General features: G+C 28.4%; 5 protein-coding genes and 1 non-coding gene across 7 annotated transcripts; 3 read left to right on the top strand and 3 right to left on the bottom strand.

Moving 5' to 3' along the window:
• Positions 1-1,809: 1,809 nt before the first annotated feature.
• LOC136091719 (uncharacterized) lies at positions 1,810-3,318 on the bottom strand. The gene is made up of 2 exons (XM_065819426.1): positions 2,487-3,318; positions 1,810-2,399 (listed from the first exon to the last, which is right to left on the bottom strand). Exons 1-2 carry the CDS (start codon positions 3,316-3,318, stop codon positions 1,810-1,812), a joined length of 1,422 nt encoding a protein of 473 aa, XP_065675498.1.
• Positions 3,319-16,315: 12,997 nt separating this feature from the next.
• Positions 16,316-80,601, top strand: LOC136072122 (lysophosphatidylcholine acyltransferase 2-like). Of its 2 annotated transcripts, XM_065820532.1 has the most exons (16): positions 16,316-16,443; positions 16,653-16,862; positions 27,747-27,886; positions 47,816-48,033; positions 48,150-48,278; positions 52,195-52,236; positions 52,378-52,436; positions 52,528-52,562; positions 52,930-52,984; positions 58,089-58,118; positions 58,724-58,776; positions 58,906-59,031; positions 59,455-59,605; positions 70,511-70,609; positions 73,807-73,948; positions 80,085-80,601. In XM_065820532.1, the coding sequence occupies exons 2-16, from the start codon at positions 16,701-16,703 to the stop codon at positions 80,243-80,245; spliced, it is 1,602 nt and encodes a 533-aa protein (XP_065676604.1). In that variant the 5' UTR covers positions 16,316-16,443; positions 16,653-16,700; the 3' UTR covers positions 80,246-80,601. The 2 variants fall into 2 exon arrangements, with proteins under 2 accessions (XP_065676604.1, XP_065676603.1); XM_065820531.1 differs by lacking the exon at positions 16,316-16,443 and having other exon boundaries at positions 16,576-16,862.
• On the bottom strand, positions 38,685-41,424 carry LOC136091630 (uncharacterized). The gene is made up of 2 exons (XM_065819339.1): positions 41,074-41,424; positions 38,685-40,972 (listed from the first exon to the last, which is right to left on the bottom strand). The coding sequence occupies exons 1-2, from the start codon at positions 41,315-41,317 to the stop codon at positions 38,718-38,720; spliced, it is 2,499 nt and encodes an 832-aa protein (XP_065675411.1). The 5' UTR covers positions 41,318-41,424; the 3' UTR covers positions 38,685-38,717.
• Positions 80,602-91,782: 11,181 nt separating the features above from the next.
• Positions 91,783-93,156, top strand: LOC136091720 (uncharacterized). Its single transcript, XM_065819427.1, has 3 exons — positions 91,783-91,787; positions 91,938-92,521; positions 92,759-93,156. Exons 1-3 carry the CDS (start codon positions 91,783-91,785, stop codon positions 93,154-93,156), a joined length of 987 nt encoding a protein of 328 aa, XP_065675499.1.
• Positions 93,157-111,959: 18,803 nt separating this feature from the next.
• Positions 111,960-112,047, top strand: trnay-gua (transfer RNA tyrosine (anticodon GUA)). The gene is given in 2 exon segments: positions 111,960-111,996; positions 112,012-112,047. It is a non-coding gene; the product is annotated as a tRNA-Tyr (tRNA).
• A 7,129-nt stretch (positions 112,048-119,176) lies between these two features.
• LOC136092267 (uncharacterized) lies at positions 119,177-121,768 on the bottom strand. The gene is made up of 3 exons (XM_065820096.1): positions 120,393-121,768; positions 119,983-120,235; positions 119,177-119,773 (listed from the first exon to the last, which is right to left on the bottom strand). Exons 1-3 carry the CDS (start codon positions 121,766-121,768, stop codon positions 119,549-119,551), a joined length of 1,854 nt encoding a protein of 617 aa, XP_065676168.1. The 3' UTR covers positions 119,177-119,548.
• Between the last annotated feature and the right edge of the window lie 22,411 nt (positions 121,769-144,179).

Raw genomic sequence — 144,179 nt, forward strand, 5'->3', positions numbered from 1 at the left:
TTAAATATTTGTTGTTTCAAAGAGTTTCTTAATAGACTGAGATGAATAAAAAAATTAGTATCATCTGCAAACATTATGATATCAAGTTTGTTTAAGCCTTTCGGAAGATCATTAACAATAAGGAAATCAGAATGGAACCTTGGGTAACGCCACATTTAATCTTAAGCATTTTTGAACAGATATTTTCATCATTATTAACACATTGCTGTCTGTTTAGTAAAAAGTTTTTAAACCAGAGAATTTTAGGCGCCACGTTAGGGCCAATATTTGCGAAGAAAATATTGGCCCTAAAATGGCGCCTAAAATTCAAACTCCAAATAACTCCTTTGAAAATTATTTTACTGATCTAAATAACGAACTAACTTTCTTAACAATTATAAATCTCAATTCTTCTTCAAATCTTCAATTCTCAAAACTCATCGTTGTTCGGCAATAGAGTTCTTATCGTTGTGTTCTGTTTCATTTATAATAATTCTATCTGGTAAGCTGTTTGTTTTTATATTTTTTTTTCCGACTATTTCTTTCATGATGTTCCATGTTTTTTGGTATCTTTATTTGTTTTTTGAAGTATTTTAGAATAACAAATTTTTTTGGAATGTTTTCTGATTTTTTCGAAAAGATATTTATATTGTTAATAAGTAGATGAAAGGGAATCAAACAACAAGCGAGATATTTCCAATGAATTTAATAAATACTTTGCCAACATTGGTGCTGATCTTGTTGCATACTTGTATTCGTTTATATATATATATATATATCAAAAACAACAATCTAAGCGTTTTTCAACCTTCTCTTTTATGACAAAAAAATCGTATATAAATAAAAAGTTATAATTCCCATGACAATTATAAAACAACAATAGTCATTAAAAACCATAAATGAATGCGCGACTTTCATCACGTTTATCTACGTGACTTTTACCACGTATACGTAATAATTTTAATTCACCAACTTTAATAGAACATGCCCTCTTGGTGAATTAACTCATAAGTCTAATCGTTGTGGGGCTCTTATTATTCGTCCGGAGCGCGTTATCGTTTGTTCGTTGCAATCATTTCGAACTTGAACGGCATTCTTGTTATATCTTCCTTTACCGTTACCAACTTCATCTTTTGATATATCAAGACCATCGTTAAATGAGTCTTTTTTATAATGAGAGTCCGGAATACGGCGACGCAAGTGTGAGATATGTTTTGGGAATACCCTATTTGCGGTTTCGACGTCAAACGACCAGGCATTTTGCTTCCGTACGATACCAGGTATACAATCACATAACCGATCACATTTTGTCTCTTGAGCTGGTTTTACCCAAACATTGTTACCTTCCTTGAATATGTTGTCTGCTTCATATTTTTCGACTTTTTTACGAGTATCGACACCTGGAATAAACGACGTTGGTTTTTGCTTAAATTGCTGCGATGGACTTTTACTACAATTTGATGAGATCGTCTCATTGTACAGTAATACTGCCAGAGCGATTGAGCAACGTGAGCGGGCGACTGTTCTTTTGATTGTTCTGTGTATGCGTTCAACGATACCATTGCCTTGAGCTTGATGAGCTGCTCGATATTCTAAATCAACGTCCCATTCGTCAGCAAACCTTGTTAGCGTGTGCGAACGAAATTCATTGTCCATTAGAAAACAAACTGGCGGTCCAAATAAGGAAAATATTTCTTCCAGCTTTCCATTAATTTCAGCCGCTGTTTTGGTTACCAGTTTGCGCCACACTGTATACCGTGATGGGCCGCAGTCAATCATTGATAAGTATAGTTCTGCACCTACATGCGTCACATCGAGAGCAACCCGATTTCAATTCTGCTTTACACTCTGACCATGCTTCCATTTTAAGAAATAAGGATCGATGGAGTTGCACTGGTTACAACTTGCAATTACTGCTGAAACCTCCTTACGTGATACATTCTGGTTGTTTCGTAAACAAAGTTGCAATGTTCGATCGACACCAAAATGACCAATTGAGTGAACTTTCCATATGTCTTTCTGTTGGATTATTCCGGTTGCACACACTGTTCTGCACCATTTTTGAGGGATTCGTGAAAGTCGATCGGCCAGATTTAGTTCAGATGGAATCCATTGTACAATAATCCTAATATCTTTTGCTATTTCCTTTATCGTATTCAGCCGTCGTTGTACTAGCAGTTGAGAAATTCCCCGAGTCTTTACGCGATATTCTTCTTTTAAAACTGCGTTTAACCATCCCACGGTGCTCTTGCTATCGCTGAATACTGTGAGTTTTTTTATATCCCATTTACTGGCTAAATTTAACCCTCGAAGTATCGAATCTAGTTCACTTATATTAATATGGTGCGTATCACTCGTTAGTCGTAGCCATGCTGGATCTTCAATAACGATTCCTCCAATTAGAAGAACTACACCCAGTCCTATGGACGATGCATCACAGTAAAGCTCAGCTTTTCCATTCACTGGTACCAGCTATTTCCCACCAACCGAGTCCTCTTTTCCCAAACGGTGAAGCAACTCATTCATTTTTTCTTTGCAATCTTCAGAAGCATATTCATTCCATGGAATATTTCCAGCTAATCGTTTGATGTATGAAGCTTGTAAACGCAAACTTCCTGCCACCGGGTAATGTCCAATAAGTTTACCTAAATTGCTAAAAAGCTGTGATCGTGTGACTGCATTTGAAGATTCGAATTTTACTACATTGTCCCGCTTCCATATCAATTCCCCATTTTTATTTCGTTCGACTCTCAATCCTAAAACACGTCCTTTTTCTAGCTCTTCTGGAGGTTTACACTGCAACCCAAATTTCTCAAGATGCTTCGCTACATTTTCAACTGTTTCTACACTTTCATCGACAAATATATCATCAATGTAATTATCACATGCTTTCTTCACAGTAGAATTCATATTGAGCACGTGACGAAAAATTGTAGTCATTATTGTTGGAGCCACGTTGATGCCAAAACACATTCTGGTGAAACAATACCGTTCCCCATTTATGATCACAGTTTGATATGGCCACAGTTTTTTGTCAATGTGAATTTGAAGGTAGGCTTTCTTAAGATCAAGGATTTTTGCACATTCAATTTTCCTCCAACTACGCAGCTTCTCTTGACAAACGTCGGCATTTGCTGTGTGACAATTTACAAATTTGTTGAGAGCTCGGAAGTCTCCCATCGGGCGTATCTTTCTACCTTTATTTTTTTGCACAACACACATGAGCGGTATCAATACTCTAGGTGGTCCCAATGCTTGCTTGTTATACGGCACAAGAATGCCAGAGTTGATCCATTCATTTATTTCTTTTCGGTAACTACTTTCATGCTTTTCGCTCATCTTGTATTCGCGGATCGTATTATTAATTGCGGGCTCTTTATTCCAGTTCCATGATGCCGTCCACTTTTTTCCGTCGAACTTTGCCGTGAAATCTTCTTTACTTCTTATATAATTTGCCCCACATTTTGCCGTGTTTATTTCTTTCTCATCGTTTATTTCGTTCTCTTCGTTTACTTCGTTCTCTTCGTTTACTTCGTTCTCTTTGTTTCGTCAATGTCCATTGCTGCAATATATGTTCGCAGTTGACGGATAAACCGTTGATGGTTGCCATCAAATACTGGTGGCATAATAGCCGAAATAGCTTGTTGCATTCTTGTATTCGTTTATATTTATATATATATATATATATATATATATATATATATATATATATATATATATATATATATATATATATATATATATATATATATATATATATATATATATATATATATATATATATATATATATATATATATATATATATATATATATATATATATATTAAAAACAACTATCTAAGCGTTATTCAACCTTCTCTTTTATTACAAAAAATCGTATATAAATACAAAGTTATAATTCCCATGACAATTATAAAACAACAATAGTATTAAAAACCATAAATAAATGCGTGACTTTCATCGCGTTTATCTATGTGACTTTTACCACGTATACGTAATAATTTTAATTCACCAACTTTAATAGAACAGATCTTGCATCGAAAATTCAATGCCCAAATAATACATTTAAAAGTTACTTAACAGTCTCACACTGCTCTTTAAATTTCAATGAAATAAATCATAACAAACTTGAAATAACTATTAAATCACTTAAATCTAAGTCCCCAGGAATCGATGATACCTCTTGCAAAGTAGTCTCAGATGTTTTTGAGGAGATACGTAATCCAATTTACCAAATATTTAATTCATCAATTTCAACAGGTATTGTACCTGATAAACTAAAAATCTCTAAAATTATACCAATCTATAAATCAGGAGAAACCAATTCTTTAAACAATTATAGACCAATCTCTATCCTTTCGGTATTCTCAAAACTCCTAGAACGAATAATCTATAATAAATTAAATGAATATTTAAAAACTAACAAAATTATCAATAATGGTCAATATGGTTTTCAAAAGCTACACTCAACTGAGCATGCAATCCTTGACCTCTCAAATAAGATAAGTAGATCATTTAAAAAAAAAATTCACATTAGGGATCTTTATTGATTTGTCAAAGCATTTGACACCGTCAACCATGAGATTTTACTAACAAAAATGAAAAACTATGGTATAAAAAATCAAGCTTTAAATTGGTTTAAAAACTACCTTTATAACAGACAACAGTGTGTTATTTTAGATAGAAAAAGCAACTCAAATTTACTAAAAACAAAATATAGTGTACCCCAAGGTTCCATTCTTGCTCCTCTTTTGTTTCTTATTTATATAAACGATCTTCCAAACGCCTCTAATATCTTTAAAACTATAATGTTTGCCGACGATACAAACTTATTTTACTCGTCAAAGACAATCGAAGACCTCTATGAAAAAACAAATGCTGAACTAAAAAAAGTTAACATATGGTTTAAATCAAATAAACTGTCACTTAATATAGAAAAAACTAAGTATATACTATTTCACTCTAATCAACAAATTAAAAAAATACCCCTGAACCTACCAACAATTAATATAGAAAATATATCCATCAAAAGAGCTCTGAATACAAGGTTTTTAGGAGTTCTAATTGATGAACACATCTCCTGGAAACCCCACATAAACTACATAAACACAAAAATATCAAAGAACATAGGTTTACTTTACAAGGCAAGACCATTTTTGTCACAAAAAGTCTCAAACTTATCTACTTCTCATTCATACATAGCTATCTCATGTATGCCAAAATAGCATGGGGCAGTACCCACAAATCTAAATTACAACCACTTTACTTACGTCAAAAACACGCTTCAAGACTAGTATACAACAAAAGCAAATTTACTCATGCTCAACCCTTACTGGAACAAATAAACGCACTAAATATATTCCAAATAAATATTTTTCAAAACATACTTTTCATGTTTAAATATAAACTAAGTCTGGTTCCAGAGCATTTTACAGCACACTTTTTTAAAAACAATATAAATAAATACAATACAAGAGCAACAGGCAACTTTAAGACTCTCAAAATTCTCAGTTACATATCGTGGTCCCTATTTATTTAACAAATTAGTTTTCAGAAACGAATCACTATTAAACTTAAACAACGAACACTCTCTGAAAAAAAAGCTAAAAACTACAATAATCAAATTAAACAACTGTAAGGAATTTTTTTAAATTTGAATAAATAAATAAATAAATGTAACTTAACTTTTAATACAAATCGATAATAAAAATAATATTAATAACAAGGTATATATGTAACACGTATATATATATATATATATATATATATATATATATATATATATATATATATATATATATATATATATATATATATATATATATATATATATATATATATATATATATATATATATATATATATATATATATATATATACCACGTATGCAACTGATTTTTATGTGTATTACACGTCTAAGAAATAGGTACTCGATGACAAGTCTGACTTAAGTCTTCTGCGAGCTTCCTATGACTACAAATAATTATTTCTTTTTATCAATCTTACACAAATTTTGTTTTTATCATATTTATACACTAACATTATCTTGAAATGTGGTAAATTAACTTATAGTGAAACATCTAAACTCTCCTCCAAAAAATCAGCAGCCTATTTTTATTTATTGTATTTTTTATTTTAATTGGAGTAATATAGAGATATATTTCTCGGATTATTTTTACTAACACGTTATTATATTGTTGTAATTGGTATTTATTTTATTCATGTCTCGAAGTTGTAAGCAACTATATTTACCTCGTATTTATTTACCTCGTATATTTTGAACTTTATATTTACGATTTAAATTTGTATGTCTTTACTGCCAATCAGTGATTGGTAACTTGTAATTACTTTGTAGTTGTAAAATAAAACATGTATATAAAAAAAAAAAAATGTCTGTGAAAGTATGATATGCAGAGTTCGTATTCCCAAGGTTACATTCTTGATACACTTTAACCCAATCTACTGCCGATAGTGTGTCTTTAAAACATTAAATAGAATTTTTATTTATTTTTCTTTTATAAATTTTTTTTTCGAGTTGTTATTTATTTTTGTATCATGTTTTATGGAAAAGTAAATTGGAAAATGATCTGTTCTATCAATTTTTATTATTCATGCTTTTAAGGAGATATCTAAAAATAAGTTTGTTAGTATGTTATCTATAGCAGAAATAGAATTCGAGGTAACCGGCGTGGATTTATTATTAATTGGTAAAATACAATGTTGAAACATGTTATCAAAAAATAATTTAGTAATCGGATACTCTTTGTATTTTAAACAATCTATGTTTAAGTCCCTGATACAGAACAACTTTTTTTGCTCTTTATTGATTTTGAGGAAAATTTCTTCTAGATAGTTAGAACATTTTTTATTATCACCTTCAGGTGGTCTATAACAGGTAGAGGCTATAATATTTTTAAACGTAGAGTTGATGATCTCTATTGTAAAGACCTCACTATCGGGATTAAAAATGGAGTGATCTTTTCTCACTTTTATCACTTGATCATTCCGAACATAAGTTGCGATCCCTCCTCCTTTTTTGTATGCTTTCCTTTAAGTTCAGTTTTAAAGTTTCTGTTTCAAAATTTTCGAGAATTAAAATTATTCATTTGAAAAATTTGCGTATCAGCGTCATTGAGTATATTATTCCCAGTTTCAAAGACATTAAAGCGCATCGTTTCAAAATCTATTGTTTTATTTTTTATTGGCATTGTTTTAGAATGTAAAATTGTAGAACGCGTTTACTTCGTAAAACGAAAGTGTGTAGCGCTATTTTTTAAATCTCGTGAAAATATTTTATGGTACTTTAAAATGGTGTATTTACCTTCGCTTCTTAGTTTCTTCCCATATCATTCTTCGATGATATATTGTTTCTTGAGCGAAGTCTTCATTTATGTATAGGCCAGTTCCTTTAAGATACTTTACAGTATTGAGAATTTTGTTTTTGTCTTGGAAGTTCAAAAGTTTTAAGACTAATCTTCTTGGTTTGCAAACCAAGACAACAAATTTGTTGTTTTTGAATTGTCCGATACAATGAGCTCGTTCAACCACCACTTCGCTTTGTATTTTCTGTTTTGTTTTGAAATTTCTTTAACAGCTTTTTCACAGTCTTCCCAACTTTCGCCTGGTGTTTCTCGTAGTCCATCTTTATTTGTTATATTTTTTTCAAGATATTGTTTTCTTGAAAATTTAGTCTTTTGTCACCTAAGTCTTTTTCTATATTTGATATTTTACATTTGTTTTTATTAATGTCTTTCTCTAGCTTGTCTAATCTATCTGTAAGAATTTTGAGATTTGCACTGATTATTGAGGTAAATAATTTTTCCTGGTCTTTTAATAAACGTTCTGTTTCTTTGAGAATACTTTTTTATGTTCCTCAAGCTAACTTGAAATCATTTTTTCGATGTTTTTTTATTGTAATATCCATTTGTTTTGAAAAAATTTCTTGCTATTAAATAACATAACATAAATAGTCTTTCCTCCGCAAGAGCTGGAGCGCAAAAAAAAAAAAAACTTTCATTAACTTAATTTCAAATTCATCTACTTAATTTCAACAACTCGATTCTAAAATTTAGAACTAAAAGTTCGTAATTTTAAGAACTTTTAGTTCTTAATTCAAATTGCATCAAGTTTTTTTAGTAAGCGTAACTATAACTGCTGTTAATTCTATAATTTTACATGGCATACCATTGGCAAGTTACGCCATGAAAAACGATTAATAAGCTATCATCATGACATTTTTACAAAATTAAAACCCCTTTTCCCCCATCCGAGCGTACGTACTTTATGGACGATCCCTTATATAATAAACCTAAATTTTTAATTAAACTAGGGAATTTAATAATTTAGTTCTTTTATATTTCTTATTATTCTCTAAATGAAAAGAAGAAAGGTAGGAGTCAATTCTAAAAAGCCGTAAACGTAAACCTTCAAAATTTGCTGAATGAAGAGAAATTAAAAACATGGCCAACAAAGTAAAATAGCAAGAATAGTAAAATAGATGTACCCTATTTTAAAGCATGTAGTTAATCTCTAACGAGCTGTAAGGGTGATTTAGAGACACATTCTAATACAGCAATTCATAAAAGTAACATGATTAAATTACCGGAAAATGAACAGTTACGAAAATCAATGACTAACTATCAGGGATACAGCAGTGATATAGCTGTGGTGAAGTTAGAATCGAGATTTGCTATTTTCATTGCTGAGAACAATTTGGCTTTATCCTAAGCCAATAAAATGGTGTCCCAGGTGAAAGTGTTATCTGCAGACCATGCAAATGTTTTCAGCAGACGTCTTTGTTGAAAAGAAATTGACTGTCATAATCCACTATTATGATGTCAATCACAACTCAGTCTACTTCCATTTGAAGGCAGCCATGCCTCACTTCTTACTTGTAAAATTCTCATGCCATTGTATTTGCCTAAGTTCTTTCAAAGACTACTTAAAGCTCCCAAATAACCTGGAAGATTTAGTTTGTGGGGTGTACAATTACTTTGCTTGCAGCACTAGTAGGAGGGCTGAATTCAAAGATTTATATGAATACGCAGAATGTCCTGAACATTTCATTCTAAAGCCAAGCCGAACAATGTGGCTTACTATACGCAATGCAGTCCGCAAAATTTGAATGCAACAAAACGGTAGAGTTAAAAAATAGCAGTTATTCGTCAATTGTAAAGCTTTAAAAATATGAAAAATAAAGGTTATTTATTGTCTAAATATGTTCAGACATTAAACTCTCAAAAAAGTAATATATCCATAGAAACTATACGCCCAAACACCTATACACCACAAAAATGAAATAATAGCTAAAATAAATTTTTTTGTGTGTGTGTTTTAATATAAAATACCTTCGTTCTACTCTAACCTATTTATTATTTTATTGGTAACTACTACTAAATTTTAAATTACAAAAAAATTTAAGGATCACATAAATCACAGAAAAAATATCCTGAAACTATTTGGCAACATTTTTCATGAGTTGGCTTATTAGCAATATGCCGATGTAGAGCAAACTTAAACATGCCGTGTGTGTCACCAGCTTTTCTAGTTCTAAGTTCCTTTTTACTCACAGCTAAAACTGCATTTCATCCCATTTTGGATGATTGATCTTTCTTATATAATTTCTTATCTTCTTTGTCTACATTAAACACTATTAATAATCGAAGTTAAGTTATAAAAATAAGAACTTTGAGTTTATTACTAGAATTGCTTTTCTAAATAAAATAAAAAAATATTTTATACTAAAAATAAAATCATCAAACTGTAAACAGCATCACGAAATGGTAGTAATATACTCAATTATATAAATAACTTGTTGTCCCGATATGCCCCACAAAAGTCATTTTACTGATATTAACACAATTCCAAAAAAATTTTTAAATACAGATTCTAAAAGAGGATAAAAAATACTGTCTGAAAAATATAAACTTTTTATTAATAAAGCAAATTCCCATTAGTTTAAGATAAATTTTATGTCGTTCTATCACCTAAGAAAATACGCAAATTTTGTTTTTTGCAAACTTACTGATGCATTTTGGTACTTTTAACGCATTTTGGTATTTTTAAAATTAAATTTTTTTACAATATTAAAGCGCAATAATTTAAAATGTTTTTTTTTTTGCCTGAGATATAAGGCTTCAGGCATAACTATCCCATTATTCCCCGCTCTATCCTATATTATATTTTTAAACGGAATGTAAAGCAAATCTAAAAGCGAAGAATGATTTGATGTTTCTTTTTTTGTACAATCTATTTGTTAAGCCGTACTTAGAATTTATAGAGTACATTCTAAGTATGCTGATAGACTTCAGATTTCGTCGACGCATTTGTTTTTGTCTGACAAAGAAAACAATCACTCTACTCAACCGATTGCAGCTAGTTCGTCTGCGCCTGTTTCTATATTATCTCAGCATGAACGTTTAGATAAATATTTTGAAAATAAAGATTAAAAGGATCTGAAATAAAGATTCACTTTTGAGGATTACTTTTTAGACATTTGCGAAATACTTGACACCATCTATGTTCGGACTAGTCAAAAAGCAGCTTTTTTAAAACTGGCGTGGAATTCGAGACTGCTCTAAAGGCAACGATGCTGAAATTTTTTGAAACATTTCTATTTAGACAGTTTTTTATGTTTGGGGATTTCCTAAGTTACAGATCTGCGTTGATCTTCTATTTTCTTTGCCTGTAAGTAATGCTACAGCTGAAAGAGAGTTTAGTCAATTAAAATTCATAAAAGATTCCACAGCAAAAATTAACTATTTAAGACCATTATGCGTCGAACTTCGGTACTACACATAGTGGTCTGAAATATTTGATTTTTGGGATGAGACAGGTACTATCTAGGTATAAAAGATATACATTACGGAGAAAAATCAAATTTGCATTTGATAATTTAATTATTGTAGTATATTTTAAAATATTTATTATAAAAAAGTTATAAATATTTTCTTAAATACCAAACCAAATCATGCAAAACCTACAACCCCCTTATTTTGAGGAGGATTGAAACTTTACATGGTCAGTTCTTTTGAACACTAAAAGGTTACAAGATAAAAACCAGTCAATGAATTTAAATTGAATTTAAGGTAGTAAAAATAAACATTTTATTAACTCAGATCCTTTACATTTGTAGAGGTGCAGCAAACATTTTAGGGAATTTTACCGTTTTTTGTATAAGATTTGAAATGAGCATATATAAATTTAAGTTTGGAGTGTGCACATTACCTAAAAATGCCATAGCTATAAGAACCAAAGTTTTTTTTGCCAGGCCTGACAAGACATTAAATTTAAAAAACATATCAACGGTATGCTTTTGGACCTAAAAATAAAAAAAAATAAAAAACAAAAACAAAAACAAAAATTTTTACTTTTAGAAATTTTCGATAAGTTTAAGACTACAAACAACAAAAGTTTTGATTTTTTTAACTTTTTTTTACAATAGTATTTTTGATACTCACTACACACTAAAAAATAAAGGTAGAAATTTTTAGTTAAGGTAGGATATGTGATATACCCTTAGTGAGGTATAATTTTCTACCTTATAAAATTATACCTTACTAAGGGTATATCACATATCCTACCCTAAGGTAGAAATTTCTACCTTTTTTTTTAATGTGTATCATACTTTTTAAATAAATGAACCTAACTTTTCTAAAATGTTCCACCTTTTTTCCAGCGACGGGTCCAGTGAGGGTTTCTACCAGAATCTGAAAGTCCTAAAATATCTTAGAAATGAAGGACATTTTTTTTATTATTTAGGAGAAGCAAATGTGATATAATATAAAAAAATATTTCAACATCTCCCCCCCCCCTTCTCCTAAATAAAATTCCATGATACTTCACTGCTTTTTTCCCTCTTCCTTGTTGTTGACTAATTAGTTCATATATATGACCCACTTGAGCAACTGTATAATTATGTCAAAAATAAAGTAATATAAGTTTTGTACTCGCGATGTGAGTGTGTATATATATATATATATATATATTTTTTTTTTTTTTTTTTTTTTTTTTTCAAACATCTTCGCTTCCAACAAGGCTGCAAGCAGCCACTAATTAAAGTTGGAAGTTACTGAAAGAGAAAAGATGAAGATTGTAGAGAAAGGTAACGATTGATGGACGACTTAAAAGATTGCAAATTATATGAATCAGGAAAGCAAGATGAAGGAAGCGAATTCCAAAGAACTGATGTTCGAGGAAAAAAACTAGACGAATAAGCGTTTTTGGAGCACTTAGGAACAGTCACAGAAAAAGACTGACACTTAATTGAATGACGAGTAACACGAGAATGAACTTTAGTAGATGGCACAAGAGACGCTAGCTCTTTAGAGCAGTGCCCATTATAGTATTTGTAGAAAAGAGAAAGAGAAGCAACATTACGACAATGTGATAATGGTTGAAGGTTGGCTGCAAGAGCAGGTCCAACTATGTTTACAACGCGTTTTTGCACCTTGTCTAAAAGAGAAAGGGCATCATTAGAGGATCCGCCCCAGATATGGCAACAATATTCCATACAAGGCCGGATTTGAGATTTATAGAGATAGAGAATAGAATCCAGAGTAAGAAAGTGGCGAGCTCGATAAAGAGATGCAACCTTAGCAGATGCTAATTTTGTAACCGATTTGATATATAGTTTCCAAGAAAGATTGGAAGTAAGAGTTAATCCTAGAAGATGAAGAGTAGGTGACTCATCGAGTACATCACCGTTCATAAATATAGGAAGATCTAAACTATTGCGATAACGATTGGCTGAAAAAAATTGAGTTTTATCTGAATTAAAGTTCACCAGCCACTGTGAGCCCCATGCTGTAGCAGAAGTGAGATCCTTTTCAAGCTCAAATGTCCCCTCCTAGCAATAAGAGGGTGATGGTTTCTTATCACGACAAGAATAAATGGTAGTATCATCAGCAAACAATGCCTCCTTAGATGTGAGAATATCTGGAAGATCGTTAATGTAAATTAAAAAGAGTATAGGGCCAAGGATAGAACCTTGAGGAACCCCTGAAGTTACAGAATAAGAAGAAGAGTGTTGTCCATCGAGGACAACTTTTATGCTACGATTGAAAAGGAAGGATTCAATGATCTTAAAGATGTTGCCGGATACACCATAAGAAGAAAGCTTATGGAGAAGACAAGCATGCCAAACTTTATCAAACGCTTTTGAAATGTCAAGAGCGATGGCCTTAACCTCTCCACCTTCAATTAATGCACGATAAAACCTGTCAGTTATTACTGTTAGCAAATCAGCTGTAGAACGAGAAGATCGAAATCCATATTGATGGTCAGAAAGTAAGTTATTAGATTCAAGATGAGAAATTAAGTGTTTGTTAATTAAAGATTCAAAAACCTTGCTTATGATAGGAAGAAGACTTATGGGACGGTAGTTAGACGAATCAGATCGCTCCCCAGAATTTTTGAAGATAGGGATAACAGATGCGGCTTTCCAGCAGGCTGGAAAACAAGACTCTGATAAGCACTTGTTGAATAGTTTTGAGAGTATAGACAACAGCTCCGGAGAACACTTCTTCAAGACAATAACAGGTATGTTGTCCGGGTCACAAGCTGTAGAAGAGTCTAGGCAGGAAATCACTTTAGATACAGATGCTGGAGTGATATAAATGTCAAGCAATGGATCAACCTGTTTGTTAGCAATATCAGGTAGAACGCAACTAGTGGAATCAAGAGATGATATTGATGAAAAGTTTTTAGCAAACAGTTCGGCTTTGTCTTTAGGTGAGGTGACAAAGTCTAAACCATACAAGAGAGGTAGAATTATAGATTTTCCCTTATTATTGATATTATTAAAGACTCTCCAGAAGTCCCGAGAGCCCAATTTTTGAGATGAGATACGAGATTTCATGAACTGAGAATAGCGGGTTTTGGCGTTAGACAGAACCTTTTTACAATTGTTTCTAGCAGTAATAAACAGACGTCTGCTTTCTGGAGAATTGTTTTGCTGATAAATATGGAAGTAACGGTTTTGATTGGCAATCGCAGCAGCACAGTGTGAAGAAAACCATGGAGGAGAGTGAGGCTTGACCTGGAATTGTCGAAAGGGAATAAAAGATTCCATGCCAGCCTGAATCCACGAAGTTATCTAAGAAGCACATTTGTCGACAGGAAGACGAAAGATTTCTACCCAAAGGCCATCACGAAGAAAATCACGGAAAGAGTCCCAGTCAGCGTTACTGTAGTTGTAAGAGGTACGATAATAGGGGGATTCAGGTGATAAAGAAGAACGAGATATTAGTTTTAGAGAGATCAAACTGTGATCAGAAGAACCTAAGGGTGAATGTGGAGAAACTGAGCACTGACTAGGATCAGAAACAAGACATAAGTCGAGTAGAGAAGGTAAATGATTCGGGTTGTCTGGAAAGTGAGTTGGAAAGTTGACTATTTGAGTTAGGGATTGAGAAAGGCAAAAGTTGTGGGCTTTAATGCCTGCCGAATCACTGACACTAGAGCCAAGCCATTCAGAGTGGTGAGCATTAAAGTCACCAACAACAGCTATATTAGCTGATGGATAAAGAGAGAGGGCTTGGTCAATATGATCAGAAATAACGTCAAAAAGTGTGCAGTCTTGAGATGAAGGAGAGCGATATAGAACAAAGAGAAAGGCAATAGAGTGAAGTGGTGCTAAACGAAAGCACATAAAAGAATTGTCTGTGGATTCAAACCTAGTTTCACGACAAATGGGTGAATTCTTACGAATGTAAATGCCGAGGCCAAGCATGTGACTATTGGAGTCTTTACGAATTAGAGGAAGATAACCATCAACACTAAGATCACAAGATGAGACAGCCGAACTCAAATTAGTCTCATAAAGAGCAAGTAGGTCTGGTGAACTTTGCAAGAGATAAGACTTAACAGAAGAAAAGTTACTTCGAAGACCACGAATATTAGTGAATGATAGGTTTAGAGAACTTGGTGATGATGATGGTTTTTTGTGTTTTATAGTTTTTGGTACTTTATTCATTTTAAATTAGATTGAAGAACTTGACTCAAAGCATAGATAGTACTCAGAACACTGTTTAATAGCCCAAGCAATTGCCTCATTACTACTAATAAACCCAAAGCAGTAACAAAGGGCTCCAAATGTGGCCTCCGCAATGCACACCAAAAGTACAAACAGGGACACCATCCATGCGCAACATGGCACTGTTAAATACTTTGATATTTTTCAGCTGTTGATGGAATCAGCTTCTCTGAGAGCTACCACAGAGTTCGGGAAACCTGACTACCAGCCGGCCTCAGAACCATAAAACTGAGTTTTAGAGCTGTACCCTCATTAGGAGATAATAGAATGAGTTGCCTAGTCATAAAAACAGAGACACAAGCAAAACCCGTGCATTGAGTCAAGAAGATCCAGCATTCAACATCCTAAACTGGAAACAATGTATTAAAATACATCTGCGCCAGCCTAATAGATGAAGAAGGGGTGCGAGGCTGGTCAACAGATAGAATCTGTTTACCCCTTAAGTCTTTGCCTAGGAGGCCTTCTACAAGACAGTAGCTGTGTGCATTTAACATCTGCCCAAGATAAGTATTTTTATCGAGACACCATCTCTAGCCTTTACTCAACCAAGAGCCCCAAGGCAGGGGGTGTTTTAAATCGGAGTTGGCATCTCCTAGCCTTTGCCTAAAAAGGCGTATCCTACAAGGCAGCAGGACATGAAGCAGATTGTACTGGGTTACATATTACCAGTATATATACAGTATATATATATATATATATATATATATATATATATATATATATATATATATATATATATATATATATATATATATATATATATGGTATGTTGCAACTTTATGCAATCTTAGTTAAGTGCGTCGCAGTTCTAAGAGAATTTTTATATCGTGCCAAGTCCTTAATACCGATATGACAACTAACGTGTCATTTATAATATTTACAAGTTTTTTAAGCTTTTCAAAATCTTGCCACATTCTTTTAATGTTTATATGTAAAACTAAATCAAAAAGATCAATTCGCGCGTACTATTTTATTTCAAAAATAGCTGTACGCCCGTTAGGCTTGCCTAATAAAATAGCCTTTTTCAAAAAAATGAAACAAATATAAAAAGTTCCTTTAAAGTAATGCTACTTATAATAATACTTTAAAGTAATGTTACTTATAATAATCCTGACTTGTCCAATAACAAAGTTCGGGTGGAGGGGTTGAAAAAGAGGATAATTGAAAAAGGTAGGGAGGGGGGGGGGTTGAGATTTAGCTTTTTAGCGCACTACATTTATGTCACCTATACATTATTGATAAGGTGAAAGTGAAGTAAATAAGTCTGTCAAACACTTGACAATAACCCTGGGTTTCAAATAGCTTTGAAGTGTTGTCAAGCCAACAGCCGTTGGAGGCCTTTACACAGTTTTTGTTTTTATGTTGACTTTAGATTCAGTTTGTAATGACAAGTATTCAAAAATAATATAGATTGCTATGTTTATTTAGTATGTAAAATACTTGTATTTTTATAATTTTTTTTTAAAATAAAAATATTTATTATCCATTATAATACGCTTTTTATTAAAAAAACAAAAAAAAATTTTCCGACTTTTTTTGTCATTATATAAAGTTATAAAATTAATTTTATTTAATTTTAAAAAATAGTTTACTTCATAGTATAAGAAATTTAAAAACTGCTTTACATTGTAATAAGATCAATCCGAAAACACATTCAACAAGTAGAAGGATAAAGTTTACATGAATGAAGGACAAAAGTTTAAAACTTGATCATGCTTTTACGCTTTATGAGCTTGATGAAAAGTTATTGCAATTAGTACCTGGTTTAAAGAAAGCAAGAGAGAAGCCTCCTGTTCATAATCCTTTTATTTCAGAGCTTAAGCTATCAACATTTGATAAAATTAAGGTATTTATTTGATATTTAGTTTATTATAATCAGAGTCTAATAATAAATAGGCAGTTTTTCATGTCGAATCTAATAATATGGCAAACAGTGACTTGCCATATTATTGTATTGATTCAAAAAAATTTATGTTGCTTTGTTATATGTTCTAATTTTACATTTAGAACTAGAATAAACAAAACTCTGTATTATATTCAATCATTTATTTAGTCTACAGAAAACAAATTAAAATGTAATATTATAGTTTATATTTAGTGTTTAGTATGGTGCCCTTTAGCTGGAATTAAGACTTGAATACATTGTGGCATGCTTAAAATACAGTTTTTTGGAGTTTCTCTCTGTGACTCCATGGATTTATAAGCTTTTCTATAAGTTTTTGCATTGTATTAATCATATTTTTAGCCATTTCTTGTTTCAAGAGCTCTCAGTCGTTCTTTAATAAATTGATATCTTGAGAATTTCTAGGACAATCCAAAATGTCAAATTTTTTTCTGTTTAAATAATTAGTTACAGACTTGGCCTTGTGGCTTAGAGGTCCATTGCATATAATGATGTACATTATTAGGGAACCTCTGAAAACTTTGTCGTAGTAGTTTATCTTAAGAGTTAGTCAGTATTTATCTTCACATAGTGCTTCTGACAGTTTAAAGTTGCCTAGTTTCCTGGAAATTTATTACTGACCACACTATGATGGATGGGTTTGACTATTGATACAATGCAGTTTAGGTGAAATTTTTTCCCCACTCTTCTTCTAATAAAGCTTAATTTATCCATTGTAATTTGGAAAACTGATTTATCCCATTTGTAAACCTGAAAATACCTGTTAGAATAACAAATAATAGAATTGAACCTCAAAATATGTGAGTATACAATAATAATTAAAATACTTTAAACATAGAATTTTATGGTATAGCTTATAGTTACCTTTTTCCAGTTATTGTTGGTAAAGGTTTTTTTTTTCCTTCCTATTACAAGCGTTTTTTGACCATAGTTGGTGCTAAATTAAATTATCAAGCTGGTCATCGAGAAGTTAGCTCAAGTTCCTTTTAGCGTGTCAGCACTATGCATTGAGATATATCAATGCAGAGACTTCTGCAATGGCAGACGCTTTTTTATAACGAATTTTATAAATAAATAAAAAAGATAAAGAATAAAATAAAAAATAAGAAAAACAAATAAAATAAAAATAAAGGGAGTGAAGAAAAGAAAAATAAAGAAATTAAAAAGCAAAAATCAGAAACAAAAAATATAAAAACCAAATCAAACAATTAACAAAAGAAAAAAACGCAGAAAGAAATGAGAAAAAAAAAAAAGAAAGACAAAAAACCAAAGTTAAAAGAAAAAAATATTCGAAAATAATATGATAATTGCTCCGTTTTTGAAGAAAAGAATAAGAAAAAATTTTAAATTTTATTAATTATGAGGGACGATATGTGTTTGATGGGTATTATGATATGATTTCCTTTTTTATTTAAATATTTTCATTTATCATGAAAACTCTATTTTTTTTCCTGACTAAATGTTTTTCTGTGTGTGTGTGTGTGTGTGTGTGTGTGTGTGTGTGACACGTTTTTATTTGTGTGTGTTATTAAAAATTCATTGTTTCTTTATTTATTATTATTTTTTAATGAAATATTTATATTACTTTTATTATTTTTGTTATGATTATTGATATTAAGATTTATTATATTTATTAAATCATTGTTACGTTTTGTCAGTACATAACTGTTTGTAACTTTTCTGTCTATGCATAATATTCAACTGTTTTAAAATTAATATTGTTTTATTATTATATAATTTTCTTATTATTCTTATAATTGTTAATTTATTGTCATTATTATCATTATTATTTGTACTATTAATACTGTTTCATGGTATTTACTTAAGATTAGTTTTTAACTATTTGTAAATGACCTCGATTGTAAGATCTTTTATCGAAATATATTGATTGATTGAATGAATGCCTTTTTTTTATTTATTTGCTAGTTAGCAGATTTATTGGGTATTTCTTGTTCTTTTAGCACACATCTTGAATTTTTCTCCTGGATCTAGGGATTGTGTTTCTTTTTCTCTATTATACTTTTTATTTTATCCTTAGGAAAGTGTTTCTAATAAAATTGAAATTTTTAGGGTTTTAAATAAAAAATGAATTGAATGTTTCATAATAGCACCATTAACATTGAAATGAAAATAATAATGGTGCTAAATCCTTCCTAAATCTTCCTGACAACCCTAATCATTTACCTTCTCTACTCGACTTATGTCTTGTTTCTGATCCTAGTCAGTGCTCAGTTTCTCCACATTCACCCTTAGGTGCTTCTGATCATAGTTTGATCTCTTTAAAACTAATATCTCATTCTTCTTCATCACCTGAATACCCCTATTATCGAACCTCTTACAACTACAGTAAAGCTGACTGGGATTCTTTCCGTGATTTTCTTCGTGATGGCCCTTGGGTAGAAATCTTTCAACTTCCTGTCGACAAATGTGCTTCTTAGATAACTTCGTGGATTCAGGCTGGCATGGAATCTTTTATTCCCTCTCGACGATTCCAGGTTAGGCCTCACTCTCCTCCATGGTTTTCCTCACACTGTGCTGCTGCGATTGCCAATCGAAACCATTACTTCCATATTTATCAGCAAAACAATTCTCCAGAAAACAGACGTCTGTTTATTACTGCTAGAAACAACTGTAAAAAGGTTTTGTCTAACGCCAAAACCCGCTATTCTCAGTTCATGAAATCTCGTATCTCATCTCAAAAATTGGGCTCTCGGGACTTCTGGAGAGTCTTTAATAATATCAATAATAAGGGAAAATCTATAATTCTACCTCTCTTGTATGGTTTAGACTTTGTCACCTCACCTAAAGACAAAGCCGAACTGTTTGCTAAAAACTTTTCATCAATATCATCTCTTGATTCCACTAGTTGCGTTCTACCTGATATTGCTAACAAACAGGTTGATCCATTGCTTGACATTTATATCACTCCAGCATCTGTATCTAAAGTGATTTCCTGCCTAGACTCTTCTACAGCTTGTGACCCGGACAACATACCTGTTATTGTCTTGAAGAAGTGTTCTCCGGAGCTGTTGTCTATACTCTCAAAACTATTCAACAAGTGCTTATCAGAGTCTTGTTTTCCAGCCTGCTGGAAAGCCGCATCTGTTATCCCTATCTTCAAAAATTCTGGGGAGCGATCTGATTCGTCTAACTACCGTCCCATAAGTCTTCTTCCTATCATAAGCAAGGTTTTTGAATCTTTAATTAACAAACACTTAATTTCTCATCTTGAATCTAATAACTTACTTTCTGACCATCAATATGGATTTCGATCTTCTCGTTCTACAGCTGATTTGCTAACAGTAATAACTGACAGGTTTTATCGTGCATTAATTGAAGGTGGAGAGGTTAAGGCCATCGCTCTTGACATTTCAAAAGCGTTTGATAAAGTTTGGCATGCTTGTCTTCTCCATAAGCTTTCTTCTTATGGTGTATCCGGCAACATCTTTAAGATCATTGAATCCTTCCTTTTCAATCGTAGCATAAAAGTTGTCCTCGATGGACAACACTCTTCTTCTTATTCTGTAACTTCAGGGGTTCCTCAAGGTTCTATCCTTGGCCCTATACTCTTTTTAATTTACATTAACGATCTTCCAGATATTCTCACATCTAAGGAGGCATTGTTTGCTGATGATACTACCATTTATTCTTGTCGTGATAAGAAACCATCACCCTCTTATTGCTAGGAGGGGACATTTGAGCTTGAAAAGGATCTCACTTCTGCTACAGCATGGGGCTCACAGTGGCTGGTGAACTTTAATTCAGATAAAACTCAATTTTTTTCAGCCAATCGTTATCGCAATAGTTTAGATCTTCCTATATTTATGAACGGTGATGTACTCGATGAGTCACCTACTCTTCATCTTCTAGGATTAACTCTTACTTCCAATCTTTCTTGGAAACTATATATCAAATCGGTTACAAAATTAGCATCTGCTAAGGTTGCATCTCTTTATCGAGCTCGCCACTTTCTTACTCTGGATTCTATTCTCTATCTCTATAAATCTCAAATCCGGCCTTGTATGGAATACTGTTGCCATATCTGGGGCGGATCTTCTAATGATGCCCTTTCTCTTTTAGACAAGGTGCAAAAACGCGTTGTAAACATAGTTGGACCTGCTCTTGCAGCCAACCTTCAACCATTATCACATTGTCGTAATGTTGCTTCTCTTTCTCTTTTCTACAAATACTATAATGGGCACTGCTCTAAAGAGCTAGCGTCTCTTGTGCCATCTACTAAAGTTCATTCTCGTGTTACTCGTCATTCAATTAAGTGTCATCCTTTTTCTGTGACTGTTCCTAAGTGCTCCAAAAACGCTTATTCGTCTAGTTTTTTTCCTCGAACATCAGTTCTTTGGAATTCGCTTCCTTCATCTTGCTTTCCTGACTCATATAATTTGCAATCTTTTAAGTCGTCCATCAATCGTTACCTTTCTCTACAATCTTCATCTTTTCTCTTTCAGTAACTTCCAACTTTAATTAGTGGCTGCTTGCAGCCTTGTTGGAAGCGAAGATGTTTAAAAAAAAAAAAAATACTTTTGGCTATAATTTTCATTGAAAAGTGTGTCACCTATCTCTGTTTGTGGTAATACATTTATTTGTAAATGATATGACTTGAAAAAATTTTTTTTTTACTTGTAATGCTCATAAAATATTCAAAACAGAAAATTTTTTTTTCTAGAATTCACCCTTTTCAACACGCATTTTTGAGTTGTGAAGATAGTCCATTTTATTTTATTTTCTTATGTATACCATTAACAGTGACCTTAATTTGTGGTATTGTATAAAACAATCATTGGAATAAAAAATTATTTATTGCTGTCATTGTATACGCATTTTTGAGTTGTCAAGATCTTTTTAACTAAATATTTTGATATCAACTTAATAATAGCCTAATCATGAACAAAGTGCATATTTATTAAGAAGCAAGTGATTAAAAACAATAGAATAAGATTATGTGTAGCTTTTACTACAAGTTACAGCAGTAGATATTACTGTAACTTTTGCTGCTGTTAAGCTAGTTTCTGATGAGCTCAAGAACCATATTAAATTCTAATTTCCACTGAAAATCCATCTAATTTTAACAGTTGTCCTCTATTATAGTTTAATTTTCACTGAAAATCCACCTGATTTTAACAGCTGATGATATATTGCAGAGTTGTAAGTTTAAAGAAAACTAGCAACCAAATAAATAAAATTATCAAATTAGAAGCTAGAGCTGTTGCAGTTATTTAGAACAATAATATAAATAAAGTGGTCACTGTTCCATCAATAGACAAAATTCTTAGAAAAAGCGCTTGCATATTAGTATATAAATGTTTGTGTAGAACCATGTGTAGCAATTTCAAAAACTATTTTACATTACAAAAATACTCAAAACAAATGTGCAACAATCTATCTGTTGTAATTCCAAAAGATAAAACTTGAAAGTACAAATAAGTCATTTTATTAAGCAGGCGCTGTTTTTTACAATCTTTTAACAGGAGGCAAAAGTGCAAAAAACCTTAATTCAAATCACATTTATAAAGTTTGTAAATATTATTATATTTATATTTTATACTTTTAATCACATATAATTCCTAATTTTATACTCTTTTTAATTTTATTTTGGATTCATATTGATAGCAGTTGTTTATAACTGAAATGTGTATCCTGTTAAAATATTCATTTACTTAAAAAAAATAAAAATAAAAAATGGTTTTTTACAATTTTTTAGCATGATTTGTAGTACATTTTTAGCATAGCATAAAAAGCATCATTCTTGTGTATTCCTAATTGTTGTACATGTTTCCATGTATTTTTTCTGTTGTATTTTTGTGTGTAATGCAGTTATACTTAGCTATAGTATGGTTGTTTTATAGTTATATATAGTATATATAGCTGGGCTGGGTTGAAAAGTTTTGTTTTTATCATGGAGGGGAATAAATAGACTAAATATTAAATTAAAAATATATGTAAAAAGGCATAAGGTGGTTCTGTTAATATTTTACAATCTACCTCTAAAACAATAGTAATTGGGGTTAAAGACATTGATTGTAGAGTTCTAAAGTTTCTGTTATCAAAACTCACTTTACAGAAGGAATGATAGGAAGGCTGTAAAATCAAGTTTTTACTTAAGGCTTAAATTCTATCAAACGTAATAGAGATACAACAACAAAAAAATTCCTTTAAACAGGTATAAGACCACTAAGTCAAATTTGTAAAAGTGTTCTTAGCTAATATTTAATTTTTTTTTTTATTCCAAATTAATTAAAGTGATTTAATGTCATGGAAGAACATGTCACAGAAGGACAGAAAGTACACATTCATGAAGTTATCATATAATTCTATTTTAAACAAACAAAAACAAATTTGTGTTTTAAACAAACAAAAATTTTTTTTATAGATTTCATATACTTTTTCATCATTGACATTGTCAATAACTTTCTTTTCTTCTTTTTCTCTATTCTTTTTTTCTCATGTCAATGATTTTTCTCATGTCAATGATTTAAAAACATCTGATGAATTTTTAAAGGTGCTGTTTATGTATAAGTCAATAAAATTTGGATTCAATCTTCAATCAATTCAAAATTTGGATTCAATCACATGGTGAACCTTTAAAATTTCATAAATGTAGATGCTATCATTTAAATCTGGAAACTCAATATCTTTTGTGTCTAAGTAGATCACTGTGATGTCACACAGACAATCAGCTACATCAAAAAACTGTTTAGCATTTTCAATAACAACTTAGCTGACAAAACTTCTCTGTAAACTTGGTTTTTAATAGTTCTACCAAATCCATCATGTCGTCCTATAAACTGATGTGCCTCACCATAACTCCAAGTCAATGTCATATTTTCAGGGTATAAGAGAAGGACCGAAAGACAAATTGAAATCGAAACTGACCAGCACATCCATCACTCCAGAAATGGAAAGTGGAAATTGATGGAGCTATACCCTTGACCATTCTAATAAGCTGATTGTTGTTTGTAAATTCAACATTGCGATTATGCTTCTATTTGATATAATTGCTCTTGGAAACTTAATTAAAATTTTTATCAAGTTTACCATTTTGAACTGTAATACTTTTATAAAAGTAACAAGCTGCTGTGAATATGGTAAAATGTTCATGCCCAAAATAAACACTCTGGATCTTGTGGAGTTGTTTATTTTCATAGTTCTTTGAAAAATTGACACTGATTGTTACTTCATCTTCTTTGAGATTTGTCTTTAGCCATTTTAAATTGAAAACTGACAGTAAATATTATGTTTATGCATTTTCATTTTTCTACCATCGACCATTTTTGATAAAAGCATGGCAGCTTCTCCTTACCAGTAGCTTCTTCTCGAACTTTGAGAACAACCTTTTTTAAGGTTATCCAATGGTAATATGGTAAAGCATCAATTTTTTTAAATTCTTGACAAAAATCATATATTATGATTCTTGCTGGACATTTTAAACAATCACCTTCCATGCACATGAGTGACTTGACAAAGCATACACCAAGTATCACAAGATCCTGAGTTCAGCTGACAGATTTTCAATAATTCTTTTTTTTTTTCTTTGGTAAAATATTATTTTATTGCCTGTAGCAAAAGTTGGCTATTTTCGCATAGACTTTGACACCATCAGATTTCCCTCAGTATCTTTCCTGCCTATGGAACAATAGCTTATATCTGGTTGTTTTAAAAAAACAACAATTTTTTTTATTGTTTACCTGTATTATTGATGACCTTCCAGTTTTGAAAGACAGCTTTCTTCTAGAATTATAAAAAATATTGCTTTTTTTTCTTGGTGACAAACTTTTTACAAGAGCAGATGAGACTTTAACTTGAAGTATCCTTTTTTTTGGCAAATCTTGTTCTAATTTGGCTAATGAACGACAAACCACTTGATTAGTTGTTCCATCTTTGTGTATTGTTTTCATCTGAAAATAAGACAATGCTTATCAAAAGAGATAAAATGAGTAAAAATAATTATGTTATTAAAATACATAAGTAATGATAATAAATCATATAAAGAATAACATACAAAAATAAAAATAAATGGCATAGTTTTTTTAAACTTTTTTTGTTCTGTCTTTTTTTATATTAGATTCATATTCTTTTGTGTTTTTCTTCAAAAGTTCTAACTTTATCTTCTTTAGCTCTCTTTTTTGTTTAAGGTATTTCTCATTATTATTTTCGTTCAGTCTAAATAAATATTCCTTCTGTCTTTGTGAACCTGACTTTCCTATATTTTTTTAAATTAGTTATGGCCTGAAAGTAAAAAAGAACCAAAAATCCTATCATAAAATATACTTATACAACTGTAAAATAAACTTAATCAAGAAGTAATCCACTTGTCACAGAAGAATATACATTCATTGTCATGGAAAAACGCCAAACTGAACCCCTATAAAAATGTTTACCATATATTGGGCTTGCTCTGCAATTGAATCTTAGTAGAGTCCGTTACAATCTAATACTCTGTGGAATATAAGAAAGTCCTAACTTATACAGCTGATAAGAAAAAACTTTTTACCCAAAATTTGTCATAGAAGGATTTTTATTTTTGTATAAAATGTAATGCATTTTTTAACATTGTCATTAATGCTAAGAAAATGTAAATTTTTTTTAGAAATACACCATACTTGTGTATTTCTGAAAAAATAGTGAAGTCCTTCAAAAAAGATAGATGCATATTAGATCTTCCAAGTTTAATACTGTTTGTCTTTTTGTGACAATGAATATGATTAAAGGTTGACATTAAAGGCTTGGTATGGACAACTATATTTATCTTTAAGATTAAAGTTGTAAATTTAAGTATTCTGCTGATGAAATTTTTTTTCATGTTTTATGTTTTTTTTTTTTGTTTTGTTTTTTAAACATCTTCGCTTCCAACAAGGCTGCAAGCAGCCACTAATTAAAGTTGGAAGTTACTGAAAGAGAAAAGATGAAGATTGTAGAGCAAGATAACGATTGACAGACGACTTAAAAGATTGCAAATTATATGAGTCAGGAAAGCAAGATGAAGGAAGCGAATTCCAAAGAACTGATGTTCGAGGAAAAAAACTAGACGAATAAGCGTTTTTGGAGCACTGAGGAACAGTCACAGAAAAAGACTGACACTTAATTGAATGACGAGTAACACGAGAATGAACTTTAGTAGATGGCACAAGAGACGCTAGCTCTTTAGAGCAGTGCCCATTATAGTATTTGTAGAAAAGAGAAAGAGAAGCAACATTACGACAATGTGATAATGGTTGAAGGTTGGCTGCAAGAGCAGGTCCAACTATGTTTACAACGCGTTTTTGCACCTTGTCTAAAAGAGAAAGGGCATCATTAGAGGATCCGCCCCAGATATGGCAACAATATTCCATACAAGGCCAGATTTGAGATTTATAGAGATAGAGAATAGAATCCAGAGTAAGAAAGTGACGAGCTCGATAAAGAGATGCAACCTTAGCAGATGCTAATTTTGCAACTGATTTGATATATGGTTTCCAAGAAAGATTGGAAGTAAGAGTTAATCCTAGAAGATGAAGAGTAGGTGACTCATCGAGTACAACACCGTTCATAAATATAGGAAGATCTAAATTATTGCGATAACGATTGGCTGAAAAAAATTGAGTTTTATCTGAATTAAAGTTCACCAGCCACTGTGAGCCCCATGCTGTAGCAGAAGTGAGATCCTTTTCAAGCTCAAATGCCCCCTCCAAGCAATCAGTTTAAGTTTTTAGTTTATAAGTTATAAGTTTTTAGCAAACAATTCAGCTTTGTCTTTAAGTGAGGTGACAAAGTCTGAACCATACAAGAGAGGTAGAATTAAAGATTTGCCCTTATTATTGATATTATTAAAGATTCTCCAGAAGTCACGAGAGCCTAATTTTTGAGAAGAGATACAAGATTTCATGACCTGAGAATAGCGGGTTTTGGCATCAGACAAAACCTTTTTACAATTGTTTCTAGCAGTAATAAAAAGACGTCTGTTTTCTGGAGAATTGTTTTGCTGATAAATATGGAAGTAACGGTTTTGATTGGCAATCGCAGCAGCACAGTGTGAAGAAAACCATGGAGGAGAGTGAGGCTTGACCTGGAATCGTCGAGAGGGAATAAAAGATTCCATGCCAGCCTAAATCCATGAAGTTATGTAAGAAGCACATTTGTCGACAGGAAGACGAAAGATTTCTACCCAAAGGCCATCACGAAGAAAATCACGGAAAGAATCTCAGTCAACTTTACTGTAGTTGTAAGAGGTTCGATTATAGGGGGATTCAGGTGATGAAGAAGAATGAGATATTAGTTTTAGAGAGATCAAACTGTGATCAGAAGCACCTAAGGGTGAATGTGGAGAAACTGAGCACTGACTAGGATCAGAAACAAGACATAAGTCGAGTAGAGAAGGTAAATGGTTCGGGTCGTGTGTCACTACTTGTCAATGTCACTACTTTTCAATCCTGCCCAGCTAAATAATGGTTTTAAAATAATTTAAAATTTTAAAACAAAATAATTTTTAACATTAAATTTTGTTTAAAATTTTAAAACAAAATAATTTTTATACTTTATTAGTTTTTTATATTACATTAATTTTTTATAATAATTTTTTTTTTTATATTGCATTTCCTTTTTATACTACATTAATCTTTTTTTATTACATTTTTTTTTTATATTGCATTTATTTTTTATATTACATTTATTTTTGCAGCTTTTATTTATGGTTTTAAAAGGTCTAAACTGATATGCTTTAGAAAAAAAGGCAGAATTTTTTTTTTCCCTATGGGAAATTTATTGTTATATAACTTTATGTTTTATTATAACTTGTTTATTTGATATATTTTTAATTTTCTTATATATTTTTTTTAGATGGCTTTTTTAATAATCTTGGTGCCAATACGTCTTCTTTTGTTAGGTTTTACTCTTCTTGCTGCAGGAGTAGTTGCAAAAGTATCGTTGATTGGATTTAAAGAATCAAATCCGCCTGTGCCTATGCACAAATTCCGAAGGTATGGTTTAAAAAAAGATAATAAATAGTAGATTTATTTATTATACAATGTCAAGATTGAAAAAAAATTTTTGCCAAAAAAGAAGTTTTTCGGTAGTTTTTATACTAAAACATATATCAAGTTTTACAATTTTTTTTAAATACAGAATAAAACATTTTTTAAGTTTTATAGATATTATGTAAATATCATATGTAAAAGTATTATGCATTATAGCAAACAAAAGGATTTTTAAAAAATCTAAAAGTTCTAAAAACATCAAAACACCAGGAAAATTTTTTTGCGTAAGTGTCATGATTAAGATACTTATGTTATTAATGTGCTCAGATAATTAGTCCTAACAAACTGCAGATGGTCTTAAAAAAGTTGTGTTCTGAAACTTAAAAAAGAAAAAATTTAATAAGACAGTCCTGCTACTCCTGTGACATTGTGCTACTCCGGTGCTGCTGTGGAGGCAAAAAATAAAAATAAAAAAAAGCTCTAAATTTTATTTTAAGAAACAAAAGTCTTTTTTGCTATATAGATTTTTTTGCTAAAAACACATACTTTATATGCAAATGTAAATAATCCACTTATATATTGTTTTATACAGGATTGTGTGAAATATATGAAAAGTTTTCTAATAATTAAGTCTTTTTTGCTTTTTTTATTTTTATTTATGTTGGTATATTTAAAAAAATTGACAAGATTGAAAAAACACAAAGCGTGTTGTCTTATCCAAGTGGAAAATTTGAAACTTTGATTCAGAGTTGTTAGTCCTTGGCTTTGGCCTTTGCCTTAAGACCAAAAATTAAGGCCTTGGTCTTGAAACTTTTGGCCTTGGCCTTGGTCTTGGCCTTAAAATTTTTGGCCTTGAACTTGATTGTTTTGGCCTTGGCCTTTATAAAAAAATACACAAATATAAAAAATTAAAAGTTTTCATTCTTTATTTTACACAATTGATTACTTAATCATTCTTTGTTTTACCTAATTCCTTTATTAACTTAAGGCAAAAATTTAGTCAAGGCCAACAGCTACGCAAACATTTTAAAGTCTTTTGTCTTTAAAATGTTTGCGTAGCTGTTGGCTTTTAAACTCATATTCTTGGCCTTGGTCTTGGAAATTTTGGCCTTGTTAACAACTCTGCTTTGATTTTAGATTTGCCCTCTCTGTTGAGTGAATACAAAAATATTGAGTTTGTAGATGGTATATGGAACAATCGTGTATAATATATTTATAAAATGAGAAAACTTTAAAATTTTATTTAACAATTTAAAATCTTTTTTGCTATAATATTTTATTTAAGCAAGGTTGAATATATATATATATATATATATATATATATATATATATATATATATATATATATATATATATATATATATATATATACATATACATATATATTGCTATATATATAATATTATTGCTCCTTTTTGTTGAGCACTCTCCAATATATCTGGTTATTATAAATAATTCCAACGATGAAACAGCATTATTTCAACTACTCAATGAAGAACATACCAATTCCATCAAAAAAACTATACTTAAAATGCTTAACAGAGAAAATAAAGCTTGTTGTAAAATGAATGAGGTGGAAAGCTTTGATGTGCGATAAAAACCCCGACCAGGGGTTTGTTTATCATTTTGATCTTAAAACAAGAAAATGCCCACCGCGACACCCCGATCTTGTAAGTTTTGAGCATGATTTATTAAATATATTAAAAAATATCTCTTATACCACTATCCATAACGATTTTTAAAAGCAATTAAGTAATGATATTGCTAAAATTAAATCTTCGGAAGACTTGTTTATTTTTGCGGATAAAACTCAAAATCTTTATAAAATTGATAAACCTTCATATGAAAAACTTTATATCGATAATATTACTAAAACATATGAAAAGTCTAATACAACACAATACAACAATATTAACATTGAAGCTAAAGTAATAGCAACAAATTTGGGTATTGATGATCGATTAGAACGTCTTGCTATGAAAACAGCATTTATTACCGTAAAAGACCACAAAGAGAATTTCGCCAATAACCCTCAGTGCCGATTAATCAACCCTGCTAAGCCTGAGCTAGGAAAAGTTAGCAAATCTTTACTAGACGACATTAACAAGAAAGTTAGAAATGCTATGCTTGTCCATCAATGGCATAGTACAAATGACGTTTTAAAATGGTTCCATGGCATCAATGACAAAAAAAACTGTGTTTTTGTGCAATATGATATTGTTGATTTTTACCCCCCCCCCCTCCCCCCCCCATTTCTAAACAGTTTCTCCACGATTCTTTGACTCACCAAAAATTTTATTCAAATTTCAGATAATACAACTGATATTATTTACCATTCTAGAAAATCCTTACTTTTTACAAGAAATAATATGTGGGTTAAAAAATCAGGAGATTCCGATTTTGACGTGACAATGGGAAGCTTTGACGGAGCCAAGTTGTGTGAACTGGTAGGCCTTTTTATTTTATATACCATCAGCAAGGAATACGGATTAAGCGCCAACGGTTTATAAAGAGATGACGGGCTTTGCTGTTTCAATGGTATTAGTGGACCGCAATCGGAAATAATAAAGAAAAATCTTATCATTCTTTTTAAAGAAAAATTCAAACTTAATATAACAATAAATTCTAATTTAAAAATTGTTAACTTTCTTGACATTTCGCTCAACTTGTCTGACAATTCTTATCAGCCATATAGGAAAGCAGGTGACATCCCATTATATATCAATGTTAATTCGAACCATCCTCCAAACATTCTTAAAGCTATTCCCTCAATGATATCTAATCGTATAAGAAGTATATCTTCAAGTAATGAAGTTTTAATCGAGCCACTAGTTTTTACAACAGTGCCCTCAAGTCTAGTGGATTTAAAGAAAACATTACTGCCGTTGCCAATGATTCTATAAAAGTTGCAAAATCACGTGCACGAAATATTATTTGGTTTAACCCTCCGTTTTCAATTAATGTCAAGACAAACGTAGCCAAACTTTTCCTAAATTTAATCAATAAAAACTTCCCAAAATCTCATAAATTCCATAAGCTGTTTAATTGAAACAACCTGAAGGTTAGCTATAGCTGTCTTCCAAATATTCGCAACATCATCACTTCACATAACAATAAAATTTTATCAAATTCTTCAAACCTTAATGCTTCAATGTACAGTTGCCGACATAATAATTTATGTCCACTTAATGGAAAATGTTTAACTAAAAATGTCATCTATTTATGTAATGTTAAGACAAATCAGCAAGATGAAGGCAGATATTACATTGGGCTTACAGAAAAAACTTTTAAAGATCGCCTTTACAAGCACAATAATTCCTTTCGTTATGAAAGTGGGTCAAACTCTACTGAACTTTCTAAATTTGTGTGGAGTGTTAAAAAGAAAGGTTTAAATCCTGTCCTTTCATGGAAAATTTTAGACCAGGCTGAACCGTTTAAACCTGGTGCTAAGTCATGTAATTTATGCTTGATGGAAAAATATCATATAATTTCATCCCCATTGCCTTTACTAAATAAGCGAAACGAACTTGTGTCTAAGTGTCGCCATGAAAACAAATATATGATGAACAACTTTAATGTCATCAAAGACACACTCCACTGTATTTTTAATAAATTTTTTTTTTTTGTAACATCTGATGATCGCTATTTGCGTGAATCTCTGAGTAATGTTTTAAATATATCGAGTGTTATAATTATTTAGTTTTTTTACTATATATTGCTCTACTTTGGTATTGAGCACTCTTTAACAAGAAATATTTACACAATTATTACAATATATATATATATATATATATATATATATATATATATATATATATATATATATATATATATATATATATATACATATATATATATAATATATATATATATATATATATATATATATATATATACATATATATATATAATATATATATATATATATATATATATATATATATATATATATATATATATATATATATATATATATATATATATATGTATATATATATATATACATACATACATACATACATGCAGTGCTTACAGAAAGTATTAACACACTCGTAATTTTTTTATTATAGACAACTTCAAATCAATATAAATGTAAAGAAATTTTAATTATGAACTAGTTTTTTTTTAAATGAATAGTAAAACCAATTAAATTTAATTATAATTCAAATATTGTCAACCTGCTTGTTTTTTTTATGAGTTAATTAGAAGTTTAATGACTTCTAGAAAAAATGTCTGAAATTAGGCGTGCAAAAGTATTAGCGCACTCATTTAAAATATATTAGCACACTCGTTTAATTCCTTTGAGAAAAACTTTTTTGGTTAATTTTTGTTAAAAACTCTCTGTTGAATAATAATAGTCAATAAAAAATATAAGAAGAATAAATTAAAGTGGCAGAAATATCATTTGAGATACAGTTAGTTAAAACTTTAAAATTGCAACAACAAAAATATGGGTTTAAGGAGCATATCAATTGAAACAAAGTGGCAAGATGTTGGCCTGAACCAAAGTGGTCTCAGCAATCAAGAAATCGGACATCAACTTAAAATCAGTGAGTGCAGCGTTAGAACAATGCTCAAAAACTATAAGAGTTTGGAACAGTCAAAGCCAAAAGTTGCTCTGGTCGTCCCAAAAAAAATTCAGAATGGGACAAAAATAAAGCAATTATGCTCGCTAGATGCAACCCAATCATGAGAATAGCCGAAATTGCCTCAGACCTGAATACAGCGTTGGGTGCACATTAAGTTAATCGATCAACAATTAGCAAGCTTATGAAGAAAAAACATTTCAACCTTGCAACAAAGAAGTCACTATTAAGTATCAAAGACCGTCTCAAGCGAAAAAAATGGTGCAAAGAGAGATGGACTGTAGAGCAATGGAGAAAAGTAATTTTCTCGGCCTAGTCAAATTTTGAACTTAATCGCAAGAAAAGGGTTGTCGTGAGAAGATACAAAAACAAAAAATATAACCTCATTTTATCATGTCAAGAGTTCAAGGAGGAGGAGTTTCAATCGGCATTTGGGGCTGCATTGCTGAATCTAGCAATGGAGTGGTGCATCTTTACACTGATTGCCTTAATCAAAATCGATATAGAGAGATATTAGAAGATTATTTAAAGCCATCAATGGATGTTTTCAAGGCTGACTCCACCTGGCAATTTCAACAAGATAACGCTCCTTTTCACACAGCACACTCAATTAAGCAATACATGGAAGAAAAACGGTTGAATCTAATGCCTTGGCCCGCTCGTTTACCCGATTTAAATCCTATTGAGAATCTTTGGAGTTAAATGGACTGCAAATTACAAAAAAAGAAAGCCCACTAACTTGGTGCAGCCCAAAACGCAAATGCAAGAGTTGTAGAATACCGTGTTGCAAATTTTAATTAATCTGAATTAATCAGAAAACTTATAGATTCTATGCCGCGTAGAGTCTTGGCATGCCTTAAAAACAAAGGTGGTCACACCTTTGTTTTTAAGGCATGCCAAGACTCTACACCAAGTTTAATTTTACTACTTGCCTTTGAATGATTGTGGTAACACATGAAACTCAGAGTTGCAATATTAAATTATATTATAAATATTAGCAATTAGCTAATTCCTTCTACTGCGGGTAACAGTAACATATTTACTATATAGGTCTAGTTTATCTATTGAGCACTCTTTAAAGTATACAATATTATACATGATAATATAAAGATATTTTCTTTAATCATATATATACACTTACGTATATATATATATATATATATATATATATATATATATATATATATATATATATATATATATATATATATATATATATATATATATATATATATATATATATATATATATATATAGTTGCATTTGAGAGCATGAAATAGATGCATTTGAGAGCAGCAAGTTGTTGCATTTGAGAGCACGAAAAGTAAAAAATGATTCTTTTGACAACAAATATGTCACTTTTAATTACTTTTGAATTTCATCCAACATTTCCGCGTCGTCAAAAAGTTGAAACCATTAATTTAATTGGAATTTAATCACTTTTTAAAAAAACCGCAAAAACGCAAATTTAATTGACCAGAATGTTTTTAAAAACATTTTGAATGTTTTTAAAACATTCTGAATGTTTTTAATAATATAAACAATGATTTTATTTTTATTTTTTTTGATAAAATGTTTTTATTTCAATTTTTTTACTATAAATCATGCACGGAGTGTTGCTACATCAACTATCGTATAGCCTGTTGCTACAAGGAAGTGCTGCTACATCGACTATCTTATAGCCTGTTGCTACAAGGGAGTGTTGCTACATTGACTATCTTATAGCCTGACTCGCAAGGGAGTGCTGCTACATCGACTGAGGCTTTGGTTGGGGTAGGCAGTCTATCAAGTAATTAAAAAAAATTCCGGTGTTGCATTTTAATTTTTTTTTTGTGTCAAAAAAATACTGAAAAACTTTCTGACAACCAGTTAGGACCACTGAGCTATCAATGATATGCTTTTAAGAGAAAAACAAACCTATTTATAAATCTCTTATAAGGTCTGCGTATGCAGAAAAGATGTGCATGTTAATTTTTTTGCTCTAAAAGCAATTTTTCAGAATGAATTATTTTACTAAAAAATATAGAAGTAAATAATGAATAGGTATAGATATGATCGATGTGAGATAGATAAGTATGGAAATGGTAGGTTTGGTAAAGACCCGTTTTTTATGGTTCCAGAAAGAAATTTATACAAAGAAAAAGTATAGAAAAGGTCGGTGTGGAAAAGAAAATGGCATTAGGAAAAGCAGTTTACCTAGAATTTTAAACTCTTTATAAAAAACAAATAAAAAAAACCCTTTATAAATATATACATTTTCTCAAAATAAAAGAAAATAAGAAACTTCAAAATCAAATACTAAAAAAATTATAACTTTAAAATTCTAAAGAAAGCATCAATTGCAGTTGTAACAATGTTTACTATTTAAAATTGTGTATACCAATATTGCAATGTAAAAACATAAGCATTTCTCCTGTTTCTGGAGCCAACCTATTTCATCGTGAAGAATAAATTTGTCCTTTGCAACTGAATAATCGTTCACTTTCAACAGAAGATGGCGGGCATGATAAATACTTCTGAACTATTGGAGCTAATTGCTTGAAGTTATTCTTATTTGCTCCCCACCGTGCTATAGGACTATCTTGTTTCATGATAATGTTGTTGCTCAAATACATTAAAAATTTTCAATTTTAGATGTTTACTTTCTGTTTCTTGCAGAACTTGATGTGTTTTCGAACAAAGTGTTTTTATTTTTAATAAAATTTTCAAAGCAGTTTGAAAAATCGAAATCTAGATTTATTGTATTTGATGACAAACTAACCTCATAATGAAATTCCATATGATCTTTTTGTTTAAGACTTTTTGAGCAATCTACAAGCCATTTAATAATATTTCTAAATTAACTATCAGCTTCTTCATTTAGAAAAAAAATTATGTTTACACCTTGGATCTAAAAATGTGGCTATAATAAAATTTTTGTTGTTGAGTTATTTTTCAAATCTTTCATTCGCTGATTTTTTACATTCTTTTAATGTTGTTCCTAATCCTAAAAACAGAGGAGACTGTTCAGCTTGAACCAACATAGTTTATATAACTGGTACAGCTGGAATTATAGCAGATGCAGTTGCTTCATGCTCACTTAATAAATTTGTTATATCATTAAACATTTTTAAAAATTGTAGTAATTTTTCTAAAATAATCCTTTCATTGTTTTTGACTTTAGTTCAGAGTTGTCATTATCTCAACAAAATGGGATCAAAGCACTCTTTTTATTTTTATTTAAACTATTAAAAGAATTTTTGAACAGAAAATAAAATATTGACTATTCCAACTTGTTGTAATGTCTTGTTGGAACCAATATAGCAAAAGTAAATGAATAAAAAAAGTTGCCAATTAATCCGTACATCACTAATATATCAGGGGCTGTTCTAGGAAAATAATTTGGGCAGCTGTACCCTGATACCCCCCCTCCCTTATCTCAGCGAAATTTAGTGGTAATATTGCTGAATGTAGGCGTTTTTTTGCGAAAATAGCAATATTTGCCATAGAAAAAAAAAATAAAGATCCTCAATTTTGAATTTGGTCAGTGCTGTCAAAAATCGTGTAGAATAGCCCTATATATATATATATATATATATATATATATATATATATATATATATATATATATATATATATATATATATATATATATATATATATATATATATATATATATATATATATATATATATATATATATATATATATATATATGTAAATTATGTTAGTGTATTTTACAAATAGAGTGCTCAATGTTCTTAAAGCACAGAGCAATAATAAATTAAATTAGTAAAAAACACTTATCTAACTTTTATCTTTGACTTAAAGTTTCACCATTGCTGGATCATCAGGAAGAACTCTTCCTGATGATCCAGCAATGGTGAAACTTCAAGTCGAAGATAAAAGTTAGATAAGTGTTTTTTACTAATTTATATATATATATATATATATATATATATATATATATATATATATATATATATATATATATATATATATATATATATATATATATATATATATATGTATATAATATAAATATATGTTATATATGTATTGTATATATGTATACTATATATATTATATATATATATATATATATATATATATATATATATATATATATATATATATATATTTATATAATATATATATACACTATTTTTTTACTTTTTAAAAACATTAACTTTTTTAAATTACTGCAATAATATTAATTACCGCTAAACAAGTTAAATGTTATTAATATTATAATATTAATATTATTTTATTAATATTATTTCATTTTATAACAAAACTTACGTTTTGTGCAAATTTTTGATACAGTCGTTTATTTAACATTTAATTTTGAGTAATAAAAAAAAAACTTTTCAGGAAAGAAGACCGAAAAAACAATTGCGACAAAAATAAGATAATTTTTTTTAAGAACAAATAAAATTTCAATATTTAGTAATATTCAACTTGTTTCTCCGCGCAGCGGCCTTGATTGTCAAGGTTTGTGTTTCGGAGTTATAGAATTGAGAGAGGGTTATACCACAAATAAGTAGCCTCCTCATCTGTAGTGGCTTTCTTGGCCTTGAGGAGGTGAATTAACAAAAAAAAAATTAGTTTTAAATTAAATCATATACTTTTTATCAGAATTTAATTATGTTTTCATTATCTTTGCTTCAAGCTTAAAAAATCAATCATTACAATAAAATAAAAGAAAAGAAAAATAAACTCTTAATTTTTAGTTTTTTTCATTTGTAAATAGCGCTTATATCAAACATTTTTCAGTCATTCAAACTTTTGCAACAATATTTTTACATAAACGTCATTTAGTTTTAATCAATTCGTCATTCAAAGTTAATGTGACCTTTTTTTAAATTAATTACTTCTTTTCTCTTAACGCTTATTGAATAATTTCAGTAAGAGTTAAAAAATGATATAAAGTTGCTTAACCAAAATCTGCTCTACTCGTAATGCTTTAAAACGAGGCCTGTGTATATATACATATATATATATATATATATATATATATATATATATATATATATATATATATATATATACATATATATATATATATATATATATATATATATCAGTATGTGTATATATATATATCAGTATGTGTGTATATATATATATATATATATATATCAGTAGCTAATCTAGGAAAATAATTTGGGCGTATATATATATATATATATATATATATATATATATATATATATATATATGTATATCTATATATATATATGTATATATATATATATATCTATCTATATATATATATATATATGTATATATATATATATGGGTCATTCCATGCCAAGTGGTGCAAATTTTAATGAGGTCCCTCATGGACCATCTCAGATTTTATTGAAATTTTTTGATTTTGTACATATATATGTTAAAAGCATGTTTTAAAAATTTTAGATCAATATCTAATATGGTTCTTGAGAAAACGCTATTTAAGTAGTGGGCTATTTTGCATAAAATTTCACTCTACAAGAAAAAAGGGTTTTTTCATCATTTTTAACAGCCAATAACTTTTGAACAAGTTAGTTTTATACTTCAATTATTATAAGATAGCAAGTGTGCTGTGGATACTTTGAAAAAAGAAAAAAATATTATTTCTGGCATCTTAACTTTTTCCATAATGGCGGGCTAAAGTTGATTTTTTTGTTTTAAGAATAAGTTTTTTTGTGATTTTAAAGACCTTAATCTTAAAAACTAGTTACAAAGTTAATACAAATCAAATTGCCTGCTGATCTACATGTGGTGGATAAACATTTTTAAAAAAATCAGTTGATTAAAGAGCTGCATTCAAAAGTTATAGGTCTCCAAAATGAGTCAGATCGAGATTTTCGTAAAATTGATCTGTGATGCAAAGCATCTGTTACCTAAGATGGCACTTTTTTTTTTTTATAAAATTTTTTATACGCATCAATTAAAGACTGTTAATTAATAAAAACCAAAAAAATTAATGGGCGCTTATTTATAACCCCCAAAAGGTAGTCTCTAAAAGTCAGGTAAATTTTCCATAAAATTCTGAAATTGACATAATAAATAAATGCATTGAATTATATAATGTTATTTATTATGAAATATCAATTAAAAAATATCAATGCTTAAAGCCTTTTAATCCCTTTAGATAAAGAACTTTTAAATCCCAATAGATAAAGTCCCCTCCCCTCTGTCCCCTCCCCTCTTTATAATACAATAATTTTTTTAATGAAAAACAAACAAAATGTTTTTAAGAAAATAAACAAAAATAATAAAATTTACAAAAAGTTAAATTTCTCAAATAATAAAATAATCTCATTGATTTCTTTTAAGTCAATACTATAAAATCTTCCACTGTTTGACTGGACTTTAAGAGATTGCACTTTGCATAAAATATGCATTAGAGGTACCCAACAAAGATCATCTCTGCATGGCCACGTAAACTTGTTACATAAAGACTTTTTCATGAATTTCATATTAAGATCTTGATGCTCTTCTGAAATACTAAGAATATTTCCTAAATACCATTGAGCATCGTAAACGCAGGCCACATATTCTCCTGGTGAGTAACTGGAAATTTTATTAATATAAATTCTGCAAGTAGAAAAATCCACATTAGTGCAAATAATATCAAATGAGACTCTTCTTATTTTTATTGAGGTAAGTGACATTGGGATAAAACTGTGGTGGTTTCGTGTCCCAGGTATTGTCGAACAAGAACGATATCTCTCTTCCAAATTGAAGTTTGTAGTATGTGTTTCTATTGAAACTTTGTCAACAAAAAAAAAAGATATTCCTTTGACGTGTTGAACACACCAGCTGTACATTTTGCTTGGTGTGTCAATAGGATCGTTTAGTGATTGTAGACTGGCTCGTGCAACAAGACGTTTCACTGTTCCACCAACACCATCACAAGGGCTTTTACCATGCGATGTTGCAAAAAAGTGCCACTCTGCAGTCATGTCAAAATCGTGTTTATGGTAGCATAAGTTGATAAGATTTTTGTAATTTTTATATTGTGATGCAGCTCCATCACTAAAATAGATAATGTGTTCAAATGTTTGTAATTGTTTAAGTTTATCAATAACATTACCGATAAAGCAATGAACAGCATCTGTTCCATGTTTCAGATGATCTGATATAACACAATAACTTTGACTATCAAGTTTTCCATCTTTTATAAAATACGCAACAAAGGGGTGCACAGTTGCTTGGCTGTTATTCCAGTGAAAACCTTGCACTGCATCCTGTATTAGAAAACTATAGTTTTCTGCAAAGTCAAGAAGAACCAAAGCTTGATTTTCTTTTAAATTAGTTTTCAAATGTTGGTAGTAGGTGGCTTGACTTTTTGATATAAAATGATGCACTCGTAAACTATCTAACTGTTCATAAACCATTTCAATAAATTCATCTAAAGGTAGAGTTGCTGGTACTAAAGTACATTGGTAATTTGATTTTTGCCATTGATAAAAGTTAACTTCACTAATTTCTTTTTCTGTAAACAAAGTGTCAATGTAGTCTAACAAAACCTTTTTAGCAGGACATTTATCGCAGCTATGCAGCATACAATCTCTATTTTCAATGCTACAAACCATTAATTTTAATAAGATTTTGTAATCAGAAATTCCAGGAATTTTCTGTACAAGGAGCTTTACATTTTGATGGTACTGGCAAACACAAACTGCATGCAGACCAGAAGCACCACCCACAGGAATGCACCACTTGGGCCTTAGCTCACAAAATTTTGAAAATCCAACTTTAAGATAATTATATTTCTTTTTAAACTCAATATGTAGCTCTTTCATATTGACTAGTAGAAGGCGCTTTTGGATATGTTGCTTTTTACTATCTACTTTAACTGAAACAAACTCTTTTTTTCCTGGACAAACCCTTGAATATTCATCGCATTCGTAGAAATGAACAACCTCTGTAATTACATCTTCGCTTAGTTTTCTACCCGATTTTGGAGAAGGTTTTGATAGTATTCCACTTTTTTTACTTAATTTTCTGGCTTGTACTACAGATCTTTTTGAAGTAAAAAAAAACTTCTGAGTTTTCTCTATTGACCAACTGTCTGGAGTGAGTGTAAGAAGTGTGATTTTTTCAGAATTTGACAATGTTTTTTCAAATTTTGACTTAATTTGAGTCATAATATTGTCTAAATCTGTGTTTGTTTTTTTCAAACATTTTTTTGAGGGTGATTCAATTCCACAAAGTGCAGCTATTTCTAAACCTAGCACATTGGCAACAGCCTTTTGTGTATGAGCTCTTACGCTATCAATTTTACGCTTTCCATATGCAACTCTATCTTTTTTTGAAACAAGTTTTAGAGGTGAGCATCCAAAACTTGCAATACTTGAATTAAGATCTTCTTTTAATGTATGGTTGTCAACATAAATTTCTTTTTCTTGGAGTTCATTTTCTTTTGTATTATGTTTGCAATTCAGAACTTTTCTGCAACTAGTGCAAATTTTTTGACCAGGTATTAAACCAAAATCTTTGGCATATGAAAGACTGATAACTCTAAGAGAATCTAAAAAATAACGGAAATAATTATTAAATATTTTTTTTTTAATTTATTTAGTGTTATTAAGGTATTTTTATTAAATTAAGATATTAAATATTGAAACTTACTTTTCACATTTTTTGCGTGCTTGTTCAACGGATTACAACAATACCTGCGATGTTCATTCTCATACCTCGACAAGTAAACTTTCTCGTGATAGCTACAAATAAAATCTATGGGATTTATTTTGCTTCTCAAAGAAATAAGCTCTTGGTTTAGTTTAGACAGTTCTTGGTAGCGTTTACTTTTATTAGATAGATAGCACTGTTCATTTAATGCTTTACCAATACAGCAAGTAGAAAGCTCAGGCATATTACTTATTATTAATTAGTTCTAAAATACAACAATTTATTTGGTTTTATTAGTACTTTTTAGATTGACATACTAGTAATATAGAATTAAATGAAACAATAACTAAACTTTTAAAAAGTAATAATTTTTTATGGAAAATTTACCTGACTTTTAGAGACTACCTTTTGGGGGTTATAAATAAGCGCCCATTAATTTTTTTGGTTTTTATTAATTAACAGTCTTTAATTGATGCGTATAAAAAATTTTATAAAAAAAAAAAAGTGCCATCTTAGGTAACAGATGCTTTGCATCACAGATCAATTTTACGAAAATCTCGATCTGACTCATTTTGGAGACCTATAACTTTTGAATGCAGCTCTTTAATCAACTGATTTTTTTAAAAATGTTTATCCACCACATGTAGATCAGCAGGCAATTTGATTTGTATTAACTTTGTAACTAGTTTTTAAGATTAAGGTCTTTAAAATCACAAAAAAACTTATTCTTAAAACAAAAAAATCAACTTTAGCCCGCCATTATGGAAAAAGTTAAGATGCCAGAAATAATATTTTTTTCTTTTTTCAAAGTATCCACAGCACACTTGCTATCTTATAATAATTGAAGTATAAAACTAACTTGTTCAAAAGTTATTGGCTGTTAAAAATGATGAAAAAACCCTTTTTTCTTGTAGAGTGACATTTTATGCAAAATAGCCCACGACTTAAAGAGCGTTTTCTCAAGAACCATATTAGATATTGATCTAAAATTTTTAAAACATGCTTTTAACATATATATGTACAAAATCAAAAAAGTTCAATAAAATCTGAGATGGTCCATAAGGGACCTTTGCACCACTTGGCATGGAATGACCCATATGTATATATATATATATATATATATATATATATATATATATATGTATATATATATATATATATATATATATATATATATATATATATATATGTATATATATGTATGTATATATATATATATATATATATATATATATATATATATATATATATATATATATATATATATATATATATATATATATATATATATATATATATATATATATAGTTTGTTGCGTTTGGGAAGCACGGAAGGAAAAAAGTGATTCTTACGCCAACATATACGTCACTTTTAATTACTTTTGACTTTCGTCCAACATTTACATGTTGGACGAAAGTCAAAACCATTAATTTAATTACAAATTAATCGTTTTTTAAAAAAACCACAAAAACGCAAATTTAATTGACCAGAATGTTTTTAAAACTATTCTGAATATTTTTAAAACATTCTGAATGTTTTTAACAATATAAACAATGATTTTATTTTTATTTTCTTTAATAAAATGTTTTTATTTTTTTTAATAAAATGTTTTTATTTTTATTTTTTTTACTGTAAATCATGCGCGCAGTGTTGTTACATCGACTATCGTATAGCCTGACTCGCAAGGGAGTGCTGCTACATCGACTGACAAATAGCCTGACTTGCAAGGGAGTGCTGCTATATCGACTGAGGGTTTGGTTGGGGCAGGCGGTCTATCAATTAATAAAAAAAAAATTCCGGTCTTGCATTTTAATTTTTACTTTTTCTCAACAAAAATGGAAAAAACTTTCTGACAACATATAAGAGTTCTATATATATATATATATATATATATATATATATATATATATATATATATATATATATATATATATATATATATATATATATATATATATATATATATATATATATATATATATATATATATATATATATATATATATATATATATATATATATATATATATATATATCAGGCCTTGTTAAGAAGCGCTACGCAGCTCGCATTTTGCTTGCGAAAAGGCGATTTGCCTACACGTTCAGCAGTTTTGCGCTACGCAAAAACTTATATCTTTTAGAATATTTAAATTATCTTTTGAATAAACGTCACGTTAACGATTATCGTTAACGTGACGTTTATTCAGAAGAAATAAAGTCGTAAGTAAAAGCATTTAACTGCAATTGTAAACTAATAGATTTTTTTGTTAAAGAAACAGTTTGTTTCATTATTTTTTTTTTGTTATTAAAAATTAGTTAAAAAAAAAAGTGTTTTAAGTTTTATCTTAAGGAATTAAATATATAAATTCCTTTTAAATATAAAAATTATTTTTAGTCATAATAAGTTTAAAAAATGCACGATTTATTTTGATGTAAATATTTTATTAATAAGATATTTTGTTTATTGTTAATTCCATAACGTAAAGTTTTAATGACATTCATTTAATTTATGAAAATAAATTATGATCACGAATATGTTATCGGTAACTGATAAATAACAAAAAAAAAACTTTATTGTTTAAAAACATTATTAAAAAGAGTTCACAAATTAAATAAGAAAAAATGTATTAACAGTTAATGAAATAACCAAAAACCAAATATAAAATCATAAGAAAATAAACAAATATTTTACGTTTCATGAAAAAAATATTTTTTTCAAAATAAAATTTATTTCATATTTGAAAAAAAAAAATAAAAATGATTTTTTTAATGAGAACTTAGATTTTATTTGTAACTTTTGTTATAGTGAGAAAAAAACAAACTGTTTGTATGATTTTTAACGCGTTAATAAAATAACTTTAATTACAATGCGGTACTTGAAAAGACGCTAGTGACGCAATATAACTTCTAACGATGCAAAATATATTTGCTGAGTTGAGTTACTTAGAAATGCGTTACGCGTTTTCGCAACGCAGCGAAATCTCGTAACAATGCCTGATATATATATATATATATATATATATATATATATATATATATATATATATATATATATATATATATATATATATATATATATATATATATCAGTGGCTATTCTAGGAAAATAATTTGGGCGGCGGTACCTTGTGTACTGGCACCTGTCGTAAGGAAATTTGGTGGAAACATTGCCATGTGTTGGCATTTTTTTGCAAATAAATACAATATTTGCTGTATTAAAAAAAAAAAGGCCTCAATTTCTGAATTTAGGCATTGCCCAAATGCATTCAGTGTTGTCGAAAAGGGTCTAGAATGGCCCCTGTATATGTATATATGTATACATACATATACATATATATATATATATATATATATATATATATATATATATATATATATATATATATATATATATATATATAAATATTTATGTATATATATATATGTATATATATATATATGTATATATATACAGTCTTCTCCATTTGAAATTTAATGCCAGCACACAAAAAAGCGCTGGCAGGAAGGTCATTTTTAAGTTAGCCTGCGCGATTTTAAAAAGTAATTTTTTTCTGCTATTTAAATTAAAATAAAAATAGCGAAAAGAATGCTTTGAAAAACACTAGATAAAATAATTTTAAAAAAACCCGGTGAAAAAAGGCCCCATTTCATAAAAGTTTAATGAATAAACAAACAAGTTTTGTTTCAATTTAAAACTAAACGCTAGCTTTTTTGGCAAGCACTTTTTTATGCGCTCGCCAAAGTTTTTGCGGGCATGTAGGCGTGCACGAAAAAACTTTAGCTCGAAAGCGCTTGCTAAATGGAGAAGACTGTATATATATATATATATATATATATATATATATATATATATATATATATATATATATATATATATATATATATATATTATATATATATATATATATTTATATATATATATATATATATATATATATATATATATATATATATAAATTATGTGAGTGTATTCTACAAATAGAGTGCTCAATGTTCTTAAAGAACAGAGCAATAATAGATTAATAAAAACACTTATCAAATTTTTTCTTCAACAACTTATTTCACCATCAGTAAGTTCATCAGGAAGAATGTCTAAACATCAAAAAATTGAAATTATAAAAAAAGTACTTCACAGGAATTTGGGAATTGTTATAATTAATTATGTAATAACTACAGTTATTTTGCAACCAGGAAGTTGCATTAACTACATGAAAATTAAAAAATTAATCATGAAAAGAATTCTTTAGAATTAGAATAATTTTAGTCTGATCATTTGTTTTTATAATTTTTTAAAGGGTACTTAATTTCATGTCTGCATTTAGAAATTAATTCAGAATTTTTGTTTAGTAAATTTTCTTGATCCAAATAAGTAATAATTTCAAATTTTTCTTGTAAACATAGTAAACATTTTTTGGAAAACATTATTATAGGCAGGCGCAGTTTTTAGAATAGACCAGTTTAATTTAAAATTAATATTTTTTTCTTCTAGTTGCCAAATATATTTTGACAGCATAGTCTATTTAGAGTACTTTTTATGTTTAAAAGATTGTTTGGTTGGCATAACGTTTTTTCCATTCACCCTCGGTTAAGCCAATATATTGTTTACCAGGGTTTTTTTATTTTAATGGTAATTCATCTCTTTAAAGCCGAAAAGACCACTGCAGATGATGAAACTATTTAATTGTGGTTATAACCCTCTCTCAACTCTAACTCCAAAACACGAACCTTGACAAACAAGGAACCTTGAACTAGGAACCTCTTGCTTATGAAGCAAGCACTCTACCACTACACCACTACCGCATTTATATATAGTATTGTAAATATTATTTATAAACGCATTGTGTTGTGAGGAAACAATGCATTTGTTTTTTATATTTTTTAATAAGCATTTGCCATTCGTAGGGCAGTCAGTTTTTTGCTTGCAATTACAATTTTCATTATTTTTGTCTTTAAAAATTCATTTTTATTGACCAATGCAAAATTGTGGCCTTTTATGATTCTTTCAATATTTTTTGTACAGCTATAGCTTATTTTAATAGTGTTTCTGTTAAAAATTTTGTGCAATTTATTTGGAGGGAAATAATTCTCTATTAATTTTAAAATTTCCCAATATTTGTTCAAACATTTTTGCTGTACGGAGGTTTGAACCAAATAATATTTCTATGTCTATTTTGCTTTTTTGCAATTTTTGTTTCAAATTTTAGCTCAAAGTTTTTAAATCCACTTTTTTTTAGAGCAGATGCTCATACATGCATTTAGAAGAGTTAAAAATATTTTCATTAGGAGAGTCTTGATTTAGTCCATTGTTAATTGAAATATTGTTAAATGAAAATTAAAAAAATTGTTAGTAAATTCTGCAAAAATGTTATAATAAAATTAATATTTACTACTAATAAAATGCAAAATAATTTTTGTTTAAAAGATCCTCTTCCAAAGCTACATAAACCTCATGTTGTTTACAAATTTTCTTGCGCTGACTAATAATGCCAGTTATATTGGAGAAATCTCCAGACATTTAACAACTAAGATTAATGACCACCTTAGGGCTGGTATATTAACATTAAATACATCAGTTAATTGTAAAAATCTGTCTAACTGTAATTCATTTGTGATTTTGGCTACTGCTTAACCAAACATAAATTAAAAGTAAAAAAAAAAAAAAAAATAGTATCATGTTTAAGGTTCTTTTAATAATAAAGAACTAAGCGTGGAAATAGATTTGCATGGGAAATAAGTAAATCTAGCAATAATATAATTTAATAATGATATCTGAAAGTTAGTCATAATGAAGCTGAAAACTAGATAGCTAGTTATTACCTACCTATATTGCTGGGAGTTATTTTAAAGTCTAAAATTATGGCTATGAAACTAATATAGAATAGTTTTGGTTGCATGCACACCTAAAAAAATAAATCCAGTTAAGTATAAATCATTGATAAGTGTCATGACTTCATAGAATTAAATTTGCATTTCAATTTTACAACAAAGACTAGATTCTTTTAAAAAATTGAGCTATATAAGGTAAAATTTAATTTTGAACTTTGTAGTCTTTATCCAATAGACTTAACACTCCTGTTGATAAGGATGTTAGTAGCTCACTAATAGGTTAGATGACATAAGGAAATTGACTAATAATTCATTTATCATCGTATAAACAATAAGTAATAAGTTTAATTTTTTTTTTTTACTTGTTACATAAAGTTCTTATATTATTTCTTGGAAAACATGCAGGTAATAAAATTAAAAAAAAACAGAAAAAAAAAAAAAAAAACTTCATCACTCACCAAACCATGCTCATTAGTTTTTAGACTAGCCAAACCTCATTAAAGGCTTACTAATTCATTGATTTTTACATATTATTTTATACATATATAGCTCTGCCAGACTTCTGTTTGTAGATAGAGTGTTCTTTTCAATTAAAAACATGTTTAAAGTAAATTTAAGGTAAAGATAAATGTACTGAAAGCACATATTAAGGAAATATGTGTGACTCAGTCTACTTAATACCCATTTTTAAATTTGCATTTAAAAAATGAAGTATAGGAATATAGAGGCTTTTAGTTTGTAAAAGTCCTAACATTTGGTGTCACTTGAATACATAAATAGTAGTTTCCTTTCTACACCTTTGACTCCTTGACATTTGTTTATCTTTGACATTGATGATATAACACGATGACCATCTTTGATATTATTGATGTATGTTTGTATAATTTCTTTATAACTTTAAAGTTTTTTTTTTAGATTTGGTCAATTTATTGTATGGATTTTTGCTCGTATGGCATCAATATGTTGTGGTTTTCATTATGTCCCTGTGAAAGGCAAACTTGCTGCTGCAAAAGATGCTCCAATAGTTGTTGTTGCACCTCACACATCATTTGTAGATTCTTTAAGCTTTTTACCATTTGGTTATTTATCAGCAGTATCAGCAAGTGAAAATTTAAAAGTTCCAGTAATGGGAAGTATGTTTGATTTTTTATAACACTTTTTATTTATATACTTTATAACCATTTTTAAATCAACAGTAATTAATATGTTTTCATTTTCTTAGAAAGTTTTATCAGATTTTTGTCTTTAGACTATATTAGGCTGCTTCAACCTATTGTTGTATCTCGAGCTGACAGAGATTCAAAGGTTTTTGTTGCCAATGAAATCAAAAGACGTTCAGCTGCTGGTGTTTGGCCTCCAATAGTCATATTTCCCGAAGGTATAATTGATTTTAAAATTTTCTACATAACTGCAACGCCCTAATTTTTATTTACTGTTAGGTTAATAAAGTTACTGAATATATTGTTATCAAGTAATGTTTTGCAATTAATAAGATAAGTAGTCTTATTTATTTAACAATAATAATAAGCCAATCTTGCAGTTTCTTTTAATATTGTTTATGTGACGTTTATCCAAAAAATATTTCAAAAGTTTTTTAAAGAATATTTGTTTATTTAAAAATATTATTTTATAAAAATATTTTTTAATCAAAAGACTGTATAGTTGTTTTAAAAACAAAATTATATAAAAGTCTAAGGGTATAATAATCAAAACTACTATATAAAAATTTAGTTTTAGAAAGATGTAAAAATTGTCTTAAAGCTTTTTGAAGTCATATACAAAAAAAAGTATCTTATAAGATTGCTATAAAATATGATCTTTTTTTTATTTTATATGTAAGAAACTCCTTAATACAAAAAGGCATTTCTTTTTTAATTTTTATTAATTTGCATTGAAAATTTTATGAAGCCTCAAGAACATAATTAAAATTGCTTTTTACTATTTAAAAAAAAAAAGCATTTTTTTTTACACTTTTTCTTTTAAAGATTTGTGGAATTTTATATCTCAGGTATGTATCTCAGGTACAGATTTAGTATATAAACTTGTATGCATTTTACTTCAAAGATTATGTACCTTTATTTTATAGAAAGTTTGAATTGTTTGATAGTTTGAGACTATTTATATGTCTTCAAACAATTAATTTTGCTTTTTGTTTCAGAGCTAAATTATTATTACTTTTTTTATTCAGAGCTAAAAAATAAAATCGCAATATAGAAAATATAAATAGCAATATAGAAAATATAAATATAGAAAATATAAATATAGAAAATATAAATATAGAAAATATAAATAGCAAATGAAAAATAAAATAGTAATATGGAGAAGATGTTAAATTGGTCTAAAAAGTAATGAACTTTGTTACAAACAAGAATATATGTAAACAATAGTTATCAAAAAAATTTCAAATCCTAGTATTATAGAAAAATACTTGCTAATTAGTTATTCTGGAATTAAAAATAAATGAAAATACAACAAATTGCGTACACCACATTGTATACACCACATACATTCACATATTTGCTATGATTTAATTCAAACAATAGAAAAAGAAGTAAAGGTGTTAACAATTACCCATAAATTTCTTTTAAATTTTCTTTTAACAATATATATATATGTACCCAAACCATGATCAACCCTAAACTCATATCCCCAGAAAACCCTTTTGGGGATGATAGCCCATTTATAGTAGAAAATTTAGATATAAATTTGGAAATCAAACTATTACGTCAAACTATTATTATTATTTGATTTTAAATTTTGAAGCTAATAGGTTTAAAAAATTGCAAAATGACAGGGGATTTTGCATTATTACAGAACTTATTACTTAACTTGGTTATGGGGAAAACATCAAGAAGAGATTTTAAGTGTAAACATTGCTGTTTCCAAAAATTATTTTGGCTGTTTTTATCATTCCCAAAACAAATACCTTAAAATAATGTCTTATTTTTGTGGCGTTTTCAAAAAATTTTCTGGGAAAAATTGAGAAAGCCCAAAAAGTTCTTAAAGTTGAGCGGGATTTTTCTGATAACAGGATTCAGATTCTTTCAGGTATTTGTGAATTATGTTGTGTTGCCATCAGAAGAAAAGATGAGGGTGAAAATCCTCCTCTTCCTAGCCTTTACGATTTATAGAGCATCTCAGTTCAACCAGCTACCAGAGAATCTCCTTGTGATTGTTTGATCTGACAAATTGCCAGAAATAAGCTGAACATTCCTCATCCACTGTCAGCAAGTAAACCCAAGAACAAAGGAAGCATTAAAAAAAGATGTTCAGACTATTTTTCTGTGATTGGGCAAGGGCTGCCCCACAATTGTACAAAAGGAACAATGCGACAAAATTTGGTTGCAGATGCCTCAAAAGATGCAGTGGCTGCAGAGATGGTTGCAACTATGGTCATCTCAAACAAACCTCATTCTCCTCATGGCACTGTCCGTCTTAGTCAAGCAAAGGGAGGCAACAGTTTTCCAGTTGTTCCATGTATGATACAGTTTTAAACTGTCATAAGCATTAATCCCCTGTGTTTAATAGTATAGTCTTTTCTTAGGCCCATCCAGGGCAAGAGAACCCTTTCCTGAGGAGAAAAAGCTAACAGCTATAGACATGCTCAAGGTTCAAAATGAAACCGGACTTTCTAATCGTGGCATAAAAAAACTTGCATCATCACTAAATCAAGCCACTTCTCATCAGATTGTTGGAAAAAATTTTGTGACAAGTTTGAATCACTCGGAAGGACTTTTGCAGATCAGTTCACTTCAAACCATATTTAAGACTCAGCAAAGAAAGATTCAACCAGAGTTGTTGTTCACTGCAAAGATGTGTCTGATATAGTCAACCATGTTTCAAAAGTCAGAAATATTCCTTGAGAACCATTGATCAAAGTGGGAATTGATGGTGGAGATGGCTTTTTGAAAGTATCCTTGGGAGTTATTGAAGCAAACAGAGAGAATTCTTCTCCTCCTTCAAAGCATGTTGCAAAAGGCACAGGTGTGAAGTGCCAGTTATTAATTGCTGTTTCTGAAAACCTACCAGAGAGTTATGAAAATTTGAAAAGCATTTTGAATTTGCTCCAGTTGCAGAAAATTTCTTTTGTTGTTTCATGTGACATGAAAGTAGCGAATCTCATAATTGGACTTCAGTCTCATGCCAGTGCTCACCCTTGTACATGGTGTGATGCAGATTCAAAAAATCTTCACATCTGCGGGAAAGCCAGAACATTTGGTTCCTTTCAAGCTGACTTTGATGCATTTTAAAGGAGTGGGTCAATTTTGAGAAGAGCAAGAGAGTTCAACAATGTTGTTCATATACCAATTATTTGCTTGGACAATCAAACACTCTTATTGGACATTATCTCTCTAATGGAGCTACATCTTATTCTTGAAGTAGTAAATAATCTCTGCAAAAGCTTGTGTCAAACATGACTTGATGCCAATCAATGCCCTGCTGCTATTTATATTTGGTAACAGCCTTTTCATGAGGGCCGATTTGCTGGAAATTATTGTCAAAAGCTATTGAAGCGTACAGATATTCTACAAAATCTGGCTAAACAAGCTCTTCATTCAATGTCATGCTTTTTGTTGAAACTTTCAGATGTTTTGAAAGGGTTGTGAATTATATATATATATATATTTTTATGGATCTTAAGATGTATTTCTTGTTGTTCAAGCATAAAGCATAAAAAAATTATTTTGAAATGAAACTTTCACGCAGAAGTTTTTGATTTAGTTATCATTAAACAGCAAGATGACGTGTACCTGAGGAAATTAATCCATTTTAAATTTCTACTTGGAAATATTTCTTTCAACAAGATCATTTTTATTAATGTTGTCTTTATTTAAATAAGTTTTGTAAATAATCTGTTGTTGGTGAAGGGCATTTGTAATAACAAATGATATATATATATATATATATATATATATATATATATATATATATATATATATATATATATATATATATATATATATATATATATATATATATATATATATATATATATATATATATATATAAAGAGAGAGAGAGAAAGGAAGAAAATAAGCTACACCATTTTTAAAAGTACTCAAACTTCTCATTATACTATTAACTTACCTATTTAATTAAACTGCCGGTTTATTTGATTTTGATTTTGGTTATATTGTTTGGTTATTTACTGATTCATTTTTGTAATCATTTTATTGTTTTATTATGTTTATTTTTGTTCAATATTTCTTAATAAAGTCTTCTATTTTTAATATTTTTTCTAGATTTTTTATTGTAAAATCCTTTTTTGTGTCTATTTTTTTTTAAATATTTAGGTACTACAACAAACCATCAATGCTTTATAACATTTAAACCAGGTATTTTTTGACAGCTTAGTTTTTTTTTTTTTTTTTTTAAAAATTTTTTTATTCTACAAAAAGTGAAAGTTGTCAATAAAGTAAAAAAAATTGAAAGTTATTAAGTACAAAGTTAAAATAAAATGTTCTTTAACATTTAAGGTGCATTTTATCCTGGTTTACCTGTGCAACCTGTTTTACTCCGCTATCCTGATCGAATGGTAATTATTTATATACCTTTGGTTATGATTGTATATGTCAATATGCATTACTTAATTATAAATGATAAATATACTTTTTTTTTTTTTGAAGGATTATGCATCATGGACTTGGATTGGTCCTGGAGCGTAAGATCATTTTTTTTTCTTTGTTTATTTTTTCTAAGATTGTTATTTGAACATTTTAATAGTTTTTACAACTTTTTTTTTGTGTGTTTTTATCATTATTTTTAAATGATGTATTTTTTGTGCAAGTGTTTGAACAAGATTATTTTATATATGCTATAATGGTAATAACTAATCAATTTTTTTTCTTATTTTTTTTAATAAAAATTTGCAATAAAAGTTTAAGATTATTTGAAGTTTTTACAAGATTTTTTATGATGTATTTTTTGTGCAAGTGTTTGAACAAGATTATTTTAACATAAATAAAAGTTTTTTTTAGTGCAAATTTATGAATTTAAAGTTTTTTTGTGCGTTTTTTCTTTTACTTTAGATTATATCTGCTTGTTGTCATGATGTCACGTTTGCATAACCGCCAGTCAGTAGAAGTAAGAAAATTATTTGTAATTTTTATTTTCTATTGCAAGCTGTCAATGAATTTTATCATTTCAAATTCCAACCAAAAGCAAAAATAAATTTTCAAGTAATTTAATTATTTATTTTTAATCTGCTATTAAGAGAAAGACAGACAACTTTTAACACTTGAGATTAAATTAGGTAAATATGCTAAATATGCAAAATGAAAATTAGTCTATCAGGGTTATAGAAATATTTTTTGATTCTGGGATTATAAAATTCACAGAAATGCAAAACCTTGTCAAGTTTAATATTAATTTTTGAACAAAATTATTTTACCATGATTATTTGATCAACATGATTTTAACATAAATAATCGGGTTTTTTTTGGAAGTTTCAAGCCTATTTAAAAAAAATTATTTTCCATTTTAAATTTATAATAAATTTTTATGAAATTAACTTGTCAAAGTAGCAGGATTTTATGTAATTAATGTGTTAAAAAAATCCTATAAATAAATCCTAGGATGCTGGGACTAGAAATAGTCCTAGGATCCTGGGGACTAGGTGTAATCTTGAAATCCTAAAAATAAAAATGTAGCATAGAAATTTTTTTAGCATACACTTCTTCAGGTTACACAGTTTTTCAGGTTACACATTTATCTGTTTTTCACGTTATGTTTGGTAAAAATTGTTTGTTGTTGAGACTGATTAAAAAAAATTTTTCTTTATTAAAGCTGGTTGCTCAACTAAAATTGGTAGATTAATGTAATTTCAGTAAAAGTTTAAGTTTATATTAGTAGTTTTTAAATATTTTAATTATCTTAAATATGAAAAAATAAATAATATAAGATAAAATAGAAAAAATTATCAATCTATAAAATTGATTAAAATAAATTAAATATTTTAGCCCATATTTTTTTTTGTAAATGTCAAAGTATAATCTTGAAGCATTTGAATTTGGTAACATATTCAAGTTGCATTCATTACTAAAAGAAAATTTGATATGCACCAGCTGGGGCTTTAAAAAAATTTAAGTCAACTTATCCCAAGGCAGAGTTATGTTGCTTATACTCAAGAGGTAAATTAACTATATTTAAAGACGTTTAGTCTTATATAAGTTTAATCCAACTTTTTTTTTGCGTTATTTTTTTCTTTTTTTTTTTAAGGAATCTTAAAAAAATCCTAGCTTATGTATTTTTTGTCAATATCTTGACTATTAATTACATTTTGGTTATCCTAATGGACTTAAATCATATTTGTTAACTCAAAACATAAATTTTGGAAGCCTTTTTTGAAAAAGAAAAAGAAAGTAGTTTTCAGGGTATTTTTGGGTCTTGTTATCACACCATTGTAATTTTTGAAGCAAAAGACTAAATATTAAAAGTGAAAACAAAAATATTGTTTCAAACTATCTTTAATATTGTTATACATTGTAGGGTTCATGAGCCCAAAAGTATCACTTGATGTATTGAATCCAGACTTCTTCTGGTTTACTTTTTGAAAACATTTCAACACAAATCAAACAAAAAAACTCCTTTTAGCAGAACTATTTCCACAGTTCAAACTTTTATTAAGTATATATTTCATTTACTTATTTAACTTTTTTTCTCTCTTTCATTTCTAACTTTTTATTTTTAGCAGATTCTTCTTCTTTTTCTATCACATTTAAATTTGGCGAATCTGTCATTATTAATGTGGTTTTATTTATTTTATTTAGAACATTTTTCTATGGTTCAGCTTTTTTGAGCAGTCTTAAATCTTCAGCCGATAGAACTACAGTTAGCTCTGTAGATGCATTATATACATCAATATTGTCTGAGTTTAAAACCTGTGGCTCTAAATTTTTTGAACAACCAGCTTTGAGCATATCTTTTTCTAAAATTGTAAAGTCAACATCTTTTACATCATTTGCATTAAGCATTACACTATCCATTTGATATGGTTGTGGATTTAGTCTATCTGAACTATAGACCTGCATAAAATCATGTTCACTAAGATAGTTAACATTTTGTGGGAAAATGCCTGTTTTTTTAAAATCAGCCTTGATATTAATTGGGGTACATGCTAATGGAAATTAATTATGAATGCTCGGTATATTATAATTGTTGTTTTGGAACCAGGGTGCATTGTGCTGGTAGGAGAGAATTGCGTTGGTCTAATTGCAACAAAACAGGTCTTTGTTTTGTACTTTTAAAATGTTTGACAAAATGATAAAAAAACTGCAAAATTTGAATTCGATCATTCAACCATACAGGTTTACAGCGCCTGCACTTCCATTAGAAGCACTATTTAAAAATATGTTTTAAACTTCACTCAAGGAAAATAAAAAAAGGGAGAAAAGTTTGATTTTCTGTCAACATAAAAAAGGATTAAAAAACAAGATCAAAAAGATTTAAAAAAAATTAAAATAAAAAAATTGCCTGACCAAGCCAAAACCCTGAGTCGATGCAGCGGCACTTGCATGTTCTACCTATTTAAGTCAGTTGATGTATGTGCATATCTTGCATGTTTTGCCTATTTATTCCATGTTTTACCTATTTAATACAGTAGTGGTGTAGTGGTAGAGCGCTCGCCTTATAATTGAAAAGTTCAGAGTTTGATCCCCACCATATCCTTGGTAGTACCACACTCAACTTGTTTCTCTGCACAGTGGCCTTATTCATCAAGGTTTGTGTTTCGGAGTTGAGAGAGGGTTGTAATCACAATTAAAGTAGCCTCCTCAACTGTAGTGACTTTCATGGTCTTGGGGTGGTGAAATAATATTAAAAAATTTAAGTCAGTTGATGTATGTACATTCCTCACATGTTCTATCTATTTAAGTTAGTCAACATATGTACACTCCATTGTGCCAATCCCTAAATAAATCAGTCAATAAAATAAAAATAAAAAAAATAATAATGAAATAAGACAAATAAAATTGAATCTTAAAAAATAAAATATTAAAAAAATAAACTCATGAATTAAAAAAAAAATTCCACTCAATTTTGTTTGTTTTTGAGCTAGTTTGTAAAATGTTTATTTTTATATGCAATCACAATTAGTTAATGGTTTTAATTAATCTAGTTCAAAGTAATTAAAAAGTGACGCAATTTATTGTCAAGATTTTCTAAATTTTATGCAACCTGATGTTTGCTATCTTTGTTGTTGTTGCTTTTTGGAATATCAAAACTTTTTTCAGAAATATTGAAATCTTTGGCTAGCTTTTGTATAAAGTTTCTTTTTAATAAAACAGCATCATCAGCATTTTTTATAAGATTTTAAAGAGTTATAGCCCTGTCTGCTTTTCTTTTATAGTGCATGTTTGCAATCCTACTCTGTTGTATTAATATAAATCAAAAAGTTTAAAATTGAAAATTTTGTGAATTTTCCTACAAACAGAATTAGGTTTAGTTGGCCAACTTGCTCCGCAAATATTTTTCCAACTAACCCCAACAGCTATTTGGTCACAAAATGTCCTACAGAACCTTAAAAAATAAAAATAATGAAAAAAATTATAATTGGACAAGTTTGAGTGAATCATGAATGAAATAAATTAATTCAAGTTTGCGTGACTTGATGTTATTGCTTTTAAAATTGAAAAGATAACGAAGTTGTAAAAAATACAAAATATGAAAAATAAACATAAATCACATTAATATGCGCATGGGCTAACCCCCACAATACTGCAATGACAGATGAAATGGTCAACTAGAAAGGTTCCATGTGATTTTAAGCTCTTTCTGATAGAAGGCTTTGAAGGTAATTGCAATTTGTTGACTTGACCCTGCTGCCGAATAACTCTGGTATCTCTTTTACCATAAATGTTGGTGAAGCTATTAATGAAAAACTACGATGTTATTATGCTAAATATTGTTTGTAAAGCTATCAAATAAAAACTATAATGTAGTTGTACCAAAGTTGTTTGTGAAGCTATCAATGACAAACTACAATGTAATTATATAACATTGACAAACGTTTGTCAATAGTTTAAACTATAATGTTAGTACTCTTAAAATAATATTTCAAATCAAGATAATAGCAAGTTGTCCATTTAGTAAAAACTCTATTGGAATTCTTTATTGAAATTATAAAGTTTAATAAATCCTTTAATTAAAAGTTTAGTTGTCTTTGTTGCAACTATATTCATGCAAAACTTAGTTCAAATGCTCACAGCACTGTTTGTTGAAAGTGTTGATTGAAGATTTATTCAAAAGTCTTCTCTTTTTGATTGCTTAGAACAGGCAGCAAATCTTGAATTTGATAATTTGCAACGGCTTTTTAATGATATTTTCTTATTGCTAGTTTCATGCTCTACCTCTATAAATCTCTTAATTGTCCCTGTATAGAATATTGTTGTCATATTTGGGATGGTTCTTTTAATGATGCTCTTTCTTTTCTCAACAAAGATTAAAATACATTGTAAATGTTTTTTGGCCTGCTCTGGATCTGCCAAGCTTGAACCACTTTCCCATTGTCCTAAAGTTGCGTCTCTTTCACTATTTTATATTTTTTTAAAGTTCTTATGACAGATGTTTTATTTATGAACATAAAATAACTTTGTTAAATGTATCATTGGTAATTGATAAAATCTATTGATAATTTTTTTAAAATATTTATTAAGAATAGATTATTATGTTATATATAATTGTTTTAAGGAATAAATAATAAAGAAATATAATCTTATACAGAATTTAAAATTAAATTCAAATATAGAACTTAGCTGCTAGTAGAGGCTCAAGCTTTGCAGCTTGAGCCTCATTCATATTATTGTAAAGTTGCATCTCCATCTCTTTCATATCATTGTAAGGTTGCATCTCTATCTCTTTTCTATAAATTTTGTTATAGTTGCTGCCTAAATGAGATATAACCTTTTGTTTGATCAACCAAAACTCAATGAAATTTTTATCCAATAAAGTTAAATTCTTTTACTGCATCAAGCTCTTCATGTTCTTAAAATTTTACTCATCATTTTTTTCGATGAACATTGGTGCTTTGGAATTTTCTCTCATCTTCAATTATTATCAACTCATACAGTTTAGTCTTCTGTCAATCATTTTCTTTCTCTTTAACAATATTCTTTTTTTTTCCTGGTAACTCCTAACTTAAATGGTGGATGTATATACATGTATAGTTTTAAAAAACACATATTATTTCTAGGTTCTTCCAGTTTACACACCAAATGAAAAGGTATTATTTATGTACTAAGATATTCATATTATAAAATTATAATAAAAAATTATAAAATAATAGTTTTAAAGTTTTTTTTTTGCATTCATCTAAAAATTTAAGTTTCATAAATGAAGTTGTGTAGAAAGTATTTTTGTGTTTAACAGTATGCAAATTAGCATCTTGTTATTAATGTCAGGTTTTTAAAAGAGTTAAAAAACACATAGATGACAAAATGATTGATCTATTTTTTAAACTTAATTTACTGGAAATAACTGACCAAAAACCACAAATTAAAATTAAAGTAACTTGTTTTTTCTACTTAAAGTTTGAGCAAAGTTTATGGCTTTTTTTTGTTTTCAGTTAACTTTTTTTTTTTAATTAAATTTTATTATTTTTTACATAATGGAAAAAAAGTTCACTCCCAACAAGGCTACAAGTACTAATTAAGTTGAGAGTTAACTGAAAACAAAAGAGACAGTTGAAGAGAGACAGTTGAATAGCTAGAGAGTGGTTGACAGAAGTAGCCGTTTTGCCAGACTAGTAGAATTTCTAGTAAATTTATTTCTTTTTTAATTATATTTTAATTTTAAAAAAAGTTTGTTTTTTATCCACTATAATTTTAGGAAAAAAAAGATCCTTTTTTGTATGCAAGGAATGTCAGAGAATACATGGCAAAGTAGCGTTTTTTATAGCTTTTGTATTTTTAGTTTTAAACATTTGGATATAATTGCTAAATTATTTTATGTGATTTTGTATGAAGAAATATTTTAAATATTGGTTACATCATTGTAAATATACATGTTAGATTAGCCGAAATTCCTGTTTCTGATCATTCTTATGAAGATTGTCGATTGATGATGGAAGCACAAAAACTTGGCTTACCGATGGAAGCTGGGATTGTTGAATATTATAAGCTAAGTAATTTACTTAAGTAAGTCAACAATTGTTATAAAGTTTATTTGGTAATTTAAAATTTTGCTGTCAACAATTGGAAAGAATTGAATATAGTTATAACTTTTATAAGTATAAAACTTAGAAGTGTTAAAACAAATTCATACCACATGATAATGCATATATATATATATATATATATATATATATATATATATATATATATATATATATATATATATATATATATATATATATATGTATAAATATATATTTTGTTGTTTATGTTTTCAAAAGCTTTTACAAGTGTTGCAGCATTGAAAGAGACAAAGAGACTTCTAATATCCTTACTCTTTATTTGCAACAGATAAACTTGAGCGATTAATAATCTATTAATCTTTTGTTTTGTTTCAGCATTAACTGTACATTATTGAACATTTATATTTAAAAACCTTGTTTTTAGCATAAACTGTGAGCACATGATTGAATATTTACACAAATTTGCAATTATTGACAAGAATCATGATGGTTACATCGACTTTACTGAGTTTTCTAATTACCTTCATTTACCACATAATGATGAAGTCAAAGCAATGTTCCATATTTTGTGTATTGTGAGTGGTTATTATTTATTAACATATATTATATATTATGTATGCTGTTTATTTAAGTATGTATGTTTACAGTTCAAAATTAAATCATTTTTGAATCCAGAGTTCAAGATTTAAATAAGACATTATGACTTCACCGTTTTGTTGAGAAAACTCCAGGGCACTAGAGTAAATGACATTTTTTTTTATGTTGTGTTTATATCTTTAAAAAGCCTTAGAAAAAAAGTTTAAAGTTAAGTTTAAGTTTAAAATTAAACTTACCAAAAAAAGTTAGTTATTAAGATATTAACTTGTTTCCAATTCTAAACATAATTTTGGTTTATGATTCTGCTTAGTTTTTTTTTCTATAAAAATATCTGGTTTAATGCATGATATGTTCACTGAAGAGGTTTTTTTTAAATAATTTAACTTACGCACGAACTTGGATTTTCCCTTTGTAAATTTGTGGTTATATTAAAACTTTTTCTCTGCATTTCAGTTTTAAAAGTTTCAGTTCTCAAATGTCACTTTAGACAAAATGAAAAATATAACTTTACTTTGATCTAGTTTTTTTTTAAATAACTACTTTTGTTTATTTTCTTAAAGTATGTAAATGTTTCCATCAACATTTGTTTTTATATTTGTCACTTAATCCCAAAAATATTATTTTTGGGATTAAGTAAAAAAAATTTGCTTTTAGATTTTATTATAGCAATTTGTTTTTAACAACCCATGGCCTTATTCACTTCTCTCAATTAAATTAATGGCAAAATTATTAAAACTTTTCATAGTCAAAAAAAAAATTATATTAATAAGTGCAAGTTAGCAAGTTATCATTCAAGTTTTTTTTTTTTTTTTAATTTTGTTATATTTTAACATAAAAAAGGGAAAACCCAAACATTAAATATACTTTAACTTTAACAATAATACTTATTTTAATTGATGTCAAAATGTTTAAATGCTTTACTCAGACCAGATTTCTTTTAAAAGAAAAAATCAACAAGCCCGAACTTTTTCATTTTAATGCCAAACAATTTGGCATTAAAATGAAAAAGTAATTTATTAATATCTCAATCACTAATTTGTTTTGGAAGTTTAATTGACTATAAACTTATTTTCTAAAGTTTATTTAAAATATGAACACACCTTGTCTTTGCTCTTTGGGAACCCATTAAGGTTAGACTTACAATTATTTTTGTATCAACTATAGAACAAATGTAACATGACCATCAAAAACATCTGCATTACTCTAATGCAGTAATAGATTTGCATAAATTTTATTCCAAAAATGTTAATGGTAGACAAAGCTCATTTTGAGCAAAATGGTCAGTAAGTTAACGAAATTGTAGGTAAAATAAAGACTCCAAAATCCAAGATAAACCTTCTTATCATTGTATAACTTTATATCTGCGTAAGGTCACTGTATGGTGTGGAATAATAGCCTTATCTATCATTGGACTGTATTTTTTGAAGATGATGGGGCTAATGCAGTCACAATCAACAAGGCATGCTACTGATAAATGCTTGTACAATTTTTTATGCTTGAAATAAATCAATTAGAACTTCAGAATATACGGTTTTAACACAATGTTTCTATGCCCAATTTACTGCTCAAAAAATAATGGATGAATTGTGACAGATTTTTCGCAAATGCATTATCTCCGAATACATTGATCTTAATTAGCCTGCCTAGTCACTAGGTTTAATAGCTTCAGACTTGCAGTGTGCAGCCATGTCGCAGCATTTAGAGTTCTCACAACCAAAAGGTTCAAAAATTGATGCTGGCTTGATTTTTGTTTATATATGCATGTATATATATATATATATATATATATATATATATATATATATATATATATATATATATATATATATATATATATATATATACATATACATATACATATTTATATCTACTATAGCATATTTATGTAAGTAAATGCTCACTTTTTTTTCCTTATCTTAATCAATACGGCTTTTTTTAGAAAAAAGAAGAAAAAAATGAAGAATAATGAATAAAAAGATTGCTGCCCCATGCCAAACTCTCAGTCATTGTAGCAGCATTCCACTGCGAGTCAGGCTATTTGTCAGTCGATGTATGTACTGAAGCCCCCAGTGGCTATTTCAGTATAATATCACACTGCTCACCTTAATGCTCACCACACTGCGTGTGGTGAGCATTAAGGTGAATTAAACTTGTTTCTCCGTGCAGTGGCCTTGTTCGTCAAGGTTCGTGTTTTGGAGTTATAGAGTTGAGAGAGGGTTATAACCACAAAGAGCCTCCTCATCTGTAGTGGCCTTATCGGCCTTGGGGAGGTGAATTAACAAAAAAAAAAATCACCAGTATAATATATATATATATATATATATATATATATATATATATATATATATATATATATATATATATATATATCAGCCTACGGAATTAGGGTCGGCAATGTTAAATACTGACACTAATTCCAAGGCTACTGCCAACCTAGAAGTGTTTGAGGTCTGCAAAAATTTCCCAACCTTGTATCTATGTTTTATGGTAAAACCTTTGTATCAAATTTTTTTTGCTGACCTGATGCTGACCTCTTACAGATTAAGGTCTGTGAATTATTGCCGACCTCATTTTACCTCATCACCTCATCCTAATTCCGAGGGCTGATATATATATTAGGGTGAGGCATAAACATGCAAGTTAGTGCAAAAATATAAAAAATAAAAGTGGGGGCTATTTTTAATACCATTATAGCTAATGTGCTATTGCTTGGACAGAAGGTTTAATAAATTGTGAAACATATCATGTTTAGACATATTTGTCTATATTTAATTGTTTTTTTGGCAATATTTACTTTTATATACAATTTATAAACATAATGATAATCTAGGCTAAACTGCAATATCAGGTTTTATACTACTTTAAGATAATGATAATTTGTGGCTTTTGTAAAAGGACAGATGTAAGACAAATTGTGACTTTAGTCACAATTTGTCTTACTTCTGTCCTTTGACAAAAAAGTCTTACATCTGTTCTTTGACATGTGACTTTGGTCACAATTTGTCTTACATCTGAGCTTCAAAAAAATTGTGATTTCTCAAAGCAAATTTGGTGAATTTACTCTTTTAATAATACTATTTTAAGCCATTTTTGTTATGAATTGCACTTGGTATAACTTGAATTTGATTATTTAAATATTATCTTGGTCATGATGTTAAACTGATCTTACACAAAAAATGTTTCTGGGCAGGTGAATTTTTTTTATACTTAAGAGATGATTGTAATACTCCACTTTAGTATGGTAAGTTTAGGAGGAGATTATAAATTATGTTAAGATAAGAAAAATTATTTATTATTATTTCAGCAGTAAAGACATCTCAAACAAGTTTAAAAAAGGAAGAAAGCAAAAAATTCTAGATTGTTATTGGTAATGTTTTAAAACCCGTTGTATAAAATGAGAGACAAAAATGTACATTAGAGGTAAAAAATGAGCATCTTGGTGCATCCGCAGATTTTTTTGAAGAAGCATGTTGTAGAATAGTGTTTAGTCTAAAAAAAATTATTGTTATAATTTTCAAATATTATGGTTGACAGTCTGTAATACATGGTTACAAAAAAGGATTAGCATAAAGTAACCTATGAGTCATGTGGAATTAAGACATTAATGGGCTATGTTTACTATGTTTTGTTTGAAAAAATAAAATAAGTGAGTAGCATAAAGGCAATACAAAAGCTTGCATTCACCAAAAATTGGTAGGAAATCTAAAGGTTTAGAGGAAATCTACGAAATTTCAGAAATCTTTGAGATGAAGTGCAGAGTTTGAAAATTGAAAGAAAATAAATTGTGTAATCATACCTAAGGTCTCAAAAAATAAAGGCTTCAGGTATGATTACACAATTTATTTTCTTTCAATTTTTCAAAAAAAAAAAGTCGCAAAAAATTATACATTCCTCAGAGACACAGATCATAGTGATATAATGCAGAATTTAGTATAGTTGTAGAAAAAAGACAAAGTTTTATAAAGTGTGTGAAAAGTCTGAGAGTAAAGAAGACAGACTTGTATTGTTGTAATGCAGGGTTGATAGGTTTACACCAATGGTTTAAATCATTTAAAAAAATGCTAGTTTAAACCAAATTAAGAATAAATTTTAAAAAGGGAAGTAAAACAAGGTTTTATAGTTAAAGTTGTAAACCATGTTTACAATTTTACCAATATCTTTAGTGTAAATATTAAGTATAAATGTAGTTATTTAAAAGATACTTAATCTATGAATCATCTGGCACAAGTGCCACATGATTCATAAGTTACATTATCACAGTTTTCTAAAAAGGGGTCCTAACTTCTTCGTAAATGACCCAAAAAATCCCTTGGAAGGGTGATTCTATAGGTTATGGCGATAACTTTAAAATTAAAATTAAAATCTTTTTATTACATCTGCAGAAGAAAATTGTATTTAAAGTTTTTGCCTAATTTATACTAAGAAACTTAATTAACAAAAGTAACCTTTTGTTAACTAAGTTTCTTAGTGTAAATTAGGCAAAAAACATTTTTCAAAAATTTAACAAAAAATTTAAATTTTGCAAATATTTCTAAACAACATTGTATTAACCTATTGTTTAACTTTTTTAATAAAAATTCAAATTTAAATGCAATAAATTTGATATATGTTAACACCAAATTTTTGCCGCTGAAATAATGTAAACAAATAAATTGGTATTTCTGTTAAAAATTAATTTGTCTTCATCAAAAAATCCCTAATTCAGCAAAAACTCATGGTGATTGCAGAAAATCTGTTTTCTTTTTGTGTTATAAGAAAAGTGATCACATATTAACTGATTTTTTGATTGAAAGAATCAAGGATATTTTTAAGTGTAATATTAATTTCAACGATGAAAAAATTCCAACTAGCATTTGCAATCCATGTAGAAGCAAACTACAATGACTTGATATTGTTAGTATTATTGAACAGATACCAGACTTGTGCAATTTCAGTTCAATTATCATTAAGCCATCTACAAGATATTCTGGTGCTTGTCAGTGTATAATTTGTAGGGTGCCCAAATCAAAGCTCAAAGAAAATCTATCACATTGAGCTTGATATATTTATTGAGCTTGATATATTTAATCAAAAAACAAAAATCTACCCTGAAACTGACTGTATCAAAGCTTTCAGTCCCAAACCTTCATCATCACAGCCAGCTGACAAAAGATGCAGTATTTGTTTGTTAGTACTTGCAAAAGGATATCCTCACTTTTGTATCATAGGTACAAGGTGGAAAAATGTACAGAAACTTGCTGTAGAGGACCATAAGTGTACTGAACAAATAGCAGCTGATTTAATCTCTAAAAAAGATGCCTTTCCAGGAGATACTATCAAACTTAGTCGAGCTAAGTGAAGTAAATTTTTAAAAGTTCTGCCGGGACATTCAGCGAAGTACAAACAGCAGCTATTTATAGCTGAAACATTGGTCCAAGCATCAACTCTAAACAACTCAATGGAAAAAAGAGCTGTAGAGGCAAATGTGAAGTAAAAACTTAACAACCTGTGGAAAAAATTAGCAGATTATTTCATGATGTCAAATGTTGTCATTCTGGATAAATAAATGAAAAATCAAGTTCAAAAAGTTGTTTATTGCAAGAGGACAACTTTTCTCTCAGTAAGAGGACTTATCAAATCATTTAGGTAAACTTGGAAATGATGGAGGTGGTTGATTCTTGAAAATTACCCTCAGCGTAATCGACACATATTCCAAGCAAAGTTATACTCAAAGATCATCTCTCTCCAATCAAGTTCTTCTGCCCAGAATGGTGGTGTAAAAAAACTGCTGATTGTTGCTGCAGCAGAATGTATTCCTGAAACATATAAAGATCTTAGGACACGATTAAGCTTCATACAAATTGAAGATGTGTCTTACATAATTTCATGTGACGTGAAAGTAGCCAACATGTTATGTTGTATCCAGTCTCACTCTAGCAAACACCCATGTTGCTGGTGTGATGTTGAGTCTGATAACCTTACAAACTCTGGCCAATCAAGAACATTTAGTTCTTTATGCAACAGCTAATAATAACATTCAAATTTTGTCCATCCTACATTAGTTAACCCCTACAGGCAATCTGAGCTTATTCTTGATGTAATTCCTTCAATGAAACTCCATCTTTTTCTTGAAATCTTCAACCATATTTTCAAGCAACTCCTTGAAATATGGGATCAAGCACAAGAATGGCCGAATCTCTTGCACCATCAAATGCAAGCATATTATGGGGGACAGTTCAATGGAAATGAATGCAGTCTCGTCCAAAAGCAGTCTTCAGAGTCATGCCCAAAAGCATTGTGCATTGCAAGCAATGCCATTTGTTGATTGTTTCAAAAAGCTTCAATCTGTTAAAAAAGCTTGTTTTGGAAAGATCTTGGAGGCAAGATTCTGTCAAATTATTTCAGAATTCAAACATTCTTACCTAGCTCTTGGATTTTCAGTTACTCCCAAAAGCACATGCAATTTTTCATCACAATAAGGAATTTGCTGAAAAAAATGAAACTGGGCTTGGAGTTTTCAGTGAGCAAACCACTGAATCGATGCATGCCAAATTTAAGATCCACTGGCAAAGGTTTAAAAGTCAACCTTCTCATCCTAAATCATTACTGATCTTAACAGCAAAGACATTTGAAATTAAATTGTTGTGGATTAAAAATTCTCAGGAGAAAAATCTCAGTCAGAGTATAATTTCGTGTGTGTAATTACTTATTTTTATCAAAAGATCTACAGTCTTGATATTAAAAGAATATCCACAGTCTCAAATTTGTATTGGTTTAAGCTACTTGGTAATTCAGTGTATATATTTAGAAATATATGCACATCTTTTTGAAAAAAGTTGGGTTTTAAATAATGCCATGCTTAATAATAAAATTTTATTACCAATTTTAAGGATAAAAAATCAAAAGAAGTTTGGTATACTATATCAGGCTTGGTCGGGAAGCGGGAGCGATCGCTCTTGATAACTGACCCAAGAATGATATTTAGTTGCGAAAAGCTGGCCAGAATTTTTAGTCGTATTGAGAACATTTCAAAAAACAAAAAGAAAGCGCAAAAAAGATTAATTGGACCGATGAGAGACAATTACAAAAAAAAAATAATCTAAAGAATAACTTTTAATGTGAAAAAACTTAAAGCAAAATAAATTACGTTTAGAACAAATATTTTCAAAACATCACTCTTTTATAGTTTTTTTATAAAATTAAGCAACATTTTTTTATATAAAAAACATCTCACGATTGCTTAATAAGGAAACAAATGTTTTTTTTATTTAATAAAGAGTTTAATATAATTTTTATTTATATACTCCTGTCTTATTTCCAGTGCTGAACAGAAGGGTTGGGGTTAAAGGGGGCTATAGTCCCGGGCCCCGCAATGTTAGGCGCCCCGAAATAGTCAAGAAGACTTTTTTTTAGTCATTTTTACGGTGTCACACATAAAAAGGCATCCAATATAAAAATAGCCCCGAAAAGTCTAACAAGATACTAGTATATTTTAACGCTAGCTTTAGTTTTATTTAAACTAACTTATTTTATAAATAAAATGTTAATTTTTTTAATAACAATTTTATGTTTTGCGAGAAAATTTTAGCATATTTGAAACAATTCTTCTTAGTAAGATGAATAATCAAATAATTAAATCATTTTGTTACTGTAGAAATTAAATTAACTAGATAGAAATCAACTAAAAAGATAAAAATCATCTAAAAATACTTTATGAAGAGGAAATGGAACTGCTTCATAATATCGCTAATGATGTTTAGCGAGTGGGCTTTTTAATTTTAATTAGTATTTAAAATAGAAAAAAGTAACTTTAAGTTAAAGGATAATGAGTTTGTAAGAATCGCAACTGAAGCGAAAATATTTAGAGCTAGTAAACCAATATGTAAGAACTTAAAAACTTTTCTTTATATTTAATAACTTTCCAAATATATATATATATATATATATATATATATATATATATATATATATATATATATATATATATATATATATATATATATATATATATATATAGCGCAAGTTACATTGTATGCATGTTTGTGTTTAATAACCAGAAACTTTTATTAAGTTTATTTCATAATTAGTTTTATTAAACTTCGATGATCATTAACAATTTCATTGAAAACACAATTATTGTTGAAAGTCTTTTTGTTTAACAAATAAATCGTAAAAATTGCTTTAAAAGATTACATTAGAATAAAAAACAGACGCACATAATTTCATTTACATAAAAAATACATACTTTTAACTAAAAAATAAGAATATACTAATAAAAATAAAAATCAATAATACATAATAAACTTTCAAAATTTTGACAATTTAAAAAATATATATTTAAAACACTTATTTTTGTAAACAAGTAATATTAGTTTAAAAGATTTACGGTTTTGCAGATGTGGCTCCGAGAATGAGCCATAGTATTAAAGTATTAGTTCGTATAATATATGTTCTTAAAACAATATATGCTAGAAATATCCACAAAATTCAAATAATACAATTTTTATAACAATTCAACAGAAAACTCTAGAACTTTATTTTGCTTAGTCAGCGTATTTTTTAAACCAATAGAATTAGTTTGTTCAAAGATTTGGCGGGTTTTTTAGTGTTCGCGGATATTCTTTTTATTCTTCCGCACCAAGATGTTTTGAGAACATTCAAGTTTATGTATGTTTCCATGAATGTCCGTAAAACAAAAATTTTTTTACGGACCTACATAAACTTAAATGATCTCAAAACAACTACAAAACCGGGCCAGTTTTTTGCAACTAAATATTATTTTTGTGGTCAGTAATCAAGAGCGATCGCTCCCACTTCCCGACCAAGCCTGCTATATTGTATATTGATATACTAGTGATAGAATGTAGATACAAATATTCTTTATTGAAACATAATTTTGAATCTAAGGGATATTAGTTTGTGATATTTGTAAAATTTAAGGCAAGAAAAATTGTTTTTTTGAACTTTTGGCTGTGCAAACATTTTTAGATAATAAAGATTTTTGGTGTATTTAGGCAGAAACTTTAAATTTTCTCCTGCAGACATAAAAAAAAGATTTTAATTTTTTCTTTAAAGTGATCCCTATTATCTATAGAATCACCTTTCCAAGGGATTTTTTGGGTCATTTCTGAGGAGGTTAGGACCCCTTTTTGGACAACTGTGTTATGTAATTCTTTTTTGTAAACACATATTACAGAATGTCAATCTCATAACATTTGAAAAATACTTCTGAAAATTTCTTTAACTGGAAAAACATTTAAAATCTTTGAACTTTGGAATTAGAACATCATTATAACAAACATTGTTATATGCACATCAAAACATTGTTATATGCACCAGACATCATAACATTGTTATATGCACCAGACATCAAAACATTGTTATATGCACCAGACATTAAAACATTGTTATATGCACCAGACATCAAAACATTGTTATATGCACCAGACATCAAAACATTGTTATATGCACCAGACATCAAAACATTGTTTTATGCACCATTTTCTGGTGAAGGAATTACAAGAACTTTTTTAAATATCAGGCTTATATCTTTAAAGGAAAGAAGCAACTGATGATGGAGGATTGAGTTGAAGATGAGAGAAGCAACTGAGGATGAGGGTTGAATAAGCAATTAAAACCTCGTGCAATACATGATACAATTAAAACCTTGACATCAATTGATTTAAATGATTATTTTTACAATCAATTATATTTTTCACAGCTCTTTTAAAAAAACACAACGAGCATCACATTGGGTATCCCACAAATTAACAAAATAAAAGGATAGAATTAAGACACGCGGAACATTTGTCCCTATTCAGAAACAATCTATGGAAACTATATGATGTTGTTACTGGGGATGAGTTGTGGTTTTATTTATGACAATTCAAACACAAGTCAGTTATTGCTAATTGTTTTGGTGAATGTGAATCTGCAAGAACAATAGTAAGACATGCCATATTTGTTATAACACTTGTTCTACATCTTCTTCAAAACATTTCATTCATGTAGTATATATAGGTAAAACAAAAAAAATCAAGATTTTAGAAAGAATTTTGCAGTCAAAGTAAGAATGTATTTAGCCAAGAAAAAGAACAACATAAGCAGTATTATTGTGAGGCAAATAATCATTTTCATAGTTATATGTGACTGAAATATTTAAAATAAAGTTTGATGTACATTAAGATTTGAATCTCAGTCTTTTTCTTTTTTTTAGCTTTGAAACTTTCTCTAAAGAGTTTAATGATATTCAGTTGTAGTTACGCATCTAAAAAATGTTCTTTTTTGACAAATTTTAAAAAACCACAAGTAATAAAAAATTGCAAAAAGTAGTTCTGCAGGTATTTATTGAAACAAGTTCTATTGTTTATCCTAAATCTTAAGTAAATCTTGACTTTTTTGTTTTTTCTGCATTAAGTTATGTGAAAGTCAATGAAGAGCTAAGAATATGCTCATTAGCAGATGTGTTAAATACAAGTTTCTTTATGTAACACTCTTTTAATAAAAGAGCAGCTAAGAAATATTCAAAAACTATCCCTAAGGTTGATGATGTCAACCATCTCAAAAAAACAGTGCAAAGGTAGTGATCAGATAAATGTGTGGTATGACTCTTAAAGATAGGAAAAGAAGTAATAATGTTAGAAAGACATTGGGAATAATAAGTGAACCTGATAATGTGTCTTAGGGAATATTAGGGTAGTTTAGGAATGTATAGTAAAGATTGGGTATCACCATGTAAAGAGAATGGAGTTTTGATAATGATGATGATGATGATCATGATGATGATCATGATGATGATGAATGATCATGATGATCATGATGACGACAAAGATGATAGTTTATCTTTTCTATTAAAAAAACTTTGTGTCTTAATATATATATTTTTATTGATTTTTTTTTCTTAGGATAAAAATCATGTCATAAGTTTCCGTGAATATTTGGTTGGAACATTCTTGATACTAAAACCATTGAATACAGAGGAAAAAATAAAGCGTGCATTCTTGGTCAGTTTTATTATGTGTTTTGTGTTATGCTTATTTTGATCTGTTTATAACTAACTACAAAAAAAAATCCATTCATAACTAGATTATAAAAAGCAAAAGAAAACTTAAAATGAAAATTTAAAAAAATTAATTATTGTTATAATTTATGAATTTGATTTATAAATACATAATACTCACTACATTTATGTCACATAATACTCACTACATTTATGTCACAAATTTAAAGTTATTAATATTGATTTGTGGATTTACGCTTTACACATTTTTGCCATTTAAAAACATATAGTTAATCATATAGTTATATAAATATTACAAATAAACACAAAGATGCAAAATCTGACTAATTAACAAATTTTTTAAATTTAAACTTAAAACTTTTTTTTTAATTAACATTTAAATTTCTTTTAAGAAAAAACTTTAATGTCAACTTTTAAAGGGGATTAGTAATTCATTGTACAGTTTGTACCTATAAAAAAAAGTTTCTAACAAAAAATAAATTGTTTCTTTTTGTGTTTCTTCTGTGTGATTTGATTGTAAATACTGTTGAAATTCACAGTAACATTTTTATTTAAATGTTTTTGAACAACAGTACATTAATGGAATTTTAAAAGAATTATTGTTTATGTTTAACTAGGGATCTACAATGAGCCAAGGTATTTATATCATTTTAAGACTAAAATATAACTATTTTGTTGTAAATATAAAATATTTACGACTGTAAATTCATGGCTAAATATTTGTCAGGGAAACACGAGTTAAAGTATTTTGCATAAACAAAAATTTTACAGAAAACAATATAAAAATATACTTTATTGTTTTTAATTACCTATCTGTACAAATATTGAGTTATTTTAAGTAGTTATAAGAGAGAAAACTGTACCGTCCTACACGCCCGCCCTCTCCCGCCTTTTCTTTTTCTATATTTTTTATTTTTAAACTAGCTGATGTTAATTATATAAAAAAATAACACGACATCAAAAATTTTGCATTTTCACCTTTTAAAAACTTTTCATAATAAAACTTAAAAGATAAAAATACCTAGAATAGACATAGACAGTTTAAAAATTATCTTCAAAAAAGAGCATATCATCATAGTCATTTTCATTTTAACTTTCGATGTCATTCATCTCCGAGTCAGTGTTTTTATCTGAATTCTCTATCTTATTTTTGCACTTTTGCAAAAATCTGAGCATCACAAACTAATTTTATGACAAGAATATTAGTTTGTTTTGCAAAGGTTTACAGCTTCCATTTAAAAATATAGAATATATTCGACCTTTACAGCTTCCATTTAAAAATATAGAATATATTCAACGTTTGTTTTACCTTCCATAAAGGTAAAACAAATGTTGAATATATTCCTTTCATCATATGCATGGTAGTCAAATTTTTAAATGTTTTACGTATTTTTTCTTTTCCAAACAGATCATTTTTTATCTTTGTTATGTATAATGACCAAAGCATTGTTTTCTGTTAATCTTTCATTAGGTTCTGCATATTTTATATTTGCAAAGGATAATGATCAGAAACAAAATCAACTTATGATGATTTATGGTAGCGAGTATATCGGGTATAAATATCTGGTACAACTGTGACAGTAAATATATCACTTTCTATATTCAAGGGATCTTGGATTGCTTTTCTACAGAATAAATCGTATGAATCTTTTAGATGAGAAGATTTTCTAACAATATTTTTACACACCTTACATATGCTTTGTAGCAACGTGAATAAGAATTTACTCTTAACAAAATCGTTTCTTTAGAGTAAATCACTTCAAAAATGTTAATAAAAGACAAAAAAAATAACTGAATCATAGTATTTTAGTTATGCTTTAGTTACAGATGATCCATATTCTTTATGATGCTTTAGTTACAGATGATCCATATTCTTGGTAGTAAATTAGCAAACTTTGATTTTTTTTTATTAAATTGGACAGAAAAAAAACTTTTACTTTTTGATTAACAAATTTAATAAAATCTACTAAAGCTAAAATAGTTTCTGTTAAACATTTTTGATGTTTATCTTTGTTTTTTTTCAATTTTTCAAAATTTTTTCTATAAATAATTGTATTTGTAAATCTTTGATAACAAGAACTTTAATAAGAAGATGATACCATAAGTCTGAATTAAATCTGAAGCAACTGCAAGTTGTTGATGTTGTACTGTATCTAGAAGTTGTTGTTAAAGTTTTACTTTATCTTCTTTGCTTATATGACAATAACTTTTAACAAATACTACTGTTACAATTTTAATCTCTTTACACTTAATGAAATTCTAAAATATTTTAAACAAAGTTCTATTAAATTTGACATGGTCGTTGCGCTTCACATCGTTTTTAAATTAAATCAAATAAATTTTTGTCACTTCGCTGTTTGTTTTTGTTTTTAACAATCTTTGCCTTTCTTTTTTTAATTTATATTTTGCATAACACTATTACATTTCTTGTTTTATAAAAAACACAATGGTTAAATCCGTTCCGTAATTTACATGTTTTTCAAAGTGTCAAAAATCAATAAATCTTGAATACAACACGTGTGAATGAAAGGTTAGAGCAGAAAAATGCTTAGTGTAGGCAAAATATGGTTTTTCATATTGTAAACGTTTATGTTCGTTCCACTAAATGTTAACACGCAAGTTTACATCCATAGAACATAGACCCAGACTTTGAGCAACAAGACGGAAAAAACAGATAGATCTGCATACAGCCTATAAATGCTTCAAGTTCTGGTAACAATAAATTTAAACTTGTTAAATAATGTCAAAACATAAAATGACAAATTCAGTAAGCTTAAGTCAATGTCAAAACATAAAACGACAAATTCAGTAAGCTTAAATCAATGTCAAAACATTCTTAAGATCCGCTTATATTTGAGCAAATCTGAATCTAAAAGATGCAGATCATTTAATAAACATAATCTGCCTACCAAAAAATTGAGTCCTAAACTGTTGAGGAATTACCTACCAACCATTGTTAACTAAGCCCTCCTGGCTTATCTTTCTAATAAGTAAAATTTTGTATTCACAGTTTACTGTTTGTTATATTTTAAGGCTTCATAAAGATCCCAAATATGATTAAATATATTTTTTCAATGAAAAACAACTATATTACATTTTACAAGGCTCTTTTTAAAAAATAAGGAATTCTATTGATAGTATTGAAAGTATCAAAAAAAAAATTTTTTTCATTTTATCTAGATGCTTGATGAAGATGATGATGGATTTTTAACATATGCTAGTTTATCTACTTTTCTCAGAAATTCTATGCAACTAGGTGATTCATTTATTGGAAAAATATTCAAAGATATGAATCCTTCAAATGCAGATCATATTGATTTCAGTAAGTTTACTTGAATTTGAATAAAGAATTTTGAACTTTTTTCATTATTAGCAAATATTTTAGATTTACTTTAATGGACAAGGGCGGTATATTTATCTCTTTGTTAAACTTAACCAAGCGTTTTGTAGAAAAAATTTTCACTTGTTTTATTAACAAAAAAATCTTTAATAGTTATTTGTATTTTGGTATTCAATTTATTTATTAAAATTTTTTAAAATTTTATTAAGATTTTTTTAATTTATTAAATCTTTTTTTATATATTTAAATAAATTTATATAAAAATTATAATTTAAATAAAATTATAAAAATCAATTTATTAAAATCTTTATTTTGGTATTCAATTTATTTTAATGTATAAAAAGTTTTAACATTTTCTTTAATTTTCTCTAATTAAAAAGCTGAATTGAAATTTTATGCTTTATTAAGCTTAATGAAGAGATAATGAATACTTGGTCGAGGGTTGTTATGAAGAAAGGTAAATATGTGTTGCTCTGTGTTTTTGAGTAGACCTGAGATGGTTGCTTCCCCAGTCACTTCTACAAACATTAAAACTAAAATTGAATTGTTTATTTCACCCGTTAAGTGCGCTTTTTTTAATTTTTGAAAAACTAAAGAAAATTCTAAATTTTAAAATTACTGAAGGTTTTGGTTTAGGAAAAAATTTAAAGTGTTTTTTATTGTATTAAAAAAACAAATAATGCTTAGAGTTAATTTAAAAAGTTTTATTTTTTGTGCAAAACTTTTTCAAAATTTTTGTTCTTGACGGTTTTCTGCAATAAAATAAAACTTAGTAAATAAATAAAAACTTACTAAATAAAAAAGTTATAGGTTGTAAACAAAAAAAGTATATTATCTTTATGTTTAAATTTATTAAAAATCAAAGAAAAGTTAAAAACTAAGTTAAATTAAGTACACAAAATAAAGAAATAATCAAAGACAAACGAGAAAATATAAAACATACTATAACATTAAACATTTTGTTTATGCATATTAGGGTGTCCCAAAAATATATCATAAATCGAATTTTAATGTGCGGAATACTACATTTAGCATACTTTTATCCATAAAGAAAAACAAAAACAAAAATTAAGTTTTTAGCTCAAGCGGAAGGTTATTTAGGTGAATTCACTTTTATATAATAATTTATAATAAATAAATTTTGATTTAAAATTGATTTTTATCCGAGTCAATTTTTATTTATGTTTCGACAAAAGCATTGCCAACAATAAAAATAAATGATGCGTGTTTTATAAACAATAAAAACTAATGATGCGTAAGTTTAACTCAAGCCACTATATAATTAAAGTTGAAATCAAGTTAAAAAGTTGTTTTCAACCAAGAAATTCGTCTAAAACACAGATTTGAACTTGTATATAAAACTTATTTACCAGTTTCACTATTTTTTCATTATTTTTTGTATATATTATAGAATATACTATAATCTTTAGTTGTATACTACAAATGCGTCTAATGAGAATTTTTTCAATAAAATAAATTTTAGAAAATGTCTCTAAACATATATTATCACATTAATTCACTGAGAACAGATATTGATGATGCATCAAAAGCTACAAGGAAGAGGAGACAATTTTATTTGCTAGGGTTTCCTTTACAGAGTTTTGCCCCTAATAGACTTCCAACAAATGGAGAAATGCTCAGAAGATATTACTGGCTTAATCTTGAAAAAAGCATAAGGTAAATCTGAAAGTAATTAACAAAAGCATTACATTTTTTACACGTTTAATGTTAACATTTTAATGTTGTTTTTTTTTTAAACTTTTTAGCACCACCCAGATCAACATCAAAATTTGTTGTCCAGTTGCTTCCGCGAAGACGTATTTAAGATGCTCCAGGTTTGCTGATGGAGTGTGCAGAGAGAATACTAAGCAGATAGTTACTGGTGTCTGTATTCTGAGAGAGCTTGTCAATTTATGGGAGCAGGCTGGATTTAATGATGTTTTCATTAATAAAACAAACATATTTGATTTAACTTCTCTATTAATAAAACAAACATATTTGATTTAATAAAAAGTGATAAAAATAGGGATGATGAGGCTAAGAAGGAAGACATTAAATTCTTGAGGCTTTGTCTGAGAGGGGATATGGTCAAATTCGGGAACATGGACAATAAATTTTTTTAAAATGCTCACAGGGCACAAGAAAAAATAATTAAGATGTCTGAAAAAATCCAAAGACATAGAGATAAAAATAAGAAAAAGGAGATTAGCTATTTGGAAAGTGACTTTTCAAGCACAGATAGTGACAATCAAACTGAGTGCGACGAACTATATTTACCTCCAGCTAAAGTCCAGAAAAAACAGAAAAGGTTTCAGAGTGACATCAAAGTTTGCCTTCAGTTAAGTATGGAAAATATTCTTAACAATTGGATTCCAATTATGACCAGATTTGGAATTGGAGTCAGGCCGGGTATGTGTCTTTTGTCTTCTCTTTACAAGGCTGGTGGAGTTAATATTGATAATATCTTGATATCAAGATCAACTCTAAACAGGAAAACTCATAATGTTGTGGAGTCTGAGGCACACATAATTAGAGACGAAAACATTGATAAAATAAGAGGTTTAAAAGTTGTGGTACATTTCGATACCAAGATTTTGAAAAGATACGATTGGGAAAAAGGAATTTCTAAATATGAGGATAGAATTGCTATCAGCACATCTTCACCAGAGTATGGTCCACTAGACTTTCTTCTTGGCATCTTAAAAATTGAAAGCTCCAAGGGAAGTGATCAAGCCATTGCAATTCAAACAATGCTTGAATACTATGAAATGTCAGATCAGATTATTGGATTGTGTTCTGACACAACATCCAGTAACACTGGTAAAAATAAAGGTGCTGTAAGTATTATTATTTCCTATGCCCTTAAAAGACCGGTTCTCTGGTTAATGTGAAGACATCACATTTATGAAAGACATGTGGCTCATGTGATGAAAGAAATATTTGGTCCTACAAGTAGTCCCAGCAAAAAACTTTATGTAATTCTCCAAAAACTATGGCTGCAGATTTACGAAGATGTAAACAAACTTGAGAGAATTGTAAAGTTTGACTGGTCTCAAGATGCTTTCAGGCCCGGCTCATTACTGTTCAAACTTGCCTTGGATACTAAAGAGTTTTGTATTACAGCTCTTCATAAGAAAACTTTTCAGAGACGTGATTACAAGTATCTTTGTGAGCTTATGGCATTTTTTCTAGGAGCTGAGTTATCGAACTTTTCATTTAAACAGCCTGGAGCTCATCATGAAGCAAGGTTTATGGCTGACTGTATATATTTACTGGTTATTCAGATGACTCAAAAGTATCACCCTGCTGATTCCGAAACAGTTGGAAAAAATACAATAAATCATCTGAAAGTCGCAACCAACTGCATAGTATTTTTTCATGGACTCTTCTTTCTAAAAAGCCCTAATGCTTCTCAAGCACCTTCAAATGATTTAATGGCGTTCGATATTGCTTTTCAGTTACAAACAGTAGACGAGTTTAAAGAATTTACAGCAATAGGAAAGGTTCTTTACCAAAGTCTTAAGCGTCACACTTGGTATAATGTGTCCGCAACAAGTCATTTTTCCTCTTGCTGATAAGGATCTGAAAACCAAAGTTAAGACCAACATGTTAAACAAACTGCTTTCTTAAGATATCCCGGAATTAAAAGGTCTGATTAAAAAGAGACCTGAAACTAAGGTTGAAATTATTCCTATATCAAAGTTAGAAGACTTTGTCAACGAGCAGTCCTACCTTTTGTTCTTGCTATTGGAGATCTCCAAGAAGGAAATTCTGCTATGGAAAGAAAAAGGCATCGATGCATGTGAAAATGAGGAAGTTTCCCAGTCTTTTACTTACTTTTCAAAGTGTGTAAGAGCACTTGCAGTTGTAAATGACCATGCAGAACGCCACATTAAGTTAATTCAAGATTTCATAGAGAGAACACACAATGAAGACAGGCTTCAGGATACTCTCCAGGTATTTTCTTCAATAATACGAAATATAAATGTGATTTTTAGTTGTTATTAATAATAATGGTTTTTAATGTATATGTAGTACTTTTTATAAATTTATGTATTTGTAATTTAGGTAGTTCAGAAGAGCCGTAAAATGGTTTCAAAGAACGCTACAAAGAAAGATTTAAAAATTATTTAGTTAAATATTATTTGTATTAATAATATTGGTTTATGTTATTTTACATTATGTTATATTATTTTTTGATGTTTGAAAAAAGTGATTTTTTGATGTTGAAAAGGGCAAACTTTTATATCTCATAGTTTTCGAACGTTAAAAGATTTTTGTGTCACTTTTAAATTTTATCGACAAATATAGATTTAGTTGAGAATAGTAAAAAAAATTACCTATCACCTTGTTGCTCTTAAGTTTAGGGCAGTTGTAGCTAAAACTTTAGGGCTTTTTGTTCCCAGGATCCAATCATTGTAATTTTTTGCAAAGCATCCTTATTTAACATAAGTATAAACATATATGTTTGGAGTTTGTTCTATGTCTAAAAATTAAATTCAAACGTTAAAAAATGCTGTATATGCGCATGCGCCTGCATTTTAAAAAATTGTTTGCTGTTCATTTTGTTGCATTTAAAACAAATTTCTCCTTAAAATTGATTATTTATTTTGTAAAAAAATTTACTTAAAAAGTTTACGACAAGCATATTTGTTTGTTTAACATGCAGCAGTTTTATTGTTTGCTTAGGTGAAAATTGTAATTCGAATAATATGAACTAAGTTATTATTAAGTCAAGTTTTACTTAATAAATTAAAAGTGAATTCACCTAAATAACCTTCCGCTTGAGCTAAAAACTTAATTTTTTGTTTTGTTTTTCTTTATGGATAAAATTATGCTAAATGTAGTATTCCGCACATTAAAATTCGATTTATGATATGTTTTTGGACACCCTAATGCATATAAGCCAAGCCTATTGTTTGAGTTTTTATTCTACTCATCGTCATGCGCTACATCAATGTTGCAGGCTTGTAATATTGTGGCCACCAATTATTATCAAAGTAGATCATGTTGTTTGTTACTTGGTGAACAGTAAAACTCATTTACTTAATTTAAAAATCATCTTAATATACTGATTTAATGTGTCAACTCTTCAAACAACACGTTTGATGCAGCCAAAACCTCGATCAAAGTGTAAAAATGAGTGACGTCTGATTGGGATGTAATGACAAACAATTTTTAATATAAATAAGGTTCATCAAGAATTTCACTATGCCATGATTTTTGTTTTCCTCGGAAGAGTCATCATTGAAAATGAATTAGATGCCTAGTTCCACTTGGAACTTTAGTTTTCAAATAATGTAGTATTATAGAGCAAACCTACTCTTTAGATTTATAGGCTTCACCTTCCTGTTCACCTTCCTGTTAAATGTACATTTTAGCTTTTTTTGTTTTCATGCTATGTACACAAAATATACAGTTTACTCCAGAAAGCCGCCATGTAATTTCACTTAAAGGGTTTCTGCAATAAACGAAAATTTCAAGACAAAATACAACTCATTGAATAGTTCATGTGATATTTGATCAAAATCAAGTGATATTTGAAAAAAATATCACTTAAAGGGTTTCTGAAATAAACAATTCAGTTATAAGTCTAAAACTAAAGTTATAGATTTGGAATCGGTACTACTTCTGGAGACAATACAATATGTTTTATAATACTATGTTTGATGAAACCATGTTGAGTTCAATTGATGAACTCGACTTGATTCTTGCCATAATGTGGTCTGCAAAAGTAGTTGCAGAAATGATGGATCTAGCCTGTCTGTTTCCTGCAAAGCCATGAATTCACGATCTTCAGTCGTGAATTCATGGCTTTTTACATTTCACAATTGTTGTGTTTTATGCAGTGTCGAATAAACATGTTTTTTATTGCCACAAATATGACGCCCTACCGAAACTCTAAATTGTTCTTTCGGAAATGGAAAATACTTGCTTTCATAAAGAAAATACTGGATATACAGTAGTTCTGGATTTATCACTTTATTGAGTGCTTTTTTAGCACACCATTAATAGACAACTAGTCTTAACTTGCTTTATCGATAAATGTCTTTGAATACGCTAAGAGAGTTCGTAACATTGTATAATTAAATATTTTTTCTAAAAATATTTTTTGTAGATAACTTTGCCGAGTTTTGTTCTGCAAAACCCGAATACGGAATACTTTTTATGCACTTTCAAAAGTTAAAAGAAGACTCCCTGTTAACTGACAATAAAGCAGAAAATACTCAAGATCGAAAATCAATGTCGCCAAAATCTGCTTATAAAACTAGAAAATAATATATCATGAAAAATATTTATTGTTACTGTGCTTTTTTTTTATTTAATTTGAGATTTTGAATTATTTGTTTACTAATTATTTAAATTAATTTATTGTTTTTATCATCCATGAGACTGGTCTTAAGCATAATTATGACAGCTAAACATAACAGCTCCAAGTTTAATGTAAAAGTTTTGTATTTTTGCTCCTAAATTGAAACAAATTGTTTTGTACAAAATATTTAAAATTTTAAGTATTTTATTTTTTATGGATATTAAATGCATTTTTACTGACCGATTATTTATTGAATATATATATATATACTAATCACAAACATTGTTAAAGTTCAAGATAAAAGTTTAAGACTTTTGATTAAGGTTTCTAAGACTTGTTACTGTCAGGATTTACGTAAAATTTAGTCTTATAAAACCCTGAAGTTAATATAAAATATGATGCTGCTTTCTATTAATTAATAATTACGAATAATACTTACAATGCGAAATTACGCGCGAGACATCAAGTATCTAATTTTTAAAGCGGACCTCATTAGATAATTAAAACTAAACACTTATTTAAAAGAATTGAATCACAACTGTTTTATTAAAACATTTAATAATGCTTAAACAATTGTGATATAGTAAAATTATTTTTTTCACAAAACCGCTTTTTTTGAAACCTGATAAAAGCGAGCAAGTGCAAAGTAAATTGTCTAAAATAAGCTAGAATTAGATTAAAGCCCTGCAAATCAACATTTATAGTTTTAATTCTCAAATAAAAGCAGTGCATTATTTTATTTTTTTTCCTTTTTGCCCGAGTTAACCGCTTAGTGTTTTGTTTAGAATGCGTTTTTGATTATTGCCGATTGCTCTTGCTTATGTAGAGTCTTTCTTTTTCTAATAAACAATTGGGGCAAACTATCACGTTTGTGTTCAGAAAAGTACAGTGCAACCGTGCTTTTTCTTTGCTTTACATAATAATTTCACATTTTAATTGCTAGTCTAAAGTAATGCTTTCTAGTAGAACTTAAATTGTTTTAAAAGCGTTTAAATCAATAAGTCTCGGCTTTGTCCACTTGTTACATTCCAGGGTATGTAGCAAGTGGACAAAACGTACGTCTTATTGCCCACTGGGGTATGCGCAAGTTGCAAGTTAAAAAATTATTTTAAGTATAAAATTTTCTAACAAAATATTTCATAAAAACTTTGTTTGACGTATATGCGCTATATCCAAACGAAATAAATTAAATAGCGTTAGTTTGCTACCTCTGGGCAGGTTTTATAAATGCTCTTTCGTAGTGTTCTGTGACAGACCGTAAGGACTTATTGGGTCACCTAAAATAAAACTTAAATTAAAGACTTTTTTAATCGTAGGAAGCAAAAAATGGGCTGCCTTCAAAGTTTCATTGGCCTTATTTTTGGTGTTTCTTTTTTATTTTATTTTGATAAAAATGTTTTTGATATATATGTGTATATATATATATATATATATATATATATATATATATATATTATTATTATTATTATTATTATTTTAATAATCACCCTCTGTTTAATATATTTACAAGGTAAAAATACAAACTAAGAAATAAGAGAGATAAAAAAAGTATCATTAAAGAATGTTTTCTTCAAGTGTGTTTTTAAAAATTGTTCGCTGTTGTTTTACATTCCAACATTGAACCACCTGTAGCAAAATATGAAGAGTAGCTTCAGGAATTACTCTGAGTAATTAACTTTTACTTTTTTTAACCAGCATTAAGGTTTTCATATTCAGTTTATGAATATTATATAATTCTTTTATATCATCTAAAAAAGAAGATTTAACTGAACAGTAGTTAAGTTAGGAGTTAATGGTTTCAAAGGTTACTTTATTGTTTAAAAGGCGGATTTATTTTGTTTTGGTGTATGTAATTGACATTTCCTTAATTTTAAATAGAGAATGGTATATAGTTTTTACAATACTTGGAGACATTAGTGCGTTCCTTCCAAGTGATTAGAAGGAACGCAGGAAAATCGCTTTTTAATGTCTCCAACTATAGTAAAAACTATATACACTCTGTAAAAATAAATAGTCAACAATAAAAAGACTCGACACGCTTAAGTGTGTCGAGTCTTTTCATTGTTGACTCTTTATTTTCACAGAGCTTTAGACTGTAGGTTAGCGTCGGAACTGCTAATGATTTATATAATTGAATAATAGACCTTGGATGTGCAAACCGGATCCTAGATTGAATCAGAGTTTTTACCGTTACCTGGAAATTCGATACCTACGGTCAATATTCGTTCTATTAAGTAAAGTAAAACTTGATTCACGCATCTGTGTTGAGTTAGGAACATAGCGGAAAGTCGGGTAGCCCCGGACGGCGGGTAACTCTGGACACTTAACGTACAGCTTAAACTAAAGAAGCTATGTGATTTTAAATACTTTATTAATTTTTTTTTTACTTTATATGATTTTAAAAAACATTATTTGAGTGAAAATATGGCTTATGCAAAATACCTATCAGTATATGCCGAAGCCATTGGCTGGGAGTGCAAGATATTGTTTTCCCCACCAGAAGTACGATGGATCATCATATTTGATTCACATACTAATATACCTAACTTTTATGTAAACTAAAATTTTTTTATTGATTAAAGATACTTTCTTATTTACAATAGTTATTAAAAAAAAAATTTGTTTAAAACTTTAATTCACTCGTTTTAAAACAAGTATTTGTGAATGAGGTATGATTGGGTGGTATCAAACACATATTTAGAGGGTGATTCCGGACAACTTTATTCGTTTACATATTAAAAATGAGCAACTTTTTGTATATAAATATTAATACATTTGATATAATACACAATAATACTATTACTTAGTGATCGACCGAAATTTCGGCCGTAACCGAAACCGAAACGGAAATTTTCCGATCACTACTATTACTATACTCTAATAGTAACTCATTTAGTTCCAATAAAAAAACTTTAGATTTGAAAAAAGTGTTTTAAAAGTGTTTATTTTCATTAATAATTTTCATTGTGTGCGGCCGTGGCGCAGTGGTTAGAGCGCTTGCTTTATAAGCAAGAGATCCAGGTTCGAAACGAGCCGTGGACATATTTTCGCGTCACGGTAAGGAAGGAGGCGTGAACTTTCTGGTTAAATGCACATCCGCGGTGCTCTGTGACAAGACCGTTAGGTCTTCTTGGGGCACCTAAATAACAGTATAAAAAAAATAAAAAAAAAATAAAAAAAAGCTAATGTTTATATTTCTAAACAATGGTATTTCCATTCCCATTCCTTATATTTGAGAAGCAATTTTTAAAGGCAACTTTTTTTAAAAAAAGGTTAAACCACAGTTAAACTATGTGTCCGGGGCTACCCTCCAATTTTGAAACATGCCCTTTTTTTAACAATTTTTTTTTTATGTTTTGCATATTATTAAGATACACAATAATTATTTTTTTTCTAATTTGATGGATAAATGTTAATACATAAAAAAAAAAATTTGACACCTTGTTTTCTGTTAGTACATGTGTAAAATCTGTTTTGTTCTTAAGTGTCCGAGGCTGTTCTTAAGTGTCCCAACTTTTCCCTTTATCATCGCTTCTTCCACACCCCGGTTAATTTTTTGTTGTTTAATTTGGCAGCCAATGCAATTGAACAGCTTTTAGTTTAATGTTAGGTTTATTTTTCCCAGTCTATCGTATTTTATTTTTTGTTTCTTTAAAAAGCTGCGATTCGTTCTTTTTAATATTAGTAGTTTTTCTTTACTGGGAAGAATAATATATCATAAATAGAAGAAGAATATTGGCCATGTGCATAATTGGAGGTATTACCACACTGTTTATGATTAGTTTTCTACCTTTGTCTTATGCTTTTGCCATTTTTTGTAAGCGGTTGTTCTAATGAATTTAATAGGGGAATTTACCCGTATTTGAAACTAATTTTGTTTTTAATTAGAAAATAGTAGATTATTGACGTATCAATTCAACTAAATTTCTTTTTTGTTGTTTTTTCAGAAGGATTATCTAAATCTAAGAAATTCATCGCACGCTTAAGAGTTTACATACATTGCATACTTATTATTATTTAAGTTATTCCTTTTCAGGCCCGTAGGAACAAAAATTATATTGGTGTGTGTGTGTGTGTGGGGGGGGGGGTGTATTTTTTCAGTCAATTCCTTCAAAATTATTTGAAAAATTATTGGGGGGGGGGGGGCAATGTTTCGGTTGCTAAGGGACTGCTTTTATTTTTTCCTTTTGTCTTCTATATGTTTAAAATATTTCTGCTTGTATGATGTATAAAATCAATGATAAAGGGCAACCTTGCCTTACTCAAAATTTCTCAAAATTTCTATGACTTGCAAAAGTTCTCCGTTTATTTTTACTTTAGCGTTTATTTTATTATAAATTGCTTTTATGTGATTTACAAAAATCTTATAAAAACCAAAATCTTCTTACAGTTCGTATTACAGAAGTTTTTTTATTATTTATGTTTGTGATTTTTTTATATTTATATGTATATTCAATCTTAACGAATCTTTATTATGTAATCACAAAAATGTATACTATGGAAAAAAATTAATTAAAAAAAAAAAAAACATGTTCAAGACTTTTAATTAAAAAGCATCTGTCAACTCGGTCGAAATCTTTTACCTGATCTATGGAGAGAATGCATGCATCTAAATTGTCTGTATTAGCAATGCTTATTATGCCCCTAGTATAATTTAAGTTGTTGTTCATAGTTCTATTTTTAATCCACGCTGTTTGATTGCTATTTATTATATTCGGTAAAATATTTACCAGTCTGTTAGCAATTGTTTTAATTAGTATTTCATAATTTACGTTAGTCAGTCTGAGCTTAATGCGTTATTTAGTGTTGGTGTTAGATCTTTACTTATTAAGTCAAAATTTTTTTAGTAATATTCTACTGTGAGACCATCTGACCCAGGTGATTTATAATTTTTCATTTGAGACAAAGTTGTTTATTTCTGATAGAATTTTTGCGCGCTGTCACTTTTTTAACTTTAGCAAAATTCAAATCGCTATCATTTATTTTCAACTTGGAGTTTTTCATAAAAATTTTTGAATTCTAAAATAATCTCTACCGGCTTAGTAATTGTTTCGCCACTTTTATTATTGATTTCTGAAACAAACTGTAGCCGTATTCTCATCTCTCCGTTAAGCTTAACGGAGCGTTAGTCAAAAATTTCTTTTAAATTACATTGATAAAAAATTTATTTAAAATTGCAATTTTTCAAACATAGATGTTTTATTTTGGTATAAATTTTATTTTAAAGAATTTATATAAATTTTCGTCATTTCTTTACTTAGAAATATTGTAATGAAATTTCAGGGGGCATTATTTGTTCCTGCTGAGAAATAAATATCTCCTTCCCACTCGCTTTTAAAAATATTCAAAAGATCACTAGTTATATGAGTTTCCTGTATAAGAAAAAAATCACATGGTTTATTTTTATATGAATTGATAATTGTCCTCCGCTTTTCCGCATTTCGTAGACTATTAACATTTGACGTTAAAAAACTTAAGTTTTCCATTTTTAATTTTTGAATAACTTTTAATTAAAAATGAAAATAAGGGCCTTATTTTATAAACTCTCCATGATTAGGAGAAAGCTTTCGATGAAAGTAACATTATTATAGAAACTAAAAATTCCGCCAAAAAAAATAAATAAAGCGTGTAATAAAACTCGTGTAAAATAAGTAAAATAATACAAAAAAATGACGTCATCACCATTTGATCAATTATTTTTGCCATTTTGGTTTTGGAATTTCGTTTCGTCCTTCTCGAATTTTTTCGTTTTATTTTTGTTTAACGGGTGTTTGCGGATGCGTTCTTTTCGATCTTTCGCTTGTTCCATAGCCACATCGTCCTCGTCGTTGTTATCAAAATTATCGTCGCTCGATATTTCTCCATCTTCAACGCTGTTTTTCTTGATTAAATATCTTTTTCTGTTTCCTTTCTCTGAGTCTTTTTTGATTTATATTCAATAAACGAATCCTCAACTATAAATAGATTTTTAACTGGATGCAAACTTTTTAGTTTTTCTTTTTTCAAGCGTCTTGCTTCGTCAAAGGCGTTTTCGTGTAATATATTTCGTATTTTGTGTTTCAAATTTTCCGGTAAACTAAAGTTAAGTTGATGTTCAAAATTAATTAGAGAATTATTTTTAGTTGATGAATAAATAGAGTTTTTTACCTCTCCTCTTGATGTTGCCATAAATTGCGTTGGCTTTTGTGATGGTGGAATAAACAGAAAGACGGTTACTTTGCTTTTATTATCAATGAAACTTTGACCAAACGTAAAATCAACTGTTTTTTCGACTGTTGTTAAGTTTTTTAATTCATGGTTGTTAATTGGTAGACCACAAGCATCTCTTGGGATACGTTTATTTTGGCGTTTATTACAAAAAAACTTTTACCAGCAAAGTTTATATTAATTTTCATACCATTGATTTCGACATTATGTGGTAAAAATTTTACCATTGTGTTTAGCTTAACTCTGAATAGTCTTCTAACATCTTCGATAGTTCGGTCAAAGTCGTAAGTAGTATGTTTGATTGAGTAAATTCTATCAGTGTAAGGAGCAAGTTTATCGGAAAGTTCAGAATCGGTGACTGTTGGATTGCTCGTAATTGTTATTAAAAAACCTTGTTTTTCTCTTCGCTTGAAAACAACGGGTTTCTCGCATTCATTGATTTCAATCTGCTCCATCAAAAGGTTATTAGGTTAAGAACCGTTATCCACCTACCATCTCTGTGGTAAGTAATATTTTCAAGAAAGTTGGTTTTGCCCCCGCCCTCCCACCCTCCCAAAGTTACTTTAAAAGGTCAACTAAGTAATTTTTAAGAAAAAACGACATAGAATAAACTTTTTTTTTTTAGTAATGTTTTTAAAGTTATTTATAATTTTCAAATAAAAAATTTTCCTTTATTGTTATTTTTTATTCTAATCATCATCAATTTCTACATCTATATTAAAGTTTTTATTAAATCGATCAATATCGTTGTCATCATCTGATGTATCATCATCATTATTGTCATTGCTTATAATTAACATCTACTTCTTCCAGTACTAAAAGGTCTGTAACTTCTTTTGGAAGAGTATAAGTTTTATTTTTAGATCTTGTACCTAAAGATAATGTACTTATAATTGAGTCTGATGAGTTCATTGCACGTGTAAATACATCAAATAAATTTTCTTCTCTTGAGCATTTGCCAGAATGTTGTAGCCAATCTTTTTTTTAGTGATTTTGTTGCGACACACTAGTGCTTCTTCGCCCATAGCTCCAACGGGAACAGGAAAATTTAAAATAATTTCTCCTCCATGTGCCAAAATTTTATGGACTGTTGCAGGAATTTTAAACCAACTTCCATAAGTTTTTAAGAAAATTGAATATATTTCCTCGCAATAGTTGCTGAATTTTTTAGAATGAACAGTACGGTTACTATTAATGGTTATTAAAACAGTACGAAACCTCATATGAGTTCCTCGCTGATTCCCAGGATTTCACTTAAAGTTTTAAGATTTTTGAAGGCTCTTCTGCAAACGTTTCTTGTAGTACTGTTACTAGTTCCTTCTGCTCTTGGCTCGTCGATTCTCTATCCCGAATGCCTTGACATTAAAAGGTGTATACGTTTTTATTGCTTCAGCACACATTTGTTTATATCCCTTGGTTACCCGCCAAACCTTAAATTCAACACGATAGGCAATATTTAGTAAGCATTCAAAAAATCGAATCCAACAGTGTAAAGGTGACAAGCCAGAGCATCTTTTTTTGCATTGAATTTTTTTAGGTTTTTTATATCACTCATCTTATTAGGTGTTGCTCCACAAATAGGACAGCATTGCATAGATGAAGTTTCTGTGATGAACGCCAAAACTTTGCCATCTATCATACTCAAGATAAATGAAAAGTCCACAAAAATAAATTTGTCATTTGGCAAATCAACTCTAGTAGGCTTCAAAAGTGATATTTCTTTTTCTACATTTTGTTTGATTTTAAGGATAGTCTCATTATTTTCTTTTGTATACTCCATTTAGACAGAATCTTATACTTTGAGGTGTAAGATTTAGCCACATTAAATTTTTTGTGTAATTGTATAATGTTAGCTGCAATGGCGTTGTCGCTACCATTATTAAATCTGAATCACTATCATCAACGCAATCCATTCTCTGATGATATTTAGCGTTTCCAGAAGTTCCATCTAGCCCCCATGAACTCAATAATATTAAATCTTCACAACCTTCATTGTTCTCTTCCAAACACCGATGTTCCCACCGTTCCTACCTCATCATTAATTTATTCTAATTATAGGGAACTAAACTGTACCGCCATTATGGAGGACAAACAAACGTAGGCAAATAGATCGGCAATGTCAACAGAAAGCGAATATATGGATGACTTAGCGCCAAACCAGCTTATACAACGAATATGTTGAAATGAGATAATTTAATGCAAAGTTTAAAAGTCTTTAACAAGAGTCACTAAACCGAAAAAACTAAAAGTAATTGCAGTTCAGTGCACTTAAAAATTTTAATTATAGTATTTTGGTGTTTGCAAAGATACACAACATAAATCATTTTTTAATATAAACTAATTTTTTTCAACTTTATTGTATAGATGGTTTGGCGCTTAACTATCCATATATGCAAATATGTTACCCCATTCAAGCACGTTTTTGCACAGCAGCAACAAAATGGGGAAATGACCATGAAAAAAAAGCATTGGTTTTGTACTCCACCACTATGGAAAAGAAACACTCTAAATTTTCAACAAAAAATTGTGGGTTTTTTATTTCAGTTCATCAACCCTTCCTTGGTGCCAGATTATTTATTACGATTGTTTTTGGAAATGTTTGTCTTGAGATTAAGTGTCCATATAGTGCGAGAGATAACAGATTAGTGAATTATTATATTCTAAAAATTCTTATCTTGAAAATAATGGAGTTTATATTAGCTCTCAAAAAATCACATAAATATTACTATCAGGTTCAGTGTCAGTTATATGCTTCATCAAGTAACTACTGTGATTTTTTTCATTTGGACATCAAAAGATTCGTATTGCGAAAGAATTTTTCCGGATTCAAAATTTATGGACAGGAATATAATAAAATGTAAACAATTTTTTGAAGAATGTATTTTACCCGAACTAATTGACAAATTTTACAGCCATAGAAATCATTTTATGAAAGAAATATCGAATAATTTGTTTCTTTATAAAATTTATATAACATAATAAATATTTTTTTTTACTTTGAGATTTATTAAATTGTAAATTTTATTTTACTACCATTGTTATTATTATTCCTGTTATTATTTTCATATTTTACGTTATTATTATTTATTCATTATTAATTTCATAAAATCGACACAACGTCGAAACCCTTTTATGGTTTTGGTTGAAGCATGCTTAAATACATATAAATATATATATATATATATATATATATATATATATATATTTTATAATTGGAAAGGTTCAATTTCTTCTGTGTTTTATTAATAATTTTAGTATTTAATCTTAATTAAAAAAAAAAAAAAGTTGTTAAAAACCTTTTTTTTTTTTCTTTTTTTTTTTATTGCAAGTTTTACTTTGTGCAAATTTATATTAATCTTTATATATATATTTATTTCTAAGAATTTGTTATTTTACTTTTTATTGATTATTTTATTACTTTAAAAGAAATTTTTTTTTTTTTTTTTTAAAAGAAAAAAAAAAAAATTCTTTTTGTCCCTGTTGCTTTTTGTTTTTGTTTTACCTTTTTAAAAATAAAGTCTTTTTTTAAATATATATTGGTAACATTTATATACTCTATACGAAATTATTTATTTTTTACGGAATCAATCTCGGGGCTTGGCGATAAGACAAATTGTGTCTTCTTCTTGCCCCGGCCATCTGTATATTGGAAATATTGGTTGTATTTATATTTTTATACGGCAAAAAATGGAGAGAGAGAAAAAAAAAAAGACGTCATAACAATATTTATGATTAAGCAAGGTAAACTTCAAAATGAAACTATTCTTGATCAAAATGAAACTATTCTTAAACTTGAATTATTAGAATCGAAAAAAGAAACCGAAAATAGTTCAGCTACATTATGGCCTAATCTTTATGACAAAAATAAATAAAAAGCTATTGTTGTAAACTCAATTACCAAATTTATATTATCTGAAAAGCAAGAGAAAAAAAAGCGTGCCTATGGCCTAATCTTTATGACAAAAATAAATAAAAAGCTATTGTTGTAAACTCAATTACCAAATTTATATTATCTGAACAGCAAGAGAAAAAAAAGAACATTATCGTTTTTGGAATTCCAGAATCAAATAATTTAAATGAACTTGAAAAAAACAAAGGCGACAAGAAAATAATTGACGAGATATTTGAGGAAATTGGTAAAGGCAATGAAAAACCTATAAAATAATAAGATTAAAAAGACAAAAAAGACTCAAAAACTCCTCCGCCCATTATTGCTGTACTTCCTGAAAACAGCGAACGTAATAAAGTTTTACTTGACACTAGGGAATTACGCAAAAACATAAAATATACAAACGTCTTCATTAATCCAGATATGACACTCGCCGAAAGGCAAATCGATTCTCAGCTTAGAAAAGAAAGAAATAAGAAAAACCAAATACTCCTTGAAAATGAACCAAACTCACCCTTTCGATGGTTCATTAGGCGCAACGAAGTTATCAAACTTAATTTTAGTAAACAAAAAATATAAAAAAACTATAAAAAATTGGATTAATTTTCAAACCATTAAAAAAGTCACTGAAATTAAATCCGTCAAAGGTATATACACAAACATCGACTCCTTATTAAACAAACGCGAAATTATTTTTTTAACAGAAACTCTGCCTAAAAATAAAAAAATTGAAGTTAATGATCTCGAGTTTGCTATTGAAAATTACTTACTACATACAAATCACAACAATAGTTCTTGCAGAAGAGGTTTAGCAATATTTATACATAGCAAACTAAAGTCGTCCCTAATAAACCTAGATATATTTCCATCTGAATCGTTCAGTTGTGAAATTACAACGACAACTTCTAAGTTATTGTTAAGCTTACATTACAGATCACCAAATAGTAACGATGAAAACACTAACTGCATAAATCAACACATTGCCAAACTTTCAAATAAATATCCAAACATTCTTATTATTGGAGATTTTAACTACCCAGGTATTAGCTGGCAAAATCCAAAACAACCTATTACAAATTCCTCTAAATCAATTAAATTTACTAAAAATATTCGCAATTCTTTTTTAACCAAACATATTTCAAAAGCAACACACATCAGACAAAATCAGAGTCCTTCTACAATTGACCTCTTATTTACTTCTGATGAAAACATGATTTCCTTTTTAACTCATCTAGCACCCATTGGCAAAATTTATCATCAACTACTCTACTTTACTGTATCGATTGAATCTATTATAAATATACCACAATACCATACAAAATATTTATACACAAAAGGGAACTATGACAAAATTAATGAAGACCTTGCAAATATTTAACTCTGTCCAACATCCAACTCAGACCAACTATGGAGTATCTTTTTCAATAAACTTAAAACTAGTATCAACAATAATATACCAAAATCTAATTTTAAAATATAAAACGCTCAAAATGGATTGACTTTCAAATAATCAATGAACTTAAACTTAAACGAGAGAAATATTGTCAATATATATTGAACAGAAATGAAGAAACATATAATGAGTACCGCATTTCACGAAACAAAACAAAAGCAGCGTGCAGAAAAGCAATTATTGAATTTGAAAAAAAACTGGCGAGAGATAAAGACAAAAATCCAAAAGCATTTTACTCGTATGTCAAATCAAACAGAAAAAACAAAGAAGCATTCCCTGACATTCAATACAATAATATTTTTGCAACTACTGATCTATATAAAGCTCTATTCAATAGTTTTAGTCTATTCAATAGTTTTTTTGCTGATACTTTTTCAAACAAAAAAATAACAGCAACACCACCATTTGACCTAACATATAAAAATGTAAATCCACAAACAAACAATATTGATCTACGTCCAGAAAATATCGAAACATACCTCAAAAGTCTAAACTCATCTAAATCACCAGGCCCTGATGCATTACACCCAATAATATTTAAGAAAACTTGCTTTCAAATGTCTAAACATCTATCTACTATTTTTAACAAAGTACTTGAGAGTGGATCAGTACCCCAAATATGGAAAGAAGCAACAACTACACCCATATTCAAAAAAGGAGACAGATCAAAAGCACTTAATTATAGACCTATCAGTATAACTTGTACTTTAATAAAAATCTTTGAAAAAATTATAAAAAATTATTTTAAGACACATCTAACTAACAATTAATTAGATTTCTTCCAGATCATTCCTACGTAACTGACCTTTTAACTGTTATAATTATTGGACATCATCACTTGATAATAATATTCCCATCGACGACATTTATCTCGATTTTGAAAAAATCTTTGACAAAGTTCCACATAAATTTCTTATTTCTAAATTATAGCTTATGGTATAAATGGATCAATACTATATTGGATTAAAAACTTTTTGAAAAACCGTAGAAAAAGAGTTGTTGTTAATGGTAATTATTCAAACTGGGTACCCGTTAAAAGTGGAGTTCCCCAAGGCTCCGTCTTTTCAGCGTTACTTTTTATTATATATGTCAACGATATCCCTGAAGTAATCAAATCAAAAGCTGCTCTTTTCGCTGACGGTACCAAAATCTTCCGTTCTATTGAAAATACTCAATTTGAGCAAAAATTACAAAATGACATCGACGCTCTTGTTACATGGTCTCAAAAATGGGAAATGAAATTTAACATTGATAAATGTTCTTTAATGCACTTAGGAAACAACAACAAATCCCATACTTGTAATATTCATGATCCAGAAAAAAATTAAAACCACAAATTGCGAACCAGATTTCGGTGTTCACATAGGTTCAAACTTATTATTTTCCAGACACTCAACTATACAAGTCAACAAAGCACAAGTAATAGGAATAATAAAAAGAACATTTACATCATATCCAGACTTGTTATCCTTCAAAAAACTATTTTCAGCACTAGTCCGCCCTCACCTAGAATACTGTGAATCTTTAGCCCTGGACTACTCAAAGACAAACGGCAAATAGAAAATGTGTTAAGAAGAGCTTCGAAACGAATCAATGGATTATATGATTTACCGTATGAACAAAGATTATTGGCGTTAAATATGACAACTATAAAATACTTCGTGCAGACCTAATCAACGTCTATAAATGGTGCAAAAATAACAATAGTGACAGAAGTCTTTTTTAAATAGATAGCCAATTTATTACTCATGGTCATATATATAAACTAAAATAACAATCTTCGCGATTGAATTTACGTATGAACTTTTTTTCTCTGAGAATAATAAATAAATGGAACTCTCTTCCTAATGACATTGTATCAGCGTTATCTCTAAAAACGTTTAAGCTGCTTCTAGACAATCATCTAAAAAATGAATGGCTTCTCTACGACTAATCCGCATTTTATTTTCTATTAGTTATACAAACTCTGTAATTGTCAAGTATTATATAATTAGGTTGACAGGCAGTTTATGCCTACACAATTTATTGTAAAACCTTAATTTAAAAAAATAAAAAAAAAGATTTTATTGATCACGATTATTGAATAAAATTGAAATAAAAATGTAGTCTTTTAATAAAAATATTTTATACTGTTAATTTTTTGTTATAAATTCTAGTTTCACTAAATATTCAATCCTGTTTAATTTTTTTAAAAACTATTCCACGGGTATAATTAAATCACATATATTTATCAAAGAAGAACAAACAATAACAATTTTGTCTATCAAGCATAATCCAGAATCATATATATAGCATATAAGTAATCTAATGGCATAATACTTTGTAGAACTTTATATTTGCTGCATAACAATCCAATAACCCTCTCAACGTGTACTCGAACAGAGGCAATTTTACGGGTTGTTTCTAAATCTAAACAAGTTAGTTGTAACTTTCCTTTCGTAAATCCTGGAACCTTTAGCTCCCCACAATAAAAGCCAACACTATCAGCAAAGTTAAAACCTCTATTGGCTAAAACAACATCTCCAAGAAGGATGTTTTTCAAAATTGAACAATGCTCTGTTAGGTATTTATCGCTAAGGCGTCCTCCCCAAGCTTTAGAAACAAATGTTATCACACCTTATGGGCTTACACCTATTAAGAACTTAACAGTATTGTGATGTTGTACTGTGACCAAGTTGTTGCTCTTGCACATAGATTAGATGGTTTATTTATGAATATTTCAAAGCAATCAATTATTACAGCCACTTTTGTTTCAAAATATTTTCTGAAGCATAAAGGCATAGTTTCCATAAGCTCATTGCGTGCAGACCAATTAATTAAATGTTTCATTCTGAAGTACATAAGTCAATCTATCTTAAGAATACTTTTGATGAGGTCGATTTTGAAATTTCGAATCGATAAGCAAGGTCTCTAATAGATAGATTTAAACGCAATCGCATAAGTGTCAAAGAAAATTCTTCAAAGTATGATAAAACTAAGTTCCCATTTTCAGTTATAAAAAGTTAAAATTATTGGTTTTAAAAAGTTAAACAAACAACATAAAATTTTCAAATTTGGCAATCAAGTGTAAAATGTTGCTTTTGAATTTGTATCAAACCATTCAACAGTTCCCACATGGAGTTTGAGTAAATTTGCACGCAAATCATAACTAAGTTTGTTTTTATATATATACTCACTTTCTATTTGATTGATATTTGTGAGTTATATCTGTTTGAACACTCGCATCTACTAAGTTTTCATAATTGATTGTAACACTTTCTGAGACATTCGATTTACTACTTTTAAAATTATCTATTTGAAAGTCTACAATTGAATCTTCAGAAGAGTTTAAATCAGTGATGCTGTTTCTACAATTATTTCGACTTGTTAACAATGAATGATTTTAGTGTCGTAAATAGCGTTCTCTAGATTTCTCAACCTCAAATTTAAACTTTTTGTGCCTCAGATTTAAGAATGGAACCCAATCAGGATCATTCTGTGAGAAAAATGAAGTTTTCCTAAAAAAAAAATGAAAATGTTAAACAGTTAATGATATTAAACTTTCAAAGTTATAAAAATGTTTCAAAGGTAGACAGGCAGTTTTTACCTGTAATAAAATGGTCACTGCAAATTCGAGCATGGAGGACATCACGATAGTTACCAACTCTGTTAAAGGCATTTATCCATTTTTCTAAAAAAGTATAAACACAAAAAAGTTACTTTTTTTGTAACTTGTTTAAAAAATTTTTTAAACAAGTCACAATTAATTTTTTTTGTTTTGTTTCAATTATTTAAGATTTTAATCTTTTTATTAGTTGGTTTAGCTACGTGGATTCAATTTTTTATTCTACATAAAAAGATAAAACATTTTGTGCTAAATTTGTAATAAATTACCCATTTTTATTTCATTTAAAAACACTAATATTGCAATAGATATATTAAACCTAATCATTTTATAATTAAATAAATAAAAAAATTTACACTAGCAACTACTTATTTGTTTTTTCTTTAACATTGTCTCACTTTCCCAACTCAGGAAGTAGACTTTTGTCTACTTTCCGAGTTGGTTTTTTTATACTGAAATCTGTATGAAGGTTAATCATTTTATGTTGTTGTTGTCAAAAAGACAAAAAGAGTATCTCAATATAAAAATTAAATAATCACAATAAAACATACTTTAATATAATGTGTTTATAGTTTTAAGAGTCTTCTTGGTAATTGTTTGAGCTGACCTTAGCTGTTTTACCTGATAATTCTATTGTTTTCTAAAAATAAACTTTTTATGTTTTTGTTAACTTTATCTAAGAATAACTTCAATTTGCTTTAAATAAAGTATTTTGCTATGTCCCAGAAATTTTTTTTTCTATAAAAATCAAAGTGTTTATGTTTCAATAAAGTACGTTTCTAATAGATCTATAGTAAATTTAAGTTTAAATTCAGTTTTAAAATTGTGAATCAATGATAAACTTTGCTTAAAAAAAAAACTCTTTTTAAATTTTTCATATCTGAGGGGATTTCCATCTTAGGTAAATCTTTCTTTTTATTAATAAGTTGTTTATGTTGTAATCTCTCAAATTCTTATTTATTACTTTCTAATTTTATTAGTCACTGTGGTAGCAAATGGGTCATAGGATATTTATAATATTAGAGGTCTTTACAAGTTAAAACAATTTCTTAATTAATGGGAACCTAACCTAGGGCACGAAGATATTTAATAGTGAGTCAACAAAATTTTCTTTACTTTTCTAAATAGCTATTTATTAACCTAATAATTTATGAATAATACTTTACATGATATACAGGCAATAAACAAAACAGTTAAAATTTGAAATTAAATTATAGTTAAAATTCCTTTTCCAGTATTTTAATAATCTGTACCTACTAAAATCTAATTAAGTGCAAAAATATTTAAGTTTATAATTTTGTGTACATCAAGTGAAATATAAAAATTCAACTTTCTTTCTAAAAACCATTGATTAATAATTTGTTCTTTTTTGTTTGACGCCATTTTTCGGGTCACTTTGTTGTTCACAAATAAATTTTTTTAACTGCTGAGATTACATCTTTATTATTTTTGAAACAAGGACAGAAAATTTTATTGATTTCAACATTTATCACAACAATTTTGAACTTCAAATATGGTTATCATATCTATGGTCACTATCTAATCATTTCATGTCTAATAAAATTGCTGGATAGCTTCTTTTGATGTATCATGGCTAAAACAAGGAGAATGACAATTGTAGACAGTTATCAAAATACGTAATGAAGTAAAATACAATAATATTATACAAGATTCAGAAGATTTTGAATTATTTATAAAAAATAATTTATAAAATATATAAACATTGCTTATACAGTATTTTTAGTAGGCTTAAAGGTGAATACTGGTTATGGAATGACTGCTAAAAATGACAGTAGAGTTTTTTTTTTTGTGGAAAACTTAATATATATTTGTATAAAGACTAAATACAATTGCGTATTATTAGATTTTTACATTCTTTAACTGTTAAAATATTGGAAATCACATTTTTGTTCATTTGTTCAACTTTAATGTAAAATGCTTATTTTTACCTTTTTTTTTAAAATTATTTTATCTAGTATTTACTCAAAGTATACTTTTCGCTATTTTTATTTTAATTTAAATAGCATAAAATGAAATTTAATGAATATGAACTTTTGATATAAAATGAATTTTTTAAATCGCTCAGGCGAACTTAAAAATGACCATCCTACTAGCACTTTTTTGTGCGCTGGCATTAAATTTCAAACAGAGAAGACTGATATATATATATATATATATATATATATATATATATATATATATATATATGTGTGTGTATATATATATATATATATATATATATATATATATATATATATATATATATATGTATATATATATATATATATCTTCGTATATATAGCCTATTTAGATAAGCATTTGCTCACTAGTTTTGCTTATCTTTATAGCATACCACCTTTTTAGGAAAAAAAAAGATAATAGCGAAGAATAATGAAAGAAAAGATTGCTGCTCCATCCCAAACCCTCAGTCAAGGTAGCAGCACTCCCCTGCGACTCAGGCTATTTGTCAGTCAATGTATGTACTGAAGCCACTGGCAGCAGACCATTTTAGTGTGACATCAGAGTGGTCATCTAAACAAGCAATTTAAGTTATATATATATATATATATATATATATATATATATATATATATATATTGTTGTTGTATGATTTAGTATTGAAAATACTAAACTCTTGATCGTTGTAGATTGCTCAATATTTAAGAAAATATTTATTTTTTCAAAAACAGAGCATTTTATACTTAAATTTTAGAAAAAACAACTTTTAATGGAACTTAAAGTTTCATGCCTATCAGCAATTATCAGCCATGAAGTACAAAATCAAAAATATAAAAAACCGTTTAAAAATTACAAACTACGGTAGAATGAGTTCTGACGTGATATATATATATATATATATATATATATATATATATATATATATATATATATATATATATATATATATATATACATATATATACATATATATACATATACGCATATATATATATACATATATACATATATATATATATATATATATATATATATATACATATATATACATATATACATATATACATACATATATATATATATATATATATATATATATATATATATATATATATATATATATATATATATATATATATATATATATATATTAAATTAGTAAAAACACTTATCTAATTTTTGATTACTTCAACACTGTGTTTCACCATCAGTAGGCTCATCAGGAAGAATGTCTAAACATAAAAAAAATTTTAAATTATAGAAAAATCATTTCACAGGAAGTTGGGAATTGTTATAATTAATTATGTAATAACTGTAGTATTTTTCAACCAGGAAGTTGCATCAACTGGATTAGATAATTAAAAAATCATGAAAAGAATTCTTTAAAATTATGATAAATTTGGACTGGTCATTTGTTTTTATAATTTTTTAAAAGGAACTTATTTTCATGTCTGCATTTAGAAATTAATTCTGATTTTTTATTCAGTAAATTTTCTTGATCTAAATGAGTAATAATTTCAAATTTTTCTTGTAAGCATAGTATACATTTTTTGGAAATGTTGTTATATAAATGTTGTTATGCAGGCGCAGTTTTTAGGATAGACTAGTTTAATTTAAAGTTAATATTTTTTTCTTTTAGTTGCCAAATATATTTAGACAGCATAGTCTCTTTTGAGTATTTTTTATGTTTAAAAGATTGTTTGTGATTGGCATAACGTTTTTTCCATTTGCCCTCGGTTAAGCCAATATAATGTTTATCAGGGTTGTTTTGCGAGGAAACAGTGCATTTGTAAATAGTATTTATTATATAAACATAAAATGTTTATATAATAAATGTTTAGACATTCTTTCTGATGAACATCAGATGGTGAAACACGGTGTTGAAGTAATTAAAAATTATATAAGTGTTTTTACTAATTTATTATTGCTCTGTTCTTTTAGAACATTGAGCACTCTGTTTGTAGAATACACTAACATAATTTATATATATATATATTATAAATATATATATATATATATATATATATATATATATATATATATATATATATATATACAGCGCTCCGAATTAGGAAATACGAAGTCAGCAATTATTTACCGACCTTAATCTGTGTGAGGTTGCCATCAGATCGGCAGAAAAATGAGAAACAAAGGTTTGACCATAAAACATAGAAATGAGGTGGGCAATTTTTTGTTGACCTCAAACATTTCTAGGTTAACAGTTAGTCGGCCGAATGCCAACCCTAATTCCGAGGGCAGTATATATATACACACACAGACAAACACACACACCGTGTATGTGCGAGTTTTTTAAGAAACACTAAAAATATCTATAAACAATAAAAATGTTTGTTGTTTTCCAAAAATAAAATAATTTATAAAAAAAAATGGTTGAATATACTTGAAACAAACAATATTAAATTAACAAATATGGAAATGCCACAACTTTTCTAAGATTTTTCAGAATAACTAAAAAAATCCAGGATTACTTTCAAATTCAAGGGCTTTCCAGGACTGGTGGGAACCCTGGATGACCAGAATCAAATGGACACACATTACTTGCATTATGCTAACAAACTAATTATTTTTTTAAATAATTTTATTACATATTATAAACAACAAGTTACAATTTTACCTTAATTCAGATGTCAATTTAGAAAAACACAAGGAACCTAATATCCTTAATAATAATAATAATAATAACGCATGTCAAATTTTTTTTTCTTTTTAATATAATTTTTTTTAATATAATAATTTAATTATATATAATATAACGTATGTCAAATAATAATTGGCTCAGCAATATAACTTTATTTTAAAAATATTTATTGAAAAAAATATATATATAAAAATGTTTAAAAGAATAAGTTATTAAAAAGTTGAGCTTTTTCTGTGTCATTGAAGCTATTTTTGTAGAACCTTGATATCTATCTTTCTCAGGCAATACCTGATCCTGGATTTGAGTAGCTGATAAATGTTTAAATAAATAACAAACATATATGTTTATATGCATATATATATCAATATTATGGATACATAAATGTGACTCTTATCTAATCTCCTGGATCCAAGGCATTAAAAACTTTTTGTTGATAACAATTTTACTTGTCTAACATGGATTCGACTCAAGCCTTTTGGCTTTATTAAAACTTTTTTTTGTGGCTTATGTTATCAAAACATTTTTGTAGTTTACCTTATTGAAACTTTTCTGTGATTTATCGAATCAAAACTTTCAACTTGTGATTAATTACTAGTTATCTCTTTTTATAAATAAGATTAATTTCCCAGAATTAAAAGAAAGAATATTTATTTTCAAAAAAATGATTTTTTAATTAATAGATGGTGATGATTTTTATTTGGCTTCATAGTATAATGACATAACTATAATTATTTTTAAGAGTTGTTTTATTAATATTTTGATATACAGAAAATTTATTTATTTAAACACACTCAGTAAAACTAATTGTTTGTGATGCTAAAACTCAGAAACAGGGAACTTTGTCTTCAACTTCTAAATGCTGAAAGCTGAAAGATAATACAAACTTATTAGATTAAGTGTTAACTTACCAGATTTAGATCTTTTTAATAGGACACATTACATGAATTTTTATATTTTTATTGACATTTGTTAAATAAATGTATTCTTTCTGTTTTTACATGTTAACTACAACAAACAAACTCTAAAAACCTAAATCAAAAGTGGTGTAAGTGATTTTTCTATATTTAATTTTTATTATTTAAGTGATAACAGAACCTGCTGGATTATAACAAGTTTAATTTGAAAGAAATAGTTTTTTGTGATTATTTAATATAAAAAAAAAAAATAACTTAACCCATTTTTGCTTTAGGCTGTCAATATATATAATTTTAAATGATTACAACTTATTTTTCATTGGATGAGATTTTACTGCCATTTTATAATTGCGACTTATTGATAAATCACGATTTTATTTAAAGTGTACATACAACAAATATTTTATTTAAAGTGTACATACAACAAAACAAATGGCATTTGGTTTAGGAAACCAAATGCCATTTGGTTTAGGATTTAGAAATTAGGTTTTAGGAAGGATTTAGAAATTAGGTTTTAGGAAGGATTTAGAAATTTGGTTTAGGATTAGAAACCAAATGCCATTTGGTTTAGTAATTGGTTTCCTAAACCAAATGCCATTTGGTTTCCTAAACCAAATGCCATTTGTTGTATGTACACTTTTTTAAATAAGCAAATACAAACAGACTTTTGTTACTCTCCTTACGTATCCATTAACGTACTCACCTTTAAGACCAAATCTATTTAAACATACGATAATAATTAGTAGGAGTTTTAAAAGTTGGAGTTTTTCAATATTTAATGCGCTTCGTTTCACAAAGAAAGTGACTATCTCGTGTTCGCTAGATTCGTTATACTTACATAGCATAAATAATTTAGTAAAAACGATAAAGATAAACCATATGAAAATAATTTCGGAAATATTAGAATTTGTCTGATAACCAACAACTTGTCAAATATAGTTATTTTTTATTTTTACCAAATTTGAAAATACAAAAAAATTAAAAACGATTGGCAGATTGCCCACTCGGCAATGCCATGGAAGCATATTAATTTTAAACACTAGTCAACCAACCTTAGGAACTGAAAGCGTCACACAATTGATTAACATTTTATACCGTCAACACCGGCCGAAACGAAATGTTGGGGTGTTATTTTAGGGTGGCTCTCTGACCGTGCGGCAAGGCATCGGGAGTACCTGAACAAAGCGACACCAAACTAGATGTTCTGGCGATGTGCATCGAAACCGAACTAAGAAGTTGTAGTGTCAAAGCTGACTTGCTTCCAAAGCATAAATGGCGTTCTTTTAATATATAATAACTCAATTCGTAGATTAAATCATACTTGTGGTATTACTTTTTATTTCATAAAATGTTAATATTTATTCGACCGGGTGGATAAAAATAAGCAATTGCATTTACTCAGTTATTGGTCAGCTTTACGCAAACAAAAACTTGACAAATTTTGCTAAAATTTTTGTTCACGTAAAGTTAAGCCATTTACTCAGCTTTACGTGAATAAAATCTTAAAAAAAATACATAAACTTTTGTTATACCTTTTGTTATAACTTTTTATGAAATAAAGTCAATGATTTTTTGTTTGATTATGTAAATATAAATATTCAAGGTTGTTTTTTTTTTTTAATTACTTATAGATTTTATATGCATGGATTTTGTCTTTTAATGATACAAATGACATTATCAAGGCCAGCTGCAACATTTGCAACCATAGAAGGATACAAAGGATGTATAAAAAAGGTGGGAAGGGGAGGCGTTACCGAAAAATATCTGGTAGCGGTAAGTAATAAATTATTAAATAAATAAAGTTCTTTATAACGTTTTTAAATAAATTATTCACAAGCGTTTAATAGCATTTAAATGTTAAGAATGTAGCCATAACATTTACGCATTAGAACAATGAGCTGGATCCAAAAACAATGACCTGGATCCTGGTCAAAATTGATAATTAAAATACTGTTTAACAATTTAAAACTTTTAAATAGTTTTCAATGTTTCAGAAAAAAGTAGGGCAGAGCGGGGCATATAGGGACACCAAAAAAAAATTGCTAGTTGCGGGTAAACTATTAACAGTTAACATAGTTATTTTCTTACACATTTTCTAAAACTCATTGATGTAAGAAAACGAAAAAATTAATAATAATAATAATTTCTGAAAATATGCTACGACAAACAAAGTAACGAAACTGTGGGTGGGGCAAAACGGGACCGTTAAAAAGCAGCAATTATCCTTTAATGTTAAGCTATAAAAATGATAAAAATGAAGGCTATCTATCATTTAAACATGTTCAGGCATTAAAGTAGGGTAGAGCAAGATTTAACAAACTTAGTTGTACATAACAATCACTTTTACATTTTCTAGCGCTTTTTCTTTTTAATATCAACGTCTACTTATAAGAGAACATTAGTAAGATAAAAAAAACTACTTTATTACTGGTGGTAAATCTAAAAATCGAAAAAACAATTAATTGTGCAAGAAAACGTCTTGCCCCAGCCGTGGAACAAGATGCTCTAAGGAGTCCATCTTGCCCCAAACAAATACACCTTTTTTCACACAGCTATAAAAACTAAGTTCTTTAAAATAAAAATTATTATTATTAGTTATTTAAAAAAGATAACTAAAAAACTAACATAAATGTTCGAATAATATATACAAAACTATGATTCACAGTTGAAGCATAAGTCTGAATTTTCTGGATCACACGTAAAGTGGTACCAAGATATACATTTAATACATTGTGTCTAATCATTGAATGGTGACACATTGTATGCACAAAAACATATGCTGCATAAAGTTGTATAAGTAATACATTCAGAGGCAGAAACCATATTTTTCTTTCTCGTTTTTGGTTTCTTTTTTTCATTAAGTTTTTTTTCTTTCTGCTTATCAGGCTTCACCTGTTTTGTCCTCAATTTTGTTGATTTCATTTTTTGCTTAATCACTTTAGTGCAGCTTTTTTTTTTTGCATTATGGGTGCTTGTTACTTTTCTTTCACATTGTTTTCATGTTCTTTTAGTCGCTTCTTGATAGGTGATAAAGTAAGATTTTCAGCGGACTATGCCTTTTTTTCGCCGTCTTAATACAGCAATTTTGGGACGCAGGGAAATCTTTTCCAAAATTTAAGGGGCAGTATTAAACCAAAGATACTCTTCAACAACTTGCAATAATGATGTTTTCTCGAGCGATGGAACTACATTATTTAATTGTGGTGTTTCTTTTGTAACAATACCTTTTGTAAAATTCCTCAGAATTCAACTGCATTTGAGTCTTATTTAAAAAATTACGATAAAGTTATGGATGAACCTAATCTTATATTAATTGAATTGCGAACCGCCTTTTATAATCTTAAAACTAACAAAAATGCTGGATTTGATAAAATTAACGTTAATGTTGTAAAACCTGTTTATCATATAATCGAACCTCTTTTGTTTCACATCTTTAATCTTTCTTTTAAAACACGTATTGTCCCGGAAAATTAAAAATTGCGCGAATCACACCGGTTTTTAAGACTGGCCTATATCTATCGGTTTTTAAGACTAGACCTATATCTATATTACCGTGTTACTCAAAATTGCTTGAAAGAATAATGTACAACAGGCTATTTAATTATTTATCAGAAAACAATATGTTGTACTCAAAACAGTTTTGTTTTTAAAAAAATGTTCCACTGAACATGCAGTGCTTGAAATAGTCAATCAAATAACAAACGCATTATGTACTAACTACTTTACATTAGGAGTTTTCATTGATCTGTCAAAGGTCTTTGATACTGTAAACCATTACATAGTAATAAAAAAACTTGAATATTATAGAGTAAAAAATAATAACTTACTTTGGTTCAAAAGCTATTTGACCAATTGAATGCAATTTATCCAATATGCGCAAAAACAAACAATTCCATATGCTGTAACTTGTGGTGCCCCCCAGGGCTCTTTTTTAGGACCCTTATTATTCTTAGTATATATACATGATTTAAATTTAGCAACACACTTCTTAAATTGAATTCTTTTTGCAGATGACTCCAATCTTTTTTATTCCCACTGAGATATTAAAACACTTTTTGAAACAGCAAAGGAAGAGTTGGGTAAGGTTAATGAATGGTTTATAAGTAATAAACTGTCTCTAAATGTGGATAAAACCAAGTTTATTTTATTTCATAAAGTAAATAAATTAGGAAATATTCCCATTAAACTGCCAAATCTAATAATCAATAACGCTAACATTAAAAGAGAAACTTCAGTTAACTTTTTGGGCGTAATATTAGATGAACATTCACGTGGGAGTAAATGTTCATCTAATATTACGCCCATATCGAGTGATCATATAAAAAGCATAGAAAAAAAATTATCAAAAAGTATTGCCATGATATATAGGGCTAAACCATTTCTAAATGATAAATCTTTAAAAAGTTTATATTTTTCTTTCATTCATTCTTATTTGGTTTATTGTAATATTGCATGGGCAAGTACAAATCATACAAAATTAAAAAAAATTGTACAGTAAACAAAAACATGCCTGCAGAATATTATTTGGAGCTAATAAAATTGTACCATACGAGCCTCTTCTGCGTATAATCCGCGCATTAAATGTTTATAAAAAAAACTTACATCAAGTTTTAATGTTCATGTATAAAACAAAAATGGGACTATCTCCTAAAATATTTCAGTCCTATTTTGAAAAAGTATTAATTATTAATGAATTGTTACTTATTTTACTTTTAATTAAATTGGTTTTATAAAATACATATTTAAAATGGTTTTTTTAAATTAAGTACTTTTTTATTTTGAATTTTTTGTCCTTTATTTATATATTACTTTATTACAAATAGTTATAAATTTTATTTTCATATTTTTCAGTAAATACTTTGTATAAAATACGTATATAGTGTGGCTCTTGTAAATACGTGGTCTTTAATTTATTTATTTATTTTTTATTTTTCTTTTTTACTTTTCTTTCAGTTTTTCTTGATTATTACTCTTAACATGAATATTATTCTTGAAGTATTTCTTAAACTAATTGTTATTTATTTTTACATTTATAATTTTTAATAAGTAGTTTGTAAAGTATAAATATATTATACGGCTATTGTAAATACGTACGATTGGGGCTCGGTGATAAGACAAAATAATGTCTTTTACTTGTCCCCCCAGTGTTTTTATTTATAAACTTTTAAATTGTAAAAGTTATTAAGGGCGAAATAAATAAAAGATTAAAAAATAAAAATACCCTTTTTGCATTTGTTGTTCTCAAAACAACTGGTAACTGCATTGGTGCAACAAGGGATAAATTAGACAAAACAAGTGGTTGCTGACAGACTTCCGAAAGCTTAATTTCATTAGTAAGCAAAGCTGCATCAAAGGCTTCATCATTAAAAACAAACTCATTTATTGTATATAAACTAGAGCATCTAAACCCATTGATTGCTTTGTCAATCTTAGCAGTAAAGTTATAGGCAGCTGCAAGAATACCCACCATCTCAAAAAATAAAATTCTACGCCCCTGATTGGATAATATCTAACTGCATGCTGCTGTATTGTGGCTAACTTTTGATGGTTTAAAAAATGTACGATCTAAAGGTTGCATCTTGTGTGTACAATGAGATGGAAGAGTTATGAGATGGGCATCATTGTTGCGACAAAAGTTAATGGTCTCAGTGTTTTGCAACTATGATAACCATCAAGTACAATTAATTGCTCATTAATTTTAGATGCATGAGTCAAGGTTACATAATGTTATAACCATTCAATGAATAAAGATAAATTAGCCCACCCACTGGAACTAACACTTATAATTGAGCTTGAAGTTGCACAATAGCCAACCTATCTTTAATTCTCTTACGGGCAAATATAAATAATGTCGAAATAAACACCACTGGCACTCATTGCAGACACAACTGTTACAGTAGTACCTATTTCTCCACAAGATATTTTTGAAACTTGTTTTGTCTTTTGTTGCAATTATTTTTCCTGGCTTATGGACATTAGTGATTCCAGTTTCATCCATATTCCAAAGCTGTTTGGCTGAAAACTTATGTTCCTCAAATAATGATCTGTATATTGAAAAAAATTGAATTAGTTTTGGCTTACTGAAGCCAACAGCTCTGCTTAGGCATCTGCTCTGAATTGCGGTTTCCTGTCGGCCACTTTTCGGAACGGGGAGTTAAACAAGGTGACCCCCTCTCTCTTTTGTTGTATGTCTTTGTCGCCAAAGCTCTCGCTTTGTTGATCAGAGCAGGCAACAGAATAAAGGGTTTCCCAGGGAAACCCAGACGATTCGAACTTTTTTGGCTTGGACGTAAAAGATCCATTCTGGAACTGGCAAACGTGCTGCCCGTTCCAGAATGGGTAATAGAACGTCTGCACAGAGCCATTTTCGAAAACCTGTTACAAAAGACCAATTTCAATTCGGTCAAGAGAGAGACAATTTTTTATACCCGTCAAAAGCGGAAATCTCGGAAATTTATCACCGAAGGAGCAAAGTCTTGCACTTCGCCTCAAAACACTCTTTCAATTGAAAGAATGCGAAAAGGATAAAGCTCATATTTATTACTACTTTTCAAAGTATTGGTTGGCGAGTTCACTTATAAAATGTACGAACCAAAACCAAAGCTAGAACTTTTTAAGGCAAAACACTTTTCCAAAACACTGGGACAACAAAACGTCTCAATACTACAAAACAACAATTGAAATATTAGGCAAAAACGGGTCCCTGTTTAACATCCCCCTAAAACCAACAAAAAAAATCTGATGGCAGTTGCGCCATCAGAACTTTTCTTCAGTTCAATAAAAACAACAATGTCTAAGACCCAAATTTGGAAAAAAAACTTTACTTCCCACGCATGTGGACCGACACAAAATATCCTCTTTCGTTTTTTACACAACAGCCTACCTTCTGCGGCCTTGCTAACCAAAAGCAAAAGGGAGTGTTTTAAAAATGTATATAACCTCTTGACATCCCAAAACAATTTTTCTCTGGTAAATTCAATTTTCTCGATTGAAACAGCAAATTTATCGGAGAAAAATCCTACTTTACAGCTGCTGTTGACACTCACTCAAATCATCATGAGTGCAATATGGAACAGTAAATGCCACCACATGTTTAGTAACATAAAAATTGATCCAATGGGAGTGATGATGGTAATAATCAGGAACAAAATCAGAAATATTATTACTTTAAAATATAATTATCATGTCCGTAGAAACACTGCGGACATTTTCTGTCAATTTTTTTGTATCAATAAGGTATTTTCCCAAGTAGAGAACGGGAAGCTAAAACTAAACATATGAGCTAAGTTGATACACTGGCTCATAATTCAGAAACGAATGTTTAGTAAAGACCTCCTGTTCTCTGCAAAGCTTTTTTTTACAACAAAATTATTGTTATTTATGATTAGAAAACCACTGCCAGCCATTTTTTTATGATATATAGTTTCAACATATAAGTGTTAAACGTAGCGATTGTAAAGTGGTGTTTGTGTAAAGGTCCGGTAATCTTTTTATTTATTTTTTAAAATAAGATCCTTCTTTATAAAACACTCTTAACTAATATTTAACACTATGTTTAAATATATAATTTTTTTAAAATCTTACCTAATTTTCGACATCTTTTCCGCACAATGGCTAAACAATAAAAAAATAATTAAAAAAATACAAAAAAATATAAAATCAAAAAACACAAAAAAGTATAAAATAAAATTAATAAAAAGAAGAAAATGTATATATATATGAACAGTTGTAAAACGTTTATATTGTAAAACCTTTTAATCATTACAACCATTTAAATCATTATAATATTTATTGTTTTATAGAAATTAAAAAAAAAAAAAAAAAAAAGCATCAAAATTTTAATTTTGGCCAAAAATCAAGTTTTTCAGACCACTGTGCAGCAGGCTATTTCAGTATTGTGTCACACTTGTTTTTTATTGATCTGTTGTTAATTTCTTTTAATTAAAAAAACACCTTAAAAGCGCAATGAAAAAAGGTTTAAAAAATACAGATTAGTAGATTAAAATGAATATTGCCTATAATCGGTTGAAAATTAATTTAATTCAAATCAGTTGAAAATAAAAATTTAAAAAATCGGTCTGAAAAGAAATCGGTTGAAAGCACCTTAGGCTTCTCAATAGGATATCTGAAAATTAGTTCTGCTTTTTAATAAATATTCTTTTAGTAGAACAGGTCGAGGCTTAGATCTAGCTATTTAACTATCTGATACGCACTTGGCCGGGTAAATAAAAAAAAGCAATTGCTTTTACTCATTAATTGGTCAGTTTTACGTGAATAAAAACTTCAGAAGTGTTTAACTAATTTTTATTCCCGTAAAGTTGAGCAATTTACTCAGCAATTACTCAGGTTTGCGTGAATAAAAACTTACTAAAAACTCCTAAAATTTTTATTTACGTAAAGCTGACCAATTACTGAGTAAAAGCAATTGCTTTTTTTTATTCACCCGACCTACTGCATATGCAGATCTAAGTATTTATTATTATTATTTTATTAAACACTCTTTGTAAATGTGTTTACAAGGTAAGAATACATAAAAATAGTTTAAGATATATAAAGAGAGAATAAAGTATATCACTTGGGAATGTTTTCTTAAAGAGTATTTTTGAAAATTGTTCGCTGTTGCTTTGCATTCCAACATTGAATTGCCTGTACTAAAATTTGATAAGTATCTTCAGGAATTATATTTTCTGAAATATTAATTTTCACTTTCTTTTTATCCTGAATTAAGTTTTTCATATTTATTTTATGGATCTTACATAATTCCTTTATATCATTTAAAAATGAATATTTTAATGAACAAAGTTAAGCTGAGAATTGATGATTTCAAAAGTTACTTTATTATTTAATAGACGGATAAATAGGTTTATTTTATTTTGTTGGATGTAAGTCGATATCCCCCGAACTTTAAATAGAGAGTTTATATAGTTTTTGCTATACTTGGAGATATTAAAAAATGACTTAACTGCATTTCTACCAAGTTTATTAAGTCTTTGCATTGTTGACTCTCTATTTTCACAGAGTTCCAGACCATGCGTTAGCGTCGGAACTGCTAAAGATGTATATAACTGCAGGCCTTGTTAAGAAGCGTTACGCAGCTCGCATTTTGCTTGCGAAAAGGCGATTTGCAGTTTTGCGTAACGCAAAAACTTATATCTTTTATAATATTTAAATTATCTTTTGATTGTCGTTAACGTGACGTTTATTCAGAAGAAATAAAGTCGTAAGTAAAAGCATTTAACCGCAATTGTAAACTAATAGATTTTTTGTTAAAGAAACAGCTTGTTTCATAATTTTTGTTGTTGTTGTTAAAAATTAGTTGGAAAAAATTAGGTGTTTTAAGTTTTATCTTAAGGAATTAAATATATAAATTCCTTTTAAATATAAAATTTATTTTTAGTCATAATACATAATAATGTAGTTTAAAAAATGCACGATTTATTTTGATGTAAATATTTTATTAATAAGATATTTTGTTTATTGTTAATTCAATAACGTAAAGTTTAAATGACGTTCGTTTAATTTATGAAAATAAATTATGATCACGAATATGTTATCGGTAACTGATAAACAACAACAAAAAACTCTTTCTTGTTTGAAAACATTACTAAAATGAGTTCACAAATTAAATAAGAAAAAATTTATTCACAGTTAATAAAATAACCAAAAACCAACTGTAATAAGAAAATAAACAAACATTATTTTACGTTTCATGAAAAAAAAAAAAAATTTTCAAAATAAAATTTAGTTCATGTTTGAAAAAAATAATAAAAATGATTTTTTAAATTAGAACTTAGATTATATTTGTAACTTTTGTTATAGTGAGAAAAAAACAAACTGTTTGTATGATTTTTAACGCGTTAATAAAATAACTTTATTTACAATGCGGTACTTGAAAAGACGCGAGTGACGCAAAATAACTTCTAACGATGCAAAATACATTTGCTGAGTTGAGTTACTTAGAAATCTGTTACGCGTTTTCGCTACGCAGCGAAATCTCGTAACAAGGCCTGTAACTGAATAATTGAAGATGGATGTACAAACCGGATACCAGATTGAATCAGAGTTTGCACTATTGTTTGGAAATTTGATACCCTATTGGTAATATTTGTTCTATTGAGTGAGGCAAAAATAGATTTTTGTGTATCCCAAATAAAGCCTAGATGATTAAGTTTTTCATTTGGTATTATTTGATGGTCGTCTAGGGTTATCTTGCAATTAGTTAATTGTCCTTTTCCGGAAAGCAACAGTTCCGTTTTGACAGCATTGAGCTTTATGCCGATTAAGTTATTGTAAATATTACACGTTGTAATCAGCCTTTCAATACCAGATAGAGTAGAGCTAAGAAGAAAGATGTTGTCAGCATAAGCAACAACACCTGTGAAGTTTCCATGTATAGAAGTACCCACAACGTTATCACTTTTTATTGTTTCGAGTAACTTTTCGGTGTATATGTTATATAGGTAGGGGGACAGAATGGATGCTTGTCTCACTCCTTGCTTAAGAGCAAATGAAACTGATTTGGAAATCTGGAAAGAAATTCTGGAATGAAATTTGGAATATTGCGATAATCAAAAAATAATTTTTGATTTTAGAGTTTTATAAACCCACAAGCAAAAATCTAAATAAAATTAAATTTTATATTTACCAAAAATACACAGGCACGATGAATGTTTCTCCAGTTAGTCGCTAAAAGTATTCCCTAACTATTTTTACTTTTGCTTGTATTACTACAACTCCAAGGTACTAATCCTCTCTCACTTTTAGTTATTCTGATCTCTTTATACGTATTATTATAAGTGTTTTTTTTTTAATATAGGAAAAATAATATTTTGTTAATATAGGTAAAATAATTTAAAATATAATCAACGATTGACTCGTAAAAACATTTATCCTAAGACATACCAATGTTACTTATAAAATAACTCGCGTTTCCAAATTTTTAATTTTATTATGTTTATTTAATTATATAATTTACTACTGTTTTATATATTGTAACCATCGATAGCTCAGTTGGCAGAGCGGGAGACTGTAGGCCGTGAAAATAGGAATCTCTAGGTCGCTGGTTCAAATCCGGCTCGATGGACGATTTATTCTTTTTTATTTTCAGCACATTATTTTTTTACATTAACATAACATTACATTATTTTTATTTTAACATTAACATTAGTTAACTTTCTAACTTGTAATGATGAGTTTAATCTCATGAAAAGTCATTTTCTCCAGCTTGACGCTTTACACATCAAACTCTTGATATAGCTTGAAGCACAGGCTCAATTTCTAGTTCTCCGGCCAATTCTTTTGCCGTTAAAATGGCGGATTTGAATCCTGTATTTCTATATTCATCCAAAAAAGTGCAACATTTTTTCAATATTTCTGTGCATTTACCAAAATCCATGTCTGATGATTGTAGAGATTTACTAACGACATTAAATTGAAAAAGTGTGTCATACCAAACAATCAACGAAACTATGAAACTGAAATCTTTTAACTGTTCAGCTAGAGTAGAAGCCTCGTGAGAGACTTGAACATCAGTTTTTTGGTTTTCAATAGCTAAAGTAATTTAAGCATCATGGATGGCACTAATTTGATAACGGACTGCTTTAACACTGCTTATTCTTGCTTCCCAACGTGTGTCACTTAGCTTTTTAATGGTATATATTCCCAAGTGATCGGTTAGAATTTTCCAACGAACAGGAGCTGAAAACAATGTAAACAACCTCTGAAGTACCCCAAATAAAGTGACTGATTTTACAGAAGACTTAGCGGCATCACATCAGAGATAAAACAATCGAGATCGATGTATTTCGAAGTCGAAGCTATACACTACAACAACATTACAGAAATATAGAATATACAAATGATATCCTAAAACCCTTGCATTTATTTAATAATCATTCTAGATTTCAAAAATCCAATTCCTTTAAGCATGTGAAAAAATTATTTGCATATTACCGATTATCTAATCTAAAATGATCCTAGCATGCTAACCTAGTAAAGAATATTTAGTTGTTCGCTTCCAGTCTTTTATTCTCATTTTTTGTGCTAGTTTCTTGCCTTGGGAGCTCAAATGATGTCTGTCTCGCCTTTCCAGTTCAACAATACTGAAAATTTTATTTTTAATGTAGCGGTATCATCATCACATCATCCTAGTCTGAGTTATCATTATCATTTTGATCTCTGTCTGGAGCAGGATTACCTGCCATTTGCTCTTCCATGGAGTGGTATTCCCAAACTGGTGTAAAGGAGTTTAACAGATCGAAGTTCTCGTTGATAAAGACCAACTTCTTAGTGGTTTTTGGAGACAACCTAGATCTCTTTTCGTGGACCACCTGCCCAGCTTCACTAAAGGCCCACTCAATTGAGACATTTGAGGCTGGCAGACAATAATACTCCCGTGCAAGCCCTGCCAAGGTGGGCATCTCTCTGCGATGTGTCCGCCACCAGTCAAGGACATCAAAGCAGAAAATCAATTAATTTAAAATTCTTGGCTTTTGGTTAACAATTAATTTACTATACTTTAAAACTATGCTTATTTAATTCAATAATTAAACATAGATGACAGTTTCATAACATTTCTACCGGTGTTTTAAGAAACTTAATGTTTTTACAAAAAATTTTATAAATTAATTTTTTTCAACTCTCTCATTAAAATTTATTTAAAAAGCAAAAGAGGACACAGAAGACGGATCACGAGTCTTAGTTATGTCAAATAAGTTAGCTCTATCGGTTTAACTTTATTTTATAGAAACTCTTCTGTAAAGAATATATCCATACGAAGTAATAATTTCAAAGATAAAAAAATTTACAATTTATGTGAGAAACAAAAATCATATTTTTCTTGATATAAAATAAAAATACTGATTTTTCAAAAATTATTATACTTTACACTGAGCTGTAAAAAATGATGATAACTTCATTCCACAACCGACTATATCCATACTTAATTTGTTCTCTTTACTTCAGGTGTGACATGCTTCTAAATATTTCATTTTGATTCTATGCTTGCTTCTAAAAATTTCATTTTGGTTTAAAAAAAAGAGCCTGTCTTTAAATATTGAAAAAAAAAAGGGTTACTTTTCTATCCAAACTATAAAAAACAGATGCTGCCTGTAAATTTGCCTGATCTTTTTATCGACTAGGTCATCCTAAAAAGAAAAAAATTGACAAAATTTTTTGGTAGTTTTTTTTGAAGAAAATCTGTCTTGGAAATCACACATCAATAATATTTCTAATAAAGTTGCAAAAAACATTGGAATTCTATACAAACTTAAAGGTGTTTTAAACAAAAATTGTTGCTAATGGAGTCGCAAAAAAAAAATGGTTCTTTTAAAAAAAAAAAGAGTTCATTTTTGAAAAAATAACCGTCTTTTTTGTGAAAAACCCGTTTATTTTTACAACTTTAATATCAGATAAAGAAAAACTAAAGTATTATGTCTGGAAGTTCTACATTTTCTTAACGGCCCGAACAACTTTAGTAGTAACATTAGTAAACTTTGGAATACTTAATATAACCTGAACGTGTTTTACAATTAAAATATTGTTAACAATAATGATAATCATAACGATGAAGATAAAGTTTTAGAAGTTGATGTACCTTCAGGCTCAGCAACACTATAAATATCAGTGAAAGAAAATCTTCTATTTAAAAAAATAAAACTCGTATTCGATTAAAAAAATAGAAAAAATACAATAAAAAATGACTTGCTTGATTAACAAGTAACGAATCAGAACGTGTCAACAACAGAAGCGTAGATAATTTATGCTTTGTTACAAGCAATTTTCAAAAAAAATGACGATTTAAAAATTGATTTTTTTTAATAAAATGAATTAATTTTATTTTTATATCTCGACTGTTTTTCAGTCGAGATATAAAAATTACAATATTTGAACTTTTCATTAAGAATTTTGTGTATTTCAAAGTAATTTATAATGAAAAACTCATTTTTATATATATATATATATATATATATATAAAAATATAAAGCAAAAAATGCTTTGCTAAAAAAATGCTTAGCTAAAAAATATAAAATCTTTTTGAACTAAAAAGCGGAAAATACTGCTTTTAATTTAATAAACTAAATTTTGACAGGTCTGCACAAGATTCATTTCGAAACTGACTTGTCAATCTTTAGTTTACTGAACTATTAAATTTAAATCAAAAAGTTTATTTTCCGCTTTTTAGTTCAAAAAAAAATTATATTTTTCAGCAAATGTTTTTTTTCTGCTTCTTAGTCTTTACAATGACTCATAGTCTATGAGTCATTGTAAAGACTATTTTGATATATATATATAATATATATATATATTATATATATATTAGATATATATATATATATAATATATATATATATATATATATATATATATATATATATATATATATATATATATATATATATATATATATATATATGTATATACATATCAAAATAGTCTATTTAGACTTCTTAGGACATCTAAAACAAAAATAAAAAATAAAAATAAAAAATATATATACATCAAAATAAAAAAAAAGCATCCTGAGGAGGAAATGAACCTGTAACCGTGTTAGCCTCGCCTCAAAATTAATGCAGAGAAAAATTAAAGGATTTAAACAATTTTTTGCGTACAAATGTTTTTATTATGTAAACATTATTTGTACGAGCGTATAAATAATAAGAGCGACAATGTAATGAGAATGTTATTTGTACGAGAGTACAAATAATGACCTCCTAGAAATAAAACATTAAAATTAACAAAAAAAAAATCTCCCCGAGTAAGACTTGAATCCCAAACACTATCACCCGCGTCTCAAAAGAAGAGCGTTGTTACATTCACAGCACTAAGCAAATACATTAATGACGTAACAAATAAAAGTCAAATTTGTGGACAAGTTACTTGACGAAAAGTTCTGGTGTGAAAGAAAAAATTATAAAAATGGATAAATACTCTTCAACTCTTCATGAAATCGACTTTTAGAACAGGTTTTTCATATCGATTTATAGATAAATATAGAGGAATCGTGAATGGTAAAAAGACAAAGGTAGGACAAAGTCCAGAGGGCCACCGAATCTATAATAAGATGGTCATCGAGTTATTATAAAAACGATTTATTGTATTTTATCTTTAGTCTTTCTTCCACTTTCTTTTCAAAAATTTTATTTTTTAGTATAATATAGGGGAGAGTGGGGTAATGGCGAACGCGGGGTAACTCCGAACATGGTCAAAACAGCATTTTAAAAAAATAAATTCGACAATTTTTTTTTACCTGCTGAGAAGGGATACTATGCTCAGTTCCAGACGTGCAGTAGTGTAATGGAGCTGCGGATGTTGTTTATTATGATTTGATTTTAACTTTTTCTGATAATTTTATGCAACTTTTTTCTTGAGTAACACTCTGTTGGAGCTTCTATGGCAATAAAGCCACTCCTATTTTGTTGTTGTTGTTGCATAATATAATTTTTAGACTTAGTTATTCCAATTAGCATTTTATTCATTATTACGCAACAGTGTTTGTGATTGCCCCCCGATGTGTTCGGAATTACCCCACGTAGGTAGGGTAATTCCGAACACCAAGAGTTTTATTTTTGCCTTAAATTTTTATTTTTATAATAAGATTTTTAAAAATTGCTTTTGAGGGTTTGTGACTGAGTAGTTAAACTAATTGATAAGCAATAAATATGATCAATTTTGTATAACTGGTGTCTTTAATTCGCATTCCCGGTTAGGTGTTCGCCAATACCCCACTCTCCCCTACACTTTATAGTTGTAAAAGTTAATTTTTAACAAATTTGCAGAAAAGTTACAAAATAAATGATAGAAAACTTAATATATAATGGACAGATAAATTTTAAATCAAAATCGTGTGCGCTTTCCGTACTTGCTGGTTGTTCCTACAAAAAAGAAGGGAAAATAGATAATTAAAAAAAAAAGCAATTTTTACTTAAATTCTTTCTGTCAACACTTGCACAGGCTGCAAGTATATCTTCTTTTCTCAACTTCAGCTTTTATGTCCCATTTAAATTAGCAGTTTTAATGAATAAACCTTAGTTTGTTGTTTTGTTTTTTTGTCTTTTTAAAAACATTTTAATTAGTTAAACTTAGAGCAGCTGGTTACAAAGTTTTATTTTTCAGAGTAATTGCAAGGAGCTGAAGCCCTTTTTAGGTAGTTTAATTCACTGTATTATTTATAGATTTTTTTGTTATGCTTAAAATTTAAAGGATTATTGAGAATTTTGTTACGTATCTAGATTTAAATTGAATTAAATTTGTTTTAAAAATTTCTATCAACTATATGCTTTTATGGATTTCTAAAAAATTTTCTGTAAATACAAGCTTAAATATAATTTTCAGATATATCTGTTTGCTAACCTTTCAAGTCAATACCTATACGAAAATTAAGGAAATTTTCAAAAAAATTGAGCAACTTAACGCTAAATTAAGATGAGTACAAGACGAATACAAGACGAATACAAGGCAAAACATCGCGGGTATATAACGGAAACCAATTTAATACTGTTAAAAAAAGTCCATTCTTGACAGTATTAAGTTATTTGTACCACTCTGCAGTATTTCATGTTCTTTAACATTTGATATGCCACGCATTCGATAAGTTATTACAACTTTCTTAAGTCACAAATTTGACAATTATCTTAAACTTTTAAGCCAATTATCTCAAAACGGGGTTTCCGGACTTGTTGGTTTCCTTTACGAGGAAGCCAGAAAAAGTTTAAAAAGCGTATACCCCGAAAATTACAATATTACAATTAGAAGTTATAAAGTATTTAAGACAACGTAACGTCGAAGCCAAGATTATTTTTTTTTTGCCATTTATTAAAATCTATTGAAATTAATATATTAATTTTTAATCTATTTGATTTTAAAGGATTTGTGGAAACGAGCAAGGAAAAAGCTACAAAATTAATAAACACAGGCAATCCAAAAACGATCTGGTAGTTGCAGAAATAATTTTAAAAATATTAAAGGGGTGGGGAAGGGCGTTTATTTGAACCTAAAAATATATGATATATAAAGTAAGTAAAGAAGAAGGATGAATTTTTTAAAGCGCTAAAAATAAATATCTGGTTCGATAAGATCTCCTCGTATAGTATTCCCTTTTACTTTCTCTCCACATTGTGAATTAAGTATGTAATTTAAACATAAATAAACTTTTGATCTTATTTTTACTTTGATTTTGCACGAAAAACGCACTTGAACACGCAATTTATATCAAATTTTTATACACTATTATAAAAAAAATTAAAATTGTTTCAATATACTGAAAAAAATGATTTCAGATTAAAAATTTATATATTATGTATTACTTATTTAAAAAAAGTAGTTTTATGGGTTCTTGAATACATTTTATGAAAATTTTATAAAATTTTTTGAAAAAATTTTATAAAATTGGAGGTAGATGATATTGCTTAATAAGTCATTTTGCCCCGGTCACGTGACCAGATTACAAAGTTAAGAACTTTTTATTTTAATTTTTATTTCAAAATTTTCTTATTGCAAACCGAAAGTAATAGTAATAATTACACTGCCCAACAGTGATTTTGTATCGGAACCAAAATTAGTTATTTCTTATGCATTTCTATCTGTTGAATTCGAAAATGACATTAAAAATGACATATTAGCTCTAGTTTAAGAAATAAAAGCAAAAATTTTCTCTCAAGGCAAGGGTTGAATTAAGTGATCGCGAAATGAAAAATCCGGAAAAATATCTGGTCTTCAAAATTTTAGTTTATGCGAAACCGTGTACTTTGTTTTTAAGAGCCGTTTTTTCTAAGAATCAGGCAAATTCCTGAAACTGTGGAAGTGACCTCCTCCAAATTGCTTGAATTTTTTATATATTGATCAGAATATAGAAAAAACCTGTTAGGGAAAAAAAAAATTTCAAAAATGTTTCGTTCACTCGGAATCTGGGCTTAAATTTTTGAGATTTTTTTAAAAATGTTTAGAAATTTAGTTTTTGCCACCTTTGAACCCATTTTTTTGGCAAGGCAAAAAGTTGCACATAGCTTTTGTAGTTAATATCAGACGTAACCCAAAAGCTCTCTCCAAAAAATATAAAAAAGTTGCGTGACACTGTGCGGTTGGCTAATTATCATAGTTCAAAAGTACAAAATCAATCAGTTTTGTCAACTTTTAATCGGAGTTAATTCTAGCGGCGAAGTGTTGCACACAATTTTTCTTTTAGGATTTGAAATTATCAAAGGTATTGAGTCTAAAAATGCAAAGAAAGTTATGTGATACCTAAGGCCTATTAATATATTAAGGCTTGAAATTGGAAAAAAATGTTTTAGTATACTTACAAAATGAACCATTACGGCAGAGGCGCTAAGTTTTGTAAAAATGTAAACATATCCAACTGTCAATACAAAAAGGTCCTAACATAATAATAAAAAAAATTCGTGTGATTTTGTCACACGCATGATATAACATGAATTAAAAACTGAACAAAAATCTAACATCAAGATAACTATATTGCTAATTAAATAAAACATAAATCAAACATTTAAATGTTTTTCCATTTAAAAATTAGTTTTTCATTTATTAATAGAGTCATTTACACACATTATCCACCACATCACACATAATTTCTACTCTGCTGCAGAAAGTTTCTCTAAGAATAATGATATGACTGTATTATAGTCTTCTTCGGATAATGAATAATCGCCACAACCACTGATTAGAAAAGGAGCATTTACTAAACAGATAATTTTATCAGTTTGGTTATTTATCTCCTCGGTAGTAACTGGCCAGCGAAAAGTATTCTTCTCTTGCCCGGTAATCATACAATTAACTCTGATCCCAGTTATAGATACCTAAAAGTATTAGCGCAACATTTAAAATAATATAATAAAGAGTTTATGATTTGTTTAATTTTGCTTACATTCAATAAAACTTGTAAAGTCTTATATAATGTCATTCTGAAATTATTTTTACATTTTATTTATATTCCTTTTATTTTAGAGCACTGTTTTGTAAAACAAAATAAAAACTTGAAACTAATATATACTTTGAATAATATTACCTCCACAATATATCCAATATTCCATTGTTTTTCATATGCAACAGCAACCCAATCATTCACTTTCCATACAAGACAAATTTCTTTTGCAAGATTGGCGATGTCTTCCTCATATTTATTATCATCTTCATTGTCTCCTGCCAGATTAAAGTCATCATTTTCGCCATAAACTTCTTTGTTATCGTTAACCTGACTATTTTCATTATTTTCTGTTGTCGGTTCTACCAGGTTACCTTTTCTTTTCAGGTTACTAAATCTATAACAATATCAATTGTACATATTTTTAAACATATGTAAACAAACACACAAAATTATAACTTTCACCTAAATTTTAATTTCATATTTGTAAAAGAACTATTTAACAGTCAGAAACATAATCTAATTTGCAAAGTTTTGATAGCAACAATGCCTACCTTGAAAATAAAGATCTTATCTGTTGGCTAGTTACATATTGATCAGGCGGAAGTTCTCTCCTCAGCTGCATGTGAACCTGCTCAGGGCTCATTTTATTACCTGATTCTTCTCCACGAATAAAGTATTTATACAACAGTTCTTTCTGCTGATTTGAAAATCTAAAAGAACTTCGAACTGGTAATGCCCAACCTTGCAATAGAAAAATGTTCATGCAATGCGGTTTGTCTTTTACGGAAGCACTGTTAGAGGATGAAGAAATTGGCATATTTAGTTGTGAAGTAATTTTCATCTTATGAACAAACGAGTTGCGAACTTTATCCAATGATGTTAATGATTTCGGAACTGTATGAAGACCGGATAGCATGTGTTCTTCTAACTCAGCATCGCTTTCAAATGATAAAGTACAATTCATTTCAGTGCAAAATCTTAATGAATATAATTGCCTGTCACTTCTTTTCTGTTTTTCCTTAAGTGACTTGTTACGCTTAATTGAATTATCTGTTTTGCTATATGGCAACAACAACTTAATCGAGGGTTGAATTTTAAGATTTCCATACTCTTGTTCAATTCCCTCACCGATATTGAAATAACGCCACATCTTCACACTTTTCTCACCAAACTCAAATGAGTGATAGTTGCTAATGTTCTTAATCTTTGGTCCAGTAACTACAGTTTTATCATTGCTAATTTGAGCAACTGCTACTTTTGCATCTTTAGCGCCAAAACTATAATGCATAGCCTTGTGTATATCTTCAGCAGTCAAAAGATTATTACCAGAGTCAACGTAAGTCCTTAAAATTGTCTTTACAACTGCACTCTCCCTGTCACATTGATCTTTTCCACAACAGGGTTCATTATAATCATATCTCAGCAACTTTATATCTCTCTCTTTGCATACATTGTAGATTGCTTCAGCTGAAAGATTTCCCTGATAGCAGCCGGCATTATCAGATTTGGTAAACATTTTCTTGATATGCGGTTGATCAATTCTGAATTGGTCTAAAACTGCAGTGGCTAACGAAACAACATCACCTATTCCCTGATCACACCTATACATTGAAGTAAAGTAAACACGTTTGAATAACTTTCCTGCTATTTTTATGAAGAATATATCCACATGTAAACTCATTCCTTTCTTGCCAAAATACTCTCTTTGGCCCTCTCTGTATCGAACCGGAAGAATTTTTTGACAAAAATCTTTAAGCCAGAAAGCAGTTTCATCGTTTAATTGCTTAAAAGCTTCGATTTTTGCCTTTTTCTGTTGAGAATCTCTCATCAGGTGTTTTATGTAGTTGAATACATCCTTTACAGCAATTTCCAAATCATAAATAGAATCAGCATCGTCAGAATTTTGAATTGTTAGTTCTTTGATCATCTCGATAGCTTTGCACAAATCATAGCAATCGGCACATACCACTTCTGATATCTCTGTGTTGGATTGAAGATTTTTTTCAGATGGATCTGATAAGGCATGTTTTGAGCTATGAGAAGAAATGTTTGAGTCATTGACACTACAATTGGTTTGATAACTTGTTTTCAAATACCTTTTTCCTTTTTCAAGGGCAGCTTCGAGAGATTTAGAACTAAATCTCTCGAAATTGCATGCACTATCTTTTGTTCTTCACCGCTGTCGTATTTTAATTTGGTTATTCCATAAGCAACATCATGCAAAATACCGCTTGTAAATATAAAGTCTAAGAAATGTTCACACTTTGTTTGATCAAGACTAGATCGGACGAATACTTTCTTCTCTGGAAATGCTAACCCTTTATGAGATGCATGCCATTTTCTTGCTGTTTCTATACGATATTTGGTACACTCAAATGTGTTCATTACAAACTTTTTGGTATACTTGGTATGGTCTAATAATGAGAGGATAACTAACTTTCCCATGGAATCACTTTGCTTATATACTTTCTGAGCACGAATAATTTCAATTGGGAGAGGGCTATTTATTTCATCAACATTTTTACTGTTAAGAAAATCTATAAGTATATCCTCTTGTCCAGGAGCAACAGCTTCCGCAAATTTTTTCTTTAATAAGTTTTCTAGGCAAACATACTTGCGTTTTAACTTATCTTTAGTAGTATCTTCCAGATATTCGAACTTCCTTTTTAATCTAAATTTTATTGGACTTGCATTAAGAACCTCAGTTACACTCTCACGGCTTCTTAGAGATTCGTCCAAAATCTCATGTGAAACATTAATTTCACCGGGATCAAATTCTTCATCTGGAGTAGCAGGTGTCATATATGTTTGTTCTTGTTCTGTTTGTGTTTCTGTACATAAATTGGTGTTTTCGTTGACTCTAGATAAAGCAGTTTCTTGCTTTAAATGGGTAAAACACAGCATTGCACCAACTGAAAATACTTCATTGTATCGCTTTGACATTGATATGACGACATGTATTGGTGATGCCCTTAAAGCGGGAGATTTTTTTCCTTTTATATTTAGATGGTGAGGATGAAAGCATGTTTTTGGAGGACTCCATGCAATACCAAACGTGTACCGGTGAAAAGCACATATTTGTTCATCCTTTTCAAGATTTCATTTAAGTCTATTTGCAATAAGTCCATTTTCTTCCCAAATATTATTATCGTTTAATCGCATGACCTAAAAACGATTTTTTAAACAATTATTAAGTGTGTCATTTAAAGCATTGTTTATAATCTGACTCTTCACGAAAAATGTTTACAAGTTTGAAATACATTGTTGTTATTATTAAAATACAATATTGCAAGAGTGTGATTAATTTAGTGATTATTTATTAAAAGAGCGAGGAATTAATTAAAAGAGCTATTTTTTTTTGTTTAAAGAACTTTGTCTCAAAATCTTATTGCAGAGAAGTTATAACGTATGTAATTATAAAAATTATATTACAGTCTGCGTAAATTTAAAATACATAATTACCTTTAAGTTGATGAGGTGTTTCTTAACATCAACATCTCCCAGCTGATGAATGTAGAACATTTTGTTTATAATTTTATGTTTTTTGAATGATCCACAATTTCCTTTTGAAAAGCAACAACAGTTTTCATAAAAATATTTGTTTTGTTTCATACTCAACTAAAAACAAGTTCTATTTATGCAGTACCTATTTCTCAATAGCAATGATAAAATATCTACTCTATTTATGCAAATTTTAAAGATCGTTAAAATAAAGTTAAGACATTTTTATGGTAAAGTAAACAACCGCCCACTAACTTGTTTCTCCACAATCGTGATATCAGCGATTCTTCTTCCATTCGATCACCACAAGTTATTTGGTTATGACGTAAATTTAAATAATTCACTTCTGATCATGTATTGTTTTTTATTATTATTTATTTCAATTGTTATGATTTCTATATCATAGTCAGAAACGCTTAAATTTTTTCTTAACATTACGTGCAATGTTTTGTGTAATGCTAAATGCTAATTTTGGATGATAGAAATTTTATTGTGAGCGAAAACCTCATCTGTGTCTCCAAAAAAATATCTCTTCGTACTTAATCATTTTTAACAATTTGTACCTTTATTTTTAACTTAATATCTAAAGATCACACGAATTTTTTTTATTATTATGTTAGGACCTTTTGTATTGACAGTTGGATATGTTTACATTTTTACAAAACTAAGCGCCTCTGCCGTAATGGTTTATTTTGTAAGTATACTAAAACATTTTTTTCCAATTTCAAGCCTTAATATATTAATAGGCCTTAGGTATCACATAACTTTCTTTGCATTTTTAGACTCAATACCTTTGATAATTTCAAATCCTAAAAGAAAAATTGTGTGCAACACTTCGCCGCTAGAATTAACTCCGAATAAAAATTGACAAAAGTGATTGATTTTGAACTATGATAATTAGCCAACCGCACAGTGTCACGCAACTTTTTTATATTTTTTGGAGAGAGCTTTTGGGTTACGTCTGATATTAACTACAAAAGCTATGTGCAACTTTTTGCCTTGCCAAAAAAATGGGTTCAAAGGTGGCAAAAACTAAATTTCTAAACATTTTTAAAAAAATCTCAAAAATTTAAGCCCAGATTCCGAGTGAACGAAACATTTTTGAAATTTTTTTTTTTCCCTAACAGGTTTTTTCTATATTCTGATCAATATATAAAAAATTCAAGCAATTTGGAGGAGGTCACTTCCATTGACTGCCTGATTCTTACAAAAAATGACTCTTAAGGGCAATCAACTTAAATTTGTTAGCGAAAAAGTTATAAAGTATAAAATAACAAACTTATGACTACAAAAGTAATAACACTCTAGTAACTTCATTATAAAAGTAATAACACTATATAAGTGTAATACTTTTACAACGCACTTATAACTTTTATAATTCATTCTTAGTTCAAACAACATAAATAATCCCGAATTTTAATTGAAGTAGAAAAGCATCTAGAAAAATAGAGTGGATATTTAAATAATATTTATAACGTATTAAAGAACTTAAACAACTTCATAAAAACGCACTTTATAAAAAGTTACGCATTACGAAAAAAGCTTCTAATGGTCCGTAAAAGCGCATGATTAATTTAAAAATCAACCAAAAAAAACTTTTTATTCGTTTATTTTTAAATTAGCGCGCGTTTTTTCGGACTGTTCGTAACGTTGCATAATGCTAAATCCTTTTATAAAGTTGTTTAAGTGTATTGTAGAAGTTCATGAAGTTTTTAATAATATTTAATTATCCACTTCATTTTTTCAGATGTTTTTTTACTTTGATTAAAGTTTGGAATTACTAATGTTGTTTGAACAATGAATAAACTTTAAAAGTTATAAGTGCTTTATAAAAATAATAATACTATTATAGTTTTATTACTTATATAATGCAGTTAGTGACTGGAGTGTTATTGCATTTGTAATCGTAAGTTTATTGTTTTGTTTTGTTTTGTTTTTTATAACTTTTTCGCTAACAATAATTTGTTCTTTAAAAACAAAGTAAACGGCTTGCATAAACTAAAATTTTAAAGACCAGATATTTTTCCAGATTTTGTAAATCGCGATTGCTTATTCAACCTTTGCAAGGGTAGAAATTTTCATTTTTTTTAATAAAAAAATTTTTGTTTTTGACTATCCAAAATGTTTGTTCATGTTTAAAACTTGTGATACTAGTTATGTGAGTTTGCTAAAGTTTCTGGTCTAATCTATTCTTAGTTTTTATTTTTTTATTTTCTAGTGTAAAATTTTACAAATCATTCAGATAATTTACCAGTTCCTACTCCACCACAAAGTTGTGAGTTAGAAGCAGAAAATGAAGTAGAAATAGAAGAAAACAAGCCTTCCACATCAAATGATCCTGATTTTGTGTTAACAGATGTTGTGCCACACAGATTGAGTCAAGCAGAATTAAGTGATCTTGTTCGAGATCTGGACTTGTCACAGAAAAAGGCAGAACTTCTAGGGTCAAGACTAAAGCAGTGGAATCTTCTCCAACTTGATGTCAAGGTTTCACCTTACAGAAAACGGCAGCAGAATCTGCTTTCTTTTTTTGAGAAAAAAAATAATCTTGTTTGCATTGATGTTTTTGGATTAATGCATTGTCTTAATTTGAACTATGATCCAATTGAATGGAGATTATTCATAGACTCATCTAAACTAAGCTTGAAAGTTGTATTACAGCACAATGGAAACCGTCTTCCTTCTGTTCCTATTGGCCATGCAGTTCACAAGAAAGAGACTTATATAAACATGAAAGTTCTCCTCAACTCAATTAATTACAATAAACACAAATGGAAAATTTGTGGTGATCTAAAAGTCATTGCCATACTTTTAGGAATGCAATTAGGGTATACTAAATACTGCTGCTTTTTGTGTATGTGGGACAGTAGAGACAGAAGTTCACATTATATAAAAGAAGACGGGTCTGCAAGAAATCTCAACACAGAAGAAAAAAATGTTATTGCTGAACCACTTGTGGATCCAAAAGATGTTCTTCTTCCACCATTACATATTAAGTTGGGTTTGATGAAAAATTTCGTCAAAGGTATGAACAAAGAAGGACATGCTTTTAGGTATTTAAGAAATAAGTTTCCAAAAATAAGTGATGCAAAAGTTGAAGAAGGTATTTTTGTTGGGCCATAAATACGTCATCTTATGAAGGGTTCTGCATTTGACGAAGTTTTGAAGGGACCCGAAAAGGAAACTTGGGAAGCTCTTAAGGGAGTGATTAGTGGATTTTTAGGCAACAAACGAGATTATAACTACATTCAATTGGTAGCAGTACTTCTGCAAAAATATCATCACCTTGGATGTAACATGTCCCTCAAGATTCATTTCCTCCACTCACATCTAGACTTCTTCCCCCCCCCCCCTTAATTGTGGAGCTGTTTGTAATGAACATGGGGAAAGGTTTCACCAAGTTATTTGTGTAATGGAAAAAAGATATCAGGGTCGTTGAAATGAGGCCATGCTTGCAGATTACTGTTGGTTTGTGTGTAGGGATGCTCCAGAACTAGTTTACAAAAGGAAAGCAAAAAGATCACGATTTTGTGACGATACCCCATAGGCATCTTTAACCCTATTAACTTGATGATCATGATTTCTTTATTTAAAACTATTAGAATATATCTGTAATAAAAAAAAACCAAATGTACTTTAAATGTTATTAGAATATGTAAATTATATGTCATATTGCTCTGTTGCAAATTAAGTGAAATAAAAATTTATTGCTATTGTATATCTCAGAAACTAGAGCTAATAAAAAATTTTCGTTGTCATATTCTTTTTTCTCAGCCCGAAATTAGTATAATTTGAATAAAATTGCTTGAGATACAAAAAAAAAATATTTTTTTGTTGCCCAGTGTTATTATTATTATAGATATTATATATTATTATTATATATATTATTATTATTAGATAAAAGTAAATTTATAACTACTGGACAAACCTTGACATTCTAGTCTTGTAAAACTTTCTTTTCTTTTTGCTATAAAATTTTTTGAAAATAATATTTATTTTAATAAACTTACAGTATACAATCTTTTATTAAAATTTACAATTTACAATACGCGTTTGTTTATTTATTTTATTTGATATTTTCCATTTGTCTATGAAAATTAATTAAAATATAAAGAAAGTATATTTTACTCCAAATTGTAAAAACTAGTATATTATTTTAAAACTTTCAAAAATGTGTGAATGTAAACTTTTTAAATAGTCGAAAATATTTAAGTTTTAACTGTTACAATTAACGTATAATTTATGTTTAGAATAACACAATTGACGTATAATTTATGTTTAGAATAACTCAATTAATGTATAATTTATGTTTAGAATAACATAATTAACGTATAAAATTTTTTACTCTTGCTTGCAGAGGTTCTTTCATTTTTATCTTCAGCTTTATCTAAATTTAATAAATAAATATAAAATGTAAATAATAAAATAAAATGGTTACACAAAAATGGTTAAAAAATACTGTTAAAATCTTTTAAGTTTTATTGTTAAGAAAAAAAATATATATTTATAAAGTTATAAATTATAGAGTAAAAGCGGGTAAAATGAAATAGAGGTAAAATAAAATAGTTATGGCAATGTTTATTCTTTTGCTCCTACTTATTTATTTAATAAACATTTCGTAAATATTTTTTTATCGTGTTGTGGAGGATCTTTTTCTAAATAAGATGATATAAAATTTCAAAACAAAATAAATCTTTTTTTTCTATGAATGGTCAGTTTTTCGGTCGCGAAACTTTTTTTTTTTTGAAAAATGGGCACAAAACTCTTGGCAGTATAATTAGCTGGCAATGAACTTAAAACAAATATTTGTATAACTTTTTATGCCAGTCAAGAGTATTTTATCAAAATTAAACTTGCTATTTCTGGTAAAAAGTTTTGAGTTAAAAACGGAAAGGCTGAACTATGGAGTTGAGTGAAATATGCTATTTTTTTGACATGGATTTTCAGACAAAGTCTGTTTATCCTATATGCAAGTTGTCAGCCTAAGAAAACTAAGAAAATACATATATTAAAAATTAGTTTTAGATTTACGCAAAATTAGACAGAGAATTAGTTTAGAGAAAAATTCAAAGATCAAAGAAAAAGGGGGCAAGTATAACTTTAGAGTTGAATAAATATACCTTATTTAATATACGGGATTTGCTTTAAAAACAGTTTTTGTTGATAAATTGGGTTAATTTTGCTGTCTATTATAGTTTTAACGGCTAACAACAGCAGCAAACCAAATCAAGTGCCATAATTTTTTGGGCGAAGCTTCAGCAAGTCAAAATAGTGAATGGTATCAGTGCAAAAATTCAAAATGCAAGTTTTGACTTTGTCTAACATGCATTCCAAAGCGATATATAAATATATAAATGGCACTGAGTCTTATTGCACAAATGACAACTCAACTCAACCTCCAGAACCTCTTAAAGACTCAACATCATTATATAAATAAAAATAATTTCTTTATAATTTGGTTGTTTTTTACTTGTTATTATTGGTTGCATTTTTTAATTAAGTATTCTTTTAATTACCCATCAATTTGCATATTTCATTCTCCCCAAATATGAGGGTAGAATTAAAGTTTTGTTTTCCAATTAAATAAAGTTTTTCCCTTAAAAAAAAAAAAAAGTACTAAAACTCTAAACTATTTCATTTGACCCACTTTTACTCTAATATTCATTAACATAATAACTACCCAACAAACCTTGACTTACTAAACTTGAAAAGCTTTTTTCCTCTTTGCTATAAAAAGTGTTGAAAATAAATAGTTTTAATGAACATACAATTTACAATCTTTAAGTTCGAATTAGTAAAATTAATTAATAGTTAATAAAAATATTTTATCAATATCTAATAATTGTCATACCACTTTTTAATTGCAACGCTGCCAGTTTTGAATCTTGGTTCTTGTTAAACTCATAATCTGCATTGCCAAATATTTCATCTTGATTAATTTTTAATAAATCTATGAAAAATCCGATTTCTCCAGCGCTATCATCAAAGTTTTTTAACAAATAGTGACATCTGATATACTCAGCACTTTTTTTAATAACGTAGAATAACGTTTTTTTTAACTCAGACTTAATTAACTATTTTCATCAGTAGTGAAATATTCAATAGAATGTTTGAAAGCTTCAAAATTTCGCCTATCAAACATGTCTGTTGAGTTTTTTTGCACATTTATAACTCTTGGTTGTTTATAAAAAAATGTGTAAAGTGATGCAAGGAATCTTATATTTTTTCAAACTTGTTGAAAAGCTTCTTGTTCTTTGTTTTTTTTCTTACTTTTTACTCGACAATAGAATTTATATGCAATAGCTAACAATCCATTGTCTGTTCTGCATAGCTTTCCAATACAGTCATCTCTTAGTTTCATTAGGATATGTCTTAAAAATAATGGATCTTCAGTATTAGATTCATTACCTACCACTAATGCTGGGATTGGAATTTTTTGAATAACAGTAGCTGTTTTTAACTGACATTTTCGAGCATGACGAGAAAAAAAATTTTTTTTAATGGTAATTAGACAGTTACTACATGTTGTTATGCTATTACTATTTTTAGTTCTTGATCTTCGTTCATCATGATAACTAGGGTATCTTTTTTAGCCTCTTCATTGTAATGATTGCAATTATACCCTCCCTTTTTATCAGTTTTAATTCTTTTTTTAAAGCTTCTTCATCCAAGTTTTTTATTTGCTCCTCATATTTATGTCTTTGCTTGATATGGCGTGTAAGATTTCAAAGTAATTTTAAACAAAATATGCAGAGCCTTTTTCTATTTATATTTTAAATTCAAATTATGTTGTAAAATATTTACAATAAATAGCTCTAAAAATAATAGTTGTAATAAATTTTATATAATAGTAATAATAATAATAATAATAATAATAATAATAATAATAATAATAATAATAATAATAATAATAATAATAATAATGGAAACCTACAAGGGTTTAATTAAGCAATTGCAAATTGAAATATTTCTAATCCTCATTTTTTCAGTTTTTTAAACCTGTTAACTCTGTTATTACCATAAAATTTAATAGTCAGTATTCAATAAAAACTATTTATTCATTGATCTTGAAACTATAATACAAAACCATAATAATACAAGCTTAAACTTAGTTTAGATTATTACAAATAATCATCAAATTAAAAAAAAAAATTTATTCATACAAATAATCATCTAACTAAAAAAAAGTTTTTATTCATACAATCATAAACTAAAAAAAAATTTTTATTCATACAAACAATCATAAACTAAAAAAAAAAATTTTATTCATACAAACAATCATAAACTAAAAAAAAATTTTTATTCATACAATGATCATCAAATTAAAAAAAAAATCTATTCATACAAATAACCATAAAATTAAAAAAAAAAATTTTGTTCCTATAATTGCAACTGGCTTTCACTAATTCTTTTTATATTGCTCATTGTCAAAATCAAATATGCTATTAAATACTTTAAAATAAAACAAACACTTCGATACAATATTAAAAAAAGTAAACACATATATAAAAGATTTTATACTTATTGTGAATTGCATTAAAAAGAATTTTGCAATCGTGAAACATTTTAAATAGTCGTAATCAAAAACTTTTAAATTTATTTGTATCTTATTATATCTAACAAAATAATTAAATACAACCATAAGAAGGCAACTTTCAAGCACTGTACGCTACAAACATTTCCTTTAACAAAAAACAAAAGCAAAACAAAAAAATATGAAAAATAATTTTAAAAACTTATAATTTGTAAACAAAAAACAAATACAAAAAAGTATTATAAAATATTTAAAGATATAATTTTATCTTTACTTTTTATTTATTAACAAATTGAATATCTAACAACAATCAAATTGAACAACAAATTGAATATCTAACAACAATCAAATTGAACAACAAATTGAATATCTAACAACAATCAAATTGAACAACAAATTGAATATCTAACAACAATCAAATTGAACAAAAAATTGAATATCTAACAACATTCAAATTGAACAACAAATTGAATATCTAACAACATTCAAATTGAACAACAAATTGAATATCTAACAACAATCAAATTGAACAACAAATTGAATATCTAACAACATTCAAATTGAACAACAAATTGAATATCTAACAACATTCAAATTGAACAACAAATTGAATATCTAACAACAATCAAATTGAACAACAAATTGAATATCTAACAACATTCAAATTGAACAACAAATTGAATATCTAACAACAATCAAATTGAACAACAAATTGAATATCTAACAACAATCAAATTGAACAACAAATTGAATATCTAACAACATTCAAATTGAACAACAAATTGAATATCTAATAACAATCAAATTGAACAACAAATTGAATATCTAACAACATTCAAATTGAACAACAAATTGAATATCTAATAACAATCAAATTGAACAACAAATTGAATATCTAACAACATTTAAATTGAACAACGAATTGAATATCTAACAACATGAATATCTAACAACAAGTTCTAAATTTGTATTTTCCCACTAAAAAAAAGTATTTTTATTGGCTGATTTTGAAATTACAGCAAATATTTCTGGACCATTAGTAACAGTTTAATAAATGCATGTGTTTAAAGGTAGTGTTAGTAAAGGTTCCTGAAGTTTTTTATATTTATGTATGTAGTGTATTTCTATCCATGCATTTTTATATCAATTAAAATTTAGAAGATATTATTTATTTTTATCATTTTTTATACTTGTTCCTGGATTAACTGTTGTTTAAACAAACAAAAAATTATATCTATATGAATAAACTAATGTTATTTATTATTTTTATTATTGTAAATTTTTGGGGTTGTTTTGTTTTTTGGTAAATAAACTTAAGTTAATATGTCCCTTCAATAATACAGTGTTCACAGTTTTCCATTAACTAAAATTTTGAAGACCAGAAAATGTTCCGGATATCGTAATTCACAATCACTTAATTCAACCTTTAGAAACAGTTTCCGAATTAACTATTGCTGTTAAGTAATACGTATTTTTAAAATATTGTTAACTAAAAGAATTTTGTATAAAGAAAATACCTTTCTGCTTTTTTCTACTGGCAAAAGATGATTAATCTTCATATTTTCATTAGACTTATCCTCCTTAAAGTAAAATAAGAAGTTAAAATATATATTTAGATTAATTAAATAAAAAAACTCATACAAAACAAAGGATACTTGGAAAATTTTTTTTACTTCTACTTGATCTTTTGAAATTCTAATGAACTATATTTGGTATAGATGGTTAATATAATTATTTTATTTAACAGATAACTGACCTCGTCACTATATTCACCTGATACAGTGCCATCTGAAGCATTTTTATGTATTCAATTTCCTTAAGACGATTCTATTTACTATTTCAAATTGTGTTTTTTTATTGTGAATCTAGGAAATTCAAAAATTGATCAGAAACTATGAAACAGTTTAAAAATAAACAATTGTTGTTAAACATGTATAAAATATTGTTTATCAATAAATATTTTAAGGAAAATACCTCCTCACTTTCTTTTTCTGACATTCGATGACAATAATGAGAACAAATCAGTTGAAAACACCAACATGTTCAATGTTGGCATTTTCATCAAATTTATTCTCGTTGAAATAAAAATATTTCCGTCATCAAATATACTTTCCTTAAAAATAAATAATTATTTAAAAAAATATATAACTTTGTATTTGTTAAATAAAAAATTTATTTAACAAGTACAAAGTTATAGTTTTATAACTAAAAAATAAACAATTGTTACTTATTTTAATTAATAAGTGAATATTTTTAAATGTTTTTAAACATTCAGCATTTTCTTGTTTAGCAAATATTTTTATTTATAATAACTAGACAATCATTACACACTAAAATTAAAAGGTTTAAATTTCTCCCCTCAAGGTATATCACATATCCTATCCCATTAAAGTAGAAAATTATTAAATAACCATTAAAGTTAAAAATTATACTAAAAATGGTCATATGTGGTGTAATTTGCTCAATAATGTTCTACATTAATGAGTATAGTAATGTAATATAAATAAATGTGATACACCATTAAGTTATTTCTACCTTTTGTTTAGTGTATTTTCATATCATATTTATTTTAAAATATTGTATTGATTTTCATTTAACATGATGACAAGGAATTTTTTTAAGCTTTTTCTATATTCATTGCTATGACACCCTTCCTTTTTATTAATTTTAGTTTCTATTTTAAATGACTCCTTGTCCAAGTTTTGATTTTTTGTTCATATTCATGCTTTTGTTTAATAAGATTTGAAAAAAAAGTAACTTTAATTAAATTATGCAAAACTTTTTTTCTCTATTTTTATTTTAAATTTAAATTATGCTATAAAAGGTTTACAAAATAATAACTTTAAAAATGATAAATTTGTAATAAATTATATAATAGAAATACTAATAATAATAATAATAATGTAGTTAATACAACAATTGTAATAATCTGCTAATCTGATGATAAATTTACAAGAAATGATGCTCTTTTTCTTTTAGACTTTTAGGTTCAAAAATACATTGTAAACATAGTTGCCAAGTTTGAAATTCTCTCCGATTGTCGCAAAGATGCATCCCTTTCTCTATTCTACAAATACTATCATGCTGCTCAAACGAGCTATCATCTTCAGTTCCATCAACAAAAACTCTTTCATGCTTGACTCCTCAAAGTCAAATCCCTTTTACTGTATCTGTCCCTGCATACCCTAAAAACTTTTATTTTATTTTAGTTTTTTTCCCTGCACTTTAACCCTTTGGAACTCTCTTCCATCTTTATACTTTTCTGACTCATACAATTTACAACTTTTCCTTGCTCTTTAGCTCTAATCCTTAGTTTCTAGCAACTTCCAACTTAATAGTGGTTGCTTCTAGTGTTATTGTGATTGAAAATTAACTTGTTTTCCCATGCAGCAACCTTGTTCATCAAGGTTTATGTTTTGGAGTCAAAGAGCTAAGAGAGGGTTATAACCACAATAAGGTAGCCTCCTCGAAAAACATTGAAAACAAAAACAGTAATAAAAAAAAAAAAAATAAAAGTATAAGAATAACAATGGTATTGCTAATAAGATAGAAATGATAACCATGTTTAAAAAAAAGTTAAAACAATGTTTGAATTTTGTTAAACTGAACTATTTTTAATTTTCAACATTTAAATGTCTTTAGTAGTTCTTCAAATTTTTAAATCAAACTAATTAAATTTATTATTAATCAGTAATTACTTTTTCAGAAATAATAAACTCTGATTAGATATTCTTTTTTCAACCTTATTAAACTGTTTAGACAGAATTTTAGATTTATTTGATTAAAAAAGGAAAACAACAATTTTTTTTTTTTACCAAAAACAACAGAAAGGTTTCCAAATTAATAATTGTTATTTAATACGTACTTTTAAAATATTGTTTAGAATTTTGTAAAAAGAAAATACCTTAATGCTTATTTCAACTGGCAAACGATGTTCGATGTTTATGTTTTTATTGGATTTATCCTCCTTAAAATAAAATTATTATTTAGAATATATTTTGAGATTAATTTTTAAAAAACTCTCAGCACCTTCAAAGCAAAAGCTACTTTTGCTTTGAATGAGCAAAATATATTTATATATTTTTTTATTTGATAAAAAATTAAATTTTTTACATGACAACAAAGTAAATTTTTAACTTGATAATAAATTAATTAAATTTACTATAAATCAGTAATTATATATATATATATATATATATATATATATATATATATATATATATATATATATATATATATATATATATATATATATATATATATATATATATTTATATATTTATATATATATATATATATATATATATATATATATATATATATATATATATATATATATAACATATCCTACCCCTTTAGAGTAGAAAATTATACCATTAACGTTAAAAATTATACTAAAAATGGTAACTATTGGCGTAGTTTGCTCAATAACGTTCTACCTTAAACAGTATAATATTCTACCTTAAAGGATATAATATTCTACTTTATAGAGTAGTATATGCGATATACCTTAAAGATAGGATATGTGGTATACCATTAAGGTAATTTCTATTTTTTTTTATTGGTTAGATGTTGTTACATCATATTCATTTTGAAATATTGTGTCCATTTTAGATTTTCTTTAATATGATAACAAGAAATGTCTTTTTTAGCTTCTTCTATATTCAGTGCAATGATACCCTTCCTTTTTATTAATTTTAGTTTTTTTTGACTCTTTGTCCAAATTTTGATTATTTGCTTGTATACATGCTTTTGTTTGATATGTTTAAGAAAAGTAAGTTTAAATTAATTAAAAAACAAACTATGCAAAAAAATTTATTCTTAATTAAAATTATCTTCTAAAATATTTTGTTGGAAGTAACTTAAAAATTAATAATGTTGTAATATATTATATAGTATATAATAGTTATACTAATGTAATTAAAAGTTTAAAAATAAAAAAAGTATAGCTGAAAAAATAGCAATGATAATTGCTATCTAATTGGCTACACCTTTTTTATTTTTATACTTTAACAAAATTATTTTACATATTGAATATTTTTAGTAGTTATTCAACTTTTTAAATCAAACTAATTTAGCATATTATTAATCAGTAATTACTTTCTCAGAAATAATAAACTCTGATTAGATATTCTTTTTTTAACCTTATTAAACAGTTTAGACAGAATTTTAGATTTAGTTGATTAGAAAAGGAAATTTACAAACTAAATTGTTATTAAATAATACAAACTTTTAAACTATTGTTTACTAAAAGAATTTTGTTTAAAGAAAATACCTCTACACTTGCTTCTAGTGGCAAAAGATGTCCAATGTTCATGTTTTCATTGGATTTATGCTCCTTAAAATAAAATAAATAGTTAAAATATATTTAGAGATTAATTTTTAAAAACTCTCATCTCATTTAAAACAAAAGCTATACTCAGTATATCAATTTCATAACAACAGTGAGAAAATTTATCTTTTACCAAAAAATTTCAAGGGATTTAATTGAAAATTGTGGCCAAAGTAAAGAGTAAAAAAATTTCTCTAAACTTTACACCAGATAATACATTAAAAATTGTATTTATAGTTTCTGCCAATTAACACAAAGGATCAAATTTTTTTTTTAATATGCCCAAAAGAGCCCCATGATAATTTTTTTATTTAATGAATGAAAGTTGAAAATATCTAAATTGATACTTTCCATGACTACACTTTAGTATTTACAAAAAAAAGTGCCAATAGAACTAGAGAGCTCAAAGAGTAAAAGCAGAGACAACTAGCCTCCCCTATAATCGCATAATAAATTGAAAAAAAACAAATCATCGTGTTGAAAGTAATATGAAAATGTAAGTTCAATTAAATATTTTATTTCAGTTCTTCATAAAATTCACTTACTCTTAGTCTGTGGACATGGATAATGATGCCTTGTATAGTGTTGAATGTGCTTTCTGCAGACTTAGGTATGCGACATCCATATGGCAATTAGCCAGACAAGGATAAACTAAAATAACTTTATAATATATAGTATATATAATCATATTTTTATAGCAAATTATGATGAATTAGCTAAGTTAATGTCAATTTTTCGAAAAAAAATTCTAAATGGTTTTTTACAAATAATGTAAAAAATTAAATTTTATTTTTAAATAAAAAATGATTTCAATAAAAATATAAATAGAATATTGTAAAAACCATTTCTTAATTTATTAATGCCATTAATGCCTTAAAATAGTGATTTGCCCCAATTTTGAATAAATAGTTCAACTTTATTTTTAGCATTGTTGAGTGTAAAATTAAAAATTTAGTCATAGTTCAAAGAAATTATTTTAATTAAAAGAAAAATATTTAGTCATCCAAGAGCTTGGGCTTAACACTCGATGATATACAGTAACATTAATTATAATAAACCATTCTTTTTTTTTTTTTCTAATTTAAAATATTGAAAAACAATATATTTTTCTTATTTTCATAGTTTTCATGATATTTTTCATTTATTTAGACCTGAGAATAATTGGCTATAGACTTTCTTTTTGCACTGAAATGTTGTATTATACAATAAAAGGATTTACAGTCTTATCATCATTAATTAAAGAATGCAGGAAACTTGCAAAACACTCAAGGTCTTATCGTCAAGAAACGATATATTTTATATATACTACTTTTATAATTTAAATGTGTAAATCATTTAGTTTTCTTCAGTTTATACTGAGTTTAGATAACAAAAGAAAAGAAGAAAACCAATTTACATAAGAAAAATATTAAAAAGATGAAAAAATGAAAAGAATAATTTTTTTCATCATCATCTTGAGTTACTTGAGTCTTGACTTACTTGAGTCTTGGCTTACTTGAGTTTTTTATGATTTATTGCCAAACTTTTGACTATAAATAAAGTTATAATTTTGTCAGAGTGGTTGTTTATCGAATAAAATATAATAAAATTGAAAAAAATAAATTATAATCTAGTTATTTATTATAATCAAATTTATAATAAGTAATTAAATTGTCAGTTAGTGATCAAAATTTGATATTTTGTTGCCCATGCATCATGCTAAAACTTTCATTTTACGACCATAACATTAAACTCTTTTATAAATTAATAATTCTTCTTAAATTAATTTCATTGTAATTAAAATCATTGTAAAAATAATTGAAAAATTCAAATTCTTTTAATATTGATTATAATTCATGAAGAATTAATAAACAAAATAATTCACAAATATAATAATATTTATGAGTTAAGATAAAATAAAATAAAATAATAATAATTCATGAAGAATTAATAATATTAATTTATTTAGATGTTGACTTAAATTAAACTTTTTCAATAATAAAAACTTTTACGAAAACTAAACTTTTGTTTTAAAAAAATATAATTTTGTACAACAGAATTTGTCTTTTAAACGTCTTTTTGTTTTGTTTTGTTTTGTTTTTTCTTTTATTACAAAATAATAATTATTTACAATTATTCTTTATAATTTACATTAACTTAGGTTTTTTAAACATTTACAATGTATAGATTTCACAAGTGTTAGTAAATATGTACATTTTCTATTTTGTATTTATTTTATAACATATATTTTTATTTTTTTTGTGTTTTTTAATTTTATATTTTTTTTGTCTTTTTTGGTTTTATATTTTTTTTGTCTTTTTTGGTTTTATATTTTTTTGTATTTTTTGATTTTTATTTTTTTGCCGTTGTGCGGAAAGAAATCGAGAGTTTAGATTAGGTTACAAAAAAAAGAGAAATTCTAAAGTAGGTTGAAAGAAGATTTATAAGGTAAAAGGGTTTAGATCAAAAGAAATTATAAAGAATTACAGTACTTTAACACAAACATTACGTGACGATCATTATAGAAAAACACTTATGTGTTAAAATTATAGTTTATAAAATAAGGGCTGGCAGTGATTTGCTAATCATATATAATAATAATTTTGTTGTATAACATAGGATAAATTGCAAGAGGAAGGAAATCTTTACTAAACATGCAAGGAGCCGTAGTTTTATTTTAGCTCATATGTTTAGTTTCAGATTTCCATTCTCTACTTGACAGAAAACATTTTTTATACAAAAATACTCACAGAAAATGTCCGCGGTGTTTCTACGGACATGATAATTATATTTTAAGGTAATAATATTCCTGATGTTCCTGATGATTACCCTGATCACTGCCATTGGGTCAACTTTTTTGTTCCTGAACATGTGTTGGCAATACTGTTCCATATTGCACTCATGATGGTTTGAGTGAGTGTCAACAGCAGCTGCTAAGTGGGGTTTTTCTCCGATAAATTCGCTGTTTCAATCAAGAAAATCGAATTTATCGGAGAAAAGTTGTTTCGGGATGTCAAGGAGCTATATACGTGTTTAAAATACTCCTAAATTTCTACAGAAGGAGGACAGTAGGCAAAGATGTGCATGTTGTCCTCGATTTTACCACAAGTTTTGTATTTGTTATTTTTGACGATCTGCTGCCTTGTGCTTTTGGCTAGCAAGGCCGTAGAAGGTAAACTGTTGTGTAAGAAACGAAAGAGGATGTTTTTAGTCGGTCCGCATGCGTGGGAGGTAAAGTTTTTTTTCCAAATTTGGGTACACGGCATTGTTGTTTTCGTTGAACCGTTCCAGAAAAGTTCTGCTGGGACCACTATCTTTTTTTTTTTTGCCACTTCTAAGTAAAAGTTTTTGGTTGTTTTTAGGGGGACGTTAAAAAGGGACCCATTTTTGCCTAATATTTCTATTGTTGTTTTGTAGTACTGAGACGTTTTGTTTTGGAAAATTGTTCTGCTTTAATAAGTTCCAGCTTTGGTTTTGGTTCGTAAATTTTATAAGTGAACTCGCCAACCAATACTTTGAAAAGTAGTAATAGTCGTGAGCTTTGTCCTCTTCGCATTCTTTCAGTTGAAAGAGTGTTTTGAGGCGAAATGCAAGACTTTGCTCCTTCGGTGATAAAATTCCGAGACCCCCGCTTTTAACGGGTAAAAAAAGTGTTTCTCTTTTGACCGGATTGAAATTGGTCTTTTGCCACAGATTTTCGAAAATGGCTCTATGCAGACGTTCTATTGCCCATTCGGGAACGGGCAGCACGTTTGCCAGAAACCACACTTTTGACATTGCTAACGTATTTATCAACATAGTCTTTCCCCTAAGTGACAAAGTACGTAGTCCCAGAAACTTGAGTTTTTTCTCTATTTTGTTTAGAGTTACTAACCAGTTGAAATTGGTAGTATCGCTCAGTCTGGTGTAAAAAGTAACACCTAATATTTTGAAACCGGTGTTGTTGTTCCACTCTATGTCGTTCAATTCAGGGTACATTTTAGGATCAAAACCCCCAAGAGCGAGACCCTTGGTTTTTGAGGCGTTGATCACAGAACCACTTGCTTTTTCAAACAGTTTTATTTTTTCGAAAAAAAAGCGGACTGATTTTACGTCCCTGGCAAAAAAGTTCGAATCGTACTGCTGTATTTTGAGGGGTTTAGGTGTACCTGGTAACGGGAAACCCTCTATTCTGCTGTCCGCTCTGATCACCAAAGCGAGAGCTTCGGCAACAAAAACGTACAGCAAGAGAGAGAGGGGGTCGCCCTGTCTAACTCCTCTTTCCGTAGGAAAGGAGGCTGACAGGAAGCCGCAATTCAGAACAGATGCTGAAACTTGTGAACATAAGGTATTGACAAAAAATACAAAATTTTCTCCGAGATTGAATTTTCGGAGAATCTGAAGCAGAAACGCACGATCGACTTTATCAAACGCCTTTTCTTGATCTATTGACAAAATGAAACTAGGTAGATTTTTAAATTCCGCGTAATCGATAAGATCACGGACTAAATGTAAATTTGAGAATATTGTTCTACCTGGGATTCCGCAAGTTTGATTTGGTTCTATAATTTTGCCCATTACTTTTGCAAGTCGTAGGGCCAGCGCTTTTGTGATTATTTTGTAATCAGCGCCGATTAAGGATATGGGCCTCCAGTTTTTGCATTCGGTAAGATCTCCTTGTTTAGGAACCAGTGAAATAATTGATTTTTTCATAGAGTGGCTACTGTTTTTTTCTACGAAAAGTATTTCGTAGGCAAGTTCTTCAAACTCTTTTTCTAAAATGTGCCAAAAGGTTTTATAAAATTCAGCTGAAAATCCGTCATAGCCCGGAGATTTTCCGTTTTCAAATTTAAAAAGGGCTTCTTTCAGTTTCACGCTGGTGAGGCGGGTGTTTAAAAATTGATTTTCATCATCACTTAAGCGTTTAGTGATGTGTGACAAGACTTATTTTTGGCTGTCTTTGCATAAAATAGTTTTGGTGTAAATGTTTTTATAATATGAAACAAGGGAGTTTAGTATTTCACCAGGTTCACTCGTCAATGTGCCGTCATTCTTGCGAATTTTGGTAATTGACTTGTTCCGCTGTTGAGTTTTTTCGAAATTATACAAAAATTTTGAAGGTTTTTCTCCTTCTTCAATTAGTTTTTGTTTCGTGCGAATAAACGCTCCGGGAAACTGGAGCAAGAAAAGAGCATCGCGTTTTTCTGTGATGCTATCTAAATTCGGGTTAGCGTTTTGTCGCTCCCGTTGGATTTCGTTTTCAATCCTTTTGATATTTTTTTTGTTTTTCGCACTTTCCCGTATCGATATGTGTTGTAATTCAGCCCTAACAAAAAGTTTGCAGTCGTCCCACCATTTTAAAATTGACGCATAGGACCGTTTTTTAGTTTGCCAATCTTGAATTAAAAGTTCAATTTTCTGCCTATGCACTTCTATTTCCAAAAGGGAGCAATTTAATTTCCAGTATCCTGGTCCTCTCCTGGTTTTACTAAAAATGACAGTTGTTGACACGAACTCGTGGTCAGAAAAAGGGTTGGTGAGAATTTTGGTGTATGTTGTTTTTTTGGCGACTTTTTCAGGGCAGTAGATTCTGTCGAGTCTACATATGACCGTCTGATTGCGCCATGTGAATTCTCTTTTGTTGGGAAACTTGTAACGGAAAACATCAACTAGGTTATACCTACCTTGGAAAACCCCGAGTTCAGTAATGCCGTAGGTGTGATATCTAAAGTTGTTTGTGCCTTCTGTGTCAAGAGGCAGGCTTTCAACCATGTTGAAATCCCCGGCCAACAGGACGGGTAGTCCTGTGTCCTGCGAGATGTCTCCAAGGCCTCCGAAAAAAAGGCGCTTTTCTCTCGACACATTAGGAGCATAAATATTCAGCACCTGCATTTCGTGTTCGTCAATTTTTATCATGACGTTTAATATTCTTCCGTTATTGTCTCTTTTTAGTTCGTTTAAAGAAACATTGGATTTAGAGAGAACTGCCACCCCACAACAGTTATGACTCAGACCAGAGTTCCAAATAGACTCGCCAGTCCATTCGTCACTCCACTGTTTAACAGTGGACGGTCCGGATTTTGTTTCCTGAAGGAGGATGAGATCGAAGGTGGACTTTTTGAGAAACCCAAAAAAATTATCGCGTTTGACTTGGTCGTTTAGACCGTTTATGTTGCACGTTAAAATATTAATAGCCATGATGAAGAGGATCAGGTTTCCTAATTTGAAAACTCGTGTACCTTAAACATGAATAATATAATTTTACAACCTGACATAAAAAACACGAACATATAAACTTTAACCTTATAGCACGAGTTTTCGTTTGAACTGACGTAATACGAACAATAGGACGCACTGGACCGTAACATTCCACAAAAAAGCGCGAACTACAACAATGCAAACTACGACAGCTTAAGCGCTTATTCAAAAATGTGACATGCATAATTAATGAGGTTAAGAATAGAACGTAAAAAAAGAATTTTTGTAGAAGGAAAAAGAAATAAAAGTTTTAGAACAAAAAAAATTCGAAATAATATTCTGATTTGAGAACAAAGTTAAAAAAATAAGATAAAAAGAAAAAAAATAAGAAAGAAAATTTATCTTACGATTTCTTTTCCGCACCAATTTGGCTATCGTATTGTTCATCTATAACTAGCAAATCAATTTCGTCTTCATACGACATTTCCTCGTTTTCTTCTGAAAAACAAAGTTTTTCCAAAGACACTTTTAACTCCGTGTTGTTTATGAGTTTTTTGGGGGTTCCGCGTTCCAACTGCCCCAAACGTTTTCTCGTTGGTTGGGTGGAACGTGCCTTTTCGGTTTTAACACTATTTTCTTTTTCGTTGATGTTTTCCTTTCCAGGATTAGTATCAACATCGATCTCCATACTGACGTTGTTCACTTTGGTTTCTACAATTTCATTGTTGATCTGCGGTGTAGTAGGTTGTAAAGAATTGGTGGGTGGAACGGTTTGGTTTGTTACTTTAGGGTTGGGTTCGGGCTGGCCAGGATGTTTATACCGTAAATTAAGACCATCAACTTTTTGGTAGCGGGGTAATGGATTTAGAGTGGGGTTGTGCCAGTTCTTGATAATAATTATCACGTTTCAAGTGAAAATGTCCTCTCCAAGGAACTTGCATTTCTGTAGGTAAAAAGAATCAAACTCTCCACGTCCTGCAGCTAGATGTTTGCCAAGCAGAATAATGGCGCTTTGGCAGCGATTCCTAAGGGTACCTATTGGAATGTTCTGAACCAGGACGTGGACCTTTCGCACAAACTTTTGCTGAAAGTTTAAAACCATACCTTTAATTTCTATTTCTGCTTCTAGAAAGGATATCAAAGATGAGTTGTTTGTAACGGCAAACTCGAATAACTTGTTGGAGTAGTGTCTAGTCACTCCCCACACATTACTAAGTAGCTTCTTTTCAGCCAGGCTAGCAAGAAAATCACTAACGGAAAAGTTAAGATCACCATACCGACAAATAAGAACGTTTGAATTGTCAACCTCAAACTTCGTGTTAAAAATACCAAGATTGCTGTTGGGGTGAACAGATATGGTAACGGAACCAAGAGCACCAGCATAACTTTTCGCCATTAAATAAAATTGCAACTTATTAACACAAATACTGAAATAGTTTAGATATGTTTTTTTCCGTTCACCTGTTAATGTGCTGTAAAATATCTACTATATAAACAACCGGATAAAGTTATTAATTATTCAGCGTCTTTTGTCTTTTAAACGTCTTTTCTACGTTTTGAACGTCTTTTTCTTCTCGCGTGCCCACTAGGAATATACTATGGAAATATTTTTACGTATATTCTACGTTTTGAACGTCTTTTTCTTCTCGCGTGCCCACTAGGAATATACTATGGAAATATTTTTACTTATGGTGTTCTGATGTTGCATGAGCTTTTTTACTATTACTTTTTTTACTAATAATAAATTTTTACTTCCCAGTAAAAAAATATATATTAAAATTTTATTCACATGTAAAAATCTTGTATATTATTAAA

Source organism: Hydra vulgaris, chromosome 15 (genome assembly GCF_038396675.1).
Source record: "Hydra vulgaris chromosome 15, alternate assembly HydraT2T_AEP".
NCBI classification, from domain to species: Eukaryota; Metazoa; Cnidaria; class Hydrozoa; order Anthoathecata; family Hydridae; genus Hydra; species Hydra vulgaris.

Excerpts from the sequence above, each read along its gene's own strand:
- LOC136092267 (XM_065820096.1), bottom strand. The coding sequence starts at position 121,768 with ATGATCAAAGAACTAACAATTCAAAATTCTGACGATGCTGATTCTATT. Across the intron at positions 120,236-120,392 it reads ATAAGATCTTTATTTTCAAG|ATTTAGTAACCTGAAAAGAA; the intron begins GTAGGCATTGTT and ends ATATTGTTATAG. Across the intron at positions 119,774-119,982 it reads ATATTGGATATATTGTGGAG|GTATCTATAACTGGGATCAG; the intron begins GTAATATTATTC and ends TAATACTTTTAG.
- LOC136072122 (XM_065820532.1), top strand. The coding sequence starts at position 16,701 with ATGAAGGACAAAAGTTTAAAACTTGATCATGCTTTTACGCTTTATGAG. Across the intron at positions 27,887-47,815 it reads CCTATGCACAAATTCCGAAG|ATTTGGTCAATTTATTGTAT; the intron begins GTATGGTTTAAA and ends TTTTTTTTTTAG. Across the intron at positions 58,777-58,905 it reads GTCAGAGAATACATGGCAAA|ATTAGCCGAAATTCCTGTTT; the intron begins GTAGCGTTTTTT and ends TATACATGTTAG.
- LOC136091630 (XM_065819339.1), bottom strand. The coding sequence starts at position 41,317 with ATGCCTGAGCTTTCTACTTGCTGTATTGGTAAAGCATTAAATGAACAG. Across the intron at positions 40,973-41,073 it reads GCACGCAAAAAATGTGAAAA|ATTCTCTTAGAGTTATCAGT; the intron begins GTAAGTTTCAAT and ends GTTATTTTTTAG.
- LOC136091719 (XM_065819426.1), bottom strand. The coding sequence starts at position 3,318 with ATGAGCGAAAAGCATGAAAGTAGTTACCGAAAAGAAATAAATGAATGG. Across the intron at positions 2,400-2,486 it reads AATGAATGAGTTGCTTCACC|GACTGGGTGTAGTTCTTCTA; the intron begins GTTTGGGAAAAG and ends CATCGTCCATAG.
- LOC136091720 (XM_065819427.1), top strand. Across the intron at positions 92,522-92,758 it reads ACTTAATTATAGACCTATCA|CTTATGGTATAAATGGATCA; the intron begins GTATAACTTGTA and ends TCTAAATTATAG.